General features: G+C 39.8%; 6 protein-coding genes across 32 annotated transcripts; 3 read left to right on the top strand and 3 right to left on the bottom strand.

The window, feature by feature from the left end:
- Positions 1–27,906: 27,906 nt before the first annotated feature.
- On the bottom strand, positions 27,907–41,504 carry ptger2a (prostaglandin E receptor 2a (subtype EP2)). Of its 4 annotated transcripts, none has more exons than XM_038717291.1 (4): positions 41,310–41,504; positions 40,058–40,917; positions 38,339–39,251; positions 27,907–31,118 (listed from the first exon to the last, which is right to left on the bottom strand). In XM_038717291.1, the coding sequence occupies exons 3-4, from the start codon at positions 39,164–39,166 to the stop codon at positions 30,816–30,818; spliced, it is 1,131 nt and encodes a 376-aa protein (XP_038573219.1). In that variant the 5' UTR covers positions 39,167–39,251; positions 40,058–40,917; positions 41,310–41,504; the 3' UTR covers positions 27,907–30,815. The 4 variants fall into 4 exon arrangements, with proteins under 4 accessions (XP_038573219.1, XP_038573228.1, XP_038573239.1 ...); XM_038717300.1 differs by having other exon boundaries at positions 40,394–40,917; positions 41,310–41,503; XM_038717311.1 differs by having other exon boundaries at positions 40,696–40,917; positions 41,310–41,498.
- Positions 41,505–47,630: 6,126 nt separating this feature from the next.
- On the top strand, positions 47,631–97,432 carry nid2a (nidogen 2a (osteonidogen)). Of its 22 annotated transcripts, XM_038717147.1 has the most exons (56): positions 47,633–47,913; positions 49,592–49,777; positions 50,027–50,143; positions 59,742–59,843; positions 59,974–60,113; positions 60,736–60,868; positions 60,968–61,312; positions 61,892–62,000; positions 64,412–64,451; positions 65,338–65,447; positions 65,595–65,728; positions 65,883–65,994; positions 67,521–67,721; positions 67,812–68,042; positions 74,261–74,407; positions 75,153–75,281; positions 76,433–76,558; positions 76,901–77,037; positions 77,134–77,239; positions 77,415–77,539; positions 77,658–77,763; positions 78,248–78,381; positions 78,496–78,601; positions 79,285–79,418; positions 79,533–79,638; positions 80,547–80,680; positions 80,772–80,877; positions 81,564–81,697; positions 81,774–81,879; positions 82,552–82,685; positions 82,795–82,900; positions 83,079–83,212; positions 83,337–83,442; positions 83,618–83,751; positions 83,860–83,965; positions 84,144–84,277; positions 84,400–84,505; positions 84,684–84,817; positions 84,925–85,030; positions 85,212–85,345; positions 85,450–85,555; positions 85,731–85,864; positions 85,974–86,079; positions 86,258–86,391; positions 86,501–86,606; positions 86,788–86,921; positions 87,031–87,136; positions 89,035–89,164; positions 89,249–89,349; positions 89,460–89,632; positions 89,837–89,966; positions 90,067–90,238; positions 92,039–92,196; positions 93,512–93,635; positions 93,793–93,905; positions 96,192–97,432. In XM_038717147.1, exons 1-56 carry the CDS (start codon positions 47,707–47,709, stop codon positions 96,200–96,202), a joined length of 7,275 nt encoding a protein of 2,424 aa, XP_038573075.1. In that variant the 5' UTR covers positions 47,633–47,706; the 3' UTR covers positions 96,203–97,432. The 22 variants fall into 22 exon arrangements, with proteins under 22 accessions (XP_038573154.1, XP_038573171.1, XP_038573148.1 ...); XM_038717150.1 differs by lacking the exon at positions 76,433–76,558; XM_038717187.1 differs by lacking the exons at positions 83,079–83,212; positions 83,337–83,442 and having other exon boundaries at positions 47,632–47,913.
- A 105-nt stretch (positions 97,433–97,537) lies between these two features.
- rtraf (RNA transcription, translation and transport factor) lies at positions 97,538–102,385 on the bottom strand. Its single transcript, XM_038717281.1, has 8 exons — positions 102,226–102,385; positions 101,281–101,405; positions 101,013–101,112; positions 99,755–99,835; positions 99,529–99,617; positions 99,283–99,351; positions 98,461–98,509; positions 97,538–98,198 (listed from the first exon to the last, which is right to left on the bottom strand). The coding sequence occupies exons 1-8, from the start codon at positions 102,284–102,286 to the stop codon at positions 98,044–98,046; spliced, it is 729 nt and encodes a 242-aa protein (XP_038573209.1). The 5' UTR covers positions 102,287–102,385; the 3' UTR covers positions 97,538–98,043.
- Positions 102,386–103,170: 785 nt separating this feature from the next.
- On the bottom strand, positions 103,171–106,043 carry sap18 (Sin3A-associated protein). Its single transcript, XM_038717137.1, has 4 exons — positions 105,866–106,043; positions 104,042–104,151; positions 103,608–103,730; positions 103,171–103,457 (listed from the first exon to the last, which is right to left on the bottom strand). The coding sequence occupies exons 1-4, from the start codon at positions 105,935–105,937 to the stop codon at positions 103,301–103,303; spliced, it is 462 nt and encodes a 153-aa protein (XP_038573065.1). The 5' UTR covers positions 105,938–106,043; the 3' UTR covers positions 103,171–103,300.
- A 143-nt stretch (positions 106,044–106,186) lies between these two features.
- LOC119901545 (gap junction beta-6 protein-like) lies at positions 106,187–114,981 on the top strand. Of its 3 annotated transcripts, XM_038717117.1 has the most exons (7): positions 106,187–110,570; positions 110,673–110,721; positions 111,345–111,516; positions 113,054–113,206; positions 113,587–113,735; positions 113,838–114,044; positions 114,256–114,981. In XM_038717117.1, exons 3-7 carry the CDS (start codon positions 111,346–111,348, stop codon positions 114,350–114,352), a joined length of 777 nt encoding a protein of 258 aa, XP_038573045.1. In that variant the 5' UTR covers positions 106,187–110,570; positions 110,673–110,721; position 111,345; the 3' UTR covers positions 114,353–114,981. The 3 variants fall into 3 exon arrangements, with proteins under 3 accessions (XP_038573045.1, XP_038573035.1, XP_038573056.1); XM_038717107.1 differs by having other exon boundaries at positions 106,187–110,721; XM_038717128.1 differs by having other exon boundaries at positions 106,187–110,721; positions 113,838–114,050.
- Positions 114,982–115,807: 826 nt separating this feature from the next.
- Positions 115,808–126,390, top strand: LOC119901532 (gap junction alpha-3 protein-like). The gene is made up of 6 exons (XM_038717102.1): positions 115,808–116,938; positions 117,312–118,394; positions 121,902–121,959; positions 122,438–122,526; positions 122,916–123,478; positions 124,412–126,390. The coding sequence occupies exons 4-6, from the start codon at positions 122,458–122,460 to the stop codon at positions 125,271–125,273; spliced, it is 1,494 nt and encodes a 497-aa protein (XP_038573030.1). The 5' UTR covers positions 115,808–116,938; positions 117,312–118,394; positions 121,902–121,959; positions 122,438–122,457; the 3' UTR covers positions 125,274–126,390.
- Positions 126,391–129,679: the final 3,289 nt, after the last annotated feature.

Here is a 129,679-nt window from a genome sequence, read left to right as displayed (position 1 = left end):
AATTGAAATAGCTAAAACCAGCCTAGAGTAACAAATCCACAACATGTAGAGTCATGTCAGATACCACAGAACTAATAGCAATCAAGAAAAGCACAGCAGCTCATTATGCCAACACAGTATGAATGAATGGATGACGGCATCTGGTCACAATCCATGTGGCAATTGTCACTGTCCTTCGTTGGCCCTTGTAATCAGCTGGGCCCCTGGTGCACCATCTGTACTTACCTCACTGGAGAGTGCCTTAAATTACAGCCTATGGGGGACGTTAAAAAGAAAATCTGTGTTTTTCCTTTCCTGACAATGGAGCTGACCTCGCTTCAGGCCCCACTCCCAGATGATGACTTTGTTCAAAAAAAAGTTGTGTCCATGCAAATGATGATGATAAACGTGAGGATACATTTTTGGGGTCAGAGCTTGACATCTGTTGACCCTCACAAGCTATCTTAAAAAGATTTTATCACTTACAAGTCTGCCAGTTGGAAGCTTTTTAAGCAGTGTGTTAATGCGTCCACTTGACCGACATCACAATCATGTTTGTTGTCAGAAGAGTCAGATGATGTGTGTGTTGTAACATTGCGTGTGTGTCATTTTCCAAAGAAGTGATGAATTTGATCACCAGATATGGTGTCACAAGGTGGCAGAGTAGTTTTACTAAAAACAAACGCTAAGCTGCTCTTTGTCATGCCTTTTACAGTACTTCCTTCAAAGGAAAGGAGGAAGATCTCAGGGGAAACAAGCGATGAATTTTCACATGAGAACATCAATTAAAACCCAGCGTTGGGGATTATAGAGAATAATGTTCAATAGAGTACTTACAAAGAGTACTGGAACTCCTGGAAGAAATATCACCTGCAATGAATATGAATACAGTGGGTGGTTTCAATTCAGTTTTATATAGTGCCAAATCACAACAACATTTATCTCATAGTGCTCATAAAAGAGCAGGTCTAGACCATACTCTGATATTATTTACAGAAACTCAACAATTCCCACCAAGAGCAGCACTAGGCGACAGAGGCAAGGAAAAACTTCCTTTTAAGAGGCAGAAACCTCGAGCAGAACCATGACTCAGGGTGGGCGGCCATCTGCCTCGATGTGGTATCAACATGTTCTGATAAATATTAATTCAGAATGAGTGAAGGTTACTTGTTGATTCTTCCTTTTTAGTTAGATTTATGTTTTATGATAATTTACTTGTATTTTGAGAAAGTGTAAATAAAATCATCGATGCTTCTTATGCAGTTGTTGGCCAAGTGCACAAATGTAAATAAAAGCTGAAGTAAAACAGCCACAATTTAAAGTAGCACAGTAGGTTTAAATTTTGTATAGTTTATTGAAGGATGTGAGATAGTTTGAGAAATGATTCTTTATACAGAACATAAAAATATGCAGTAAACACCAGAAAACCACCAACATCAACAGCATTTCTCTTACAGTGCCAAAATAAAAATTGGGCTTGGAACTTTGTTTTGAAGATGTAACACCAGCATACTTTCATGCTAGTGCCAAAGCCAACACACACACACAAACAAAAACAGACTGATCTCCATTCTGGATCTTGAAATTATGCTTTTAGCTATTAACTCTCCTCCCTTCACGTCATATCATCTGGAAGCTTCTGAGTATAATCATAACAATGCAGCATTACTGTAAGGTACCTAATGCACACACACACATACACACATACACTCACACACACTTCTGTAGTCAGCATTTGTCAGCATTTAATAACATCTGCTGCCATTAAGAGTTTTTTCCTGGATCAATATAGAGAAAAATTCAGCATATTCTGTCTAGCATTTTCATATTGTTATAATTATTTTAGCCACAATAAGGGTCAGTACGGTGTGCTCTGTGTGTGTGTGTGTGTGTGTGTGTGTGTGTCTAGGTGTGTTGAGGTCACACTCAGCTTTACCTTCCCTACAGCCTACAGCAGAGAAAACATCATCTTCTTTGACCTGGTAAACACCCTCCTCTGCCCCTGTTTCTCAGGAATGTAATGCAACATTACCGTTCTTGATGACATGCATCGCGTTTGTGCGTGTGCGTGTGTGCGTCCTCCACCCATGATAAGCCTGGACAGCTCTCTTGTTAAAACCGTATGTGTGTGTTGTAACTGATGACGTCAGACCTCTCATCTCTCTTTTGTGTCGACAGTCCTGTTCTACTTTTCTATCTCAGACACACACACACACACACACACACACACACACACACACTCAAATGGTACAGTGATACTGTTTTGGGTTACAGCATGTCGTGTGAGCAGCGGTGTAAACAAGTGGATATTATTTGTTCACCATCAGTGTATTAAATCAATATGACTCAGCTTACTATATTGAGTATGTTGTGCTCACTGGACTGGCAAATTAACTATTCTTCATCGCGTGTGTTGGGGGTGTTTTTATAATAAATGCATTATGAATTATTTTCATGATTAAACGTAAGCACATGTAAACCCTTCTGTGAACACATGTCATACTGTATTCCTTAAACATAAGTTTTCTCTTCTGTTAAATAGTTTTCAATTGAAACAATGGAGGCTGCAGCACATATACTGATGGACCAGCAATGCTTTTAAGTTAGTTTCAATCAATAGTCTTCTTCTTCCTTCAACTGCTTCCTTCAGGGGTCACCACAGCAGATCATCTTTTTCCATCTCACTGGCAAACCAGGCCTCGCCCAATCCGGTATGTCATGGTATCCATGTATTTGATTTGGCATTGCCATATTTGATTTGGCGTAGGCTTTTTAAGCATGGGACCGGCAATCAGGTATGCACTGGCTTGTGCATCCCCAGTGACTGAAGCCTAGGTTCAATGTCTTGCCAAAGGACACATTGACACGTGGACAGGAGGAACTGCCACTCAGTGGATGACCTGCTCTACCACCTGGGCCACAGCCTAGTTTCAGTCAATATCGTGTTCTCAAAATACAGTGATTAATGTAGATTAGAAAAAAAAGAAAGAATAGAAACAAATTACTGCTGCAAACACTCCAGTGGTTCAGTGACTTTTTAAAATCTGACAATGGTTTTAACTGTTAGATATCTGGACATCCAGAAATCTAATAAACTCTCTGCACAGGACTCAGTTGTTGACATTTTACTCGCGCTTTAAGCACGTAATTGTGACCCATACCTAGTCTATTTTCCTCTGCATTACATGCATAACTTGTGTGTTGGGCTCCAAGCTACCAAAACATGGGTGACCGACACTTGTCAGTGTTCCTGAACACATGCTGTGTGGACTTGGATGGATCACTGAAGCTGCTGCTCTGCTGACATGCTGTTTTCACTGGCAGCCTGTGAAGACACGGCCACACCTTTGCAGACTGTTCACTCTAAAGACTGGGGTATACTTGAAACCAAATAGTTTGTACGACGTGTCACATCTGAAGTGTTTATATTGATTGTACTATTCGATAACTCTTACTTCTTTCCCTAGGTATTTACCCTATTGATGCCATATGTGCTAAAAGCTCTTCTAGTATTTACTGCTGCTCTTATTGTATCTATTGTCACTTGTATGTTGTTCCATAAATGTAAGTTGCTTCTGCCTAACGTAATGTAAAGTTAGCTGTTCAAAACAGCAACACTTGAAGACATGGCGAAAAGCCAGCCATCTAAGAAAGAGGGGGGGTTTGATAATTGTACACATGGGAATTTTGGCGCACCCTTTTCAAACTCTCTCTGCTAAGGCATTCTTTGTGTTGCACTTGGTTATACACATGTGGAAATGTGATGACAGTAGTCATCGACGAGAGACTCTTATTCTTTTATCCCCTTTTATTTGTGCCCTTTTGTCAATTTTGAAGTTAAGTTTGTTTGTCAAGAAAGTTGTAGTTTGTCCTAAAGAAGTAAACTAACATTTAGTTTTGTGTTCAATGAACTACATCTTTTGTCTTGCACAATATATGTCACCAACATGGTAACGCTGTAATGCTAGCTAACATTCATTGCTACGTTGCTACTAGCTAGGTAACTTAGCTACGTTCCACGCAGAAATATATCTCATCTGATGAGTTTAATGCAACGACTCTTGGTCCTTTTATCACATCATCCTCTCATGTAAGTCATTGAGAGAAAAAGCCAAGAAGTGTCATATAGGCGACTTTTGGGTTTGTGGTCTTTGTAATTGTGGATTTTTCAGCAGTTTTACAACAAACTGTGATTTTCAAATGTATGTTTATCATTGAGGGCACAATTCAAACAGGAGCAAAATATTTGTTTGTCTCTTGCCATTAACTACCGTGCATGTTTTTTCCAAAATAAGGTCCTATGGATATTTTCTCCCCTCGGTTTTCTAATGACTCGCTGTGAGTTGGACTGAGTGCATCATTCGGCCACCTGTTATTACAGCTATTTGTTAAACATGTTCGAGGATTTCTTCTAATGGAAATCCTATAGAAGCGCTGTGTCCTTACAGCTTGTAGGGATTAACGACCCACCCTCTGGGAAGGCCATTGACATAAATGTGTCACCAGAATAAATCATTAGTTGGGGTGAGAGGTTACGCTGTGACCTGCACACAATAGTGTTTTCTGACAAGTATGAAACCCACTGGGACACAGACTGAGGGTGGTTGGGGCGGTAGATTGCTACAAAGTGTGTAATATCCCACAGAGACAAGTATATCATTGTCAGCTGGGTCTTATTAAAGCGTTGCATCGTCGTACTACGAGCAGTCTTCTTTACTTTTTTAAGTTATTATACCAATAAACAGGACCTTCTTTAGAGTCTGATTCATAAAACTCCCATTTCCCATATATGAATGGGAAAAGATGAGTGGAGGTGTGAGGAGAAAAGTGCAGAGATCAGGCGATTTCTCTGTTCCAGTCAGTGTGTGAATAAAGAATGAAGTGGGAATAAGGATCTGTCGGCTGGATAAATGGTGTGTGTGCGTTATTGATTGAGGAGCAGGGTGAAGGACTTCTATAAGCAGATGTGTCGCCCCCTTTGGGCTTTTGCTTCACTCTGTCCTTGAGAGACGCGCACACACGCACACACACAGCAGAGTTGATGAAGTGGTCAAAGTAAACTGGAGCAGATAAATCACTTGAATGTGGCAGTCGTGTGATGATCTCAAACACACTCACAGAGGGTGATTTTGATGCTTTATATGGTATATATGTGTAACATCTACAGCACGTGCGGTTGCATTGTGATAAGTGGGAATGACACTCTGTTATGAATGAGACCTTAACAGAAAGAACAAACGCATAAACAACATCCTTTGTATCGGACCGGACCATCAACTAAAAGTGGTGTTCATTTGTGAAGATTCTCTTGCTGAACAAAACGTATGTTTCATACACCTTTTTTTGCCACAGAGCTTATTTTCGTAAATAACCCAAAATCCAATGGGAAAATCCCATTGACTTTTTGTTTCTGGCATTTCTGCATTATGACTGTATTGGAACCTTCGAGCCCTGCGACGGATTGGCGACCTGTCCAGGGTGTACCCCGCCTTTCGCCCGATGTCAGCTGGGATTGGCATCTTAATTTGGAGTGCACGTGTATTCAAGCTTTTATGGTAAAAGAGACGGATCAGAGTGAGCTGACCAGAAGGGTTTGCAACTTTGTTCTCACATTACAAAGACAAGTGTTGCAGCATGAGAGTCTCACCTGAACAGAGACCATAAAGTCTTCATTGTACGCAATACGAGCACCACTTACATTATAATTTACATACTGTGTAGGACTCTGTGAATTTAAGATGAGGCTACAAATGTGACAACATCCGGTTTTCAAAATAAGGTGTTAACACAATGTATATGCAATAAAATGAACTGGATTATATTTACGGGAAGTTTAAAATGTGTTAAATGTGTCCATTAAAAGTTAAAAAAAACTAAATTATTAGAGAAATGACTTTATTCTTGGATTTAAGGGTTGCTGGAAAAACATTAAATAAATTAATTAACTTTTTTGCTGTGTCATCACGCAAGGTTATTCATGGATCTAGCCTCTTAATTTTGCTCTCACAGTGCACCAGATTAATGCATTTAATTTTAAAATGTAAATAATTTTCTTCCATCTCCATCCACCATAGTCTCACAAAATCCTGTGGGAAACACTCAGTTGTGATGGTTATGGTTAGAGTAAGTGGAATGCATTATGTCAATGAGGGTCCTCATGAGTACAGAAACTGTTGACAGCTTGTGGTTGTGATGAGAACCACATGATACGTCGACTACAAGGGACTTCACAACAGGAAATGAAAATGCTTTTTTATTTTTCACATGTGTGGCAGCCTCAGTGCTGGTGTAAACAGCCTTCAGCGTGGAGCTCTTGGTGAATCATATGTGTTACACTGAAGCATTGATGTTGTGACTCTTTAAGCGGCCCTCTCTCTCTTGCCGCTTGTGTATCACAACACATTCTTGAGCCACTCTGTTGGCTCACCTGAGACAGGGCTGCCCCCGATGCTTTGAGGTTGCTGCTTGGAAAATCATGGTTACAGTGGCCCAACCCGGGCCTGTGGAAACACCCTATTAGATGACACAACCTCAATTATTCTTCTACTGTAGGAGAGTAAACACTTCTATTTTCATTCCAGACATATGTAAGAATAATCACGTCATCTGCAGATGACAAATTCATGCATGAGTTATCACACCTACAAAAACCACAACTCTGCTTACATGTACACATTTGTTCGGTGGTTTTATAGATGTACAGTGGGGGTTTAGACCTGAAACCTCTTAGTTCAGCCAGCAGCTGAGTGCTGAAGCCAATATGTGAGCAGTGTTATATATGCTTCATTAATATTTCATGTAATGAATCTAGAATATATTAAAGGTTTTATTGACTTATTTTTAAAAAATGATCTTTTCCACAACACATGTTGTGATTAAGAGTGTGTGAAAGTAAGTCAGACGTATGACAAAAATGTTTGGCTCATCACTTCCTCATAGAGAATCAAGTCACAACTTCTCAAGAAAGCAGCTAGAGGCAGGTGATGCTGACATTTGTTTACTTAACACATTACAACTGTAGGAAGTTTCGGTTGTCTACAAGAATCCTGTTAGCATCGTAAGAGCACTTTTTCTTAGAATCATTTGCATGTCCTCAAACTTGATATTAGTCATACATTGAGTTTTCTAGCAATTCTGGAAGCACCTTCCTGTAAACATTTTCTTTTTCACACCTGTGGGTGCAGACGTTTTTTAAAAATCCTTTCTTAATTTAAAACAGTGCTGTGTGAGCCAGTGAGCTGTTTGGGGCTTCAGGCCATGTTTCCAAAAGCGCTGCTTTTTGACATAATTCACTAGGGAGCACAGACAGTAATGAGGGAGTGTAGACATGGCAGAGGGATAAGGAGAGTATTTATGGATGACGAGGGGTCAGAGGGAAAGGACGTTTTACATGGAAAGCAATCGGAGGATGGGAGAGGTCGATTATGTATGGGGGGAGAGCAGAGGAAAGGGAGCGGATAAACAGAGATAGATGGAGATATGTCAGTGTTTATGAGTTGTTGTTTTTTTTTTTAGCTCTTCCATTATTTTTGGAGCAGCAGTTTCATGGCACATAATAGAATGTAAGTCGGATAACAAACCCTTTTCGCTTACCAGGGAAAATGATCCCATCCAGCTGTTTTTTTTTAACATTTATTTATTCAGGGGAGCTTCACAGGATTGAACCGGCAACCTCCTGGTCATAAGCTTGCTTCTCTAACCCTTGGGCCATCTCTGCCCCAAATAATTTGCTTCTAAATAAAAAGCCTCAGCGATTTGTTGATATAGATCCAACTGATACCACACTTGAATCATTATTTGCTTGACAAATGTGTCTTCAATATAACCTGACATAATTATTCATTGATATTTAAACAAGTCTCATCTATCCACTTAAAGCAGCCTTAAAGTGGACCAGGCGTCCTCCAGCTCTTCGTGGGAGCTCCCCGAGGCATTCCCAGATCAGAGGAGATGTACTGTAGCATTTACTAAACTGAACAATGGAAGTGATCAGTTCCGTCTGACACATGACAAAACATGGAACTGAAACGTGTGCATGGCAGACAGACTGCTACGCCAGGGGAAAACAAGGTTACGTCATTAATACTGTTAAACGGCTTTTTTAGTTGTCAGGGTTGATTGAACACATAAACACAGAATTGAGCAATACAAAGAATGTGGAATATACACTGTGTAGACTTTTTTTCTTTAATATTGACTGGAGGAATGAAACCAAACTAAATCAGTAAATGCACTGCTCTCCATGGGGATAGTGCTCATTCGAAGTCTATGGTATTTCACAGGTTTTAGTTTCTAACTGTTTGGCACTTTCAGTTTCAACTTTTGTATTTTGGGTTTGATTTTCCTTATTGTCACACTGCTAAAATTTAGTCTGTTATATCTGCCACTGAGACACTTAAGTTCAGACAGACTCACAATGATGCATGAAAAACACTGCAAAATGTACCTTTTAGAATAATGCAAAACATACCACAGTAAAATATTAATAAAGGCCCTTAAAATAAGCCTAGATTAGGTTATGCACTAGCTTTGAAAGTCGATTTATTGTAGATGTTGGTTAAATTCATGAGCAGATTACAATGAATAAACTATCACTCTGCAGTGCTTATCATACTAAAATATGAACTACAGACATATACCTTTTCAAAAACATTAACTCCAACAAAGTCTGGACCATGGACTATTCTGAGGAGGGAAAAAGTAAATTCAAACCTATACTGCCTGATCAGAATAGAGGCTGCTGGATGTGACTTTTATAAAACAACGATGAAGCAATGAAGCAATGATGAAGTATACAGTACTGTAACATCAGGGATAATGAACCGCACATAATATGAATAAGACATATTTAAACATTAATAATTTATGAATTATTGTAATTTAACAAACATAATTGTTGTCATAATCAACATATTTATGATTGGCCACCCAATCACTCATTATTTTGTGTGATCTTTAATCAACTGCATTTATTTTGCTGACATTTTAATAGTTCTGGACTAGTGCCTTTGCCAACACGTATGGTCTCCTGACCTTTTGAGTCCAGCACAGCATTGTCTCTTAACAACATTATGACAAAGTGCACTTAAGTATATGACCGACAACAAGGTCAACCAAATTGCAGAATTAATGTAAATGCTCCCTATTTGTATAGCGCCATTCTAGTCTTTTCGACCACTCAAAGCGCTTTTACAATACATCTGCATTCACCATTCATACACTGAGCCTAAGTGCTCAAACAGAAACTAACATTCACACACATGCGGAACAGCCAGAGGCAACATGGGGTTCAGTATCTTGCCCAAGGAAACTTCGACATGCAGCCTGGAGGAGCCGGGGATTGAACCGCCAACCTTCCGATTAACGGGCAACCAAGCTCTACATCCTGAGCCGCAGCCACCCCTAGAATTAATGAAGATGTTCCGTCCAAATAAGATTCCTGCTTCAAAGTGCAGATTACTGTGGAATATATATTTTAAGTACAACCTTACCATTGATGGCTACAAGACAAAGACAAACACAGACACAAAAATAAAATATATCAGAATCAGAATCACCTTTAATTGCCAGGTATGCGTACACATACAAGGAATTTCACTCTGGTTTTACATTACTTAGATTACACAAAACAAGCAAAACAAGCAGGACAGTGTCAGCAGTGTGGTGAAATAGTGCAAAGGATGCTGTAATAAATATTTTTGTGCAGTCATTATGCAATATGATATGGACTTAATACAATTTTATTATAGCACATGAGGTACGCAGGATAAGCGGTTGACATTGGATAGTTGAGGTAGATGGATGTGCTATATACAGTATGTTCAATTTAAGACCTCATAGTTGTTTACAGACACGCAGAACTTCTTATTTAACGGGTAGGATGAAAACCATTCTAGGGCAGTACCAGAGATCCCCACCCAGTGCCTCAGTCTGTCTAACATGATGTTGTGATCAATGGTGTCAAAAGCAGCGCTAAGGTCCAGGAGTACCAGGACTGAGCACATGCCACCATCAGCAGATGGCGATAGAGCATTCGATCTGACGTCTAAATCTAGTGAGTCTAGAAAATTTTTTATGAATATTTGCGTTGAAACAAACAAAAATTCTTTATTAATACCAAATTATTTTGTTATCTTACTGCAAACTGATAAAAGGCGATTTGTACCACTCACCTTTTCATCATGTAAAACGCAAGGCCAGTAAACGTCATACATTTATTGTATTATTTATTGGCATTTATAAAAAGTTTGCATAAAAAGTATTTTGAAAATGTATCTAGTTCAGAATTTGCTTTAGAAAAATTTGGAAAAAAACTTCTGTCATCAGCACAAATGAGCAGAGATATAGATGATGCAGTGACCATGTCTCTAATGTAGAAAGTCCAACCATTTCCATCAGCATATCCTTTCTGATGAATAATATAATTTGAGAGCCATTTGTAAGTCAGTCCATATTGGCTGTAATGATGTAACAGCATTGTATTATACACCAACCTTCAAATTACATGGAAGGAGAGAGATATAAAAATTGCATCATATATAACATAAACATCCTGTATATGAGAGATAAACCCTATTTGTGACATCAGGCTCTTCACTTACGTTTTTGTGGTGGTTTTATTCGGAGGGGAGACATGACTTGCAATCAGTAACATCCATTCAGTCCCAGCATGACCACAAGAACATCAACAGGAAGACCACAGCAGCATCCGCCTGCCATCACTCACAGAAGAAGACGACAGAAGAAGAAGACAAAAAAAAAGAATTTATTTCTGAAAGGATACAGCTATGCTCCTAGCTCTGCCTGTTTGCCAGCATTATTCAGACATAAGTTTCTTATAGCAAGTCTTGACAAGGATCACTGTTGGCTCACATACAGAACACACTGCCACAAACACACACCCATGTACACAAGAAAGTGCACCCAGTGAGAAAGACACCGTGTAACAGTGCACTGTTTTGTTGATTTTGTTTTAGTTACCCCCTTGGCCAAGCAGAGAATCTCCCAGGAGTTGTTGGTTTATAGATAAGCGAAAGAGAAAAAGAAAGAAGAGGAAGACAGAGGGAGAGTTTCTTAGAGTTTGCTTCTTCGTGGGAAGAATGCTGATTATGCTCCAGGCATTAACTCATTACTATTCACAAAGAGCAGGCAGGGAAATAAAGTAAGTTAACTGGCCATTTAGCAACAAATTAATCATTTAGGATCACCAACAACAGATAATGTGATGCTGTAATAATTTGAGTTGTTGCATAACCTCAGGAAACGGGCTGTCATCACTTTTTAAACTGAACTTGCTGTAACAAGTAGTAAAAAGATATTCCACTTCTGTAGGCTCACATTAGCAAAAACGTTGTTGGAAATTCCCAAGGTAAAGGGAATATAAGAAATACAAGGATTTAGCAGGGATGTTAGGATGAAAATGCTAAATCAAGCCTCTGAAGTACAACAGGTGGGACACAAATCAATAAAATGACCGTGGAACAGGACAAAGGCAGATTTTATTTGAATTAGTGTATAGTGAAATATATGGAGCCCTGAACATGTAGTAAAAGGTGAATGAATGCTTATGCTTTTACATAGACAATTAAAAAGCAGTGTAAAAAAATATATATTTGCACTTGCAGCTTTATTGTCACATAAAGTTATACATGGTACAACACATGCAAAATTAGTCCTCTGTATTTAACCCATCCTAATTAGGAGCATTGCCATTGTGATGTGTCCTGGGGAGCAGTTAGGGGTTCAGGGCCTTGAGGGGCACCTTTGGTCTGTGCTGGACTTTATTTATTATTATTTACACTCTTCTATTGATCTTTCTCTAGCTCATTTTATATATACAAACAAACCAAGCTCCAAACTTGTAAGTAGCATTAGGTAGCTAACTTTGTAGCATTGCCTTAGCGACTAAAGCTACTGCATGCTACAAAGAGTTTAATGTGACAACAGTGCAGTGTTAAGATAATAACACATTATCTGCTCTGGCCGGTGTAGTTTAATGACAGAAGTTGGCTGCAACTTGATGGCTGAAAACGCTAGTGCTCAGAGTGCTCAGCCACATTTGTTTTCCGTTAAGCAGGTTAGCCACTCAGTCCTGGACCACTTGTTACCATGGACATACAACATACTGTATATTTGTTTAACCACTATAATAAATGTACTCCAGTGACGTCTAGACAGTGATCAATGTGAAACTGGACTCTTCAGACAGAGGCTGAGCTGGCTGTTTGTAAAAATAGTTTTGTCATTTTCTGTCAAACAGAACAGAAGTAAACCTTAAAAGTTGAAATGAAATCTGCCTCTTCTATGACGGTTATTCATTGTACAGCATTCAATGTTAAAAAAGAAGTACTGAATGCTATGATAAATAGAAGGTCAGCACGTTTTGCATGTCATTTAAGCGACCATTACATAAGCCATATGTGTGTAATAAACTGAAACAAAGGCATGTGAGTGTTTTGTACTTGTCCAAATGAGCTACAAAATAAAATAGAAAGCGGTATTTGACATTTTCATCTAGTTGGAATAAACTCTCTGACAAACTGTTGAGAGTCTAATAAGTTCAGCTCTCAGAGTCAGAGCAGGGGAGGAAGGGCAATTCCAACAATGTTAGAGTGAAACTGGATGTGTTCAGACATGAAACAGATAAGAGACAGAGGCGGAGCTTTTCACACAACTCTGACACACCGTGTCACGTAACTCTCGAAGATCTGACTTTCAGGAATTACTGTGGCAATAGTCAAGTTCTTCTGTCCCCCCCCATGTTTTCTGTACATTGCTGTGGGTTTGTGCTACACTTCCCATAAAATAGCTGTGAGTCACACAACTATAGTTGTACTTTAGTTTTAGTTTTTCTGTTTATAAAGTTTGCATTTATACAATAAAGGTGACATTACCTATGCCAGACTACTATTGTTTATTAGATAAAATTAAAGTTAAAATCTTTAAGATTTCAGTCGTGGTTGATTTGGCTACATCTGTGGTTACTGTTTTAACAGCAAGTGCAGTTTAAAACTACAGCAAACATTCGGTGAGCAGCTAATTTGTCAGGAATTTAACAGAAGAGCAGCTAGTGTATTTGTTTACCGTGCAACCAAACAAATTCACATTGTTTTAAGAGGTTAATAAAACTGGAAAGCTTTTTCACGATATCTCACAAACACCTTAAAGGAATTTCTTCAACTTTGGCACAAATGTACACTTGGACTCAAGGACAAATTGATTTGAATTTGGTAGTCAAAGGTCAAGGTCACTGTGACCTCACAAAACACCTTTTTGGTCTACCAGAACCAGATGGCCATGAACTTTCCCGCCCTTCCCTATTACCTGACTGCCACACCCAACTTCACACCTGTTGTCACTTCCCTCATCTGCTCTGCAGTTATTTGGTCCACTCCTCACCTGCAGCTCATTCCCTTATCAGCCATTCACCATATCGACCAGTTCACTTTCTGTTTTCATTGCCACTTCATTCTAGTTTCCTTGTTGTTTTTTTCTATTTGAGCTTTTTACCTGGGCTGAGTTCGAAAAGTCTTTTTTGCTTAGGAAGGTTCCTAACTGAGTGATGTGAACCGGAAGTATTTCAGTGGCAGCCATGATAAGAGCTGTTCGAATTCTCTAAAAGCTAAGGAAAGGTGCCTCAATGCTTCCTTTCATATCTCCTTTAGCATAGGGTACACCGGACCATCCTTTATTAAAGGAAAGGAGAGAATGCCGTCCCACAATTCCTTGCGGCAGCAACATTTACAGCACCACAGGTTCTCAAACTCAAATGATAAAATCCATCAACCACATTTAGCAAGATCCTTGCAATACAGACACACATTATGATACTTTAATAAGACTCACAATTACCTTCTTTCTTTTGGTTTGTTTTCTTTTGTTTTTTTGTAATCTAATACTGTTTCAACACCATTTTATCTTTCAGGTTGTTGTCAAGTGTTTTCTACAATAAAAAAATAAAAAAATCACCAACCATGACGGATAAAGGAGGTTGATCACCATGTAAGTTACCATTGGCTATTAAGCCTTTTCTCTCTTATGCCATAACTTGCTAATATGCATATATCCCCACACGAGCTGTCACTAGTCTTGTAACGTGATCAAAGTGAGGATAATGTTGCAGCTGCATGTTCTGTAGCCTTCAGCAAATTAATTTTACTTCAGTCACAGATGCTCCCTCGCCTTGATAAGACTCAAGCTGGATAACCTCTACAGTAGGCGTTTCCCACACACTGATTTATTTGTGCTGGCCTGCCACATTACCAACGCTGATTTTCTCTCAGCATCTCCTCTCGCCCCGTCGCTCCCTCACTCTCTTTCTTTCTCTCTCTCGGCACAGTTACGCTGTGGGAAACACTGTATTCACAAACAATTGGGATTCATGTTGATAAATAGCCTGTGGGTGGGCAGGAGGGTGAGTGTAAGCAAGCATTCTCAATGTGACAACCCATTATTATCCATTATTTAGTGACTGGTAGGCTACCTTATCTGCCTTTTTGCTATCTTGGTTATTAAGTAATATATTCCACCTTTAGATGGCCTGCATTACGACAACACGGGGCGCAGTGTCAAAGATGCGCTTTTTTTTAGTCCATCTTCAGAACATTGTAGTTTCACCAGGGCAGGTCACGTCAGTAAAATCCGCCGTGGCATAATTACGTTGCTTAGAAAAGAGCAGTCGGATTCTCTTAGACCCACTGTCCGCTTTTCCTAGGTCCTTACGGATTGAGCTCATGACGTTTTCCATCGAGGTCAAGGAAAGGTTAGGAAAGGAGATATTTTTGACCTGTATCTCCCTGCACGTTCCCTGTTTGTTGCCTGCCTTCCTACCGGCCTGCCTGTTGGCCTACCTTGTACCTGCCTGTAAACTCTTAACAATAAATCATTTAACTGTACCAGTTGGGTCCAATCCCCATTGCCCTGCATAACCCACAGTGACCAAAGCACCACATTTTGTGTGGCTATAAGAATTCATCTTTACATAGCAATCAAGTACATGTGTTCCCATTTAGTCAATACATATATGATAATCCTTTAATAATCTTTTCAATGTATATTCAATGGAATCATGCATCAATAATGTGATAACTTCCATTCAGCCAAAAAGTATTCACTACACTTTCTGGATAGACATGGATGTAAGCTGCAACTACGGGGCGGTAAGTCTAGCTTAAGACTGATCACACATGAGCACTTATCTCACTGACAAATACATTGTGTTCTTGTGGCTGCTTTGCAATAAAGCCTCCCAGTGTTTCACCAGTTGAATGATGATAATGTGAAGCTGTGAAAATGTTGGGTTAGCATTAGCAGTTATGTAACACAGCTCTGATACGGCTGTAGGAGAGTGAACAGTAGCAAACGGTGAGATAAAAACAGCAGCCCTGGACTACACTGATTTATTTCATGGAAATCTATTGGATTGTAACTTTAAACCAAATGTGCTGTGCATAGCTTGAGTCACATGGTGTCTGATGATGATTTCATTTTATTCTAAAATGCGGTGGGAGCTCACATTATCTTATATCAACTTCTCTGTCCCTATATGCAAAACCGCAAATGTTATTGCAGTTTCCAAGTATTCAGGTAGGAGCTGCAGAAAAATGCTTCTTGATTCTTTTATGTCTCTGCACACTTGTGCTCTAAACGTCTTTCAGTACTAACTGTGGCAGTCTAAAAAATTCGAAATAGTGGGACACACACACACACACTTAACTTCTTCCCTAGACAAGACATGTCTAGACCACTAACTTCTCACCCCATCAACTCTCACACACAAACACACACACCTTTTACCTAGTCAACTTTGTACACTTGCTATTGTCTTTGCATGTTTCTCTGGACTGGTGGACATCACATGTCTGCATTGCTTGTTCTGTTTTGGACTTTCCTCTCTGAGCAGATGTATCCTGCAGACCCTTCTCTGTGCATCCTCAAAGGACTGATAGAAACTACAGCTGCAAACCTCACTGCTGTCACTCAAGCTCTTATTATGAACTGTTAGGCAATGATTAGTCATTTTGGTTACAGTTGTATACAAATGGTAACAGTTTTTTTCTCTATACTGAGTTCAGTTTTTCAAAACAGTTCAGACAGTTGTCTGCAGCTTTGCACAACAGTTGCATTAATGTAATCAAAACACTCGGTACACATCTAGGGATCAACTTGTACCAGACCAATGACAACATTTGTCTCCCAACAGTTACACTGTCTTATCAAAACCATCATCCTCAACAACACCAACATGACAAAAAACACAGCTCTTCAGGGATACCTTTATATCTGCCTGCCTCTGTTGCCTTTTAACACACTGGGACCCTGCCCTCTGTAAATTAAGTTAGATTTATGGTTCTGTGTTGTAACTGAATTTCTGCGGTATGGCTTATTCCAAATCTCCTCCTTCCTTTGTTCCATATAGATCTTTCATCTGTGACAGCATCTTTCGACCAAGGATAATTGTGTTTCTCTTTGGCAAACTGGACAAGGTGGTTCCTCAGCATAATATGAGAGAAGCTTGCATTGATTGAGGGTGACCCTTAGCGTTGTCTGGTTTTGTCCTTCATCTCTAGAAGTCTGTTGAAATATTCCTGTTCCTGCCTTGGAACAGCCAAACAGAAAACATACAGTACGCTAACTAAGACTAGGCTGCTGTAGTGTCTGGTTTTAAGTGACGCTACCTTAGAAACAAGTGGAATTACCTCATGTGTGCCCACAATGAGTCATATAGTGCGCTGCTGTTCATCATGGTCCAACTTTGGGGAGGAAACTGTTTTCACACAGATGTTTGGAAGTTGTAATAGTGCTCTGGGCTGGGCAGCTGGGTAAGTTACCAAAAGTCTGTGTTGCTAAATTTAACTATACTAGGTGTGCAGTCTCACTGCAGTGTGTAATAGTGGACATTTAAGAGTTACGCATTCCTCCTTCTGTTTTCTCTGCACTGCATGACCAAAGGGGAAATCCCTCTCTAGTCCGACAATCGTTTCTCACTCCACCTCTGATTCATCTGATTCTTTCTGTTTTACTGTCAGCGTTAAATGAGGCCTATGGGTTTAATCGATGTTACAGTGAGAGTGGAGGACAGCGGTTGTGGTTTGCAGAGGAAGTGGTTTAATCAGTGAAGGGGAGAGGAGAAAAAAGGAGAAGAAGGACGTTGGCCTAAAGTTAGTCTTCCTCTCCGAGATCAACACACCTCTCGCGTCTGATTCGTGCATTTCTCAACCTTCAGTTGGGCAGAATTAAGCAAAATAGGCCTTCAGTGGGTGGATGTGGAAGATGTTATGAAACTTGATGATCTCATGAGTCCTTTTAAGTACTCCTCAAGATGGTTTTAATGTTTTTTCTACACTGGCATGTCACAATCTGCATCTGCTTGCTCCAACACTTTATGGTTCACATTACAAAGCAAACCGAGACTTTTGTTGTGAAGCAAATTCCGGGTAATGTATTTGTCTCCAAAGTCAGGGCTGTTTCCCCCCCCCCCAGTGGATCGCTTTAAAATATTGCAGGGAAGTATTGTAAAAGGAGAAGCAGAGATGATGCGCTGGTTAGATAAGCTGCAGATGACAAGCTGAGACCCAACAAAACAGCAGCACCTGCAATCTTGTTTCATGGAAGGCAGTCATGCTGTCCGTGCAACAAAAAATCTGATTGTGGTTTCTCATGGCATAGCATGGCCTGTGATCGACCTGAAATCTGCTGCATTTTCCACACTTGAGGATCTCTTAGAGGCTTGTTTTGGGAGGAGGTGAGGGTGTTTACGTTCATGCTCTGCCTTCATCTCTGCATGACAAAAATGTGGCAGTAGACTTAAAAGTAATGTGTGTGGTCAAATGTTGCCTACTACACAAAAGGGAGGTGCGTAAATGTAGGGCTACAACAAACTATTATTTTCATTATCGATTAATCAGCACACTAGTTTCCTGAAACCTGTTTGCCTTGTCTGATAATAATTTAATCCCAAAGGCTTTCTCAGCCTCCTGTACAGCATTATATAATACAGTAAAATCTCCATCCTAAAACAAACCATGAACTTGTTTGTAAAGTGAAAAAGTCCAGCCCAAAGGGAGTTCCCATCTCCCACAGAAAGCTCTTCACTTCCTTTACTTGTGACGTCACAATGAAAACGCGTCATAAAGCTTGCCAAGCAGCCAGCGGGGTCAGGCACGCCCTCAAACCAAGCTAGTCTGAGCGGAGGCCCTTTGGTGTGACTCACCTTTGTTTGGTTTTCCATTGTAGAAATGTTGTACCTGTACCTGCTTCCAGGTACTTTGTTTTGTATCACCTCACCTCAGTCGAGGTTCCAAGCGAGCAGAGGGAAACTAAAATGTAATGTGAAAACACGACAGACTGCTGATTGATCAGAGAGAATATTCACTATTCACTGCATCATCACTGCTGCACCAGACAGAGGCCAGCAACAGAAAGTTTTATATTTCACAGTTTTCGTATGGAATTTCATCACTAAATCCACTTCTTAGAAGTTTTGAGGTGAGAAATCAGCTGTGTAGATTTCGAATATGCTTGAATATTTTCGGAGCTGAGGAGCTCCGAAAACATCCAAAAATATCCTTGTGCCCCTTTTAGCACAAGTGGCTGCGGGGGAAGCCTGTGCCAACCCGCGGGAGGAGCGTGTGAGGCCGGCCAGCTGCCCGCTCACAGAGCCCTCTGCTCCTGCCGTCACACAGACCGCTGCAGCAACAACAGCAGAGTGATATCTCTGGGTACTTTCTGCAATGGAAAACGGAGCAGGGCCGAGCAGAGTCGAGTCTATCGATTTGCGCTATGGTAGCATTTTTCGGCAAGGCAGCATAGATCGTCAGAACACCGGCAACAGTTCAACGTTTAGTCCTAAAAGACGATGCAACTCCGACTCTGTTTGGGCCTGGAAATTCACAATCACAACCTGTAAGTATGCTTTATTGGTTGTGAATTATATTTAAAATAAACACGGCAATGTAACTTCACAGACTGTTCAAGTGCAGAGTTGTTGTAAACACTGGCTAACACAGCTAAAGTTATAGCTATAATGCTAATGTTACAACTGATGTAAAAGCTACTGAACAAACGTTCAAATTGTTTGGCCGATTTTTATGTAAAATTGAGTTGAAATATGGTGATTATTGTAATGGTTTATGGTAAGATGTGGAACAATGATGTTGTGTGGTTGTGGACTTGAGAGTAACTTATACCATCTGCTAGGTTACGGTTGCAGTCTGAAGTGGCTTTGATTTGGATCACACTACCTTGTTTCTTGGTAGCTCAAGAGCGGAGCGTACAACACAAAGTGGAGCTGCAGCAACGTGGTGTTCTTTGAAAATTAAACCATGTAAACCTGTTCTGGTACAAACCCTAAATAAGATTTTGAACCTGAAAATGAGCATAATACCACCTGTTCTAGGTGGGCTGTTCTCAACATATCGATACAGAAATACATTGTTTTGTATTCCTTACTGATATGCGTATACTGATACTTCTGTATCGATACATCTGCAAATGCTGTGACACAGTTTTGAAAAAGTAAAAGTGAATACCCAGGTCTAGCTTTAAGAGTGAGACAAATCTATAGACAAGTGTGTGTGTGTGTGTGTGTGTGTGTGTGTGTGTGTAGGCAATATTTAGATGACGATTTTATATATTGCATTGTGAATCTGAGATATATTTGGATTTTGATTTACTATATGTCTAATCATAAATCTAAATAAATAAACTAATATGTGTGTATTCATTCTGTCGGCCCATAATAACCATGACAGAGCAGCATTTACCTTTCACATTAACAGTTCATACCTTTTTCTGAAATCTATATAGGGCCATTTCTTCTTCACTCTTTACTTTGACTTCAGGAATATTCTTTATTTTGCATTGACGCTGGCATTATTACATGCATTTCCAGTTATTTAGTTTATAGTTTTATAGTTTAGTTTAGTTTGTTTGTAAGCTAAATCTATTCCAATACTGTTATGAATTAAATGATCATTTTAAAAAGGGCTGATAAGTAGACTCAGAGGAATAAGTATCAGTATCAACCGGTTTTACCAATGTTGTTATAATTATTTTAAGGCACACTACGTTTTTTTATTAAGCTACTGTAATAATCCTAGTTCAAGTAAAAGGTTTCTAGTCAAATTACATAAAAATACCAGACTTCGCAACACCTGTGAAATGTTTTTCTCTCAAACAGCAAGAACTAGTGTTGTGTCGTTCAAAGAACGTTTCGTTCATAAGACCTAATCGTGCGTATGACTCGGGAGTCAGGTTGTCTCAGTGAGTGATTCGTTCATTTTCACGCATGTGTGAAGGATCTCGGACTCTTACGTTCACTCGTCACACGGGAGCTGCATGGGCTCCATCAGCACAGGAAATAGAACTGATTAGTTCACGACTCTCAACTGTGGGTCTGTTTGAGTTGTTCATTTGTCACGTGACAGCTCCTACTGTGGAGCAGGAATGAACGACTCATTCGCATGGGTCCTCCTCAGTCTTTCGTTCACTCGGCAGGCTGAGTTACTGCCAGCGCCAGAGAATGAGAGGCAGGTCAGTAGTCAGTTATTATATATATTATATATTGACAACAGATTTCTGTGGTTTTTACATGGTTTGAATTTTGTTGTGTGGACTTTATATAATGATGATATACAGTACTCAATTTACGTCAATTGCGAGGTCTGAATTTGTTCATTATGCTTTGTCAAATAAAGCAAGCCAGGCAGCCTTCCGTGTTTGAGAACGGCACTGTTTTTTAATAGCCCACTAGAGGGCTGGAGCGCCACAATAACCAGCCTAGTTCAAATGAACGAAATGAACGAAATGAATCAAAAAAGGATTAGTTCATTTTAATGAACGAGATTTGAATGAACGAGTCTGTCAAAAGACTCAAACTTGCCATCACTAGCAAGAACGAAGTGAACAGAGCACCTTTGTTTATTTGTGTGTAGTAAGTAAGCTAACGTTACTTCTACAGGCGACACACAGTAAGGTACACAACAACCATGCATGCTCTCTTTGCGTCTTTCTTGTAAAATACATCCAATCCACAACAAGCACATTGTGGCAAACCCCTCTTACCGGCGGAATCGAAGGTGTCCTATAGTCAGAGCTGCTGAATCACTAAGGGTGTCTGAAAGGGAGGGCTCACGGATGAGGTCATCAGGTGAAAAGTCATCATGTGGGTCATTTTATTTTCTGCAAAATTATTATTAATTCACTTTACTAATAGTTTGATTGGGCAGGCCTTCACTAAAGGGCCTTTACAGATTTAAAAATAAATAAACTAAATTTTTCATTGACAAAAGGGCACTTTGGGCATCAAAGGCAGGTGCTCTAGCACCCATTGCACCCCCTCTGCACGTGTATGCTCTTGAAGTCAAACTATGCAGTTTTTCAAAACATCCTCTCTTCTCCCACCACCGCCCCGCATTCTCCTCCCAAGTCATGCTGCTGCAATCTCCAGGGTTTCACTTCTGTTACTCAGTGAAACTCTTTACTAAATAAGTGAGGACACAAATGGATTAGTTTGAGCTTTATGGCTTTTTTAAATCCTTCCTAAAGACATCATTGTGAAGCCATTTAGAAGCTCAGACACTGGGATACGCAGTACAGATGTTGAACATCCTCGCCTCAAAACTCTTACGCTTGGGTAAAAACTTTCACTCAGGCGTGTTATCTCCACAGCGGGAGGGACGGCTGTCAGGCTTTCCTGTCTAACATGACACATGCAGTATATAATGATAACGGTGGCAGATCTACAACGCAGAATTCTTAAGAATATTTGAAACAGCAGGGCTTTAATGTCACACAGAGGCAGACAAAAGCTGGCCCCTCAAGACAAAACCTCAGCATCTTCAGCAGTTGATAATCCATGAGATGATCCTAGACGTGGAGTGTGAAATAAGAAACATCGTTGTTCTTGTATTGTGGGGTAGAGCTAGATAGCCCTAGTATTATAGTACAGTGTTATACGGAAAAATGTGCTTTGGTAAGCAGGAGATCAGATGTGTTTGTACTTCCCAACAGTGTGTTTTAGTTGTACAAAAACAGTCTCAGAGTTTCTTGGGTAAGGTTGGCTGGGATTACTGGAGTGTAAACTTCTCCAAACCAAAGAGCCGGACAGAGCTATTAATGTATCCTGAACTCTGAAATAGTAGCAGCTAATGTTGGAATAGATAAACGTACTGTTAATTGCCTGCAGTTATGCTTTTTGGAAAGTTCAATACATGTGTTAGGCTACAAAAAAAGTATCCATTAGTGTTAAATTAACATGAAATATGTGTATAAATAATACATAAAGTTCTCAGTTTATGTAAAACAAATGTCAAAGAGGAATATTGCCCATTTATGTTAGCAAATGTTTTTGTAAAGCTGCTAAATTACTTTTACCAGATCAGATGACGTATTGTGGCAAAACTTTTCTATAGCAATATGATACTATGAGCGCCTGTTGAGCTGGCATGTATATATAAAACCCACTCTTATTAACAAGCTTTTTTTTTAATGTCTTTTACTTGAACAAGCCATTTACAGTATTTGTCTGCTATCTAGGGACACTCAACTAGAAAGCCCACTACTTGGATTCTGACTTTGAATGAGGCACAGCTGTATTTAGCTTTCAAGTACGTGGTTTCAAGTATCGCTGCAATGTGACTGGGATTTCTGTGAGAAAAAGCCTTGGGGAAAAACGAAGCAGTTAAACACTATTACCAGAAGAATGTTCCTTCATTATAGTCAGGGCGAAGAAGATGAGTGTTAATTTTCAAATGGAAATCTAACAGAGTGCTGGAAAAACACAGCAACAAAGCACTTTAATCCCTTTTTGGTACAGACCTGACTTTCTCATCGGCCTGACAAAACTGCAGTTGAGAGAGCATCAGCTTATTGTTAAAAATGTGTTTTGGAAACTATAAAAATTTAAAATGCATTTCCCGCTCCTGTCTCAAGCAAAAACAAAGCAAACACAAGACATCAACTCCGGTCTTGCATCAGCTCTCTTGCATTAATATAAAATATGAAATGTCATATGTCAAAATGTCAAACCTTGTATCACTCCACTAAAAAGCATTAAATTGTTTTTTTTTTAAATAGAATATTCTTACTTAACCTTAACCTAATTGACAAAGAGCACATTGACAGATCTTATCCACATCTACAGTAGTACCTTACAGTATCAAAGATCACAAGTCATACATTTGAGACTCTCAGGAAAGTCAGTTAACCACTGTGCTGATCTGCATCTTCTTTTTTAAGCTATACCTTCGTGAGTGCACGATGACTTGGTGTTTCCTTGCTCATAAGTTGCTTTTCCAACCGTTGACCCTCTGTTAACCTACAGATCTTCCGTTGATGGCTGCAGAGAAGAAGATAAGGAAACCTCTCTTGATTTTGAATATAAATTGTTAAGATAACATGTTAAGATTTGTTTTCATTGAAGCTCGGTCAGACTTAAAGTTACAAGCTCTTACAGGAAACTATTTGGTTTTTTTTTTAAACACCTAGCAGATTATCTTCCTCAGAACAGAATGTGCATATGAAAGTGGAAAGTATTATTCATCAACAACTTGTGTGTGGATCTGAGTCATTTCAGTTTGACTAATCAAGAAACAGCATCGCATTATAGTGTTATCTGGAAATCAGTCGGGCTTGTATCGTAACAGTTCAGCTCAGTAACCTGAACCACAACGTTTCCCTTTGCCTTTCTGGCAGATCAGAAGTCAATGGTTGATTTAAATTTTAGTCCTTACACTTAAATAGAAATTTTATTATTATTGTTTCAACTTCTTTTGGTATTCGTTCTTCAGTGACCAGCTGCTTCGACTCTAAGGTAATCGTTGTAAACATCCACTTGAATCTTTTGTAAATCCCTACAGTTATCTCGGTCAACCTCCAATATCATGTTTCCACTGTCTGGAATCAGCAAAGTAATCAGCTCTCTTTCAACTACAAACTCAACACACACGTCAGCTCCTTCCTTCCTCTGACCTAATCAAAATGCAAGGATACATGATATTATACAATTAAACAGACAGGGTTAATTAATCAACTAATCAATTATGTGGATAAACTCAGTTAGGGCTAATGTGTTCCTGATGTCTGGGAACAGACATGTCGCGATGCCTGATTGGTGGGACATTAATTGACAGAAAGCATGCAGGATATATAGTGAATTGTGGGTAATTATTGGGGGAAATGACATTTTTATCAAAATGTAAACAAATGACGTGTGCAGTTGAGGCTGACTCAACACTGTGGTGCTGGTGTCCCATAATGACTACAGTTAGATTGTAGGTGGTGGGAGCTTAGTATGGAGGTGTCATTGATGGAGGACATTATCATACAGACTCTGGCCAACCAGTACTCCTGTTTAGTTTGAGCCTGGCAGTCAAATCATGTCTGTAAAGTCATAACTCGTGTCATTGTATATTGTTGTGTAAATTCATACCTTTTAGAGGATAATTTATGTTGAATTGCAGAATCTTTTAAGTCATATTGTGCTCATTTTCTGGTTCATAATTTTATTTAGAGGTTGCACCAGGATGGGTTTACATGGTTTAATTTTTTGTGTGTTGAACGCTCAGTTTTAGCTACCGAGTGATGCATCTCACTTCTATAATATCTTTGTTGGGAGTTGCACATGCGTAGTACCTAGGTAAGGACTACTAGCCAATCAGAAGCAGAGTAGGGCGGGTCCTGACAAGCAAAGTAGTGTGATCCAAAAGCTGTTGGCTTCAGTGCAGCCGTACATGTTCCCGAACTAGCTTTGCAACCTAGACTGGAGCAAGACGTTTCATACGAAACATTTTAATAGTGCAAGATGATACAGAGGAAATTTCCTGACGAATACAGCGTCTCCCAGACATGCCGATACCACCAACTGAACTCTTTAGGTCTCCACTCACACACTAGCTTGGATTGAGGGAGTGCCACACTAGCCGCAAAGCAAGTATTACGACGCGTGCTACACACTTTTTTAATACACTTTAACACAGTCTACACTGTTACAAAGTGACGCAGATTGGTCAGGGAAGTAAAGGCTGGACTACGGAAGAGCTGTTTTCAGGCATTTCAGGAGCAGTGTTTCCTGTGGGAGATGGGAACTCTCTTTGGGCTGGCCTTTATGCTTTTTCACTTTGCAAACCTATTACATGCACAAATTAGATATATAACACAATAAGGGAAAAAGCCAAAAACTCTAATATGACCTCTTTAACTTAAATATTTCCCAACTTTCCCAGTGATTTGCTGCTCTTTAGCTTATAGAAAACATTACTTTTTAATGTTAATTGGAACAATTTACCTCCAGTGTTTATCAGTGTTGGATAAAATACTCAGATCCTGTATATAAGTTAATGTATGTGTTGAAAGTAGTCCTGTGACAGTCATGCGTTCTTTTTTTTTTTTTCTTTGGCCACATGGGCGCAGCGGAACAAGCTTTATAAAGTTGTTGATTTAAACATGAAGCAGACATATAGTAACACTAGCATTCATTTGGAGGCTGGTTTGTGTTCACCCGGTGAATTCAAGTCCAACAACAACCTTTTTCCATCTCCTGAGTGAAATATCCGGCTGCTCCACGATGTTCATCAGCTAGTCGCTTGTCTGTCTGCTGCTTGGCACTGGGCAGGCTGTGTACAGTGGGTTTGTCAGAGCTGCCAGCTGCATCTGAAAATGACACTGATGAGGGTGATGAGTACCAAGTGTACAGTCAGTTGAGCCGTACATTTTTCACTGCAGCTATTTTGGCATGTTGTAGCAGAAGAAACACATAAACAACTGTTTTCCATTTAGGTAAAATTTTCCAGTATTCTGCATATTGTCTCAGTGGCATGAGATACTTACTGGGAAAAATATTCTTTGTTAATATAAAAATATTGTTTATTGCAGCTTTAAAGCAAAATTCAGTTTTTCTGGTCTTATTCTCATAATTCCATCCTAATGTGTGTCATAATAATTTTGCACTCACCACCTCCGTCATAGAGATTCAGGAAACTCTAGCAAAACAAGCATAAATCCTAAATGTCCTGCAACCCACAGCCCCACACTTAAAACAACCGGTGTGCGGCTATTTTGCTTAGCCAGCATCAGTTAACTACAACATCTGCTGTAATCTAGGCTGCTACTTAGTGTTTAATTTCGGTCAAGTGTTTAAGAGAAACAGCCACAGTTGCATTTCCCAAATCTCTACAGTGGAAGTGGTGAGTGCATGAGTGCAAAGTTAGCATGACTCATAGTCAGAATGAACTCCACTGTGAACATCCAGAGAGAGATCCAGGTGGAAAATACTGGAATTTCGCAAGTGGTGAAAAAGTCGTGCATTTAAAAAATGTCCTTAACTGCAGAAAAAATGCACGAAAGTATCAAAGTTAAAAGTGCTCATTGCGAAGAACAGCCTCTCTCAGAGTATTGTAGCATTTTTTTGCATAAGAAATCGCAATGCAGCCTCTGTTAGCAGCAGCTCTTACAGCCTGCCCCCATCAATCAGCAGGATGAAAGCCACGATGACTTTTAGAAGAAAACAGTGTGTGGGCAGAATTAAATACTTATCTTATTGTGGTTGTCATAATTTATGTTTTGATCAAAAGAAGAGACCTATGACTCATCTAATAAGCATACGAAGGGACAGGAAGTCTCCAGTACATAACATCAGATGCTTTTCTAGAGAGTTGAATCCCAGAAACAAGCTAATAACAATTTTAATACACGTGGTAGTTCATGTTCCAGTTCAGTGATCAGGCACCTGGAGCTAGCAATCAAATTCTGATAAATATTTACATGTAGCCATTTACACTGACACACACACACTGATAGACTATTTGGGCCTTAGTTCACTGCTGGAGATAAATGAATTTCCAAACTTGATTGGAATAGAGGGAAAGGAGAGATGGGCATATAAATGGGTTGCAGCATTTAATGTCTTCAGTCCTGAATCATAACTCCCGATAAATTAGATCATCTCACGTTCACTGACTAATGGTGGGAGGAAAGGAGAGAGAGGAGGAAGAAATAGAGAGAAAACCCTTTCCTGAACTTAGAACATTTGACGGTTAAATCTGCCAAAGGCAAAACAACGTTGTAAAGTGTGGCTGCAACATTTGAGTGACAGATCACTGCTGAGTGATGTAAAGCAAAACAACAGTAGTGATTACCCAATCTCCACAAAGCTTGACTCATTTGGGGGTATCCATTAATATACTAAAAATAGATTATTTGGGTTGATACCAGAAGTGGTCAGGGATTTCACAAGAAGTAGAACAAAATATACGTGCCTAAAAGTATGATTTCTATTTGAATCTTATTTTCAATAACAAAATAAAAAGTCTAACTGTGTATGGTCCAGTTGGAAATGAATAGTGGAAATACATTGTTTTAACAATAGGGAAAATACAAGTCAGAGTTGCATTGGGCCATACTGTATTATTTTTCTCTATGACACTGTACAGACAACAATCACCTGGAATACTGTTGATACTGAAGCGGAAGTTGTAGGTTTTAGCATTGTCAGTGTGTTTGTGGCAAATTGTGTCGTGTTGTGGGGAAAAAACAAATGTTGCTGCAACAATTCAGATGCAGTTGTGTCTGTTAAGAGTGCATAATCTGTTCATATTTGCATATAAAAGCCTACTCTGATGGTAAAAGTAAGAGTGCTGTTTGCGTCACTAATGGCAACTAGGTAGTGAAGTCCATTATATCAATCTTTTACCTTTGAAATGAGTCGAGCGCAGATTTTGTTTTTGGTTTGTGAGTGGGACATGCTCAATGCAATACGTTGGCCTACTTAGGTTAAAGCCACCTGTCTTTCCTGGAAAGTAAAGAAAACAATAATAGATATAAAGAAAGTGAAACACACGAGTCTAACTGAAGGTTGCGTTCTCCATATCTGTAACCCCTCCCCTGTGTGTGTGTGTGGAGGAACAGTGTTACAAAGCTGGTCAGACAGAATACGTGGTGGATGAGATGTTTATTAACACAAGCCGTCAAACCTACACATACTCACGAGTTCAGTGCAATCAGTTTCATCTACAGTACTTTATAATTAGTACAAGACATCCGGGTAGGTAGCATTCTGGTTTATCATTTCAGTGCTGTCTATCACACACACACACACACACACACACACACACACACACTAGCTCGATAGCTTGCACTTATTGTAGGCACATAGACACACAAGCATGTATATGGGAACCACATAAACACACACAACAGAAAAAAGGCACACCCGCAGATGTGAAATTCACACAAAACATCCACAGGAAGCAGTAAGTCGTAAACACTGAACATTTTGATGCTTAGCTCAGAACCAACATGAGGCAATAAACTGCTTTTCTCACAACACAATAGCCAAACACACACACACACACACACACACACACACACTTCACACTTGCAGCTTACAGCCCCAAAGTTTACCTGATGCTCACACATTTTTCTGGCATCCTCTAAAATGACAGCTAGTTGAGAACGTTTTTTTCTTTTCACATTTTACACACCAACAAAACTCTTTCAATTTAAACTGGACACTCTTTGCTGTTGCATAACCAGAGTCACTCCAGCTATTTTGAGAGATTTATGACCAGGGATCCTGCAGAAATTTGTAGTTGCTTATTTTCTTGCCACGAACTTAAGCCCGTGTTGAAACTGGATTCATGTTAAAGGAGGAGATACTGTAATAGTTACAAATCCTTGTGGTGATGGACATTTAAAGCATGCAAACAGATAAATTTAAGTGGAGAATACTACCTGCTTTTTCAATGAAATCCAGTGGTCATCTGATATCAGCAGGCTAGTTAGAACTGACATCAGTGTAATGTAATGATGTGTTACGTTAACAGGCGGCAGACTAACTAAACTGACTGAAGTCTATGGCAAGGGAGATATTTAGACTTGAACCTGAAAGCAAACCTGCTTTTTCTGTGTTTGCTTTAGTTGGCAGTTGAACTTGTTTGAACAGTGTGATGATATAATAAAGACTGCAATCAGAACGTTTCCCATCTGGGCTACGAGCGGCAATTTCAGTGGATGTCCTTTGACCCATATGAATGGTGGGCCTCTGGAAAGACACACATTGATTTCAAGATGTTCCCTAGTAAAACTAAAGGAAATTGGGACTTTGGTCATAAAGTTGAGGGATAAAAATAAAGGGCTTTCTTTTCATAGTTTCCAAATAACTATCAGGCACTGTGACCGGGCAAGAGAAAATAAAGCAAGATACAGAACAAAAAGTAGAGTTCTGTGCCAACATGACATGTTGTGTGCTAACATGCTAACATGTGTGCACTAAGTCAGAACTGATTTATGGCACAAATTGGAAGCAAAATATGGTACTTGTTAAATGATAACATTCAATTTATGTTAACTTACAGGCTCAATACTTATTTTAAACAGCATTTTCCAGAAGCTGGTGTTGATTATTCCAATACAACCAAACAGTTTTGTACGTATATATTTTTATGTGTGGATCGCCATTTTTGTTGCTCACGAGGAGGCACATGCAGGAGCACAAGCGACACGATACACATTTGCTGCATTTGGATTAATTAAAAATAAAATAAAACTATTCAAGTGATTAACAGTGCATGTAAACGTAAAACTACAGGGCACCTTTTAATTTCAGCTCCAACATATAGGAAAGAAAGAGTAGTCTTGAGTTTATCCTTTAATATTAATTAACATGATCTGTAAAAGCGCATTTAAAAAAATAATAGTGTTATTTTACCATTAAAGGAGGTAGACTGCTCTTTAAAAAGTACCATAATTTGCTACAATTATGTGCAATCCTCTATTCAGTATTTCATGAAGCAGACAATGAGAGAATAATGACTCTGCTGTTACTTAATTAGATAAGAAGCAGAAGTTTTCAAGTCAAAAGGTAACTGCAGTTTCATATAATGAACCTTTTACAAAATGTCTTTATTATATAATATTATATGCTACATACTGTACATGTGTAAAATCAAATAATTAAGGTCTCATTTACACTAAGTTTATGTCTTTAATATCTAGCTGTGGTCCATTGGTTCATGCCTGTATTGTTGCCACACTGGAGGATAATTAGGCAGCTTTTGGGTCTGACTCCCAATCTCTGGGGCGGTCCCAATTCGACGATCCTGATCCCGAAGGGTTTATAAACATAATCTTAATGTGACAGACTGGAACTGAGTCTCCCAGTTTTTTTCTGAAGTCACATTTTATCACGCAAGTTTCTTGCGTGACATCCCAAGTCCCTGGAACTGCCAGCAACAAGTGTTTGGAAAAGCAGCATGAATCAGCGAAGGCATGTACAGCAGGGAGTAATTTAGTTACCTCTACCTTCACTGGTTGTCCTGAATCAAAGGCTAATCACATTTCTGTACACAGCGATAGATGAATGTCTTTAGTATGTTGCATTCTGTCACATCTTCATCTTAACACAATGTAGACAAAAGTACTTGCAGTTTGTCTATTCCAGATCATCAAGTGTCTTTCTTCTTCTAGCTCCTGTCAGCAGCCCTTTTACTGTAATTGATTTGCAATAAAATACAAGCAGCAAAGGAGTCGAGCTTCTACACTTAAAATATAAAGCTCTAGAGAAGTCAGTATGCATTCAGCATGCATAGCTCAAATGCTAGACATGGATGGAAACACAGGCAGCCACCAGCTGTTAGGACTGGTTGGTGGTGTTTGTCAGTTAGACACGAAGGCCCATAATCTAATGGAAACACTCATAAAATAGATAAAGAAGCTCCACCCACATGGGAGAGATACTGAGGCCCACAGAACCTCTCCGCTTCATGTGATCCTTAAGGAGAACACACTATCCAGTCATGTGCCGTACGATATAAATATCAAATAATAAAGTACTGTTACGGTCATAGAGTTTCCACGGTATGAAAATGTTCGTTGTACTCCGTCGTTGGGCGAGACAGTTCCAGCCTAGCCGGAGAATTATCTTTTGCCAGTGAGGATTTAAAGATAGATCCCCTGGGGGCTCCCAGGTGAGCCCGGCAAACCGCGGCCCAGCAAAAGTGCAGCACACTGGGCGAGAGGAGGATAAAGACCCAGGGGTCGATGATGGAGTTAACCGAGATGAAGCGCAGGGCGATCAGGTCCAGATGGTGAGACTCGAGGCTCTCGCCCTTGTCATCCCCTTTGGAGTTGATGTACACCCGGATCTGAGAGATGGACAGAGAGAAGAACGAAAGGCGGGGAGACGGAAAAGAGAGATTGTCTGTTAAAGTAGCTGCCAAGGCATAATCCCTCTGCTAACATCATTTATTACAGGCACACTCAGACGGCCACATCCCAGCTAACATCCTGGTTTGAATCCCACACTAAGCCTTCCATAGCAGTGGTTCTTGGTTTGCGACATGATGGGAGGGCCTGATACAAGAGATGAACAACAGAAACTGAAACCACTTATCTGTTTAAATGTCAAGCTGATACTCATCGTGCATGTTTAGATTCTTCAACTAAAAGTACCTGTTGTTAATGCCAGGGTGGCAGACTGATGTTTTGTTATGACAAGATGCAGTGATACCATTGTCGAGCCCACGCTGCCGTTCAATTATTTGAAAGATAAAGTGGGACATCTCGGAAACCAATGACCTTTTCTCTGATTCTACCACAAGATAGCAGTCCATTTTAAGTATGCACATTAAAGCACAATAAAGAAAGACACTGGGTTTACCATTTGACAGTTCTTGAGTTCACATGCCATGTTCACACTTTATGTATGCTTTAGTTCAGCCATGATCTCTTCTCTATCTTCCAAACATACCAACACGTTCTCATCTCAGGGCTTAAAAAAATACCGACTGTACCAAATGTCAACCTGCTTTGTATGCTGTTTTTGTCGTGCATCTGTACCCGTCAGGTAAATATTGGAGTGGTTCTAAGGGGTGCTAGACAGGGCTGGGCAATAAAACAATAGTGATAATGATCGCAATATAATATTCCTCAATAACAATACAACAAATGTTCAATATATCGTCAATAAATGTTTGATCCACTGTGATCCACTGTTTGGTGTCGAGTGTCACATTCTGACCATCAAGAAAAGTTTAACCACGCAATTAACCATCTGATTTCTTCAAATTTACACTCAGAAATAAAAATCTGCCTTTAAACTGGAAAGAAATAATGATTTGACATTTATGTGATATTCATCGATATCAAATAATATAAATGTTTTTATCGTGATAACATCTTTGGCCATATCGCCCAGCCCTAGTGCTAGATGAGAACTCAGGGGAGCAACAACGTCAGCAGTATTCAATGTCTGTCCCACATTTCATGGCAATTGATTCAATAGTTGTAGAGACATTTACAGTCTAGCTGACATTGACATTGCCATCCATATTATTCATCTTTTTTTGTCAAATCACAATGTCGCCTCGCGGCAACGTAGATTGTGTTCAATGTGCTGGACGACTGGGTGGTGTGGCGAAAAATGCAGACATGTTTTTTAGGAGCTTGTTACCAGCATCGCCAAACCAGAAAGGCTACATGGATCACATGAGTGTGTGTGTTTTCTTAGGGTTTAAATGTGTTTGCGCAAACTAACTGTAGCATAATAATGTTGTAGTAAAAAGTCAATTATGCATGGTTACTAATTTTGTCCTCTTGCATGCAGAAAGCACTCACTCGTCTCAGCACACAGGATGTTTGCAGAGAATGGAGTGATGTTCTAATTCAAAGAGGACATTTCAATTACTCTCAGCATCATGTTGTTTGCTTTTCAGTCCGACTGCCGAGACAAACACAGGCAGCCTATTAATCATTGAGAGCATGAACATGTGTGTACTCTGTGGTTTTAGGAGAGGCCGGAAGGCAGATGTTGCCGAGATCGAACCAAACTGAGATTCCCATGCTGATGTCCAGCAGAGGTCATTTACATACAAAGATACACAGATAATGAAAGAATCTTTCATAAAAAGGATTATATTCTTAAAAATAAAATATTTTTTTTCTAGCAAGAGCAAAGTGCTTTAAGTCATTTATTACCATCGTATGTTGTGCACTTATTTGACATTTAAAACAAAGCTTTTTCTTCTCTTAACATGAAATTGAGAGGAGCTTCTAGGTTTGGATGATAATAATTTACAGTGAAAAATACAAGTTTTACCCTCTGGGAACAGGCCAGTATTATAAAAAACATACTAGTTTAACCATAATTCATACTTAATAAATTGGAATGATTTGGTTTGCAACACACGGTCACTTAATTTTATATTAATAGAACCAAAGTCCTTATATTGGCAAGTCCTGCCACTTAGCAGCCATCTTGTAACGCCTCCAGGCAGTTATTTCGGACTAACAAGATCAGGCCCCTATCTAAATGAATGGGAAGAGCCATAACTGCACTGCACCCAATGGTCACAACTGCATGTATAGACTAAAAATCTGATAAAAACTGCTGAAAATTTTTGATTACTTGTCCTACAATAAGGTTTAGTTTTTAACTACTGCACTTGAAAATATCCATTTCTAGGGCATATTATTATTTTATATGGTATAACAGATTCAAATTCAAATTTGGTTACTGGGTTTTGCCTTCATAGGGCATAATAGAATTTACAACAATATGTTTCTCTTGGTAATGAATTTGTCTTATGAATATGTTCAATCTTTAGCTTTCTTCCAATCAGATAGGGGAAGAAAAGCATTCCATCACATTACACACACACAAATTGTTGTGACGTGTGTTCTCAGATCAATTACTGCTGTATTCATTTTTTTATTAGTTTAGTTTTTATTAGCACCATTGAGGCCATCAATGAGCAGCTGATTTAACTTTATTATTTCCTCATCTGTGGTTCAAATATGTCAGTGAAATGAAAAGCATTAAACTCCCAGGGCTGAGCGCCTCAAGGCCGTGACAGCACATTAATACAATCCATGGAAGCTATGACTGGTTCACAGGTTTGGAAATGGTTGCAGATGGTCTCTCTGGGGGTCAGAGAAGCACAATATCCAGTTAAATGTGAATGGAAAAGTGACCTTGGAGGTTATAAAGTCAAACTATTCTTTAATTCCTGTCTGTGAAAGGAATCTCCATCTCACTCCTCACCCTCTTTCCTCTCTCTTCTATTGTAAAGTTTCTCTTCTAATTTGACTCAGGTTTCGGCTCCCGTAAAAAGTACCCAATTTCCTGAAATAGCAATGGCTCCGCCAACATCGTCACGCCAGTCTCATTAAGCCAATTTCCTGTTGCTCAGTTACACAACCCAGTGGCTGAATTGTTGCCATGACTAATTGTTGTTTTCTTTGAGCAACTGCCTTCCAAACAAACTACACAGCTGCTAAAGGCAGAGTCGTGCTTAAGTTCAGCAGCTGTAAGTTTGATGAGAGAGAAATTCTTAATTCTCCAGATTTTCTCAACCACTGCAGGGAAGTGGTAATAGTTGCATAACAAGAACAAAGTCTGAATACACTTTAAAAGTACAAATGATGGAAAAGCTATTACAATTGGTGTGGTGGGTGTAGAACAGCTTCATGCATATTCCCAGTGACGTTTTAAACAAAACCACACGAGATCATTACCGTGATTAGTGACAGGCCTGCCATGTGTGCGAGACAAAAACAGAGCTGGTGAAGGATTGTGTGTGCATGTGGAGACAGATTTTTTTTGGTTTAGCCAGGTTCAGCCATGAAATCCAACTCACACTGTGAGCCAGTTTTCTTCTCTTCTCTCAGCGCCAACAGGAAGTGTAATAAGTGTTTATGTGAAATGTCTGACGCTCAGAGAACAAAACACGGAGAGAACAAAATTTTAAATTGGTGGTTTAAATCTGTGTGCTGAGAGAATACTTGAGTCAGAGGTGGTAGTATGTTCACTTCTGCTTCTGATTTTTCAGTTTTTTTCTTTATTTTGTCCTCAATGTGAGAAACAATTCAAAAAACACCTTGTTGTAGCGTCCAGCCTAGGACCTTACTTCCAAGTCATATAAGGGCAAAAATGCCTCCAAAATAAATGTATTTGGAACTAAGAACTGCCCCTTCTAAATCCATTATTGTATTTTAAGTAGAGTTTCCAGTCCCATGACTGTTTATATACAGGCTCTTAATAAATTGTCGCCATGGGACTACAAAGCAAACACAAACCTTTCAAATCTAAATGAAGAGTAATATAGTAGATACTGTTGCTTTGTCTGTCAATTCTTCCTCTGCATGTGTGAAGTGACAATATTAACCACAGCTAATTTTACAACTCTAACTAAATTAATGTCAAACAGAAGTATGCAGCAGTTGACCACACTTTCTGCATTTTACACTGCAGCAAGTTGTAAGAACACTTTTCATAAGTGTTTAGACACTTTTCTCCAACAGCTCTTAAGTTTGTTCCTACCAACACAACTTACAGACTCTTCTGTAGAAGTATCTTTGACTGAAGTCCTACTGCATATAATGCCAGGCTCAGGCAGTAGAACTCATTAGGGTTCAGATGAACACTGAAAATGTAAAATGGTATCAGTAAAGAAGACATTTTGTCTTCATCTGGATCATAAAGAAAGGACTGGGAAAGGAAATACTTGAGGCTGGATGTTCCTTTAGAGAGCCCAAATCCCCCTCAGCCTAATCACGTAGTACGTGCTTTGAATGAAATATGGTAAAAGGTTTTCTACATCTTCCTGCAGGGCAACACATGGAAATGAGGAGAGAAGACTGACAGCCACAAGTGATTCAGCAGCATGTATGGCTGACATTAATGTTACGATTACTATTGCCTGCAGTAGTGAAAGATCTGGATGCTTTCAAAGTTAAAAAAGGAAAATAGCTGGACAGAACAGACATGAAGATGCACAGCTTAATGAATAAAATGGCCGATGCACTGACTGACTAATGTACGAGGCCCCTAAGGGGACATGCTCACAGATAGTGATTATCTGGTGTGCACGAGAATCTTTTTTTGCACATGTGCCCTCAATGCCTCCGTAGTAATCAGTGGGTAGAAACACAAAGACCTTTTCAATGCTGCCAAAGAAGAAAAATAAAGAATCAAGAACTTGAAAAACCTAAATCATTTTCTACTCAACGATGTAGAAACGATGTTATAAAGTTATACTGATCAATTTGCAATTTTAACTCTTGACAAGACATCACCTAGAATTTCTGCTTCATCAATATTAGACAATAATCCTGACATTCATCCATGTTAAAGTCAAACTAAAGAGTTTTTAAGTAAATAAATACACACTATAATAATATTGCAGTTGTTGTGCATTTTTCTGTCATTTTTCTAAGAGGATAAAAACATTTTTTGGACATATTTGTGCAAACGGCATGTCAGCTTCAACACCCTCTCAGTTGTTGTGTTTCTAATGGTGGTGTTTGACATTTGAGAGTCGGTTTTGCTGGGAGACAGGCTGTATGATAAAGTGCTTTTTTCACGAAGTCTTAGTGTCGGCTGTCACCACTGGAGAGGAGAGAGGATCTGCCGAGCATTACTGCTGTCTGCAATAAAGTGCACCTCATGTGCTGCTGGGAAAGTTATTGATTTTCCATTTGAAATCCAAAATGACACTTGACAAAATGACGATGATGAGGTGGTTGCACACAGATTGCCCAGGAGACTTTCTGAGTCAGCATAATGGCTTATCGCTAATGACGAGTCATTTGTGAGTTCAGTTTGTACTTCCATCCATCAATACTCTTTCGGGACTCCAAAATCAATTTGCTGGCTCATCTTTCAAAATGGGTGCTCACCGGCCAAATTAAATTTGAAATATGTCAAAGGTCACCGAAATTACAACACCAAAGCTTTGTGCCAACACTGGCATCAGTTAATCTGGATCCTGTTTTGATATTTAACATTTATCCTCACAGTCAGTGGTAACCAACAGCATGTCTGATGACAAGCAGAAGCTACAGGCCATTTGCAAAAAAGACATCAAGTCAAGTACAATTCTCTGTCCAAATTGCTTCCTGATGACAGAACTAATCAAATCCTTGATTCTTGAAGGAAATTTAAAGTGAAACAGCTAACTGTATATAAAGTCTGCTGTTTTTATGGTGGATGTTCCCTTTAAATATCAGGTCTGTTTGATGGTGTGAGAAACGTATAATGAAGTATAAAAGTCACAAAAGTATAAATAAGTATCTATAATAAAAAAATTTTAAGCTATGAGTAGAGGAAAAGTCAGCTAGGCTAATTCATGCATGTAGATTTAAGTTAATAATGGTGACTAGCAAGTTATAACCCCCGGTCATCTTGATCACCGCCTGGCTGAGAGGGAGTTTGTGCTTAGAGGCTGTAAAGGAAAGGGGTGCGCTGGATTTGTAACTCAAGACAAAATGAGAGCGTCATTGTGAAACGTAATACGGAACTGTACTCGTCTTATCTCGATTTATCTTGTTTTCATAATCTCTGGAAGCCCAAATCGTACTTGAAAACAACATTTGATTAATGGCACAACCCTATGTCATTATCACACAATTTAGATCATTTACAGGAAATACAGGATTTATTCTAAAAAGAAGTGTTCCCATCGATATTGTCCACAGTTCCACACAAAAACAAGTATATTCTTTATCTTTATCATTGTTCATTATTCATTTGCTCTTAATGTTGATTTTGCTTTAATCCCTCTCCAAGAACAACTTAGTGGGTGCAATGCAAGCACAAACTATTTGCTGTGCAAGAGTTTCAATTTAAAGCAAGATGAACCCTATTCAACTTGTAAAGCCGAGCAGTATATTAATGTAATATCAATATTTTGCTGTGATGAAATACTGTTTAAACACAGTAAAGTTCAGAATGAAAGGATCGGATTTTGAGTTGGTTTATTTTAGCTGATACCAATCCATTAAAATATGCCTGGATCCGCCAGGGACATCTCTTGTTTTTACTGATTTTCACTATAGAAAAAAAGCTGATGCTTGTTTTATGTTGAGTCCCTCAGCGTGAAATAACAAAAAGAACAAAGTAGAGGTTTAACTACAAGAAGCTTGCATAGCAAAGTCTATTTTTAATGTATTTTCACAGAGATTTTTGTATTATTTACTTTTAAATAACTAATTCTAATAACATTCTTTTATGCTGTAAATGAACACAGATTTTTCAGGTGGTTCGCTTGGCGTCTTGGGGGGCAAACAGCAGATGAAGAAATGTGATCATCCCTGTTCATCAATGTAAGGTGATGTCATGGGAAGTGCTCGCTCACAGTATCATGGAACCTAATAATCAATTTTTGACCCACTGAGCAAGTTAACCCCAACAAAGACAGTTCACTTAGTCCTTGCAGAGTGAATTTGCCCCAACACAACTGATGCAACAGGCACTGCAGTCATTGTCAACTGGTTGTCATATTTACCGGCCTCAAAACTCTACATGTATATTTTTAAATAAAAAATAAAGTAAAGCATGCATGTGAGTTATCTGCTGTCATCTTACCACCAGGGGAAGTGTGCACACGATGAAGATGATGGTCATGAAGACCAGCAGGATGAGATGCTCCACCTCCTCCGCCATGGACATCACCCTGCGTTCGCTGTTGGATCTCGTGTTTGCCATCACCGAGCCGCAGTTCCTCTTCCGACGTTGGTACATCCTGAACAGCTGGTACACCACAAAACCGTTGCAAGCCACGATAGCCAGAACCAGCACCAGCATAATAGTGGCATACAGGGTGGCGTACACCTTTTGCTTACTTTCCGCCGGGTTCATGTCAATGAAGCACCATGTGCCGGGGCAGTATTGTACAATCTTCCCAAATCCCGCAAAAGGGAGGAGACAGAATAACATGCACAAAAAAAACACCAAGGTGATTGTGATATAGGCACATTTCTTGGTGACGTGCCGGCTGTACAGGTACGGGTACCCAATGGCAACGGATCTCTCTAGTGCCATAGTGAAGAGAAGCAACATGGTGGCCAGGCTGAAGAAGGTCATGGTGACACCAAAGTACCAACACACACTTCTAGTGTCAGGCGAGATCCCCACCAAGGTAGTGTTATGTGAATACGACCACTGCACCAGCGGACTGACCAGGCAGGTCCCTGCCAGGTCCGTGACCACCAGCGATGTGATGAGGACGTGAAACAATGAATGCCGCCGCGTTTCCCCTGCCCTCGTGTTTCTACGCCGCCGGATTTCTATGATCACCAGGGCAGCCACGTTGCCAAAGATGCCTGCACCGAACATGAAGGCGCTGATCAGCGGGCTCGTGGTGGAGTCAATGTCGTGCTTATTGTGGCACAGTTCAACATCTGCGTTGGTCATGGCTGAAAACTGGGTGAATTAACTCGAAACTCTGCTTCCAAAAATGTGTCAAAAGTGTGTTCTTAAAACGGTTTCTGCAGCCATCCTGGTTGAACAGAAAGGAAGACAAAATGTAAATGTAAATGTAAATGCTCCGTACTTGTATAGCGCCTTTCTAGTCTTTTCGACCACTCAAAGCGCTTTTACACTACATCTGTCACCAGTCACACACATTCATACACTGAGCCTAAGTGCTCAAACGGAAACTAACATTCACACTCATTCATACACTGGCGGAATAGCCGCCAGGGGCAATTCGGGGTTCAGTATCTTGCCCAAGGACACTTCGACACGCAACCAGGGGGAGCCAGGGATTGAACCGCCGACCTTCCGATTAACGGCCAACCCGCTCTACCTCCTGAGCCACAGCCCCAAAAAATATCGGAGATTTATCGGAGCTGCAATCATTAGTCAGATTAATTTATTAGGTGATCAACAGTAAATGAATGAACTATTATGATAAATATTAATTGTACATATAGTTGACAAGTATAAAATGCCAAACATCTGCTGGTTCAAGCTCCTCAAATGTGACAATTCTTTATCATATACAGTATGATACTACAATGAACATCAAATAAAACAAGCACTTTGAAAACATCACCTTAAGCTGTTGGAAATTAAAACAGCTATTTTTAAAAATTTATTTTGATTAAACTTGATTGGGAAAACAACCTGCATATTAATTAATTGATAATGAAAATACTATTTAGTTGCAGCGCTAGTGAGATTAACAGTAGAAAATAAATGTAACTTTTCTGTGCTGAGTAAAAACTGAACATATATCACTGGTGACTCAAGACATGTAATAATAATTTGTTTAGACATTTACTATGCTTACTAGAACCGCACTTTAGAAACTGAAGTAAACCAAAAGTCTGTCAGTCACAGCCTGCAGCCCCTCTGTCTGCTCATCAAACACAAGATGCACATGAGTGCTACGTTCCAGCATTTTCAAAACTGTCAACATTTGTTTATTTGCCTCTCATTGGTCCGCGGAGATCCTGCACCATTTGGGAACCAGTCATCTTACTCCCAGACTCTGTTTTGACTCAATGTCAACAATGCTGACTATACAGGCCACCCTAATTTCATGTTTGCAAGTCTTTGTCTAACTTTACTGATACCATGCGTACACAGAAAAAGGAAGAGCATCTCCCTCTCATAAAAGGGAACATTTGCACGTACTGAAAAATCCCAGGGCTTGAACTCTGCTCCAGTGTTAGTTTTGGAGTTGTGAAACCCAAAGTTGTTCCTCCTCTTTCTCAGTTGACAGATGTCAGCTGACAGGCGGAAGGTTCAGAAGCTGCAGTCCAAGTTTTCCCACGGAATTTCCCGATCGATCTATCTATCTATCTATCTATCTATCTATCTATCTGGCAGCTGCCTTAGATCCACAAGATACTCTTAGATCTGTTCTGCTTGACTTTGTGAGTATGTGTGTTCGCTCCTTCACTTTCACTGTTGGATGTGTAACGCAGATAACTTACTCGCCTACTTGCTCTGTCCAACGCACGACGCCTCCACTCAGATGATGTTTGGGGGCTTCAAAAGTCACTGAATCGGTCGAAAAAGACGCTAACGCGTGTGGAAATGTCCGTTTTCTGCTCCAAAACACACAGCAGCGCTCTGCCAGATGTGTCCAGGTGTTGGGTCTGAGGGCGGCTGGTTGTGTTTCGTGGACGTTCAGTTCTGATATTAGCTGGACAATACTGTAAAATCAGACAATAAAGGAAATTAGATGTGTTGACACACCGTTGTTTCGTTTGCCAGTTTGCTAATTGAGTGTGAAAAAGTCCGATACAGGCGAAGTAACTAGTTGTCAAAGTTGGAAATTATTTGGAAAAATAAATTTAAATAATGCTGCTGGGGGTATGAAATATGTGCCGAACAGAAGATCGATTACATACTTAATTACTAAAATATAAAATATATTTATAAAATAAAATTACTAAAGTAAAAGCTCTGACAGAATGACCGTTTTTCAGTCAACAAGGAAATTTTACAATGACAAAGTTTCTACGTGGAGTGTTGTTATAAGAGAAAACAGCGCGAGGCAACTGTTAACATCCGCGTGGACGCATCCAAATCATTAAGTTCTCACCTATTTTATAACTTGCTCCCCGTAGTATCGACGTCTTTACAGTCCAGGTTGAGAAGTAGAGAAAAGTATCCGACTTTAACGTTTGTTTCACTTATAAAGCTGCTCCGGCTTAAAGGTGAGGCGGTGTGGAGAGGGAGTAGCGCGCGGTACTGGGATGAGGCAGACAATGCTTGAATGGACCCGGGGTACGGGCAATGATGTGGTGACGTCACACGTGATGGGTACACCCTCCCCTTGCGTACAAGCCTCAAATGCAGAAGCAGCTAGAAAATGACATTCAGCTCAGTGTAAATACTCCTTCCAGTAAGACCAGAGCATGTAGTCAAATATCTGGAATTATTTATTAATAATTTATACTATGTAAAAGATGTTTCATTTAGTTTCCAATTTGAAATAGTATGTTAGATCTTTGGCTTGAAAGAGCAAAAGTAGTGGTCACATTACAACATTTTGTTTTTCATCATTTAGCCTAGTGTATAGAACACGAGAAATTTGTGAAAAAGTGCCATTAAAAGTTCCCAGAGCCGAGGATGGTGTTTTGTGTCCAAACAACAATCCAGTTATACATTTTAAATGATATAAAACAGCACAAAAACAGTATATCCTACCACTCTAGAGCTAGAACAAGACAGTTTTTTTTTGTTTTTACAATTCATCACAGCAGAGACAAAAGTTCTGTTGAAATTCTCACATACAACAGACATTTGCATAACTTCAGATTGTACCCGTCACTTCATTATTCGTGCTTTCGGGACAATGACGAATTGTAGATTCTTGGCTTTAATGATGCAGCATACAGGAAGTGCATTGCATGTTGTTCTCCTGGGTTTCCCCCCACAACCACATGGATTTAAGGCTCTACTTTCCCCGCGGGATAAATGTGGGTGTTTATCTTTCTATCTGTACCTCATGAACCAGCAGGCATGACTCAATCTCTTCTAACCTTCTAATCTCCATTCCCATATGACCCTAAGAACGTAGAGGAGAAATCATTGAATGTTTGATAAATTATAGCATTTTCACATTTTTTGCCTTTCAGGGTTGTGCCATATTTTCGTTCTGAAGTGGATTTGGATGATTTACGATTAAAGGCATAATGCAATATCTGCCCATTATCAGGAAAATAGCTTTCAAAAATTCCATAATGCATTAAAATGTCATTCTAATTACACCTTTTCACCCATGTTAAGAGTAGAATAAATGCCTAACAGGATCCTGAAATGGGTCCTGATGTGTGCTAAAAGCCCTGAAATGACAGCACTTGAGTGCTTTTATCCAGGCCCATTAACGAATTCCTAATTGTGACATATGGCCGTCATGCGGTCGCTGCTTCCTCCCTCACTCTGTCTCTGGCTCTGCACCAGTCTCTCTTTCCACACACTTTTGCCCCACTCCAAAATGACCTCAGATATTTTAATATTGATAAACCCTGAAGTGCTTTGGCTGGCGAAGTGTTGATGTTATGGCATAAACAAGCCATGCAAGCACACAGTAATTCATCTTGAGTGCTGGGTTACATTTTTGAAGGTTATTTTTTGTTTTGACAGCACTTATCAGACACTGGAATTCTGTGCGCTTCCTGTTCTTCTGTTGCGTCTCTTTAGCTCCCTTTGTTTTTAAAGCTCAATCTCTACATCTCTCTGCTTCTTTCACACTTGCTCTATATTTGTTTCTTCACGCAGCAGAGGCTTCTTTTACCTTGCACCTATGCCATACCTTTCTGTACCCTTGTCTGCCTCTCTTTTCCTTTTTCTTTCCCATTATTTCATTTGTGTTCAAACCAATGCTAGATTGCAGGTGTTTAGAGGAGCAATTGTTTCCTTGATTTTCATTCAGTGACTATTACGTGTTTTATCCACTTATGATAAAGAGATGCAGTTTTGACCTTTATTCATAAGTGTCCCAGATAATACACAACTCAAGACACTTAAAGGGACAGATATACTTCAAATAATATTTCTTATTACCAAAATGCTATGGCCAAAAAAACTTGGCGCATGGTTGTATTTGATCAGTTTGAGATGGTATCAGAAACAATGAAACATTAATACAATGTGACCCTCAAGGAACACCGTTACAAAAACATAAAAAACATGTACTTAGCAACATGTAATGTGAAAATAAAATGCCATTTAGTCAACAAACATGTTGTATAGCTGTGGCATATTGCTGATGGTCTATACAATGTCATTTTGGGAAATTTCCTGCCATTCTTCAAGTAGGACACTGATAAAGCTCTGAACAATTTCTGGAGGATGGTTTTCTGTCTACAGCACATCCAAGACATGCTTGATCAGGTGTCAATCAGAAGACCTGGCCGGCCAGTCCATCACAGAGATACCTTCATGGAGACGGACATTATCTTAATTAAGATAAAGTCATCACCAGCAGCTCCTGCAGACACACTGACAGTAGGCTCCAGGACTGTTATACCACCTCTGCCGAACACATCTGTACGACCACCCAAACACACTGTGGCCCAAACCATGAAGGAACTTCCACCCTACCCATCAACAATGTTACAGTCAGCATATACCGCTCTCCCCAGCGTCTCCAAACTCTAACACGCCCCTATCATTAGTTGAAACAGTAACCTGATCTCATCTGAGAAAAGTACCAGCCTTCAGTGATTAAGCTGCCAGTTCTGGTGTTTACGTGAAAAGTGAAAAGAATCGGGGCCTGTGACTGGTGGTCCGGCTCTCATACCATCATCATGGAGTTGATTCATAACAAGTCTGGTTGGATAAGTAAACTCCGGTGGGACGGTGGAAGTCAATTTCCAAGGATCTACCTGTACTCCTGCGATTTTGACTGTTTTTTGATGTTCAACTGTTTTGTCTAGGTGTTGTCATACGCAGACAACCTTGACCTTGTCTCCTGCTGTACGGCCCAGTTTTCACCACCAACGGCCATCAGGAGACATCCAGCATCCATACAGAAAACATCACCCTGCCCATAAACTGGAAATTTGCCAATGAAAGAAACACAAATTCCATACCATATCTACTGGTGCATTCACACAGCCACACCTGTAGGCATTGTCTTCACGCTTCACGCCATTCAAACACAAACTCTTCTGTAGCTAAACCTATCCCTTACTAAAATAACTTTTATGGTAGACAGGGTATGCCATATGCCATGTTCCTTTAATTTCTTTTCACAGTGTGGTTTGAAACAAAATCAGACAAGTCAATGTATACAATACAAAATCCACAAGCTAAAGTCTCCACTAAGAATCCAGAGTTTTGAAGCTTCGTCGGCATCCTAGTGGTGATCATCACTGTCTGTGCTCTTTAATTAGAATAAATTCAATTATTGATCAAGGTGTTTGTTAATCCACAATTTCTATGCCCTGCTCTGCTGCTAAACAGGCTTTGTTGAGGGTGTGGCATCAGTTGAAGTGCTGACAGGTGCTGAATGTATTGTTAGTCTCTCACTCTCACCCCCCCAATGCACACACACATACAGAGTGTGTGACTGCGAGGCTTTCATTTCTCACAAAACTTTTTTTATGTCACCTAATTCACTGGTGTGTGTGATGTAATGATCCCTGTCTGAATCATTGATGAGTTCACTGATTTTAGTGAATAGCCGATGTCAGTCAGGAGCCTGTAATTACACACTGGAACACTACCAGAGAGGAAAATATGATCAGATTATATTGTAATGATTAAATGTTTTAAATTACTGTGAGTGAAATGTGATCCAGTGTGTATTATATGCCATGGTTTGTCCAGAACACTGCAATCTGCATGCAAACCTGATCAAATTACATGAGGGCGTTTGGGTATTCTGGCTAAATGTAATACTGATTTGATCATTTAATACATGCTAGACTGCAGACTATAATATCTTTTCACATGATGTACAAAGTAAAACAATAGGTTATAGTTTTCACACACTAAATAAATGAAGTGAAATGTATTTAGCTGTCATGCTCGGTGTGGTTTACTATCTAAGCTTTGCTTTTGACTCCACCTATAGGTTCCTCTGGGTAAGTACAAGCATCATCCCCTTTGTGTGGCAGCGTCATGCTGTGAAGGTGTCATTTATTGGTGAGGCTGGGGACAAGTCCCCACCCCTTTCCTTTTTGAAAGCATTTGTTAAAAAAATGCTTGCTATGACAACTTTAATAACAAATAAAAATGCTTTGAGAAAGGTTTATTTGCACAATAGGAAAACATGCAATGCAATGTAAATGTAGAAGAATCAAATGTGCATTGTCCAAAAAAACAAGCTACATATTATGGTATTATATTCCATTATATTTTTAAATCTTGAATTGTCACCTGCCACCTGAATTTTGTGTTTCCCTTCACAAAAAGACATTTGCACCATAAACTGATGCAGAAACTTTCTCCAGAATGAATGCTCAAAATTTTCTGGGAGACCCCCAAATCATTTGTTTCAGCATTGAACAATTCTTCAAAATAGGGTTAAAATATCTTCTCGTCTTGTGCTCATGAACCCAGTGTTGTGTATCGTCACACGCCTAATGTGCCCTTATGTCCCCAACACTTTACAACACAAAGCAACTTGATTGCAGGGACAAAGAGACTGGCCAGAACTGAGGGAAGGATGAAGCTGAAAACAGAGAAGGCCTTCAAGAAAACCTGCTCCAGGGTGTCAAGAGCTCGAGAGAATCTGCCAGAAAGAATGAAGGAAACACAAACTAACCCACGGAGAGTCTGATTACCTTTTATAAATGAGCATTTAATTTTTTTTTTATATAAATGTGCACACAAACAACCTAAAATGTGTTTTTGCTTTGTCATCAGGGCTGATTTTGTGTTGAACCAATTGCTCAAAATGTAATCAATTTTAAATTGTATATTTCCTTGTGGAGAGTTTGTCCTTGTGAGATTGATTAAAGTAAGAAAAAACAGTACTCAAACAGTTCAGCTGGGTCAGATCGCTCAGACACCCAAGGGTGATTTAGAGCATCTAACCCAGATGGATGGATAGCGAAGGTTAGTGCATGAGGTAACTGTGGGGTCTACAAGAAAGCCATTCTCAGCCTTGATACTCAGGTTCTCACAGAAATGACAAAACTATTTCACAGATGTTCTTTGTAGCTAAAACACTGGTCAGCATAGTGGACAGTATGTAAATTATATGTATGATTATCAGAAAGCATAGAGGTAAAATCAACTTTCTGCTACCACACTGTACTATAGTAATTTGGGCTTTTTGCCCTCAGTCAGTTCTTCAGCAGAGGAAACACATGCTCAGCTGGACTGATGGCATTTGTCTGACTGATGTGGCCATTGTGTTTGGGATAATTTATCTTTCTCCATCTTAAAATTGTCTCTAAACACTCTAAAAGAAGCTTAAAGGAGAGACTGTATTCTTTAAACTCATAGTCACTGTCTCATTTCAAACACAACTAACAACTTTGGGATATATAAATAAACCTAACTTGACTTGACTTTATTCTATAAAAGGTTCTCGTTTTGTCTGACCAACGCCAAAAGATCATGCAAAACAGAGAAAATCTCTCAAAGTCCTCACATTTAAGAAGCTGGAAGCAGAGAATGATCTGTATTTTGCTTAAAAAATATTATTTAGTAAATGATTCTTTGTTATTTTTATTTAATTGCTCAACCTTTTGTTTAAACTCCAGTTTCAGATTTATGGAGTAGGCCTACACTGTTCATCGTATACTCGGCAATATGCTGTTGCAGACACTAGGTGGCACACAGGTGAAGTATTTTAAAGTTGCTTCCATGGCCTTTAATGAGTGAATGAACTATTTAACTAAAATATATTCAAATTCAGTAGATTAAATAAAACTTGTAAGTTTAGTTAGAAATGCACAAGCTAATAGGCGCTAATTATTAAGTAGCTTTAATGTAAACATTTTACTTCAGATATTAATGTTTAGATTTACAAAAGGACACCTTTAGTAATTTTAAGGGATTATGATATAGTCTGTTTGTATTTTAAGAATATAAGTAACCCTATGGCGTTTTTATTCATACTTCTATCTTGATAAATGTCTTCAAATGAATGAAATTCCAACGATTTAAGCAATTCAGCCGGTTTTCTTGTGTGTGTGTGTGTGTGTAAGATAAAAATGTGCACAATGTCTTTTTTTCATTGTTGTGAAATAGATAGAGTTACATCCGGATTAAAAACGATCTATTTGTCTTGTCTCTAATACAAGCCAGATGTGTTACCTCCAGCGCCCGTCCTGCTGTCACTCAACCCGCCTCTGTCCAATCAGGACGGAGCCTAAGGTCCTCCCTCCCTCCCTCCCTCCCTACAGAGTATCCGAGGCTCGGTGGAGAGGAGGAGAGTTCTCCTTCTTTCTGCTGCTCTCTCTGAGCCCATCTGTACCTCTCTCCTGCTGCTCCCTCTCATAGTGCAGAGCTGCCCAATCACCCCCAGCTCTACAATGAAGAGAGGGGAAGTCCTGGCTGTGTGTCTGCTCTGCTGGAGCTGCAGTGTGCGTGTGGTTGCAGCCATCCAGAGGCTTGATATGTTTCCTTATGGCACATTGAGTGGAGATCACATATTGGCAGAGGGCGACGATGAAACTTCCAGAGTGCTGTCCCTGCCCAAACCCTTATACTTCTACGGCTCCCACTTCTCGCAGCTATATGTGAGTAACGTTACAACTTCACTAACACTCATTTGCATGCTTCTGATTGATGTAAAATCAGAATCTCAGTTGTGGTACTTTATAATATTTATTATAAGATTAGCATTTCCTGACTGTGAAAGCCTGTATTGATTCTCTAAAGTGAACATTTTTGCAGGTGGCGTTTGAATAAGCTCCGCAGTAGAGCGGTGGCTTTTTTATGGTGTGTTTGAATGGGAAAACTCAAACAATAATCCGATTTAAACATATTCTCCCCTGTGCAGAATTCACGAATATAAACATTTCGAGAATGTTTATTTTGAAAGGAAATATTTATTAACATGTTCTGATGTCTAAATCATTATAAAAAGATCCTCACCAGAGGCTGGTGCTTGGAATAACTTTAAGTATGATTACTGTAAACCCAGTGGTGGAAGAAGTATCAAGAAGTGAAACGGTCTGCAGCATTTAAACCTTAGCATTAATTTACATTTAGTTAAATGATGAAAGTATTGAAGACAGTGAAGTGCATGTACTCATGATGCAGAATGGCTTTACTTGAGTAATGTTAGGCTTCTTTATACTTTTACTCCACTTCATTTACCTGAGAGCTTTACTTAGTTACTTTGCAGAATCAAATTATTAATAGAAATTATTTTTAAAATGAAGAATTTCTGATGCATTATTGTAGATTAAGCTACCCAGGAGTAATTCAAAGTAGCTCCACCTTTACCGGCTGCAACATTAAAGTGATGCTTACACATGAATGCATGAATGAAGTTAGAATCCAATAATACACATAATGTCCTGTATATCAATTGGAAATGGGTCAATCTTTGGTCAAAGTTTTTGATACTTTAAAGATATTTTAATGCTAATACTTTTGTATTTTTACTTATGTGTAATTTTGAATTCTGGACTTATACTTGTAAGAGTGTTTCTACACTGTAGTATTGCTACTTTTACTTAAAAAATGTGGGTACTGCTCCTGCCATTGTGATTGGATCATTATTATTATTGATTGATCATTGATCATTAGGCAATACTTAATGTTTAAATCCCATGTAACAATACTCCATTACATGTGAATGTCCTGCATTCAAAAGTATTGTAAGCAAAATTTACTTTAAGTATTGAAAGTAACTTGATCAGTGTTGTATTGTTATATATTACATTATGAGATTATTAAAACCTTTGCATTAACATGTAAGCTGCATTTCAATATTGCGGCTGGTTTAAGGTGGAGCTACTTTTAAATAGTTTATAGAGGGTGTAACCTGTAGCAATGCATCATGTTTTATAAACGGATCATTTGTTATTCGTCTGGAAATACTCAAGTAAAGTACAGGTACCACCATATTTTACAAAGCACGTCACTTTGCAGTGACAGTAATTATACACATCATCGACGCCATCAGAATGTGTCATGCTCTGCAGTCCTGAGGAGGTTCCAGTGGTTTAAGAGGGGAATCATTGCGTTCATTATTTGGCTCCTGGGGTGCATGAGGGGGTTCTTACAGTGCCCAAGGAGGTTCCAGTGGTTTATGAGGGGATACAGGTTTATTAGGAGGTCCCATGGGTTCATGATGGTGTTCCATGAAGGTTTCCTAGGTGGTCTACAGGAACACCATTGGTAGCTATCATTCAACTGCTGGTGCCATCAAGGCTAATTATTAATCAGTGACTCTCCCTGTTTTAGGTGGCTACCAATGGTATCATATCAGCCCAGGACCTGCCGATGGAAAAGCAATACGTTGACGACGGCTTCCCCACAGATTTCCCTGTGGTGGCGCCATTTCTGGCTGACATTGACACCAGCGGAGGGCGAGGACAGATTTACTACCGGGTGACCGAAACGCCCAGTGTACTCAACAGAGTGGCCCAGGTCTGTTTATCAAGAGAAAGTAATTCCAATTATATGATTGTAAATTGACTACAGACTTTTGAAGCAAGGTAGTAAAAGCTTGAAGTCACATGTTGAGATGAATACTTTTTTGCACTGTACTTAACTACAGATGTGGATTCTTCCTTTTTCCAGTTCTTCATCCATTAGTTCAATCCATTGCACACTCCATTTTTTCCTTCATTCTTTTCTCCTTCTTTTTCTTCATCATTGACTCATCTGCTCACTCAGGAAGTAAATCGAGGGTTCCCAGATGCAAAGTTCACTCCCACACACGCTGTGGTTGCAACGTGGGAGAACGTCGCCGCATATGAAGAGCAAACTCGAACCAATGGACCTTCAAACAAGGTAAGATGGATGGAGGGACTGGGAGTGCTATCTCTAGGCCTTCTTGTCTGTTTGTCTGTGTATTGATTTATGAATGAATTAGTTCATTTTATCATCACGTAAACAACTCACATATGCCTCTCTAGTTTGTTTTGGACCCCAAATTCCTGAATATGTGCATCACCTGTAATCAGCCTGGGGTGGGGAGTCTATTTATAATTCCCCTTCCCATCCTAATTTGCTTGTTAACCTTTTCAAGGGGTCAGAGGTCATCTTTAAGGGTCACTGAAGTGCAGACTCGTTATCCCCTCCTCCAATTCGCACACAGGTAGACACAGACATGTCTTGGCTATTCATGCTCGGTTGGGCATTACTTCCCTCCTTGTTTGTCTGCCAGTTACCAATTAATATCTTGGTTTTCCATTAAAATGCTGCTCTTCAGCAAGCCCCATTTCACCTCAGTGATTATTCAAAGTTTCTTAAATTCAAACTTTTGGTGCAAAATTTTTAGAATATTCTTTTTTTCCACCTCCATACCAGTTAGACAAATACCAAAATACCGCTGGGTATCTGTGTCTCAGCTCAGTGTGAATGTAGTAGAAAAGTCTGACACACCCATGGTATCAGACTCTGACACCCAATAACTTGTAACTCCTTTTATTATCCGTCGTCTCACTTCAATTTGGGGGATATTCATGCTCATATCTGGAGCCACAGTTGGCATAATTTGGGGGATTTGGTGGATGTGAATAGGAAATATAATGTTTCCTTAGAATCAGTTAGTTAGCTGTCGGCTATAACACGAGCCCTTTTTTCTTACATTTTTGGCAAATTGGCACAATTAAAGTATGCTGAATTAGCTATTAGAAGTTCCTGTTTGTAGTGTATCCATGGATTTACAGACAACTGTGATTAGATCACTTTGAAACTGAAAAAAAGCGTCTTTTTATGTGATTTCACAGCAAATTTATTGATGTTTCTTTGCGATGGACTACCAAGACAAACTGTGGCAGTTGGGATGTAAGGGTTTTTAAAGTACCTTAAGTGCCTCTTTGAGCTGTGTGTCACATCCACTGCCATCATTGGCCCAAGTTATAATAACCTGCTTCCAGCTGTTTTTACACCACTGGCATACACCGATCATCTCCTCCGCAATGTTCCTTCAACTCTCCCACGCCTCTTGGTGAGGCACACCTCACAGTTTGACAACCTCTGGAGGAGGGTAACACTTTACACATCCGTAATTTTCTAGGAATTTCTTAGGAATTGTCCTGGAAAGAGGCATGTAATTTGATACTAATTATAGGGAAACTAGGACTTCTCTTATAGGAAAAGCTCCATTTACATGCAAGTAAATATCCAAACATTATTCACTCATTATTAGAAACTTTACTTTCCATATTTGTTGAGTAGTATGCTTGCCTGTAGACAAATTACACATTTTGCAATGATTTAGTCTGTTACTTCCAATAAATTGGGGGATTCGCAAGAGACAGATTAAGTCTCTTGAATGGGTCCAGAAATGCTGGATCCTACATTTCCCATTGTACAATTCAGTAGCATCTTGCAGTAGACCCTAAATTTCTGGATCTTTGTTTGGAATGAAGCCTTTTCCATGTAGACAAAGACATAATACAACTGTCTTCACAGGGCGAGTAGTGCTCGACGGGTAAACTGAACTAAAATTGATGGGATGCCTCATTAATAGGAAGTGTACCAATAATACACATTTTCTATTTTCTTTATAAGTGACGCCAAACGTAATGGTTCTTTCTTGAAAACCTTCCTAAAAAGTGATTAAGAGATTATGGACATTTAAAATCAAATGTCTCCTAGAGGAGCACTAGAGGCTTTTGAGTAAGTTCATCTCCGGGAAAGACTCCAAGTAAAGCCAGGCCTACTGAACTTATCGATCAAACAAACAGTGCTTTGTTGTTCCTGGTTTGTAGCATGTGGGATGGAGGGATGAAGGGAGTGGCAGATTTAAGTAAAACCCCCCAGGAGATCTCTCTCTCTCTCCCTCTCTCTCTCATCTGTTCTTATTCTTTACTCCTTTGGTCTGGTTTCTTTTATGCCTCCTTCTTTCTTCCTGATTGATCAAAAGCTAAACATTCAAATAGTCTATTGGGGATACATAGAAGTAAGCGTCTTAAGACATTTCCCAGTACCTGGGGCTCATTTTGATTGCATTACTGCCAAATGGACAAATCGAGCGATTGCATCTCAAATATTGGAAATTAGTCTCCAAGTCTCTATCCACTGTCGAGCAAACTTTTAAATAGCAAAATGTGTTTTTAACATGTGCTAAGTGGGGGTTTGTTTTGTTATTTAAAAGCTCTGTCTGGCTTGTCAGATTGGAGCAGTTGGGGTCCCTCCTGGGATATGCTTCAGTGGGTCTGTCCTCGGACTGATAGCATCTTCCTTTGAAGTGATTAGCCGGAGGTGCCGGGTGGGGTGGGTGTGTGTTGGGGGTGGAGTGGTATGTGTGTGTGAACTGATTAACCTGAGGTGTGTGTTTGTTGGGTTGTGTATTAGGGGCGACGGGGTGGGCTAGTGTTTTGGGGGAGGGGGCAGACAGTGTGGTGTTTGAGGGTCGATTTTGGAGATGAGAAGTTCAGCAAGGGCCGAAAAAACAGGAAAGTAGAGGAGAGAAAATGAGAGCACACGCAAGAAAGTTCACAGCGATGAAAAGTGGGCTTGTGTTTTCTATGAAATTAGTCTTAAAGAGGTTATTATCATAATTGGAAAATAACTGATTCACTTGAGACCTAAAACACACACTCTGTTGTATCTACTACCATGTAGCCCAGTTTGCTAATGACCAGAGCCATTGACACAGAGAATCTGGCCTTTTGAACGTTGATTTTTCAGGAAGTGTTCAGCAGGCTTAACTTTGAGCGGCATTTTGCTAATCCTTCTTCACATGAGGACCCCTATCATATTGGTGGGTTGGTCTTCCACTCCTATGAGTTATCAGAAATCAAAGTTAGCTCAATGTGAATAACATAATATAATACATATATTGTCATTGTTAACAGTACAACAAAATTAAGTGCAGTACTTATTCATTGCAAGACAAGGTAATAAAACATAAAACACATAAAAGAAACAACAGACCCACTCAGACGTTTCCCTTGTAACTCGTAAAAGTAAAGTGACTTTTCGTGAATTTGATGTTACATAGTAATTGTGACAAAGGAGTGATGTCTTAGTTTATGGTTGCTGACAGGAAGTTGATCATGTTCACAAACTTATGGTACTTTGAATTGACCAAAGGAGTGGCATATTCATCATTCTACTACAGGAATACGCTCATTACTTGCTCTCTTGGTAAGACTTAGATGAGAAGATTGACCCCACTGTCACGTCTGGTCTGTATGTAAATATGAAGCTGGAGCCAGCAGAGAGGGGCTTAGCTTAAATAGTAGGAAAAGCTAATGCTGATTAGCAAATGTTTGCATGCTAACACTCTAAACTAAGATGGTGGACATGATAGCTGCTAAACAATGGCATGTCAGTATCATTCTGAGCACGCTAGCATGCTGACGTTGACTTTAGGATTTAGCTTAAAGTACAACCGCACAGAGCTGCTAGCATGTCTGGAGACTCTGAGTGTTGTAATATCTCACAGTGCTTGCTAATATTTGACAGTGGGTTACTTGGAAAATGCAGAATAGTTTAATGTACGCATCATATAATTCACCAAATGTCTCAGTTAGAAAATATACTAGGATCTCATACAGATCGCTAAATCTTATTGAATGGACTGTGGTGTGATGCGTGCCAAAATGTGGGTCCATAATCCAAAGATATTTCAAAGGAAATGGTACAGAGTGAAAATATAAGGTATGCCTTACAATATACACAATATTGCACATCCTGAGAAAACATGAGCAGCAATTTGAAGAGGAATGTGATTTTATGTTTGACCACAACTGACCTTTTGTTCCCCCCTCGAGCTCTCTTCAAAGCTAAATGTGCAAAAAAGGAGTGTTGAAGGTTGAACACCATTTTACATGTCTGCTGTGTGAAGGTCAGATGAGGCTGAATGAATGAATAAATGGACTCCCCTGTTGGATTTGGCCCTCGCCTTTCATTTTGCTCTCTTTGCCTCTCTTCCTCTAGCCTCGTCCCTTCATCTTTTCTGTATCACAATAGGAACTATTGTTTCTATTAGTGTTATTTGTTGTTTCTGGGGGCCCCTTGCAGTGACACAAGGGGCATCCCTTTAAATATGTTCATCCTGGTTCAAAGCGGACGGTTACTGAACTTCGGCCTTCATAATATGTTATTCTGTCTTTATACCATGGGACGGATTTGTTCATCAGAGACCATTGAGCCTGTCTGTATTAACCAGAAACTAAAGGCTTTACCTAACCTTGTGGCTATACAGCTCAATAATAGCCACCAGAACTGAGACTTGGGATCTTGGCGGTCATTACAAATTACTAGTAGAGTCATAGTGCTCTGGTTTGTAGTTGTGGGAACTGGGAAAGATGTTCATGTTCACAAGAAAAGCAGCTATGGTTTTACCCACCATGTGCTCATGAGTACCTTGAAAAGATTTCATAAACCCTGAAGTTGTACAATTTCCTCAATCTTTGGAAAAGCAGCTGCAGTTATAACAGGAAAGTCACCCAAATAAACTGGAGAAGGGATTTTCATATGACAACAGCAAAATACTGACTGTACTGTTCCTGGCAACAAGCCTGCACTGTGTGCGTGAGTTTGTTAGTGTGTGTTTGTGAGTGTGTGCCAGTTCCCACGCTGTAGGCAGTTCCGTTTGTAGCACTCTGGTGATGCTGGCAACTGGACTGCAGCTGCTCTCCGTCTCTCTGTGCCTGTTTGCAGCTGTGCTGCGGCCGACGAGCTGAAAAACTAGCAACCAACAAACCTGACCTCCCTCGATCTCTGTCTCTCTCTTCCTCGGGATGTTCCAGGCTAAGGAAAGTATGGCGTCACTTATTCAAAACCCAAATAAGATGGAAAGTCATCTTACCTAAACTATCTTCATCTTTAGCTATGGATGGCATGGTAGACTAAACTGGATTATGATAGATTAAACCAGACTTATAGATAAACTAACTCTAAACAAGACAAAACTAAGGTAAAATACGGTGAGGCTGAATTGAATGACAAACAAAATGAACAAACAACACCTGATACAAGGTTGCAGCTGCAGTAGAGTATGCAAAGGTACTATACAATAAAGACATATTATATTGCAAGTGACATGCTTGCTAACTTAGTGTCAACTAAGAAGGTCTGCCTGGTTTCCTGCTGAAGTCTGAACGCAAAGACTGGGCAACATGCTGATAAAAGACACATACATAGATACATATTTCATGGGATAATAATAATTCAATGGGATAGTTTGAAACTTAGGGAAATATTAAATTTTTTGCTTTCTTGCTGAGACTAGCTTAGCTTTACATAAAGCTGGAAGCAGGAGGAAACAGCTAGCCTGGGTCTGTCCACAGGTAACAAAATCTACCTACCAGCACCTCTTGAAGCTTACTAATTAAAACATTTTATCTAGTTTGTTTAATCCAAACTAAAAGATTAAAAATAATGTTGAAGTTGGGGGTTTACAGGAGTTTAACTTTCTTTACTGAGTGCAGGGACTTCCTGAAGTTCTTTGAGGTTGACAGGCAACAAGTGGAGGCCCCAGGAAAATAGTCCAGCTCGTAAACTCTCGTAAAACCACAACTTGTCGTTTTTACTTCCTGCTTTTTGTATGGATTAGGCAAATCACATGTAACGTGTTAATTAGTAAGCTTTAGAGTTGCCTTCTGTCTTTATGCCAAGCTAAGCTAATCGTCTGATGGCTGAAGCTTTATATTTAGCTTACAGACATCTTGTATTGATCTTCTTATCCAATTCTTGGCGAGAAACACAATAACAACAAAGAACTTGCTTGGATGATTCATTTAGGCTGTTGGGTATTTCCAGACTGTCAAACCCCCACCGTGCGTCAGACAAACGTAGCAGACTGGTGATGTTACCACCTAAACCTCGAACAACCAGGATGATCATGACATCAAACATTTGTTGGTCCCCTCAACGATTAACATTGTGTGTCTGGTCAGTGTGAGGACACTCTTTAAAAAAGGTGTGACAAAATGCCTGTAGGGACGTCGAGGGGTTGTGTGTGTGTGTGGAGGGACTGTCAGAGCCCACACTCACAAACATACTGAGCTACAGTGCCTGAAAGTCTTTGATGTGTGTCAGCTGCAATTTGTTGTCTTCCAGCTGTGAGTCTGTGAAGCACACCAGGACTACTTTACACAGACAGACAGACTCAAACACAGTAAATGACCACACAGATGGAGGAGGGGTAGAGAGGAGAGCACAAATTAAAGGCATTGTTTGACATTTTTACACTTATTTTCTTTTATTTTTATATGAGTTATATGAGGAGCTCTATACCACTCTCATGTCTGTACGCTAAATATTAAGCTAGAGCCAGGAGGCTGTTAGCTTAACATAAATACTGGAAGCAGGGTAACACAATGACAATTTGTTATTTCTTCATTTTAGGTTTTGTATGTATTAAAAACAGGATATACATAACAGGATATGACATGTTAATTAGTAATATAATTTGCTTATTAATTCATAAATATGAAGCTAGAGCCAGCAATACTGGAAGCAGCGAGGAAACCGCTAGGATGGCACTGCGATAATTAATATGTTATATTTTGTAACTGTTGTAGTTATAGAGGTGCTGGTAGGCTCTGTCCAAAGGTTGCCTTTATTACCTGTTGTTAAAAATGGTTATTATGATGTGATTAGGGTGTTTTACCTATTCAATATGTCTTTGTCTAATGTGTAATCTGAGCATTTCAGTCCTAGGTGCAGCTAGTTTCTTGCTGGCCCAGCTGCTCAGAGGATAAACTCTTGCCACAACCCAGTGCCTTGCAGCAAGCTGTTCTCCCGTTTTCAGTCTTATGCTAAGCTAAGTTAAGCTAACGGCTACTGTCTCTAGCTTAATGATTACTATACAACCATGAGAGTGGTATCTATCATCTCATCTAACTCTCATGACTATATTACTGCGCTGATGTTTAGCAATTTTTTATATTTACCATGTTCACCCTCTTAGTTTAGTGTGTCAGCAGGCTAACATTTGCTACAGCTGAGGCTTATGGGAATGTCATCAGTTTTGCAGGTACTTGGTCATAAACCAAAGGATTCAACAAATTTGACCTGATGATGGTGCTAGATGAAAAGTTAAGGGGATCAAAGTTATTACAATTCATCCTGAGGGGAAAATAAACGTCTGCACTAAATGTATTTGTTGACTTTAACTGTACTGGAGACATGTCCTCTTTTCTGTCTCCCCATATTTCTCCCATTGTAAACCAGACCTATGGCCTCTCTTCCAACTCTGCCTACAGCCTCCCCCCCCTTGTATTCTTTCATCTCTCTATCTGTCCATACCTCTATTCCTCTACCCCCTCCTCCTTTTGCTTCTCATCTTCTCTCTCCCCTCTTCTCCTCCTCCCAGGAAGGAGGAGGGGTAGCAGGAGAGAAAAGTACAGACATTTAGAAGGGATATTAAGGACAAAGGAAAAGCAGATCCCCTCTTGTAACTCCAGCTTCTTCTCTTCCTTCCCCGAAGACAGAAAAAAAAGAAAAAAAGAAAGACCCCCTCTTTACTAATTACATAGCCTGGAGGATACAAAGTCCTACCCGCCCACAAACAACAAGATAGTTTAAAGATGTTGATGTAAACAATTAGGAACACACACATATATTCACATGAGGCGAATATAGGTGGAGAGACATCTGTGGTTGTATATAAATGTGTGTGCACCCCATGTTTCACATTGTAACAATGTCTGGTTTGCATGCTGTAACATCATCATGAAAGATGTCCAGACACACAGGAAGACAGCTGTGGAGATCAACATCTGGGCTGGGGGTTGAGAGACCAAAGTGTGTGTGTACATTTCTTGGTTTGTGTGTGTGTGTGTGTGTGTGTGTATGCACTTAAAGATAATCAGATTCTGTCCCAAAGGAAAACAACATGGGATCACTCACAGTCTTCTCCTCATTCACCAAATTTGTGTTTTTTTAACAGTGGTTTTGGGAGGCAGAGTGGGCTGGACGCCCCCACATACATGTAGGACACAAGTTCCTCAAGTCACCACTGTTTAGCAAAGAAGTTCCCTGACGCATCAGTTCATACTGACTCAATTTATCCTAATTTGTGCAAAATAGATGTTTAGAAACTCTGTGTTCAGGTCAGTATGTCAGTAATTGGTGGTGGTCGGTGGAGGGGGGGTGTGAAGGGTGAGAAGTCTAAACACGAATCCCAGCGGAGCGAGAGATGAGAGAGGAAGAGGAGGAGATAGGGAGGAGGTGCAAGGAGAGGTGTGAAGTTTAAATATGAGGAGTGAATGTTGGAATAATTGGCGGGTGGTTGAGCCCACTCTGTACACACAGTAGGTGACCTCATCCCTCTGACACTTGCAAAGCTGAAAATTATTATTAGACACAAGCTGCTAAACTTTCTAACATTAGGGGCAGAAAATAAAAACAAAATGCTGAAATTCTACCAGAGAAAATTTAACTTTTTAGACCGTGTGTATGAAGAAAATAATTCAGAACCTCAGCTTTCTTGAAAGAACTACAATGAATCAGATATTAAATCAAGACATTGTAACATTTGCTGAACAGCGGCCAGTGTGGCCTCAAGTGATACAGGATGGTTGGGGAAATTGAAACACAAGCAGGAAACAACATGCTAAGGTGTTACTTTTTACTTTTAAAAAAACTTTTTAGAACTTTATTTTAGTTACTTTTTTTCAGGGGGTTGTCCATTGATAACAGGATTGGAAGTTTGTTCACAGCTCCTACTTGTCATTGACTTAATAATTGCTGTGTGTGAGTGTGTGTACGTGTGAATGGGTGAATAAGAGGCAAATTGTATAAACGCTCTCATGTTGTGAATATTTGCACATTCCATGTTAATTATCCTGTATATATTTTGCATTTCTTATATTAGTATTATAGTATTATTGCATTTTTTTGTATATTTGTACATTTTTGTTTCTATATTTATGTTTATGTGTACTGTTAAGCACAAATAAACCTGTGACAAAATTCTATTAAATGTTGACCAAGTCAAGGCTGTAGCACCAAAAACCCTGAGTGTATGGAACTAAGCAACTGTGCGTTTTATTGCTTATGAATTCAGCTTATCATTTGTAACAGGAATATTTTGTTATTTTTTCTTTCAAAAGTTACATTGTCCCAGCTAAAACTAAGATAAGAATTAAGCTATAAAAATAAAATTGTAATGAAAAAATTTAGGGAAACGTAATGAACACATTTTGTCTTATTCAGTTTTGACAAAACATACGTACAACCTTGTAAATCTGAACAGGTGAAGGGATTTTATGTTCTACAAACTAAATAGAATAACAATAACAGACTTACCTTTCTTCCATTTCTGTCTTTTCTCTCCTTATGCTTTGATTATTTAACTGAGTGGAAGTTGACCAGAAAAATGGCCAATGCAGAGAACTGCACTTAGATCACCGTTGCAAGAGTTTTTGTCCCTGTTTTTATTTTGGTTCAGACTGAGGCTGTTTCTCTTTTCTCTCTTTAGGTCAATACCTTCCAGGCAGTAATTGGTTATGATGAAACCGACTCATACGTTCTCTTCCTTTACCCTGAAGGTGGCCTGAACTTCTATGGGACACGACCCAAAGTAAATATACATGGCCTTAGTTCACAGCTTGATTAGCTTCAAAATTTTACCACTGCAGCACTAGTAGATATGCACTAATTAAGTTCATGTAATGGTTAAAGCTAATTATTGGAGAATCTTTTTCTTTTAGGAGTCTTACAATGTTGAGATAGAGCTTCCTGCAAGAGTTGGCTTCAGCAGAGGAGAAGTCACATATCTGATCTTCTCTCGAACTGAGGGACCTCACTACAGCGTCACCAGTGATGAGCAGAGTGTTAAAAACCTGTACCAGTAAGTAAAAAACATTAAGGTTGTGTCACAAATCTGGTTCATCTTCCCCTCAGGAGGAATCGTAATCGTGATCCCTTAACTTTTCACCTAACTCCATCATCAGATCAAATTTGTCCAATTCTTTGGTTTATGACCAAATACCTGCAAAACTAATAACATTCCCATCAGCCTCAGCTGTAGCAAGCTAACAGCTAACAGCTAATTACTAGCTACCTGGAGAATTGAGCAAAGCAGCTGTAGTTCATTAGCTGTTAGCTGTGGTTGCTGGCAAGCAACACACCTGCAATGCTAGTTTAAAGTAAGTATAGTACTTTGATAAAGAAATGTGTTCATGGTGGGGTTAGGAGGGTTTGCTAGCTGACAAACTGGCACTATGTAAACTCAAAAAAGCTGTTCACATTCACTTTTACCTTTGTTAGAGCTGATTGTCTCAAGTATGGCTTACAGGGTGTGCTTTGTACCTGAAAATAATGTACCTTTTTTCCAGGTAGACATTCTAACATGTCATTACAGGAAAAGCACGGGTATAATTAAAAATGCTGATAACATTATAAACCTGTGAGGTTGCAAATGCACACAGACTGGACCCTGCGCTCACACTGACTGATGTCTTTCTCTTCAGGGTTGGCAATACAGGAATTCCAGGTGTTTGGCTTTTCCACACTGGGAATCGTTATTCTTTTGACAACATTGTTCCTGCGTCCATTGGTGGCCTGCTTTCTACTCTACCATCTCAAGGACATGGCTTCTCCCTGGTATTTTTGTTTTATGGTGTTTTATTTACAGTCAACACTTAGTTTTGTCAAACAACATGCAGAAAAATAAGCTGACTCCTCCATGGTTTCTGCTTCTAGGACACCACCACTCCTGAGTACTCTGAGTTTGATGACTACCCAGACAACACTTTTGGAACTGATAACCAGGACGAAGAAGATGATTACCCTCTGACAGGTGGGGACCCTGAATTCCAGCCAGCCCCTGGTGACCACTCAGTGTCCCTTCAACCAGCAATTCCTGCTGCTCCCTCCTCCCCTGCAGAGGATTCTGGCCGTCAGGTGTCCCACAGCAGCGAAGATGTACCCTTGATTTCTGAACCCAGGTACAGTTCAGAACCAGCACAGAGGCAGTATGCTCCCCCTAATCCTCCCAAAGGAGTACCAGAGGGAGGTGCTCCGCAGACTCAGGAACAGCAACCACAGGTAACACTAAAATATCCCTGCAAATGAAATGAATTTATGATAATGTTGGGCAAAAAATCCTAATGGCCAAAGACAGCTGTAAAGTAACGTTTAACTTGGGCCAGAATAAATTTTTTTTAAATAAAAAGCACCTAAACTACAAACATCACAAAGCTACTAGAACATATTTGTGCATTATGTGACAAGAGTTCTTGTCTCTGCAGCTCTGCAGACAGCAGCACTGTTCAAATTCCCTGAAAACATCACTTATTCCAGAGAATATGAAAGAAGGAATTTAAATTGGCAGTGCTGCCAGAGTTTTGTAATAACGATTTGAAATTGTAGTTGCTTTTTGTAAATTCTGTGGTTATAATGGAACGCTGTTTCAGAGACCGTATGGAGTTGCCAACAAACTGCTGGCAAAGCTGCAATCGTGATACTCTACATGCAGCATTGCAATATGTAAAATATGCAGAGATCATAGCTCTCTGGTTTATAGCATCTGGAGAGATTTAAAAAGTATTGGCGTGGCTTTCACTGACAACAGGAAAAACATATTTGAAGTTAAACATAGGCTATTCTATGTATCTGTCTCTGAAGGGTCCTCTGGAGGTGGTGGATGTTTACCCCCCTCACAGAAATGAACCACCTCTTTCCCGTGGAGGTCACGTCGTCAGCGTGGAAGAAGAAGAGAATTTTGACACGGGAGGTAAGAGACAAGCCATGTGGGTCTATATATGCATATATATATATATGTATAAAGTTGTCTTAACTTATGAAAGGAAGTTCACTTTGAGAAACAGGAGGGTAACATTACCTTGCCCTCTGCTGCAGAGCTGCTTAGCAGCTGGCAGTACAATACTACCGTTGTGCTGGGCAGCTCCCAGGTGTGTGTGTGTGTGTGTGTGTGTGTGTGTGTGTGTCCAGCACTCCCTCCCCTGCAACTACTCCCACAGGCTTTTGCTGTAAATAAGAATGTGCTCTCAGTCAACTTGCCTGGTTACATAAGGGTCAAAAAGTATTTACATTTAGCTCAGTGTGGATGATGAAATACTATTTTCCTTAGAAGATGCAAAGAAGTATTTGTTAACAGACTGAGCATTTTGCAGAAATTAATTACAATATTATTGGAATAATCCCAGCCCCTCACGTTTGAAAGAAGAAATAACACAATCGGTCTGGTATGACCAGTGGCTTATGTTGGTTAATGTTGACTAATGTTAGCTGACTTGGGATAGCTGTTGCTGTGACAAATTACTGAGTCGTATGCTGGCTGTATGCATTTCTGTACTCGCACTACTGCACTCTATGTTTTAGCTTGTCACAGATAAACATTAAAATAGTTTTATCACAAAATGGACTCCACTTACATAGCTCTTTTCTTCCAAAGCTGATAACGTGCTTTTACAATTTGCTTCTTATACACCATTCAAACACACGGCAGTTGTTAAATCAGTGACAAGTAGGAGCCCGGGAACAAACCACCAACCCTGCGATTAATGGACAACCTCCTAAAATTACATGTAGCTAAATAGTGGTTAAAAAAACCTGAGCAAAGTAACACTTCAGCAGGTCGTTTTGCTTTCCATCATTGCTTTTAGGGAAACTAGATAGATAGATAGATAGATAGATAGATAGAACTTTATTGATCCCCGAGGGGAAATTGCGGTGTTGCAGCAGCAAAATTGACACAGATTGCAAAAATTTACAGACCAGACATATTCTATATTTTTAGGACTTAACATTATAGGCCAATGACTATTTTTGAAGGAAGTGTGTCTATAATATGAAGTGCGTGTGCATATACAGTCATGTGGGTGTGTTTGCATTTTGTGAAAATATCATTCAATGCTGCCAAGGGTTTAATATTCATGAAACTTAGACAGAACATAAAAACAGTGTGATATTGGAATGTGGGTTTCCCTCCACAGCATTGGCACGTGCGCATGTGTGTGTGTTTATTTGTGTAAAAGCACAGTGATTTATGTGTGTGTGCTTCCAGAGAAAATATCCTGACATCCTGTGTTGATCTGAATGTTTGTGTCTGTGAGTGAGTAAGTGTGTGATGCCCCTGTAGGATGATAAAATGCTGCATTTTGATCCCAAATCAGCCATTTACCAAAAAGACAAACAGAGAGAAGTACGAGGAGAGAAACTGGAGAGAGTGAATCACGCTCGCTACATAGTTACGCAAGTTCCATGTGGTGTTTTGAATCCAGGGAAAAGAACTTACTAAAATCCCTTTGAGACTACGTGGTTTCAGCGGTCTGAGAAATGCTAGCGAAAATGTCAGTGTCATTCTTACTATTTGTCTGTACAGCAATGGTGACTAGCACTTTTCATGCTGCTGACTATCCAGTTCTATTTCTGTTTATTCCACATAAATCAAGAACAGAGCACGCTTCACTTCCTATGTGTCAGAGGATTTATTTTAAGGAAGGAGCAATCATCCCTAAGTGTTCAGGCCAGCACATGTAAAAGCTTCTATGAACTATATCTAATGTAGAGTACAGCACTTTATTTTATAATAAATTTTATAATATTATTATATTATTTTCACTTTATATTTTATATTATTACTTTATCAATTAATTGGGATTTTTTCTGTCAGAGTTTAGACTTATGAAATATGTGTTTAAGGATTTCAGATGCATTTGGGAGCTTGTGAAGCAGCTGTGTGTGTGTGTGTGTGTCAGTGGGTGTGGGAGGCAGGACTGCAACAGCTGGTTTCTCTCCAAGGAGTGCCTTGACGTGTGTGTGTGTGTGTGTGTGTGTGTGTGTGTGTGTGTGTGTGTGTGTGAGTACCTCTCTCTGTATCTTGTCCACCTTCTTATCCTTTCTTTCCATCTATACTTATATGGAGACAACCTTTAATGTTCCGTCTCCATTGAAACTTGCATGTTTGTGTGATGTAAATACTGGGAATATATATATAGATATAGATAAATCTAACCAGCTTAAACCTTTTGTAAATGACAGCAGTGATCTGCATCTACATCTCTCTCTGTTTTGTCTTATTGCCATTTTGCTAAGAACTTAGGAGACATTAGCATATTAATTATGTATTTATTGTATTGTAAATGAAATACATAATACTAATGATGATTTTCTCTCCCTCAGTGATTCAGTACACTACAGAAAATAAGGAAACATGTGCCAGGTAAGTCTATATAGCATGATATGTAAGTTTTGTTGCTGGTATAACAAATGTACATCCTATTTACTTGTAGTGGTTGTTGACCACTGTATGGGACTGTATGGAAATGTTTGGGATGGCGATGGAGAACCTTGTTTTTCACTTCCTAAAATATTATCAGTATTTTGAGCCCTCCTCTTAACTTGAAAAACTACAACACCTCTCCCCAACATGTCAAAATAATGAGGCATAGCAAATTTAAGAGTGTGTACCTCCAAGTTAAACTTTCAATGTTGTGAGAGCACCTTAATTTTGAAAGGGAACTTCACCAACTTTACACATCAAAATCTGTTTGGGGGAGTACTGCTGCATATGGGAAAAAGGTTTTGTGTCTCCAAGGGAGCTGAACAAAATCTGATAAGATGCCTTGAGTTATGTCACTTGCATCAGTGTCGGTTGGGGCTGAAAACTAGCTTGGAAATTAATAAAATCTCGGTCGTGGAGTCAGAAGTGAGCTTATCAGACTTCTGTAGCCCTCTCCTCATCTCTGCTTGAGGCTACATTAGCGGCTATAAGCACAACACAGCTGAAGCTCCAACTGAGCTGCTGACGGTTGTGTTGCATTGTGGTTAATGTAGGTGTGATGATATCTCTGGATCTGCTGCATTTATTTAAAAACAACATTGTGAGTCTGACACTGTTATAGGAGTGCATCGCTGAATCAGTGGTGTAGTTTTATAACAATGTTATAAACCACCTAGACACCCAAATAATTTTCACACAGTCTCTTACCACTCTCAATCTGACAGCGATAGTAATGGAAATAATCAAACAAAACCTCATAGTTAAAAAAATGTACAGTCAAAGTTAAACGTGTATTGTTTTTCTTTGTTGTCTCTTGTCTTTCTAGATTCCAACAGCAGTGTTCCCAGAATGCATTTTGCTCTGACTACGCCACAGGCTTCTGCTGTCACTGCCGGCCTGGCTTCTATGGAAATGGACGCCAGTGTTTACCAGACGGTTAGAGCGCTAACGTTAATCCACAGCGATACATTCATCATATTTCTATTTTTAAGTCTAGTAGTGAACATTTATATGAAATTAGTGATCATGTTTTTAAAGTCTTTTGTTGTTTGTTTTTGGGTAACACCTGTGCTGCTCCTCCAGGTGCTCCACAGCGTGTTAGTGGTAAGATGAGCGGAACAGTGACCGTGGGTTCGACTCCAGTGAAGCTGAACAACATTGATCTTCACGCCTACATCGTGGTGGGAGATGGGAGAGCGTACACTGCCATCAGCGAGGTAAGAATCTAAGAAAAAATAAATATTTCGGTATGTTATTGTACAATTTATTTAAATGTAGTTTTGATAAAAACCTGTTATGAATTATCTTCTTCTCATGCACATTTTTTCTCCTTCTGATTTCTTCTATGTAAACTTTTTGTTAATTGGTCAGGTTCCTGAGCCATTAGGCTGGGCTTTGATGCCACTGGCACCAATAGGAGAGCTGTTTGGATGGCTATTTGCTCTGGAGCTTCCCAATAGCCAAGCAGGATTCAAAAACACAGGTAAACTGTGTGTGTGTGTGTGTGTGTGTGTGTGTGTGTGTGTGTGTGTTGGTTAAGTATATTGCCTTGTACATCTTGACTGTTGAGCACGTCTGTAGAGAGATGAGGGAACTCCTTTACTGTGTGCATGTGCATGTGCATGTGCGTGTTTTCGGTTTCCCAGCCAGCTGTATTGTCTCCAGGGATGTGATGTGATATCAGGCTTCCACCTCCCCTCTCTAATAGGAAGCAGCTGTGTGTGTGTGTGTGTGTGTGTGTGTGTGTGGGTGTGAATGTGCATGCCTGTGTGTTGTATACAGATGTAACCATTGCAGACATTTCACTTTTTATGATTTTTTTTATTTTTATTTTTTTTATTAATTTATTTAAACAGGAAAAGATTAAGAGCAATCGGGCCTGACTCAGTATAGAACTGATTTTCAGCAGTTTCCTGTTCTGCAGAACATGAATACCTCAAACACAACAAAACTCCAAGACCATACAATAACAAACACACAGCAACAAGCACACAAACTACGATAGTAAAACAATCTTCAGCAGGAGGCCATAAAGCTATCTCAGTGTTCACAGATATACCTGTCCATCAGATGGCGAGCAAAAGTTTGTTTAAATAGTCTTATTGATGTTATAGATCTGATGTGCTGTGGAGTCTCATTCCAGGCTCTAGTGAGCAAATTAAAGAAAGATTTCTGTCCATAGCAGTTTCTAAAAGCTGGTATAGGGAGAAGTCCATTTGCAACAGATCTCGTTGTGCGTTCGGGCCTTGAGCTGAGTTTTGGAGTCAGCGCAGTCAATCCTGCAGTAGTGTGTCCATTTAAGATCTGATAAAAAAGGTTCAAACCATGGCTTATTCTATAGTTCTGAAATGTCAAGGCATTACTCAAAGATAGTGCAACACAGTGGTGAGTCCAGCCTGGAAGCCTGTTGTGAATCTTATAGGCTCTATTGTAGAGTCTCGCTACAGGTTCAAGGATCTCATTTGTTGTGAGTGACCAAACAGGTAAACAATATGACAGAGTGGACAATATAATGGCATGAAGATATGTTTTAGAAACAGAATGCAGTAAATATGGTCTAATTTTACTATAAACAAATAACTTTTGGTTTAACTTTCTGGTTAAAATTTGGACATGGTCACGATAAGTAAGATGTGAGTCAAGAGAGACTCCCAGATACTTATACGTGGATACAATTGAAAGTTTTTGATTAGAAAAGGTGATGAAATTTGATATAGACAGTTGTTTCCTAGATTCTTAGTATTAAGTGTTAAATGGTTATCCTGGAGCCAATCATGTAAATGCTGTAGGTCTGAGTTAAGTTTGTAATTAATTGTATCAATATCTGAGCCAGACAAAAAAATGACAGTGTCATCAGCATATAACAACAGTACTAGAAACATCAAACACATGATATGCAACCGCTGCACTGTTGGTTGTGTCTGCAGTAATGTGCAATGAAAACAATCCATAAATAGAAAAACAAAAGTCAAACTGATTGATTGATCGATAGAGTTATTGTATTCCCAGGTGCCGAGTTCACTCGTCATGCAGAAGTGATCTTCTACCCTGGCAACCAGCGCCTGTCAATCATCCAGACGGGCCGGGGCCTCGATGACCACAACCACCTCACTGTTGATACTGTAGTCAACGGCAATGTGCCCTTCATGCCCCCCGGTGCTGAAGTAACCATTGATCCCTTCAAGGAGATCTACCAGTACTACCCATCTGGTAACCGTAACAGACAGAAAAGAAGAAGACAGATTGTGTGTAACATTTCATGCCTCCATTTTAAAACCTAAAACCTTTCTCTGTCTCCAGTTGCCACCTCCACCTCTGTGAGGGAGTTTTCAGTTGTTTCGGCAGAGCGAGGCTCCGAGTCCTTCTCCTTCCAGTTGAAGCAGAACATCACTTACCGCAACTGTCGACATGATAACCGTGCCGCTGCCCCGGAGACGTTGCAGATCACAATGGAGAGGGTGTTTGTGATGTACGTCAAGGAGGAGCGGATCCTGAGATACGCCATCACCAACAAGATCAGCCCAGCCGGAGGTGAGTCTAACGGTTTCCAGTATTTAGATTCATTATCAATCATCCTTCTCTTTCTCGTCTTCTTGATATTAACGCTTTGCATAAATAACAATGACATTAATTTAAGCAGTGGTGGAATGTAACTAAGCACATTTACTCAAATGCTGTACTTAAGTAATAAGGCCAGCTAAAAGGAAGTCATTCCTCTTAACCTCCCTCATGCTCGTTTGCTAATCAATCTAATTAATCTAAGAACAGGGAACATTTATTGCACTATGGGTACTTTCACTTTTGGTAGCTTTACGTACATTTTGCTGATAATACCTATATACTTTTACTTAAGTAATTTAAATTTAAGCACTTTTACTTGTAGTTGAGTCTCACTGTGATATTACTACTTTTACTTAATTAAAGGACCTGAATACGTCTTCCACCACTGAATATAAGTAGGTTTAATTGTAAGGTTTAGTCATCTGAAATTATCTAAATGTTGTTTCAGCAGCTTTCCTCCCTCAGGAGAGCACGACTGTGATGAAAGAAAACAGAGTAGACCTTAATTAGTTCCTGAATGGCATCATTAGAAACATGCACAAGACTCAGGAACTGTTGTAATACATCAAACCTAAAAACAACAACATAAAGAGTCATCATAAACAGTCTAGGACACAAACCTGTCTTTCAAAAGAACAGTTTATCCCAGATTACAGAACTAATTTGAGACATGCTGAAGTAGTGTGTAACCAAGATGATTTCTCTAGGCATCAATTTGAAACAAATATACAATTATCAGTAAACTAAACTAAAATATGAATCTGATCAAAATGTCTTCAAAATGGAATCAGGTTTAGAAAACATACATTACATTACAGAGTAGCTGGGGTCAGGGAGGAATATCCATCATGTGGACGACACCGGCCGGCTGACTGTCTGCCTGCCTGAGTGACTGCCTAAATCTGTTCCAGATCATCACTGTCAGTCTTTGAGTGGGCAAACAAACTGGAGGCGTTGAAAACGTGAGGTTTTCTGTTCCAGAGCCACAACTAGCGACCAGACCACCTTGTAATTGTTCCACCGCTGCCACAGAAACCTCAGCCAAACCACGGTGCGGAGTTGGACAGAGCTCAGCTGTAAACACACATGCAGCAAGCTGAGGGATAATTATACGTCGAAAACATATCACAAAACATCTGTATTACCTCTGCCGTTTCTGGGTTCATCGTCTAACAAAGGCTGCAGACTACACTGCACTACTTAAAGGATCTTTGGAACCGCGATTTGCGTCACAGCTGACTTTAGATATTTGACTAGTTAGGTTCAAGTTGTCCTGTAGAGTGAGTTGCTCAAGCAGTTAAAGCTGAATGCAGGCCAGCAGCATCCAGTGAAATTCTAGCATGAAGAAAAATAAATACATGGATGGAAGAATGTCGACCTCATTGGGTTTGGTATCCGAAAGTACTTTGTGGTACCACAACACAAAACCAAAACCACAAAACTTGATGGCCGTAATGATTTTAATCTAGTGTACTGATCCAATTGAAGCTGATCTCTTTTTTTCTTGTTTTTTATTTTTTTTTTATCTGATTGGATAGATTATTGAATTTTAGCAATTCGAATGGAATTTTTGAATATTGGGTACTTAAATTCCACAATGCATCACATGCTGTATCACTACTTGTGTGTGTGACTTTTCTTGTTTATGTTTTCATGGTTGTTCAGTCTTTATCGTGTGTGAATGGGAAATCCAGCACGTCCACTACCAATATCAGCCAGAGAAACAGAGGTTTCTTTTGGACCCCAGTCAATTGGATGTTGAGCGCAGAAGGAAGCACACTGCTTTTTAATTTGTTATTTTTCTTTTTAATTGTTTTATTAGATGCAAGGTTTCTCACACCTTTTGCGTCCCCTCTCCTTCTTTTGCTTCCCTTGCCACGTCCGCTCTCAATCTTTTCTCCAGATACCAGCAGAAAAACAGAAAGACTTTGCAAATATGGATAGAAATGTATAGAAAATACATGCTCTTTTTCTGTCAACGCACAGCAGTCATGCTTTCTTTGCCCACGCTTTCTGATGGAAACCAGAGAGCGACTGAGAGAGACACAAGACCTGAAATTGGGAAAAGAAAGAGACATCATTTGCCCCCCCCCAGTTTTTGAATCCAGACCAAGTTTCTGTCATTTAAACGTCAACACATTGATTAAAAAGGTTATGATGACACATGTCACACGTGCACATGCAAACGAACTGATAGACCCAGAGCACAGCTGGAAGAGCTTTCAGGGATCAGGGGTTTTGTAAACATGGGTTAAGTGGTGTGTGTGTGTGTGTGTGTGTGTGTGCGTGTGTGTGTGTGTGTGTGTTCAAGGGTCTTACACTTTCTGGGAAATAATATCCCAGCCAATGACAGATTTTCTAGCAGGGGGGAGGGTTGCCGGGCAGAATAGCTGCCCACTGATGTCATGAGAATCAGAGATTTCAGATAGAAAGACAGATTGGGTGAGAAAGAGAGAAAAACACCAACAAAGAGAGAGAGGACACAATTATCTGACTTGAGTATGTGTTGTTTGCTATATCTTATCACCTCATTTCCACATGGGGTTGACATGTCAATCCAGTCGTATTGTTTCTTACAGTGCACTTAGCCTGCCCTTTTTTGGTTTCAGTCTCTTGCAGTGCATAGATAGGGCAATAACCTGTGTATTATTGTAACACCTAGTTAAGATGATGGAGGCAGCAACACATATGTGCAGTATTATGTGTAGACAACACACAGAAACACTTGTGTGGGTCTTTTAAAATGTGTTTTAGTCAGTAGATTGATTTAATAGAAATAGAAAGTAATTATATAAAATGGAAAGAAATGACTGCTGCAGACACTCAGGTGGTCCAGTGACTTGCTGAAATCAGACAGAGGTTTGTTAAATATCTTAATAACCTGAACCTTGAAATATCTACCATTCCCTGTCACACTGTTCACCATTTTCTCTGTAAAAATTAGATGTTTAGATCAACAATGACTGACAGCATGCAAATACAGTGCCTGAAAGGGGGGTTCAAGCTAAAATGTCAGAGCTGCCTCAGCCAGATGATTCTGCACGGTGTCAATCAACAAATTGTTTAATCGTTTCAGCACTTCTTGCTGCAGAGAATAAAATAATTGTCACTATGATAACTTTCCAAAGTTGTAAAATCCTGTCTCATAGGATTATTACAGGTATTAAGTATTACATTTCTGTACAGTTAGGGGACTTGTGAGAGACAGATGTTCAATGAAAGAATGAAGCAGCAGAGGCCGTTAAGTTCTTAGTAGAAAGCCTCAACAGTGTTGGTTCCTACATTTCCTATAATGCAAGTCATCTTTCATCACACCTAATTGCCTTTATCTTTTAGACTCCGTGCCCTCATTTTATAAGTAAGGGTTTCTGTCAAATATTAATAATAATAATAAAAATAGCATTATTTATATAGCACTTTTCTGTACAGGTAACAAAGTGCTTTACAACAATCGATGTGAAACAGGTCGAATAAAAAATTGTAAGAATATATGAAACATAGAACACGTCAATGTAAAATTAAAGGGAAATTAAATTAAGCATCACACAGAGATTTATAATCAATAAATAAAACATAAACAAGTCTATATACAAATAATGTAAAAATAAAGTAAGCATCTCACATTGAATTTAGGGCTATTTTCTCAGATTTAAGAAAAAATCCTCCACAAAAGACATTTTGAAACTGCTTTCACAGGCTGATTCTCTCCATGATGAGTAAACTGATCTTTTATGTGTACAATTGGTGGAGTGCCCCTTTTAAGCCTGTGGATCTATTAGTCCAAATGGACATTTAGGATTGAATGTTATCTGCTCTCCTGGACCAGTAGCGACACGGCCACTGGCTGCCTCTTTAACAAAGGGCTACTACGTCCTGCATGGGCCCGCTAAGACGTGCTTTCAACACTTTAAACACAACGCTCTGTTAAATTTCAGTAAAAGTCTGTGATGGATGGATAGATAGATAATATTATGTTGCAGTGAAGGTGGTTCATTGGATTTCAAGAATAGCCAGTGAACCTTGGCCATGTTGATATGGTTAAAGCTACGCCCCTGTAAAACGTGTGTGTGTGTGTGTGTGTGTGTGTGTGGAGGAGTTTTGTAAAAAGCAACAGGTGGGAAACTGCTGTCCTTGCTTTGATGGTGTGTAGTGCGTGTGTTTGTGTGTCCTCCACCCCTCTCTCCCACTTGCCTCATCTCTCTTGCTGTCTTTCTCTCTCTAATTATCCCTCAGTCTTTTCTCCCATCTACATGTATCTCGCCCTCTCATCTCCCCTTCTTCCCAGCCACATTCACAGACTTTGAAGAGTCTCTCTCTCTCTCTCTCTCTCTCTTTGATAATGAGCCAGACTTGGCCTCTGGCGGTAGAAGATGGAAGCAAGCTGTGCATAATGTCTGTGTCTGTGTGTTGGTTAATTTTGTTTAGGTGTAAGTGTGTGTATTTTTGTTTATAGTTTATAAGAAAAAGTCTATCCTAATACACTTAAACATCATTAAAAACAGATATAAGAGATGTGGCTTTTTTTCCTTGTGGAACTGCCCATATTTAGACATTATAACCAACTGATCTCCAAACCTCTAATGGCAATGGCATTTTCCTTAAATAGAAGTTTACCCATGCAGACACTGGAACCCTCTATTTAAACTTAACACAAATGCCATATTTGGAATAATATTTATGTGTTGTAGCGAAACGTATCTCCAGTGAAAACCACACAAATGCAAGGTATTTTGGAGAGAAATTTAAACTATTACTACAACGAAGTCATCCATCAAAAGTGCTGTATTTTTCTTATCCAACAACAAATGTGACACAAGAATATTCCTTGATATTCAAGGCAAAAACTAAATTTTTAGAGCATTATTCAAACCAGGAGACACCAATGCAATACTAATTAAAAGCATTTCAGTGGTGCAGGGGATCAGATTCAGCTGGTATTTGGTGCTGGATTCCCACTGTGCTGCCTTTCCTGATGTGTGCAGTCAGGAACATTTTGATGTGGATTAGCACTAAATCCTAAGCATATTTATACGTCTTTCACATTCATTTCCAATGAATTCCCATGGTTTTATTCGTTTTTTTGTCCTGATTCTCCAGAAATAAGCCTGACGGTTGTTGTTCCAACTGTCTTGTGTGTCTGAGCGTTGGTATGAGGAAAACCCTGAACACACATCCGTTCACTCATCCCGCTGTCTGTGTGTCTCTCTCAAGTGTGTCTAACCGTATCCATATGTTGAATATTGAAAACATGAAGGGAACAAACTTCCTAAGAGGAAACCGTCCTATGGGAATTTGTCTGGAGTGATTTTACACGTGTGTTTGGTTAGGCTGTCATGTAATCACGGCCATAATCATCGGCCTGTTGAAAAATCCAGATCTCAGTTAATCTCAATTCAGGACGTTTGGAGTGTTGCAGAGTTTGTGCAGATTTTTCTTGTCATATGTCTCTGGATTCAGAGGAAATACTTTAATTATATTACCGTTTTTCTGTCTCTATAGGTATATTTGAAACCTCATTTCTCTCTGCCCTAAATCCTGGCAGTTTATAAGATGCCAGTGGTGGAATGTACCTAAGTACATTTACTTTTACAATTTTTCACTTGAGTATAAATATTTTTCTGCTACTCAATACTTCCCCTCTGGCTACATTTATTTGGTAAATGGACTTAATTTATGTAGGATGTGCTTTACAATTTGCCTCTCATTCACTCACACTCACACACAGATGGCAGCGAGCTACCTTACAAGGCATTGGTCTGACCATCGGGAGCAGTTTGGGCTTCAGACACTACAGCATGTGGATTTATCTTGTTTATATATCATGCTGGCAATTTTAGTACTTAATCTGTTAACGTGAGGAATATGGCTCTGCTTTAATCAGTTTCTGTGATTGCTGTCCAGTCTATAAGTAGAGCCGTTATTTGGCATGTAAACACCATAAATGTACCATAACCAGCGCACAAGCAAAGATAAATAAAGAATAAATGTGTCATATCTAGCAACAAGGTCAACCCCCTCTTAAAAGGTAAAAGTTTCTTTCCCTTCCTTGCTCAGAGCTGTAAATGTTTAAGCTAAGGTAGGAGCACCCCAGCTGTTATGCTGTATCAAACAATGATGAGCTGAAATGAAATTATTGTTTATATTTTTATTCATCATGTCATTTAATCTGTCTCTCCTCTTCTCTGTAGTTGAGCCAACAGAGCAGGAGCTGGTCAACCCCTGCTATGCTGGGAACCACGACTGTGACACCACGGCCCAGTGCATCCCGCTGGAGGGCCAGGCCTTCCAGTGCCAGTGTGCTACTGGTTACAGAGGGGATGGACGCAACTGTTACGGTATTTGTCTGTCAGCGCTTTATATGGGCATGCATGTACACATATAGCGTGCTGTTAAAGTCTGGATATACTGTCCAGCCCTGTGACAGTGTATATACATCAATGCCTCCTTTCATTTTGCTTAGTCTATTCGTGTGTCTCTCCCTCACACACTTACACACACAAACACATGCAGACAAAGTTAAAGACAGTTCAAGGCAGTGAGTCTGCGTTTCATCAACATCTGTCCATCCAGCGTGGAGGGTCAACTACAGGCTGGATGTGTACTCTCATCTTTCCCTTTTCACTCTTCTCTTCATCCAATCCTGCCTCTCCCTCCTCCTTCTGCAGTTAACAGGGACTTTCAGGGCTTTAAGCTGGTGTGTGGCCTGTCATTAGCCCAGCAGCAGGTCTTTCTCTCCTGCTGACAGCCCTAGGAAAGCTCCAGGCTCTGCCTCAGTTCCCATGACTGGGCCTCAGTGTCTTATCTGGTCACATAATCTGTCTTTGGTTTTGTCCTGTGTATTGCACTAGACATGTAAGAATGCAGTCGAGAATCCAGGTGTGGGTGTACATGTTATAGTCACACAAACAAGGAAGCACACAATACTTTACACTGAAAGCACCAGTAATGATGCCTAATTACAGCTTTTAGACTAAAATACACATGCAGCATACTACATATTGTTAGATAGGGGATTCCTGGTTTACAGGCATATGAGTCATAGAAAATGGTCTCACTTTCTTTCCTTTTCTCTCACTGCAGACGTAGATGAGTGTGCTGAGGGCTTGAGTTCATGTGGTGCTCATGCTTATTGCATTAACCTGCCTGGAAGCCATCGCTGCCAATGTCAGAGTGGCTTTGAGTTTGGCTACGACGGGCGTACCTGTGTTGGTGAGTTGCAATCATAATTAGGGAAATGTAGTAAAAACAAGGCCACAGTGTACAGTATGTACTCATGATGTGGGTTTGAGTTTTGAGCTCTTTCTCTTTCTCAAATTTCATGGCAATCAAGACATTTCACTCAAAACCAAAAATGTCAACATCGTGGTGGCGCCAAAGATGTATGACTCTCTGTACAGATATAAGATTGGACATCATGTTGAACATCAACGCTTGTATTAACTTTCATGGCAGTTAATCTAATCACTGTTGAGACACTTCACTAAAAAGCTACTATGTAAGGCTAGAGGAAAACTCAGGGGATCACCAAAGCAAGTAGGATTCATTCTCTGTCCAGTAATTGTTGAGATCTTTCAGTCTGGAACAAGGTGTTGGACCGTCCAGCTAACAGACGGACATTTATGTCCATAGAGCCCTGTGGAAAATGTATCAAAATATCTATAATGGCCTGATATTTTCCATTTTCATCATGGTCTCATCATGTCCTTTCCATGAGTTGGTTGTCAGTTACATCTCACATAAGAGATGTTTTTTATTATGTAGTGCTGAAAGTTCCAAAATGAGCAGAATATTTGGAAGAGACTCACATATTTGTCGGAGCACAGGCATGACATTTCTTCCACAACAGGATCGCACAGCTGCAACAGCTAGGCAACACAGTGAGAGGGGAGTATGGGTGACAAATGTGAGAGCAAGAGTGGAAATGAGAGGACTAATGTGAGAACGAGGGGGTGAGATTAGACAGAGGAAGGGGTGAAAGTGAAAGACAAATGGACAAATGACACAATGTGTGTTTTGCTTTGGAATGTTTGGAGGAGAGAGGTCCTACCGGTGTGCGTGTGTGTGTTTGTGTTTGTGTGTGTTCGCCTTTCACCCATCAGAATGAACTTTTGATGAACTTCCTTTAAACCCTCCCTACAGATAATGTAATACTTTACATAAGGCTTTGAAATCATCCAAAAACCAAAAACCAGTACTACTGAATGTAATTATTTCTAGCCAGCAGCCAGGCATCATTTATAGATCAGTATACGTTTGTGGAGTTAGTAGAATTTATTGTTATTTCGAAATTCCAATTTCAGTTTCTACATGTGTGGTTGCTAATTTTTTTATTTATTGTTCTGCTCCCTCTGTTTTCTCAGATATAGATGAATGTAGCTCCTCTCCATGCCACATCCATGGCAGATGTATCAATGCACTGGGTTCCTTCCAGTGTCAGTGCCAGTCAGGGTTTTATGGGGATGGTTTCTACTGTTCCCAGCAGGAAGGTCAGAAACATTGCCGCTCTAGTGATGCATGCCATTGACAGTTGCAGTAGGTGACTCTAATATAATTTTCAATAACTCGGAAAGATCTGTTTTGAAGTTGTCACTATAATAATCTGATTTGTACAGTTAGGAAACATTATTGTCTCCAATTCCAGCGTCAGTTTTCGCAATAAAACACTGTAGACATATTATAGGGACATATCAGAAAGTACACTTTGTTTGATAGAAACATAAACAAATATATGAATACGAATGCTATCTAGAAAGAACTGATAGATATGCTAATTGTAACAATACATATTATTCTGTCTTCTTCTTCTTCTTTTATGTATTTGTCTACAGGACAGACAGATCGCCCAAAAAGCCAGTGTGAGCAGCACAGAGACAGCCTGCAGAGTGGAGTGGAAAATGGCGGTCGCCTGAGTCCCGGAGCCTTTATCCCTCAGTGTGACTCTGACGGACGGTACCGACCACTGCAGGTGGGCACTGACTGACACACGGGTAAAATGCATGGCTGACTGATGACTTTGGTTAAGTGACTTACTGATTTGGAAACGCTTCTTAATTCATTACAGTGTCACGGCTCCACTGGACATTGTTGGTGTGTGGACAGTAGGGGACAGGAGAGAGGAGGAACTAGGACACCACCTGGTACAGCACCCATAGACTGTGACAAACCAGGTGAGTTATACACACACTTACAGTCTGTTCTAAGTATCAATGAGTGATTTTTTGATGGCAGCATCTGTGTTTTCAAAGCTGTTAAGCTGCAAAGCTGTCTTTAAGAAAATTATTAGAATAGTGTATAGATTATTGTTTCATATTTTGTTCATCTTTATCTCCCCCAATGACCCAGAGCATCCTAAAACTCACTGTGAACACCACAGAGACAGTGTTCAGACTACCAGTCCTGAGGGATATCCTATTGTCGGAACTTATGTACCCCAATGTGATGCTAATGGACAGTACATACCTTTGCAGGTTCGTCACAAATTAAGACTTTGAAAGGATGTTTTATCACCTCAAACTGAAAGAAGGGGACTAATTTCATACTAATAAAATATATTGTTGCTGTTATTGCTGATATTATTAACGGCAGTGTCATGGCTCCACTGGATATTGCTGGTGTGTGGAAAATAACGGACAGGAGAGAGCCGGAACAAGAACACCACCTGGTACAACACCCACAGACTGTGACAGACCAGGTGAGGAAAATGCATTCTTCCATCCCAAAATGTAGATTTTCTCTTAGCGTATACTTTGCCTACCAATTTGGTCAGATTGTTCCACACAGAGATACAAATATTATCTTAGCATATTAGGCAAAAAGGGTACTTGAGTCATTTGGTGGTTCACTTCCATAAAGTTAGGGAACTTGTGAGCAACAGAAAAAAAGGTTTGTTTGATCTAGCTTGGCACTTCTGGCCATTATGCCACATAATACTCCTATATGCAGATGACACCATCCTGGTGTGCCTCATCACCACTGAGGAGGAAGACTTGATGAACTTCAAAAGGGACCTGCCTTTGCGTTAACCTAGCTAAGCCTGAGAAAGTGAAAGGGACACACTGTCCAGTTTTTGAATGCTAAATATTTAACAAATAGTTTTGAAGCTTATTATTTGAAGAGAATAGCACATTCATTTATCATTGTGATTATTATTTCATTTCCTTTTACTTGCTTTACAGATGAACCAGAGCGTCCTAAAACTCACTGTGAGCGCCACAGAGACAGTGTTCAGACTACCAGTCCAGAGGGATATCCTATTGTTGGAGCCTATGTACCCCAATGTGATGCTAATGGCCAGTACAGACCATTACAAGTCAGTGTTTGTAATTTGTTTAATCCATGAAACATTTTCATATCAGTAATTTAACTGTAGTTTTGAAACTTATAATACATTAATTTATTATGGTTACTGATATTGTTATTTTAGTGTCATGGTTCCACCGGACATTGTTGGTGTGTGGACATTAGGGGTCAAGAGAGGGCAGGAACCAGGACACTACCTGGTACACAACCCAAAGACTGTGACAGACCAGGTGAGATTTTGGCCGGCAGCCTGTGCACACTGCATTTAGGCTGTTTGTAGGACACTCCCAGCTCTAGAATGAGTGACCTTCAAGCATTATAGGAATAGTTCTACAATTTGGGAAATCAGCCTATTTGCTTTCTTCCTGAGAGTTAGATGAGAAGATAGAAGTACACTCTAATGCCTGTATACACAAAATATTATGCTAGAGCCAGGAGGCTGTTAGCTTAGCATAAATACTGGAAGCAGGGGACCACAACAACAAGTTATTTCTACATTTTGTGTTTTGTATGTATTAAAAAAATAGGATATGGCATGTAAATTAGCAATCTTCAGAGGTGCTGGTAGGCAATGTTTGACCTTACCAAGAGCCTGTTTTCCCTGCTACCAGTCTTGTGCTATGCTAAGAATCGCCTGCTGGCTTTAGTTTAATATTTAATGTACAGACATGAGATTGGTATAAATGTTCTCATCTAACTCTCGACTGTGAATTTTCCAGAATGTCTAACTATTAAATAATTAGAAGCAAGTGGGAAATGGATTAAAAAGTTCTAAAGGGATTGTATAGTCAATTCTTCAATGTCCGTATCTTATAGGGCTTTTTCCAGATTTCCCTACTCTTACCAGTACTGTTTTGTAGTTGTGGTCTGTTAAATATTTCTAGTTCAGATACATTTTATGCTCCCCCCACAGATGAGCCAGAGCATCCTAAAACTCACTGTGAACACCACAGAGACAGTGTTCAGACTACCAGTCCAGAGGGATATCCTATTATTGGAGTCTATGTACCCCAATGTGATGCTAGTGGACAATACTCACCACTGCAGGTCAGCGTCTAATGATTGATTGTCTAATTGACAGACAGATGAACTGATATTGTTTTTTATTTCATTAAATATAACACAAGACTGCATGAAATAAAGAAAATGTATATTTTTCAGTGCCATGGCTCAACTGGACATTGCTGGTGTGTAGACGGTCAGGGACAGGAAAGAGCGGGAACCAGGACATCACCTGGGGCACCACCTACAGACTGTGACAAACCAGGTGAGAAAGAAACATCTCTTCTTCTATTCATGTTCCCATGAGTGCTTAAAACTGATGTTGTTATCTGTGGTAACAGTACTATTGTCAGCAGGTGTATTATGTCATGGCTCTCCAAGGCTTTCTTGCAAAACATTGACCTGTGAACCCCATAATTCCTCAAGTCATTGACAAGTCAAACAGACTGCACGTTTTTGTGAGTGTGTGTCTAACCTTGTAAGTGGTGCACTATTGAGGTCATTAGGTCATAGCCTTGGTATGCCAGGAAAAACAGCTCGTTGTGTGTGGTGGGAAGTTGAAAGAAAAGGATGGCAGAGTAAAACAGTGAGATGAAGCAAAAAAAAATATGAGAGAAAAGAAAATAAGTCGATTTGACTTATCTATATGTACTGCTGGTAAAAGTAACTGCAACATTGTTATTTAAGGTTGACACATCCATTTAAAATGTGCCTTTTTAAATGACATCTGTAGGTCTTTACCCAGCACCGCCCCGCCCACACATCCAGCATGAACCTGAAGTTGTAACCTATGCAATTGGATAATGTAATTATAATACAAAATGAGTATTTGCAAATGGATAGTGAGGAAATGTGTTAAAATATGCACATTTGTAACAATGTATAGTCTTAATTGACATGTATGTTTCATGATAGACTACATTTGTTGTTCATAATCAATATTAAAATGAAGGACTGATGATGAACTCCATATCTTAATCAGTAATAATCAGTAAAGATTATGTACATTTATATAATTTTTTATTCTTGTTGCTTCAACTATTACACATTACAAAAACAGTAATAACTTAGATCTAACTGTTCTCTGTGGTTACTCCACTAGCCTATCCACTGGTATACGTGCTCCGAAAAAATAAGTGTATTATTCTGTTATCGTCCATCTTTCTCATCTAGATGAACCAGAGCGTCCTAAAACTCACTGTGAGCACCACAGAGACAGGGTACAGACTATCAGTCCAGAGGGATATCCTATTCTTGGAGCCTATGTACCCCAGTGCGATGCAAATGGACAATACAAAGCTCAACAGGTATCATTCTGATTGTTTTGTAAATGAGATATACTGTGCACTTGTTCTATATTTTTATGGCTATTAACAATTATCCTTTTGTCTATATCAGTGCCACAGTTCCACTGGACATTGTTGGTGTGTGGACAGTAGGGGGCAGGAGAGAGCAGGAACCAGGACTCCACCTGGAACACCACATGTAGACTGTGACAGACCAGGTGAGACTGCTGTCCAAACTTGTCCCGACATATATAGACACATTCAAGTATTTGGTCTCTCAGTTAAATGGGAAGCAGGGATGAAGCAAATGGATGATAATAGATCCTCTAGGGGCAGTACGATCACTTTAGATCCCAATATATTCTTAAGAGGATCTTTTGGGAGCTTAGCCAGAAGGGGTTTATAGCAGGTCAGGTAGGATGTGAGTAGATCTTGAACAAGCTTGTAGCAGCAGTTGCAGGAAGGTTTTGGGTTGGCCCTTTAGAGGTGAGGGATCTAGTGTGTGGAAGAATCGTAGTGGGCTCAGAACTAAACCATGTGGTACCTCAGTGCAGAAAATGTGTGTTAAAAACAGACACCTCGTGCACAGTCAGGGAGGAGACTGTGTGTCTTAAACTTCTTAAAAGCCTTCTAAAAGTGGACAGCATGTAAAAGGCACAACGGGATAAGGGCTGAGGAAGGAGACAGTCCATTAAATATTAGATCATATAACCTTAAAAATAGTTATTTGGACTTTGAAGATATTTCTTTGTGAAAGACATCAATGTGTTGAATTGGTATTTCCTAAATATTTTAGTCTAGGAGCAGCGGAAAGTCTGTAAGAAAGCATAATGACTCGTTTTGCTAATAACACCTACGTTTCATAATGACTCTTGAAAATGTGAAAAAAATCTTTCTTATCCAGATGAACCAGAGCGTCCTAAAACCTACTGTGAGCACCACAGAGATAGCGTACAGACTACCAGTCCAGAGGGACATCCTATTAGAGGAGTGTTTGTACCCCAGTGTGACGTAAATGGACAATACAAAGCTCAACAGGTGAGATAGATGAGATATACTGTTCAGTTGTTCTATATTGTTATGGCTATTCTAATTATCCTTTTGTGTATATCAGTGTCACAGTTCCACTGGACATTGTTGGTGTGTGGACAGCAGGGGGCAGGAGAGAGCAGGAACCAGGACTCCTCCTGGAACACCACGTGTAGACTGTGACAGACCAGGTGAGACTGTTTATTCTGGCTGCCCAAGACACATTGGGCTGAGTTTCCAGTGGATCCAAACTCTCGGGGTGGATTTGTGCATCAGGTTATAACATCTCAACTAAGAACTGGGGTGGTGATGGCGCATAGATAAGATGCTTGCCTTTGGTGTTCGATTCCCACTGTGAGACATCCACCATTGTGTCCCTGAGCAAGACACTTAACCCACTTAACACGTTGCACGTTGCAGAGGCGTGCGACCTCTGACATGTATAGCAATTGTAAGTCACTTTGGATAAAAGCTTCAGCTAAATGAATAAATGTAAATGTAAAAAGCAGGAGGATTATACAGGAAATGAGGAGAGCTTGAACAAGCTGCTGAGATATTCAGAGTACGTCAGGGATCATACGAAGAATGAGGTCTTTCAGAACTCAGCTTGCCTAGATAGTTGATTGTCGTCAGCATAGTGGGGCAGGAGAAGCACATCAAAGAGTGCAGTCTTGCTAGTCGTCCTCTTTGATGAGGCACGTTGAGGTCCAACATGCCAGTATGTGAAGCATAATAACTCACCCGGGCTTATTTGGATTTTAGGCGATATTGCCCAGACCTGCAACTTGAGATTAGCTCGAAACAATTTCTTTTTATAGCATATGTAAACTTGTAAATGTTGTAAACTTGTAAATGTTTTCCAGATGAACCAGAGCGTCCTAAAACTCACTGTGAGCACCACAGAGACAGAGCACAGACTACAAGTTCAGAAGGACATCCTATAGCTGGAGCCTATGTACCCCAATGTGATGCTAATGGGCAGTACACACCTCAACAGGTAAAACTGATTTCTCTGCAAACAGAGTTGTTTTTTGTGTTTTCCTCGTTTTTGTGGTTAATTGTCTTATTGTTGATAACATTGTTTTTAATTGTTATATATATTACAGTGCCACGGTTCCACTGGACATTGTTGGTGTGTGGACGGTAGGGGAGAGGAGAGAAGAGGAACCAGGACTCCACCTGGAACACCACGTGTAGACTGTGACAGACCAGGTGAGGCTGCATAAATATTTATGGTATATTTTATGAAGCACGTTGAGGTCCAACAGGCCAGACTGTGAAGCATAAAAACTCACCAGGGCTGATTTTAGGCAAAATTGCGACTTGAGATTAGCTACAACCAATATGTGTGTTTCTTCATAACTCGTGTAAACTTGTAAATGTTTTCCAGATGAACCAGAGCGTCCTAAAACTCACTGTGAGCACCAAAGAGACAGAGCACAGACTACAAGTTCAGAAGGACATCCTATAGCTGGAGCCTATGTACCCCAATGTGATGCTAATGGACAGTACACACCTAGACAGGTAAAACTGTGATCTGCAACAGAGACGGATTCTTCTGCTTGTTTGTTTTTTGTGTTTTCCTCGTTTTTGTGGTTAATTGTCTTATTATTGATAATATTGTTTTTAATTGTTATATATATTTCAGTGCCACGGTTCCACTGGACATTGTTGGTGTGTGGACGGTAGGGGACAGGAGAGAAGAGGAACCAGGACTCCACCTGGGACACCACGTGTAGACTGTGACAGACCAGGTGAGGCTGCATAAATATTTATGGTATATTTAATGAAGCACGTTGAGGTCCAACAGGCCAGACTGTGAAGCATAAAAACTCACCAGGGCTGAAATGGATTTTAGGCAAGATTGCCTTGTACTTGAGATTTGCTATAATAATTTTTGTGTTATGTAAATTTGTTCATTTTCTCTAGATGAACCAGAGCGTCCTAAAACTCACTGTGAGCACAACAGAGACAGTGTTCAGACTACAAGTTCAGAAGGACGTCCTATAGCTGGAGCCTATGTACCCCAATGTGATGCTAATGGGCAGTACACACCTAGACAGGTAAAACTGATTTCTCTGCAAACAGAGTTGTTTTTTGTGTTTTCCTCGTTTTTGTGGTTAATTGTCTTATTATTGATAATATTGTTTTTAATTGTTATATATATACAGTGCCACGGTTCCACTGGACATTGTTGGTGTGTGGACGGTACGGGACAGGAGAGAAGAGGAACCAGGACTCCACCTGGAACACCACGTGTAGACTGTGACAGACCAGGTGAGGCTGCATAAATATTTATGGTATATTTTATGAAGCACGTTGAGGTCCAACAGGCCAGACTGTGAAGCATAAAAACTCACCAGGGCTGATTTTAGGCAAAATTGCGACTTGAGATTAGCTACAACCAATATGTGTGTTTCTTCATAACTCGTGTAAACTTGTAAATGTTTTCCAGATGAACCAGAGCGTCCTAAAACTCACTGTGAGCACCACAGAGACAGAGCACAGACTACAAGTTCAGAAGGACATCCTATAGTTGGAGCCTATGTACCCCAATGTGATGCTAATGGACAGTACACACCTAGACAGGTAAAACTGTGATCTGCAACAGAGACGGATTCTTCTGCTTGTTTGTTTTTTGTGTTTTCCTCGTTTTTGTGGTTAATTGTCTTATTATTGATAATATTGTTTTTAATTGTTATATATTTCAGTGCCACGGTTCCACTGGACATTGTTGGTGTGTGGACGGTAGGGGACAGGAGAGAAGAGGAACCAGGACTCCACCTGGGACACCACGTGTAGACTGTGACAGACCAGGTGAGGCTGCATAAATATTTATGGTATATTTAATGAAGCACGTTGAGGTCCAACAGGCCAGACTGTGAAGCATAAAAACTCACCAGGGCTGATTTTAGGCAAAATTGCGACTTGAGATTAGCTACAACCAATATGTGTGTTTCTTCATAACTCGTGTAAACTTGTAAATGTTTTCCAGATGAACCAGAGCGTCCTAAAACTCACTGTGAGCACCACAGAGACAGAGCACAGACTACAAGTTCAGAAGGACATCCTATAGTTGGAGCCTATGTACCCCAATGTGATGCTAATGGACAGTACACACCTAGACAGGTAAAACTGATTTCTCTGCAAACAGAGTTGTTTTTTGTGTTTCCCTCATATTTGTTCTTATTCTTCTAATTATTGATAACATTGTTTTTAATTGTTATATATTACAGTGCCATGGTTCCACTGGACATTGTTGGTGTGTGGACGGTAGGGGACAGGAGAGAAGAGGAACCAGGACTCCACCTGGGACACCACGTGTAGACTGTGACAGACCAGGTGAGGCTGCATAAATATTTATGGTATATTTAATGAAGCACGTTGAGGTCCAACAGGCCAGACTGTGAAACATAAAAACTCACCAGGGCTGAAATGGATTTTAGGCAAGATTGCCCAGACCTGCGACTTGAGATTTGCTATAATAATTTTTGTGTTATGTAAAATTGTTCATTTTCTCTAGATGAACCAGAGCGTCCTAAAACTCACTGTGAGCACCAAAGAGACAGTGTTCAGACTACAAGTTCAGAAGGACGTCCTATAGCTGGAGCCTATGTACCCCAATGTGATGCTAATGGACAGTACACACCTAGACAGGTAAAACTGTGATCTGCAACAGAGACGGATTCTTCTGCTTGTTTGTTTTTTGTGTTTTCCTCGTTTTTGTGGTTTTGTGTTTTTAATTGTTATATATATTTCAGTGCCACGGTTCCACTGGACATTGTTGGTGTGTGGACGGTAGGGGACAGGTGAGAAGAGGAACCAGGACTCCACCTGGGACACCACGTGTAGACTGTGACAGACCAGGTGAGGCTGCATCAATATTTATGGTATATTTAATGAAGCACGTTGAGGTCCAACAGGCCAGACTGTGAAGCATAAAAACTCACCAGGGCTGAAATGGATTTTAGGCAAGATTGCCTTGTACTTGAGATTTGCTATAATAATTTTTGTGTTATGTAAATTTGTTCATTTTCTCTAGATGAACCAGAGCGTCCTAAAACTCACTGTGAGCACAACAGAGACAGTGTTCAGACTACAAGTTCAGAAGGACGTCCTATAGCTGGAGCCTATGTACCCCAATGTGATGCTAATGGGCAGTACACACCTAGACAGGTAAAACTGATTTCTCTGCAAACAGAGTTGTTTTTTGTGTTTTCCTCGTTTTTGTGGTTAATTGTCTTATTATTGATAATATTGTTTTTAATTGTTATATATATTTCAGTGCCACGGTTCCACTGGACATTGTTGGTGTGTGGACGGTACGGGACAGGAGAGAAGAGGAACCAGGACTCCACCTGGAACACCACGTGTAGACTGTGACAGACCAGGTGAGGCTGCATAAATATTTATGGTATATTTTATGAAGCACGTTGAGGTCCAACAGGCCAGACTGTGAAGCATAAAAACTCACCAGGGCTGATTTTAGGCAACATTGCGACTTGAGATTAGCTACAACCAATATGTGTGTTTCTTCATAACTCGTGTAAACTTGTAAATGTTTTCCAGATGAACCAGAGCGTCCTAAAACTCACTGTGAGCACCACAGAGACAGAGCACAGACTACAAGTTCAGAAGGACATCCTATAGCTGGAGCCTATGTACCCCAATGTGATGCTAATGGACAGTACACACCTCAACAGGTAAAACTGATTTCTCTGCAAACAGAGTTGTTTTTTGTGTTTCCCTCATATTTGTTCTTATTCTTCTAATTATTGATAACATTGTTTTTAATTGTTATATATATTACAGTGCCATGGTTCCACTGGACATTGTTGGTGTGTGGACGGTAGGGGACAGGAGAGAAGAGGAACCAGGACTCCACCTGGGACACCACGTGTAGACTGTGACAGACCAGGTGAGGCTGCATAAATATTTATGGTATATTTAATGAAGCACGTTGAGGTCCAACAGGCCAGACTGTGAAGCATAAAAACTCACCAGGGCTGAAATGGATTTTAGGCAAGATTGCCCAGACCTGCGACTTGAGATTTGCTATAATAATTTTTGTGTTATGTAAAATTGTTCATTTTCTCTAGATGAACCAGAGCGTCCTAAAACTCACTGTGAGCACCAAAGAGACAGTGTTCAGACTACAAGTTCAGAAGGACGTCCTATAGCTGGAGCCTATGTACCCCAATGTGATGCTAATGGGCAGTACACACCTAGACAGGTAAAACTGATTTCTCTGCAAACAGAGTTGTTTTTTGTGTTTTCCTCGTTTTTGTGGTTAATTGTCTTATTATTGATAATATTGTTTTTAATTGTTATATATATTACAGTGTCACGGTTCCACTGGACATTGTTGGTGTGTGGACGGTACGGGACAGGAGAGAAGAGGAACCAGGACTCCACCTGGAACACCACGTGTAGACTGTGACAGATCAGGTGAGACTATTATAACTGCTTAAGACACTTTCACAGATTTTGATTTAGCCAAAGATGTGTGCATCCATGAGAAATACAATTCAGGTTAAAATAATAGTTTTTAATTTTTACGCAGGATAAGCGGTTGACGATGGATACACATTAGCTTTTTATGGCAAGGTTTAGATGAGATGATTAATACCACCCTCATGTCTGTAAGCTCAATATTAGGGCACGGCCAGCAGCAGATTAGCGTAGCATAAAGACTGGAAACTGGGGGGAAGCAGCTAAACTGGCTCCATCCATAGGTAACAAAATCTACCTACCAGCACCTGTAAAGCTCACTAGAGTCTTAGCCGGTTGCCTGTGACAGCCAGACTCTGGGAAGTCACTGTGCCCCGGCCAAGCAATAGTATGGCACACAATTCCTTGTTAAACCACAAATTACACTTTAGTTTTTGTACGGTTTTAAAAAAAAAATAAATATAGAGTGTTAATTAGTGAGCTTTAGAGGCTGATAGCTATAAACCTCTATAGCAAACAGATATGAGAGTGGTACTGATCTTCTCATCTATCATCTTTTGGCAAGAATTATTCCTTAAGACAGTCTAGAATAGACACAGTGATTACACTTGAGTAAGAGCTTCTTTCAAATTCATCTGAAAGGAAATCTTGATTCTCTGCCTCTCTGTGACGCTCCCTCACTTACACTCAGACGTACACACAGAGGCCGTTCTATAAATTCACCTCTTGCTATGAATTCCATGTTTGCCCATCCAAACGTCTGAAGTGGTCATTTCATGGTCAGATGAGCTGCCAGCTGTTAACTGTAAGCTAAACAAGACGGGCTGCCTGAGTGACAAAACAGTGTTACACCTTCCGTGCAGATGCACAGACAGACAGAAACACATGGTTGTACATATGAACCCAACTTCGTTTATTACTACTTTACCTCATATTCAGCTGCGTTCAGTCACACCTGGAAGCTGTACAGTACATCCACAGTCTTTTTATTTATTTACTTTTTGGTGAGTTCTGCACTGGAGCCGTATTCAGGGAAATGTCTGTAATAGTTCACGATGAGGGAAGAAAGGACATTTCCTGCTCATTTTTGGTTTGTGATTCACATCCTCTGGTCCAAATCAAGAGTTGAGACAAGAAACATTATTTGCGTGGATGTAACCCCATAATTAGACAATTTTAGCAGTTTACATGATGTAAACACCCACAATAAACTCTCAAATATGTGTGCTGGTTGAAGTTGGTCTGTATTTATGTGTACCCACATAAGTAATATAACTCATTGCCAACACAGTAAGTCAGTATAAATATAATATCATTGGTCATGTGGTTAAACAGCAGTAAATAGAAGTAAAACCAAATGATTCACAAGACTGGATTGCAGCATGCTGATCTCCACTACAATAAATCCTGCTGGAAAGTTATTACAAGACATCAGTCTAATTGTTTAGTTAGCCTTTGTTTCTCTTTACCTCTCTGATTTCTCAACATAGAGCTGTTATCTTCTCGCCCTCCTTTCAGAGATTATCCTAATCTCCTTTTTAGTCTAGAGGCTGTGCTGTCTCACATTAGAAAGAGGGAGAGAGGCCAGTGTAAACATTAGTGGAAGCCTAAAGTGGTTTCGGGTTTAGTTTTAAAGCTCTCCTATAAAGCGAGTTATTAAAGGGAACAGTACAAAAGCAAGATGTGTGTATGTGTGCCTCCCCACACCATTAATCAAGCACTCCACCTATCACTGTGATATAAACTCTAGCTAGAAAACACCCTGAGAATATAATTAAACAATGATTAACTACAACAGAATAGGATCTGAATAGTAATTTTACAACCATGTAGCATTATAATTCACTTAAAAAATGGTAACATCTTTGGGTTTGTTTGATTCGTGTGCCCCTCAGTCCCTGTGCCTCCGACCCAACGCCCTGAGAGTGTTTGTGAGCGCTGGAGGGCCAGTTTGATTGAGCACTATGGTGGAAAACCAGAGGCGCAACAATATGTACCTCAGTGCGAGCCAGATGGACAATTCAGGTACACACACACACACACACACACAACAGTAGTTGAAATTGTCTTTTAAAGACAAATTACTTGAAAAAGTGAGTTGTCTCTCAGTCCAGTCCAGTGCTACGGAGAGACCACTTACTGCTGGTGTGTGGACCAGGACGGGCGGGAAGTTCCTGGTACCCGATCACACGATGTTGTCAAGCCTGCGTGTAAGTATCTTTTCACCTGTACTGCACGTCTGTTTAAGTAGTCAAAATGACACAAGACAGTACTGCTTCACGCCACCTGTTTTTAATAAATCTATCCAATTTTGTCCCAGGCCTTCCTTCAGTGGCCCCACCCACTGTGCGCCCATTGCCCCGCCCAGACGTGACCCCTCTGACAAACACTGACGTCACACTGCTGTACGCACAGGGACAGAAAATAGGAGCGCTGCCTCTCAACGGGACCAGACTAGACGCAGCCCGGTCCAAAACACTACTGACTCTGCATGTAAGAGATGAATGGCTCTGCGATTATTTAGAAAGATGTTTAAATAAATAAAAAAATTTAATTAGCATTAGCATCAGCAACCGAAGGTTAAGAGGCAAAACCGGAAATGGAACAAATAATAAAAGGGATGAGCCACGTAAAGTCAGCACTGATCAGATAACTCATGATGTGTATGCTGATGTTCATGTGTGTGTGTGTGTCCAGGGTTCCATAGTTGTTGGTATAGCCCATGACTGCAAGGAGAACCGAGTCTATTGGACAGATTTGTCTGCAAGAACAATCAACAGAGCGTCGATGGCACCTGGAGCCGAGCCTGAGATACTCGTTAACACAAGTAAGAGGACACACTCACACTCCTTCATTTCTATAATACATTTTATATGATGTTTTGAACCATCTCAATACTGCTTATATTGTCTCCCTGCTTCGTGTAGATCTGGTCAGTCCGGAGGGTTTGGCGGTGGACGTCAAACGTAGGTTGATGTTCTGGGTGGACTCCAACCCTGACATGATAGAAAGCGCCAACCTGGACGGCAGCGGGAGGCGGACGCTGTTTAACACAGACTTGGTCAACCCCCGGGCCATCATAGTGGACTCTTACACCGGGTAAAGACTTTTTTACATCCACCAGCTTCTGTTTTTGTCTTTCTGCCTTCTGGCTTTTTTGTTTTGTCTTGCTAACTCAAGCCATTCAGCTTACAAAACCTGCCACTTCTGAATCCTTGCAACAGTTTAGTCTGGATTTGCAAACATGTACAAATCTGTGCCCTGAGCAAGAAACAAACAAGCGCCCACATACTCTCTTCACAATCAAGTGTAACATCCCAGAGGTGCTCACTGTATCCAGAGTGAATTTATACCAGAAAAGGGCACAGATGGTTTTCAGCCTATGAGCACAACCAAGAAATCAAACCAAGTAGGTCCTCAGACAGGCTATGAGTCAACAAGGCCTGTGTCTAATTCATTAGTACAGTGCAGATTATATTTAAAGCCCTTTCCAGAAAGGGTTCTTGTTGAGTCTGGTTTCTAGACTTGAGAGACTGTGACCTGAACATGACTTCATCAGTATGAGGCTGGCGATCGCAGAAAAATAGAAAAATGGGATTTGGATTTTAGGGTGGAGTGTCCCTGTAGCAACGCTTGTTTTGATCATTCTGTCATACAAGTGACTTTTAGTGCTTTCTCTGACGGTGTTGCACCCAGCTGGCCAAGAAAACTGTACTGGATTTACTGATGCTATTAATCCTGGACAGTCTCACACACAATGAAAGCATGAGGCCGTCATCTGTCAGCTTTCCAAGAATAACATCTGCTTTTTATCATTGCAACTAATCATATAATCAACAGGTATGTGTGTGTGTGTGTGTGTGCGTGTGTGTGTGTTAATGTGGTTGATACAAATGATTAAACATAGCAGCAACAACCCAAATCATAAAACCTTAAATTTGTTTTTCACATTAATGATTTACACAGTTTAAAGTTTATTTTCTGACTGAAGGCCAAGTGTGTGTGTTTTGACAAAAAGCCAAGTCCTAAAGGTAATTACTGCTTCAAACGGGTACGCTTATTTATGATGTAGCGTGTGCTCTGTGATTTCTGAGCCTGCACATGTTGCCCTTACACACACTCACACACAGAAATGTAGCCACACACAGTGAAGCAGACACACCGAGCTACACAAGTTACGCGCACATACATTGTAAAAGCATGTACACGTGTGTGAATGTGTCATACGCCAACATCTGCTCATCCATAGGTTCATCAACTTGGTTAACACACACACACTCATAAATGGCGTGTGTGTGTGTGTGTGTGTGTAAATATAAGTTGATTGCTCATGTGGAGTGCATTACCTGTAGTTCCCAGTGGACTGCCCACATGTAGGCTATCATCTACAGATGAAAAACAATGCGGTGTCATAAGCAGCCCACACACACACACACACACATTTAGCTTTAGGCAAACAATAAAATATGATTTGATTCATTAAAAAAAAAAACATTTTCTGACAAATATGGCACTCGTTTATTCAAAACTGAAAAATGTGTTTTTCTGTTAGCCAGTGTGGTCCATATTTTCTCATGTATACAGATGAAATGCTCGCACTGGGTGAGCTGGGGTCAAAGGTCGCACATTGCTCAGAGTAACCTGACCATGACCTCATCAGCATGAGACAGCTGTTCCCTCGAGCCCTGCGCTCTTGTACCTTTATGTACCCGCTGTTATGTGTATGTGGTTTTCCTCTTGTCTCATTGTATTAGCCAGATCTGTGCGCTCAGTACCAAAACAAGTCCATATAAAAAAAATAAACAGTAGGTATGCTTATCCACTTTGAAATGGTCAACATAATCAATACAGTTAAATAATTTACAGTTTAATCCCTCACACGTATTTTTCTCTCTGCAGAACCCTCTTTTGGACAGATTGGAACCGAGAGGCTCCTAAGATCGAGAGTTCGTCAGTGGACGGTCACAACCGCAGGGTGGTGGTATCTGACGGGATTGGTTTGCCAAACGCGCTCACGTATGACTCTTCTTCAGGGCAAGTGTGCTGGGCCGACGCAGGTAAACACTGCTTCTGCTACTGCTACTCTGTCAATGTGACCGCCAACTGCTTCTGCCACTATTACTACTACTACCACTTCTATTACTAGTAGAGCTCACTTTTTAAAATCCTAGATTTGGAAGATCTGCAGACAAGACACAGGGCTGAAAAAAAGTACTGTCACCTCCTATACATGTTTTTAAAAATCATCTATGTTTCTGTGTAGTTAGTTTTCTCCCAAAAAGGATCGAACATTGAAGATCAGTCATCGATAAAGGACAGTGATCTTTGTTGTAAGTGCAATACAACATGCCCTGTTATAAAGTATCAGGTCTCTATCGAGAAATCTAAATTAATGATTAAAAGCAGTTTTAGTGTATAGACAGTGCAGCAATCTACACAGCATTGAGGTGCAGTGGTACAATTGTGGAAAAGACAAAAAACAATTTTGTAGTAATATCATTTGCTAGATTGCTCTAAATGTACAGGATATAGCATTCCCATTTTAGTACATTTACTTAAACACTGTACATAAGTACAGTTTCTAGGTACTTGTAGTTTATTTGAATACCTCTATTTAGTATTACTCCCGCTCCACGACAATTGCAGAGGGAAATATTGTAAGTTTTACTACATTGAATGCATCAGTAATAATTAATGCAATAATATGTATTTGTTGCTATTTTAATTTCTTTTATCCCATGAAGTTAGGCTCAGTATCAACATTACTCTGGTTCTTGATTAGAGGATCGTTCAGAGCACCTGTTGCACAGGGTGTGGGGACCGACTCCTCAGCAGTGATTGAGAACAGCTGGGTGATTCCCTCTGGGCCAATCGGGGCGTGACCAAAGGCATAAGAAGACGAGCATACCTGCACACCTGGGGCACACGTGTGCAGAACTCCCGGACAAAGTCCACCTGAAGCGCTGTCCTCTAGGTCCTCCTGATACCTCTCTGCTGTATTCTGGATCTTAGCTCAGAATGAATATAGAGCCTTTGATGTAACTTGCCCAAATGTTTCCTTGCCCACCATTACCCGCTGCCTGCAGGCTCCCAGATTTATTTATTGGTTTGTTTTCATTTAAAACCCCTTAATCAATTCCTGTTTTACTTTACTGAAGAGGCATTTCTTCACTGAAATACTGAGATTTATTCTCCAATGGGATATTTTATTTATTTATTATGTGCTCAGGAACTGGGCCTCGGGCACCTTTCCCCCTGACGTCTGTAGAATCTGTACCGCCACAATATATAAAAATAAACAGACGGAGGCCATTCTGCTGCGTGTGCTTAAGATAATAATGATCCCCCTTTCTGGTTTGCCCTGTTTGTCAGGTACAAAACGTTTAGAGTGTGTATCCCCGGATGGTTCAGGTCGACGAGTGATCCACTCCAGCCTCAACTACCCTTTCAGCATGGTCTACTACAGGAACCACTTCTATTACACTGACTGGAGGAGGTAGCCATCTTCATTAATCTTCCTGTCTGTTTTAACAGTATGACGTTTTACGGCACCGTCTGCTTTATTCTTTACTGATCGCTGATCAGTATGAAGCCCTGCTGCCTTCCCCATCCTCAGTGCCCCCCTCTCTGTCTCTTTGTCTGCTGCCTCGTAGGGATGGCGTGATCGCAGTGAGTAAAGTAAGCAGTCAGTTCACTGATGAATACCTGCCTGACCAACGCTCTCACTTGTACGGCATCGCCATAGCAACCAGCCACTGTCTATCAGGTGAGATATGTGTAGTACTTTATAAAATTTTAATGAATGCTAAACATGATTTTATGTATTAGTGATTTCATGTGGTTGCCTTAGTAATTCTTACACACGCGCGCATTATGACTCTCTTTCACATACACACGCGCACACACACACACACAAACATGCGCACACAGGCACAAAGTCAACTCCCACCAGATTTCACCTTAAAGGGTAACTTCTGCATTTCTGGAGATAGACCTTTGTTTGTTTTTTTACTCAAGAGTAAGATCCTTTTTGTTGACACAAACAGACACTATATTGCTCTCGTCAAAGCCACCATACTCCCTTAACAAAAATAGTAATTTAACATCTCTTGTCTACCGCTGTCTCAATCGGTTAGTTTGTGTTATTGTGTGACTGTGATGATTTTAACCCTTTTAAATCACCAAAGTCACACAATAAAACAAACCAAAAAAACCCCATCAAAGTCCCATAATAATACAAACAAACTAAATGACAGTGGTAGACCAGAAACTCCTGTGTTCTGCAATGTAAAATTACTGTTTTTATTAACGAAGTCTGGTGGCTTTGATGAGAGCGATATAGCGTCTGTTTCTGTTTAAACAAAAAGGATCTCTCTCTTTAATAAAAGTCTGTCTCTGTAGGGATCCTTCCACAATGTTGTCAGACAATATACTAACAATCTGAATCTGTCAGTGGCAAAAAAAAGTACTTCATTAAGGGTACAATTGCCAGCAAGGAATACGCTGCAGGCCTGTTTCGCTCAATATTGGACCAATTTCAATTTCTTTGACCCAGTTAGTCACACAGCCACAAAAATATAACAAGGTCCAGGCTGAAAAATATCTAAGTTACCCTTTAACCCTGAAGGCTACATTTACACGAGACGGAAAACACAGTTTACGCTACACAGGAATGTAGCGGAGAAAATGCTGCATTCAAGTCTAATGGAAACACAGGATCTATGAACTTCTTACAGGCTGCCTAGCAAAAGCAGCACATTAGCATAGCAGCAACTTCAGTTCGCAGTCTCTGCCTACGTGTTCAGGCCACAGTATTGAGTGTAGGTCACCTGTGTTTTCACAGCGCCTGTAGTCACTGTAGTTATGTTGAAAACCAAAAGAAGGAAATAGACTTGAAGTGTGTGATGTCATAACACATGTCCCATCTAGATCTTCTGAAATAAGTGACAAATTGCATATTGGCAACAGCCACTTAACCATTAAAATGCTAAATATACATCTGTAAAAACTGCATGCATTTATCAAACATGAATCTTTTGCATGGAAAATAATTAGCAGAATATTGGATGTATAATGGACCTGGTTGGGAGGGGAAGTTCTGTTCTGCCGGTTTCAATAAAAAGCTGAACTCTGAAGGTTAAAACAGATTTTATTTTGGGCCGAAGAAACACAAGTTAGCGTTTCATCACCCTGCACCCAGAAAACAGTCATCACACACCTGGCTTACACCGTCTACTCCACACCTATCTATATATGTGTGTGTGTGTGACGACTCCACACACATATCTGTGAAATAGACACAAGAACAATGATTACACAGCTGGCTGCGACCCTCGACCTGTATTTTGTGCTTGTGTGTCATGTCCAATGTGTTGACGTCTACAGATGGCTTCAAGTCTTTTGAAAGCCTTGTATTAAACACCTTTTAAAGTACAAAGTAGCCCTTTAAACACAGGATAATCCTTAAAGTAGCACCTTGGCAGATGTTGTTATCAAAGCTACACACATCTGCAGCGTAAAATCTGCTCACGATAGAAAAGTTTGGGCACACAATTCAGTTTGTGCGTCTGACTCTCAAAATTGGCCTGAACGACGGCTGTCACTAGTGTGTGTTGCTGTAAAAGTCGAGCCTGCACCTCCTCTCACACTCTAAAGCCTCAGACTAAATAACAGCCACTTGCTTCAAAGATGTTGCTGTGTGGTGTAATTCTGACCATGATGACAGCTCTAAAACACACGTTAAGGGTTTGGGAGCTGATTGTAAGAGGCTTAAACGCTGCTTTTGTTGAATTTATGAACACACACACACACACACACATACTCTTTACAGAGATAATTCTTAGCCGCCACAAGTTGTTAAGTGCAGGGCTTTGTTCATGATGGAGGGTCTATTTGTTCTGTCGTTAGGCCACTTCAGCGCTTGAGCTTTCATCCTGTCACACAGGAAGAGAAAATCAGACCTGTAACGCTTCATTTGCACCTGTAGCTATAAACTATTTCCCCTAGAAATGTGTTAAAGTGATAAAAATTGTGTCTGATTTCTGTGTCTCAGGGAGCCACTAACAACGGACAGGCAGCCGCATGGTTCTTTTGGTGCTAAAGTTCTGGGGTGATTACTGATCAGAGGGCAGGGCCACCCTGAAGTGCGAGCAAGATGGCTTCCTGTTGCCAGATCGACCATCAGAACAAATTACAACCCCTCCACTCACCCTGACCCCAACACCCTTATCTCACCTAAAGATGTAACCCCCACAATAAATGTTTTGTAAATTTGTTTTATACCTCATTTTTGGTTGTTTTTTTATTCTACTGTATTTTTGTACGCGAGTTGTTTTTCTATCAATTTAAAAGTTACAGAACAATGAAATCAGATTTTAAAATGTATTTGAGTGTAGGTTTTCTGTTCTTTAAAGCCAAAGAAGAATATGAAGAGCTTTAAAACAGGTTGAGCCAAAATTCAGCAGAGCAGCAGATTTATTTTTGGTCAGCAGGCCAGGGTGGCTTTTGAATTCAGTGTAATTATTCTTCATTCATTAAAACACTTCAAAGGACTAGTTAAATGTTTTGGGAAATGTGTTAATTGCTTTCTTGCCAAGAGTTAGACGAGAAGATTGGTACCACACGTCTGTACAATATGAAGCTACAACAAAGAGACGGTTAGCTTTGACATGGGTATAAACAGCTAGCTAGCTCTGTCAAAAGCATGAATGTCTAATGAATCTATAATCCCAAAGGTACAAGCACATCTAAAAGCTCACTAATTAACATTTTATCTTGTTTAATCTACAAAAACTGTCATTTTAAGGGGAGTTATCAGCTGTTTGTTGGCAGTTAGCCAGGCTAACGGTTTCCTCTTGTTTTCAGTCTTTATGCTAGGCTAAACTAAGCTGATCATTTCCCGGGCATAGCTTAATATTTAGCGTAAAGATACGAGATCAGTCTTCTCATTTAACTTTACATGAAGTGTATTTCCCAAAATGTCGAACTATGACGACAAATAAAGACAAACGGATGTATTTTTTATTTTTCTAATTCCATAAAATCATAGCCATTGCTAAGTGATACAAATAATTTTTGTTATTAGATTACTGTAATCTATGTCCCTCTGCCCTATGCCACGCTCGGATCACAGTGACTACAGTCCTGCCATATTTCTCTGCACTACTAATCTGTATTTCACACATGATGAAATGTTACCTTCTTTTTTTGCCAATTTTTTTACTACTACTACTTTTTAAATCTTTATCTTTTTATAAGATGTGATATTTATAACAATAAAATGTGATTTGGTAATTTGAGTTCTTTTGTGTTTATGTCCAAACTCTGATGCTCCTTCATGCTCAACAGAGGAAAATTACCATGTGAACATCCACCACACAAGAAGCACAGGAGCCAAACTCCATTCAGCTGTATTTATATATTTTCCCACACAGCGTCAATGTAAACGGTTTCAAAATAGCCGATTCTTCAATCTACAAAAAAGTTCTCTCTGCAACAAATATCTGTCAGTTTGAACATTTCATAAGCTTCACTGGTTTCTATTGAGGGAGAGACGATCACAAGGTTCAACCTTGGTCTCTGAAGAGGTGAACGACTTAACATTAAAGCGAAAATGAATCCTTAAATACTAACTATTGAGCAATCACTACAACGTGTTTTGGCATCAACTTAACCATGCTGCTGTACAAAAATTAATAACAGCATCTAAAAAAACAAGCCATTTGCTCAACTTCGCGCCAAATTCCCATTCCCAACAATTTTAACAGTCCGATATCACTCAATAACGGCAAAAATGCAAACTCATCCAACTCAAACGAAGACAGGCCTTTTCTCTCAAAATCAAATTAAAACTCCCATGATTCAGTCCTTCCCTTCCTGCTTCCAGCGTCCCTCTTCATCCTCACTCATCTGCCGACCTTGCCCAGCCTGTGGTCTGTCTTGGGGTCGGCTATGATGGCCTGAACGGCTACGATGGCCTCGTTGATCTTGGTCTGGAGCTCCCTCAGCTCCTCGATGTGCAGCAGGCGCAAGATCTGGGCCGCTTCGTTCAGAGTCGCATCTGAGAAGAAATTACTTTCCTTTAAAGTTTTGTTGGATACACGTGTGTTCACACCAATATTATATTTTACAGGAAATGTTAGATTTTCTTCTAGTTTTTGTTTTAATAATAAATAATAGGAAAAACCGCTGCTCACATAACCACACAAGTAGATGTTGCTTCATTTTAAGGGGGTCACAATCCAAAAAGGTTAGGGACCATCTTTTGTAAAACATTCTAAACAAACTCTTCAACATCAATTGGCCAATCCTGCAGCACTCACCTCCAGTGTCGAAACCCAAGACGTGCTTGTCTAAAGCTACTGGAACACCCTGGGAAGCAAAGGCACATACGGATTTTACAAATACACACGACTGGGACTGCAGACATTATCATCCTGGCCGACGAGAAAATTAAGACTGAAAATCCAAGGATCCAAGATGTTTCCTTATTTAAACCACTTGAGTAAAGTGATTCAACACACAAAGTTCACTGACTAGGAGAGTAGAGGTAACGCAGCCTGTGAAAACAGTTGTATAATGGAGCTCTATTCTGTTTTAATCTGTCTCTCACATGCGCCCTAACTTAGTGGAAGAATGTGAGATGTAAATAGAAGAACCTCTAGATATAATTCTTGAGTAAAAAAAAAGAAACGCTGATATTTAGACAGCAGGGCGGCCGATGGCTGATCTATAATGCAGATATCAAAACAAAGAAAAGTCATGTATAATTCCATTATTCCATGCAAAGTACAATCTAATATACATGATTAACTTAGCACTTAATTACGTGCTGTTTTAGAGGGAATCTTTTCTAATTAATAAAATAGAAAAATACTTTGGGTTCTGCTGTAGGTTTCAGAACATGACTGATGTTTAAGGGAGAGCGGGTTACAGTTTGTCAGAAGTGACAAAATTCAGCTTCATTTTCCATCTCTTATTCTCTACAGTATTATAATATATATTTAACGGTAGCCAGTAATGGTTTTAGATTAGATTTGCCGTCATTTAGGATGATATATCAGCCTCTTGAGTGCAGGTATCTGCCAATCTCGATTATCTCGAAAATGCTAGATATCGGCCCATCTATCACAAGTTTTCAATACCTCTCTATTCTGGCTGGCTTTAGTGATGGCTTCTGGAGAAAGCCTCTCCTGGATCAGAATACGGATGGCCTGGCAGGAGTACATGAAAACAGAAACTGATTAATTTGACAATTTTCTATTAAACAAGTATATAGTGATAATAAAAACAAGTCTTAAGAGAAGCTGAGACACAAAACCTGAATTCATCAGGGAATGCATTTAATAAAATATCTTCATACACAAATCGGCGCATGAGCACTCTCCCACCTTGAGCATAACCAGGTAGTCATCATGTCGTTGTATCTTGAGGATGTTGGCCAGGGCGGTCACTCCTGCCTTGAAATGTGGACAATCACCTGCAAACACACAAACAATGGATGACTTCGTCTTTCACCCGGGAACGAGATGAAGGAAATCACAAAGAAAAAAGGACAGAACGGGAGAAATCAAAGTGTAAGGACAGGCGGAGGAGCAGAGAAGCGTTTCAACTTACTGTCAAGGTTGACGAGAGGGTCCACCGACTTGTCACTGTTGCTGGAAGACGCCAGCGGCTCACATTTCTTGTACTTGTCCACTGAGGAGAGACACAGCCGAGACAAACACGTACACACATTTAGCTCGCAGCAGCAGAGTGAATAAGTGACACTGAAGATGGCGTAACATTAACTTGAAGGGATTATAGCAACGGCTTGACAACGTTTTTAAAAAGCCAGTTTGTGACATTGTACAGAGAATATATAGCGTGTCACGTGAGGATCCAAACAGGAATATAAAGACTATAATTTTTTTCATTTGTTCACAGATTTCCTACCTTACTTTCTGTAAAAGAATAACTTGACTGTGTAGCAAAAGTAAGCTGGTGAGCTGGGATCTTTAGAAAACATTATTCGTTTTATAACGTCTCCATCTACTGGTCACCATCAGTATTACAGCACAGCAGTACTGAGTTATGTATAACATAACATTACATAATACAATAAGTGTTATTTCCTAACAGCTGTACCTATTTCCAATGAGAAAACAGGCAAATTTGTGTCTTTTCGTTCACATAAAGTCAGATAAAATCTATTTATACTAAAGTAATACAAAAATTACTACAAAGATTTAGATGTGAGTAGTTTTTCAAAGATTTACGATTAAACTGTTAATAAGGGATCAGCCCCCAAAAATGTCTCCCATCATGGTCTCGTTCTACCGTCTTTGGTAGCGGTGTTAAAAGTCCAGAGTATCCTGGTGGAAGTGATTGCCTTGCTCCTCCAAGTACGCTCCCATGTTCTCCCTGAACTTATCAAGATGAGCATCAAGGACATGGACTTTGAGGGACATGCTCAGCCCACTGTGCCTTTAGTTCTTCACCAGGGTCTCATCTAGACTAAATTAAAAACCATGTTAATTTGGATTCATATGTAATTTTCTTCTGACTTTATGTGAAAAGACACAAATTCACCCGTTTTCTCATTGGAAATAGGTACATTTATAAAAAGATCACTATCCTGGTCACAAAAGCAAAGTTTGTGGGGAATAATAAACCATTTCTATACAGCAATTAGGAAATAACACTCACTACCCAGGAACAAAAATGTGTTTGACAAAAGCTCAACCAAAAGTCACATGATAACTTTTAAAGAGGGGAGAGAGGCCACACTGGAAATATGCTTAACAGTTACTGTAGTCATCCTTTAAAATTATGATTGACATCTCAAACAACGCTGCAATGATCCCCCGCAGTCAAACACGTGCTGCCATCTTACCATTGTCTCCATATTCATATCGCACAGCCAGGCCCAGTAACCAGTCTAGAGCCTCCTGCCTCTCCTGAACTCCAAATGGACAGTTCACATCCTGCAGGTACTGCACATAGGAAAAAGAAATTCAAGCACATATCATGCATGTACCCAAGATTCATAAATACCATCCACCTCTGCTCTAAGGTGGTATTTTCTAGAAAGCAGAGTCCGGAAATCTGAATGATGTTGTCATTAACACGTTCAAAACTGGCAGTACGCTGGTGGGGCTCACCTTCTGGTAGGCTTGGGGCCAGTCTGAGCTGGGGATGTTCCTCAGGTTTCCTCGGTCCTCGATTTTATAATGGCGAATCTTCTGGTCCTCCAGCCACACGATGCAGTTCCTAAACTGGGTCTCATCTGAGCAGAGAAGAAGCGGGGGCACAATTGTGTCAATCAATGGACAAATGTCAACATCTCACACTATACTTTAGCGTCATAAAACAGACAAGTGAATACATAAATAACTGAAGTGTCAGCCTTCTTTGTAAGAAGCAGAGTAACGTGTTCGCTTTATGTCTGCTAATGGCTACAACTGCCGATTAATCGATTAGTTGTTTGGTCTATAAAATGTCAATCAGTGTTTCCCAAAGGCCAAGATGACGTCGTCAAATTTCTTGTTTTATCCACAATCCAAAGATATTCAGTTTACTGTCATAGAGGCGTAAAGAAACCAAAAAATATTTACATTTAAGAAGCTGGAATCAAATAACTTTTCTTAAAAACCGATTATCCAAATAGTTAGCGATTCATTTAATAGTGGTAACCGATTAATTGTTGCAGCTGCTAACTCTCACATTTGAGTCGGAGGTAAGTTGGCTAACGTTTTGCACTGCTTTGACAGTAGTAAGTTGAAATTTACAGCCCAGCAATGATCCTTCTTTCATATTGTTTATAACTTAACGTTATATATCGATTGCTATATCGCTAATTTTCCACTAGTTACAGAGCAGAACAATGACATTTTGTCATTAGAAAAAACTGTGGACACAATTAACGTTAGCTAACATGTCGAATATTAAAAGGTTTAATCTCGTTTTCTAACGTACATATAATATGTTTGTCAGTCAAACATATTATTACGTTGTCATTTACGTTGTCTCCAGTGACACAGGACCTGCGTACACGTTTCCACTCACCAAACCTAATTCAAAAGCTCTTTTGGCGACTTTTTTCTTACCTGTGCAGTCAAATCCGTTTGGATTGTGATAGTCTATCGCTGTCAGTTTTCTCCGAAACATTTCAGCGTATGTTTTCTGTATGAATAACTGCTTTCTGTAGCTGCCAGTTTACTAACTTGGCTGTTTTTTCTGCAAGCTGTTCCTTAGTCGTATCCCGCATGCGCAACCGGAAAAACCTACGACTTCCTGTAAGAACTATCAAAATAAACTTCTCCTTACTGACCATCTGCGCACCACACCTATTTCTTTTTTTGGCTTCAAGTACACAAAAACGCACATTTAATGTTGTACCATTTCGAAGACTGACATCCCTGCAGCTTAGAGTGACATTTAACTCATTCCAGTATTGGAAATCAACCACTTAAGGTACTGATGATACTCTGAATTTAATTTGATATTTATGATTTTGTTTTTCTGGATTAGACTGGTGTGTATACTGTGCGTGCTGCTATGTCCATATTGTTTCAGTTATTGTCTATATACTCTCATAATGAGCTTTGGGTTGCATGTTGCCTATTTTTTAATAGTACTTGAAAAGTACATTTTCTTGTATCTCACTTTGTTGTATGCTCATAATGTATGACTTAATTTTAAATGACTGTGAAACAGCTGTCCAAGGGTTAACTCTGGCACATTTACATCAACGTTTTTTTATGTGCACTGTCCTGCTAAATTTCATTGAATAAATAAATAAATTGAGATTTCACTACCTCCCAACTTACACGATTCCCAGAGTATTTACAATTTACTGTATTAGAAGTTTCCACACTTCAAAATCTGAAACAGGACTGTGGTGCCACCAGGATTTGTGACTCCAAATGTTACAGTATTCAAAAAACTTCAATATGATAAAATGGTTTTATTTCCGCAATACAAATGCGGTTTAATGCACTAAAAATAATTTAATAATTTTATATTAATATACACCATTACAGAGACAGAAAGTGTTGGAAAAAACTTTATTACACTTCAATTTTTATAAAATGAGGCAAAAAAAACATCCAAGATGATGCAAAAGAAAAAACTTAAAAAACAAACATGTTGGTTAGAGTATGCATGTTGGCGTGTGTATGTTCAGAAGGGCCTCATGCGTGTGCTAAGGGGCGGGGCTCTGTTAGGTGGCGTGATAGCGATGTCCAGGTAGTCTCCAATCTGGAAGCGCTGAGACTGCAACGTCATGGAGTCATCTGTGCCCTTCCTGCCAGATATAGTGTTGCCGATATCTTTCAACCTTAGAGGGGGACAGAGCACATTGGTCAACATACAGTGCACACAAGTTCACCACAGCCGTTAGTTAGTGGCCTGCTCCATGAATCAAACAAGTGCTGTGGTAATGCAGCACTTGGTATTATAATTATTATTATTATAATGCGATACCAACCTGTACACTTTCCCTCTAGGGTCGGGGTAGACGATGGAAAAGCTGAAGTGGGTCCCCTTTTTCCTGGCCTCTGGATACACTTCCTTCACCAGGCTGGTAAGCTCCTTCAGAGTAGCATCCATCCTGAAACACACACAGAAGTCCTACATTCACATCGGAAAGAACCTCAACAAGGTGCTTTATTTATTTTTATTGCTCATAATAAATAAACTCATTTTAAAACTTCGGCAAATGCTCAACTGCCACATCCAACGACATCCAATTTCATTCCATATTTATATATATCTACATTTATTTATGTTGACTGTATGTTTGTCTACATGTAGCACCTTATCACCACAGCAAATTCCTCGTATGTGTAAAACACTATTTGGCAATAAAGCTCCTTAAGATTCTGATTCTGAAAGAAACCGGGTGAAATGTTTGAGTCTCACCATGTGTAGATCTGCAGTTCACTGGAGGGAACATTGCCACGGGCAAATTCATCTACTCTGTGGTGTCGGCCGCTGTTGGTGGTGAATACTCTCAACAGAAGGGGACAGGTCTGCAACAAAAATAAGAACCAAACAAAAGGGTATAAAGAAAAGGTTGAGTGTGCAGAAAGGGCCCGCTGAGAAAGACAATATAGAAGCGTAATCTAATGAATCCGAATACAGAAAATATTTTTTTATATCGTAATATACTGGTTCCTTACCATCACATAAATGTGATATTAAAATGATCAGCATGAACCACATGGATATGAGCCAGTAAAACATTCATGGAAACTGCTACAACATGGGGATCACACCTGTGTATTTTAGACATTTCATTTTGAAAGTCTGCTCTGGAAGCGTACATCGTGTCAGTGGTGGAGTTCAGAAAGTTCACTGCTCTTCGGCGGTCACATTGTCCAACTACAACTCCACAATTTTACTGTCAATATGCCGCAGATACTACGACTACTGTTATTAACCTTAGGTGTTGAAATGATTAATATTCATGATAGTACTAATGTTTAACGAATTTACCAATCACTCATAATGGTACACATTTAAAAAAATATATTTTGTCTATGTTCTATTTATGTATTATATACTTATTCTTATTATCTACTTATCCTTAATATTTATTATAATGCACCAATATACCGAAGCAAACCCTTGTATGCATAAACTTACCATTCTGATGTAAAAAGTATCTGCATGCAATACTTTGTCTACCCCAAATGAATTGAGGTGGAAAGAATATTATTAACACCTGTGAAAACTGGCCCGAGTCATCTCAAATCCCACCAAAGTACTACTGTAATTTACTGTATTTTGAATGCAGAATACGAACTCCAAGAGTTTGATTGAGCCGTTTTGCAAAAGACCTGAAAGTTACATTTTGCTATGTTAACTTTGTGGGTCTCTACCACACACTAGGGCTGCAAATAACGATTGTTTTCATTAGTGGTAAATCTGTCGATTATTTTCTTGATTAATCTATTAGTAGTTTGGTCTATAAAATGTCAGTGTTTCCCAAAGGCCAAATTGACTTTTTCTCAAATATCCCCCACAGTAATTGTGTGTGGAATCGGATCAAAATGTGGTACAATCAGTTCACAGTGGTAAAACAAAGCAGTCAAATCTGAACCAGGTAACTCTAATATAGGTGGAAAAGGGCAAAGACAGGAGACAATAGTCGTCCTCGTAAAGCTAAATGACTTAACATTAACCAATTATCAAAATAGTTGCCGATTAACTTAATACTAGTTGACAATTAATCGATTAATCGTTGCAGCTCTACCATAAAGTAAAGTTGTGATTCTGGCTAATTATTTAAATATCTTTACATACAGTAACATATGTTATCTACTCAAAAGCATGAACACATAACGTTTCATTGAAATATTTCCAATCCCCGTAGGAAATGTTAAGCAAGTCCTCCTGATCAAAGTCTCAAGCAGTGTGTAAACTACAAAACTTCTGCATCCGCTGGCTGATGAGGAATCGATAATGTTATTTATGATTAAGCTAGTTAGCACGCTAGCACTAGCACGCTGCAGAGGCTACTATTCAACATCTGTGTTTTTGACTCTTTCGTGCTAATGCAGAGCACCACGTAGCTTGAAATGACTTACTTGTATTATAACGTTATTTGTATGTAAACGTAAGGTCATGTTAGGATGTTTTGGAGTTTGTCCTGAACATAAATCAACCAGCCTCCGGACTGAATTGTTCGGCTAGCACTAGCAGAGGAAACGAGCAAAACAGGCTCTGAAGTAGAAACTCTACCTTTTCTCGGTCAATAGGCTTCTCTGGTTCCTTCTTAATTTCTTCCTGTGTGATCCGCGATTCAAGAGCCATAGTTATGTTTCACCCGATATATTATTGCAGTATTCTAGAGACTTCGACCACCTTGCTTGAATATTTTATCGTAGCTGCAGCAACGAAATGCAAACGCGCCGTTTCCGTTTCCGGTGTCTTTGTGGCAACAACTCTATCCCTCCCTACTGTTTCGGGGTGAGAAGGCAGTCTACGCATCTTTTCTTCTTCTTTATCAATAAAATAAAATTAAACCTCACATCCTATTTCCTAACCCTCATCTGTTTTATTGTCTCTGCACGTTGTAACATGGTTTTGAAAAGTGCTCTATAATTAAGGATCATTATTATATAATCAATTTTATATTATCAATTAACACCCTTCTTACTTCCCGAAGTCCTGTCCTGAGCTCAGTATTTATTTTAAACCCCATTCCTGTCCTGTCTCATGCATTACATTCTTTAATGTCCCTCTTTCTGAATTATTACACTGCATGATAATGTGCTTTACATCTCCTGGTGTTACACCACTGACACTGATCTGTTTGACATTTCCCCATTAAATATAACGTGTAGTGTACCCCTGCGTGCTCAAACCTTAATCTTGTTATGATGAGCTTCTCTCTCCCGTTAAGATATCCTCCACTAACCTGTTTAATATGATTTCTGTATTTATAAAAATGTCTCCCTTTTATGTCTGTATCCCATTCTTTCTGCCAAACGTTAATTAGACCTATAGCTCCGGGACTTCACTATACAAGGGCATAAACTCATGTCAAGTTTATACATGGTGCAGTTTTTGCTTTATGTAATGTGTATGAGATTTATTTTTGTTTGCCTAAAAAGCTACTGAAGATTAACATATTTTAAAGTCTTGTTTTATTGCGTCCTGAGTAAACCCCACCCTCCAGATGATGTCATCTGGGTTATTTTGTCTTGAGACTATGAGTACTAAATCCTAATTCATGTTTGCCGCACCCGCATGGCCTCAAGTGTCTATGTGGATCTGCATAATGTACATTCCAAAGTACAGCTAATGCTGATGGGAATGCCATCAGTTTTGCATGTATTTGGTCATGAGCCAAAGTAATGGGAAAATTGTTATAATTTTTTGACCTGATGATGGCGCTAGATGAAAAGTCAAGGGATTGGGAGGGGGGCCTAAATGCCTGTACCAAATTTCAGGTCAATCCAGCAGTTTCACTTAATATGTCACAAATGTGAACGTCATGGTGGTGCTAGAGGGAAAGTCAGAGGATCACCAAAGTCATTAGGACACCTCCTCTTGGGAACATGACTGTTTGTGTCTATAGCAATCCACCTGATGGTTGTTGAGATGTTTCAGTATGGACTGGATCCACTACTACTTCAGTGTGACTGAAATCTGGAGGCATTTTGGAGGCAGGGATGGTTTAATAAAACACACGCAGTATGGAAATTGTGTTTAGAGCAAGACTTGACGCAGGGAGTCTTGTTTTTATAATTTTCCACAGTTCCACAAACGGTTCTCACCATTCACTGAAACTCTAAAAAAGAATTGGGACAAACAATATGTAGTAATAGTGGTTTATTATCTGTGACTGTGCACGTATTGTTTGATGTTCTGACGGACTGGACTTTACTGGGAATGTTCTGGTGCATTTCAGTGTATTCATTTTCAGTATACCGTATCTTTTCAAAATGCTCTGCCTTGTTAATGCGATGTAGTTTCATCAAGTCTGCAAAGCACCAAAAGAAATCTGACTGTTGCAGAGAACCTGCTCAATGTTATTGAAGGGGAAACTAAAATCTGCAAGTTCAGGATGTGTCGCAGGGCTTTTACAGACTTTCATACAGTGGAGAGTGGCTGATCGAGGACCAGTCAGCCAAGTCCACCTACAGAACTGAGACCTGCTATTCAGTCACATGCTGCTCTCCCCCTCACTCATTACAGTGTGTGTGTCTGTGTGTGTGTAGTTTTCTGGGTAACATATATGTGAGCGTTGTACAGTGTGTGTGTGTGCTTGTACAGTGTGTGGTTGTGCATGCATCCTGACACTGGCCCGCTCTGTTCTCCTGCTGGCTGGCTGATCAGGAGCTACTCTAACAATCAGCTCTATTTTACCCCTCTCTCTCTCTTTCTCCCTACTCATTCACTTTGTGTGACCCCGCCACCACCAGCAGCACCACCACCACCTCTCATCAGAATTGATGGCACGAACCTGCTTGAAACAATCGGCCAGCGTTTCTCCCTCTGTATTCTTTTAAAGCCCTGTCCTGACTGAAAGATCAAACAGTGGGTCTTTGAGTCTGGTCCTGACACTGACATCCATTCAGTGATATAGATCAGGAATAAGTGTCATTGTTATTCCCCTAATGACTCCATTAGAATCACTGACGCCTTCTTTGTTTCAACCCATGTTTTCCTTGGTTCGAGATCACTGCTGATCATTTTGCAGGGTTATACATTTACCCCAAAGTGACTTACATATCAGGAACAACATACAAGCATCAGTAAAGTAAGACATCCATAAGCAACCATAAATACTATGTTATGTTATGTGCTGTTATGTGATGCAGAGGGAACTCTAAACTAAATAAATAAAGCGTCTGTAATACACCACCACCAACTCTTTATTACGCTTCATTATCTTTATATCTATATTATCTTTCACCAAAATACAAATATGTTAGGATACCTATCCTAACATAGTTCAAGCAGAAAATGCAGAATGTAGTTGTTCTTGAAAAGTTTTCATTCCAGTTTTGTGAGCGTCCACAGTGTAAACTGAGGAAGTTGCCTTTGCTCCCACACTTCAACAAACAGTGGGAAAATCCGTCCCAGTCATTAGCAGCACACAGAGCTGCACTGTCCTACAGGCTGCCTGCTGCCAAGTGATGGTTTGGCTCTGAAAAGTCACGTTGACTCTCTACCTGTGTCCTGTTACAGTTCCAGCGGGGTAACACACACACACACACACACACACACACACACACACACACACACACACACAAACGCACGCACACACACACACACACAAACGCACGCACACACCTTTGAACTACAATGCAACTTTGTCCTTTCAACCCTCTGACTTCCACACTGAATGGGCACCCTGTAAGAACAATATATATATAGTAAACATTTTATATTCACCTATAAAAGTTGAGCTGCGTAACATTTAATATTCTAACTGTCAAATTAATAGTGGTACCATGGCTGCAAAATCAGTTGCATAACGTCCCCTGTGGCTCCGTAGGAGCTTTCAAAAGTTAAAAAAAGATATCATGTTATCATGGCTTTAGGCTTGAGGCTATGAAAACTGAATCCTAATTCATGCAGCGCCCACTTGGCTGCGAGATTCTACGTGGATCTACATAATTAAAAAATTCATCATCTTCCCATGCTGATGAACATCCATGCTGCCAGCGCCTAAAATTTGCGACCACGTGGACTAGGCATGTGCTAGAAAAGCAAAATGGTTGCAAGAAGATCCGTCACTATCTAATCTTGGACTTGTTGCTTTGATAATGAGACGGCCACATCCTGGGTTAGTATTTCTTTACATTTGGTTACATTTGGTTGACACCCACAACACCACACATAGTCCTTTGTGTTCATATACACACTTAATTCAATTTATGACCATTTAGTTGCACACAAATTAGTTAACATTCTCCTGTATGGTCCTTTAAATTGAAAGGAACGCCTTTTTTTTTTTATCTTACTAAGCTCCTCTGGCAAAGGGCCTGAAGCCTGGGAAAGATGGCCTTTGATGTGGAAGATGGAGGAAGGAAATTTGAATCCAGAATACTTTAAAATCTTTTTTTGTTTGGAAGTGAAAAAAGATTTCGCATTAATTATTACATCTGTTAATAAAGAGAGGAGAGTCAAAGAGAGGAGATCTGATTTGGTTAAAGAAAGTTCGGACAGAACTTTTGTATGCATTTGGTTGCATCTGAAGTTATGTCAAACAGCAATTTTAGACTATCTGGGCTCAAATGTTGAGAGTTTATGGGATCAAATGACATAATGGTGATCACACAGGCATCCAGGAATTGAGCGACACTAAGCAAGTAAACTAAGGGAGGGTGAGGGGCGCCTTTTCGGAACCGGAGTCTCGCATTCAATCAATGGGCGGCACACCAAGCTTTGTCTGAGTGGAAGCCACAGTCTCAGACTTTGAAAACCCCTGGGTTAGATGTTTATTATTATTGTGTGATCAAGCTTCACCCCTGTGTCTGTCTAGGACTAGTGCCTCTGTTGTGTTATCTGGAGGGAAGTATGTTTAATTATGTTGTGTTCTGTTTAATTGAGTTTCTTTATTGCTTAGTTTACCTCTTTTAGTTTGGGCCCTATATTAGGATTTATTAACTTCTGTTTTCAACTTTTTGTAAGTTCATTAACCTTGTGTGACACCTTTGTCCATTTGCCTTTTTCCCTTGGTCCCTGACAGTGACCATTATTTTTTGTCAAGATTTTCCACAGACCTTTCACTGTTTTCACTGTTTTCACTACTCCCCGAAACTTTCAAAAACAACATCATCAGTATACTTTACATACACAAAGAGCGACAGCTTTGCCACTGTGAGGTTTTATTTTGAAAGTCCTCACAGGAAGTCATCTCATATTGTTCTGGCTGATTTGACACTGGAGGCGCATCTTTTGCTTCATGCAAAGAAAGCAGGAGCTGCAGGTTTGTGATTTATTCAGTATTTTAGATCCAGATTTGATTAGATTTTTATTATGGCAGTACTTGTGTAACAGTAAGCTGATGGTTTCTTTTTGTGCTTGAAAGGACCATGTGGAATATTTTCCCACAAACAACCTGACTCTCCAGACACAAGGTGAGAAAAGTGTTTTATCTTTTTGATTTGAAGAGATGGCATTGTCTAAAGGCAGAATCAGTTTTGGGAAATGGATTTTAGAAAATAAAACATTTCATTATCTTTAAAAAAGAAAAAAAGCATTTTACAACTGGAAACAACTGTTCTTAAGGAATATGTCATGCATATCACATATCAGTCCAATCCACATCATTCAAATAATCAGTGAATCGTTAACTATGAATGGTGAGGCTCAGTGAAGACTGTAGTCGTGTGGGTCTGTACAGTGTGTTCAGTGTGTTTTAAGTAGAGTGGGCTCACTTCAGTAGTCCACAGTGGGCAGAGAGGTTCATCAGTTCACATGAATGTTGGCGCTTGGCCTTCTCTCCTCCTCCTCCTCTCACTTTCATTCCTTTTCATTCTCTTCTTCTTTCAAACTACTCCTTTGTTTTATTGCCTCTCTCTGCTTTCATCTGTTGCCACTGCCTTCTTCTGATTTTCCATCTGTGTTGCTGCCAGATGTGTTGTTCAAAGGTACCAGGAGACAAACCTGGTACACAAAATCCAAAATAAAGAAACAAACTTTTATACTGGTAACTAGTATCATAGTATTGTAGTCTTATTCTCATATTTCTTTTTCCCAGGATGTCCTGGCCTCTTCTTTACGCTCAGTTAGTGGGGGCAAACCGTCACTCCACCAGCCTGGGTAAAGTCTGGCTCTCCGTGCTTTTTATTTTCCGGGTCATGGTGTTGGTTGTTGCTGCTGAGAGCGTCTGGGGGGACGAGCAGTCTGACTTCACCTGTAATACACTACAGGTAGGGCACCCAGTCAGTAATATGATTATGTAGATATGATGTATCCATTTTTTTTTTTTATTGTCACCTTGTGTGTGGAATGGTATTTCATCAAGACCGATGTGTGAATGCAACATCTCAAAAGCATTATAGTAACTTCAGACTCTGTCTCAATACAATTTTATCAATTAAATGCATATAATTAATTAATAAAATACATTAAACCGCTGTCACTCTATGGACTCTATGGCCAATACTTTTTAACACAAAGGTCTTACAGAAATTGATTTCTAACAAAAAGCTGAATTCATAAGCAATAAAACTCAGAATGACAGAGTTCAATAGAATCAGGGGTTTTGCTGGGGCGGCTGTGGCTCAGGAGGTAGAGCGGGTTGGCCGTTAATTGGAAGGTCGGCGGTTCAATCCCTGGCTCCCCCTGGTTGCGTGTCGAAGTGTCCTTGGGCTCAACCCCAATTGTGATTGATGAATGTGTGTAAATGTTAGTTTCCGTTTGAGCACTTAGGCTCAGTGTATGAATGTGTGTGACTGGTGAATGCAGATGTAGTGTAAAAGCACTTTGAGTGGTCGAAAAGACTAGAAAGGTGCTATACAAGTACGGAGCATTTACATTTACTGTCTAACTTGGTCTGGTATGACCAGTAGCTAATGTTAGCAAACTTTAGATGTAGCTGTGTAACTGTCATTACTGAGTCAGTTCACTGACTTTATGACTCTTCACTACCTGTTTTAGTGGTACACCACGTTTAAGCTCATTCAGATCACCCATTGAGGACATAATTCAAGCAACTCACTCAAGAGAATCTCAGGAAATGGAAATAAATTCTTTATATTGTTGGCCTGTGATTACCAATGGTGGCATTGCATATTGTGCACTTGTATTATGTATTATATATTATTTGCATTGTGCACTTTACACTTTTGTAAATATTTATTGTTATTGTGCATGTATATGGTGTATAATTAAGGCAGGGAAAGCCAGAGCTCAACGGTTTCACTATATTCTTATAAACATGATAATAAAGTTTGACCTTGAACCAGTTGTGTCTACAGTGGCCGCTGTTCAACAAAAGATTCTTTAAGTAATCTACAATTTTAGTGTCTGTTATGTTAAAGTAATCTTTAATATAATGGATACTTTTGTGTATTTAACATTCTGATCCCTACCTCTTAACGCACCTACTAGATGTATTTACTGTAGCTAGCTACATGTTGTAGCACAAAACTGGGGAAGTGCTAAAGAAAACATTAATTTATGTTTTAATAGCAATGAGATAGATCAAGTTTGAACATTTTACTGTTCTTGACCTGCATACAGGCTTGAATCCTGCAAAAACTACAGGAATGACAGAGATTGAAAAGATGTCATTCGTGTAGGGAGGTCTGACCATTAACAGAGAGACATCCTGAAGAAACAGAGTGTCCCTAATGGCTTCAGAGGCACTGCTCTGTAGCTTACCTTGACCTCTGACCCCACCGGGCAAAATCCAGTGGTGTGTAAAGCAGCTAAATGATCCGTGTGTCTGCCTGTGTTTTTCAGCCTGGCTGTGAAAATGTCTGCTACGATCAGTTCTTCCCCGTCTCCCACATCCGTCTCTGGTGCCTTCAGCTTCTCTTCGTCTCCACACCGTCGCTCCTGGTTGCATTGTACATAGCATATCGAAACCAGAGCGATAAGAAGAAGCTGCTACAGGTGTGTGTGCTGTTTAATTTGTCTGCCATCCAGGTGGGACAGAAACCTACTGTTTCACACAATGTTATGTGATGTGATGCAATGCCGTCTTGTCTTTGCTCTCTTTTGCTTCATGTCTTTTCTGGTCATATTTTGTCTTACCTTTTCATGTCTGGTCTTATGTGACAGGTGGACTTTTTTATGAGTTATCTTGTCATGTTTTGTTTTGTTTTATCTGGTCGTGTCATCTCTTGTCTTGTCTTACCACGTCATCTGATCGATGCCTTGTCATGTCATGTCATCTCTTCTCTTGCATTCCCAAGCCATGTCATAGCATTGTTAACATTGTTTCACCTCTTGTCTTGTTTTATCATGGTATGTTATGTTATCCTGTGAGACAGGGTTCTGGTAGAGGTGGTCTCCTCAGCCAAAAAGGCCAGGAGGAAGAGTTGGAGACTCTGAAGAGACGGAGACTCCCAATAGCTGGTGCCCTCTGGTGGACGTACGCCTGCAGCCTGGTGTTCAGGCTGCTGTTTGAAGGAGGCTTCATGTGAGATCTGTGATTCACATTTTGTCTGTGTATACCATATTGCTGGATTAGTTTTACCCTACAATGTGGCCCATCTCCATACAGTATGTGTCTTCTCTCCAGGTATGCCCTGTATGTGGTATACGATGGTTTCCAGATGCCACGGCTGGTGCAGTGTGACCAGTGGCCATGTCCTAACCTGGTGGACTGTTTCATCTCACGCCCCACCGAGAAAACAATCTTCACTGTTTTCATGGCCACGGCCTCTTCTATCTGCATGGTCCTCAACATGGCTGAACTTGCGTATCTTGTCGCCAAGGCTGTCACTAGGTAGAGGTATTAATCAGTCAGACAGTTTGTTCATTATTCCATCAATTATCATTTTTAGCAATGTTAAAATGACTCGTTGCACATGTGTTTGAGTCTCTGATCAGCTCATACAACAAAAATACGTTAGGGTTTGTCAAATATTGAAGTCCTTCATCGTTCATCTGGGTTATCAAAATGCACAAAGTCCAAGCATACCATCTTCTTTTTTCAGGAATCTCTGTGGACAAAAGGAGAAGAAAACGTTCAGGAAGTCCAGCAGAGAGAGGACACAGAATAAGACAAACCAGAAGTTACTTGTCTCAAACTGACAAAGTGACAAAGCAGCAACAAGGTGGATGACGCATGCAGAGGAAATATTTTCACAAAGACTTGAAACCCTTTAGAGCTGCATAATTACAAGTGATACACATGTGAATGACCCAAAGCAAAAAGTGAAAATTTTCTATGATACCTGAGGTTCTCAAATGTAGCCTTCAAGAGGTAGAGAAGATGGAATCAGTGTGAACAACTTAAAACTGTATTTTTATATTGTTTGATATTGTATGTTAGTTTTTGATTCATAACTTTTGTATGTTCTAATATAACAGTAGAAAAATAGGCCAGGACAGATAGTGTATAACAATGCTGAGTAGGATCTCGAGCCATCGTGCCATCTATTGAGCAACAAGAAAACAACATGAGCAAAGAAATGTGAGGGCTCACCAGCAGCTTCACACATACAGTACCTTATGGATTTCGTGAATATAAATGCACTCACAATTTTCTTACTTTATCTCCACAAATAAAGTTTCATCATATCTTAATTTTGTTTTTAGTCTGATTGTTTCAGTTACTGTAAAACTCCAATTAAAAGCCTAGTCCCAGTTTGGCGCCTGTCCCTTTCACTGGCCTGGTGTGGCCACACAATTTGACAAATAAACGCACGTCTCAATTAGAAGCCTGGTCTTTTTTTTATATAAGTCCTCTGGATGTATAAAACCTCTTGAAGCTTATAGGGTCACCTGCTTGAGCTAGTTCTAAGCTGCTTAGAGATGTCAATATAGACATGCTACACATCACTAGATCAGTTAGATTCTTAGTTAGATTAGTCAATTATTATTTTATAGAAATAATGCTGTTAACTCGTAAAATGATACTGACTAACTCGGATTAATTTGATGCATTTATCTTGGTGGTAAAATCTCAACAAACAAACACTTGCATCACACAGAAAATCATGCAATCGGAGCCATACAATAGATTAAACAATGTGATTTTTATTCACATCTTATATTTATATTATTTAAAATATTTTCAAAGTATTATTCTGACAGACTGCACATGACTGAAATCTACAGATAGTAAAACATGGATTAAACAATAAGTTCCTGTATGTAGAACATCTGCCTCAACAGAATATTTACCTAAATGATTAAGTCTATGTATCATCCTCAGATTAATTTTGATTTTGATTAAAACTACATTAGAAGAGTTACACTATGCTGACTCTGATTGCTTAAGGTACAAGGTAGATTTATTTATCATTTTAACTACACAGGGTTTTATAACAAGATTAAGTTTTTGTTATCTTTATGCTGCTCACAAAAACAAATGTTATAGAAATTATGTACACTACATGGCGAAATAATAAGTCATAGAAATAAAAGTATTTTACATAATGGAGTGCTGAGGATGAATTAAGTATTCTCAATGTCTTTAGAGGGAAGAAACTTCTCTGAAGTCTGGCGGATTCTTCTGTATCTCTTACCAGACAGCAGCAGGGCAACAACCATATTGTAAAACAACTTATTGTTAATCTACGCTTCAGTTCTGGGGATATCTAAAACTAAATCATACATTACACTGGGTCGTGTCTGCAAGCGCCACGGTCAGCGGATGAGTTAACTGTGTTGCAGAGAGTTTGTTTGTTCTCTCTCTTTTCTCTGAAAGATTTACAGAATAACCGTGCAGATATGATCTTTTAAAATGTTTAAATTGCAAGTCATCACAAACTGGAGTAAGCAGGACAAGAAATGCATTTTAATTTACAGATGTATTAAGTGATCTACTGTATTAACCTCTGTTGGCCTCTGCTGGTGAGATGTGATTGCAACAACTTTGACAGTTGCTGACATAAAACACTTACAACAGAAAAGTTTGGTGAAGAGGTGATGTCATCCTATAACACGCAACCAGGTGAAATAGTTGTTCAGTCACTGGTACTACTAGCTTCCATCTTTTATAGCCTAAAAACAGAACAAAAAAAACCTCTTTAAAAGTTCCTTTATGTAGTTTGGAGGCTATTAATTCAGAAATTAAAGGTATAAGACATGCTTACTCTAATTGATATGGAAATTTTATGCCACTTGTATTGTTAATGCCATGTTTTTTCTGAAATTTTCCTCAATTAGAGATATTACCAGGACAACTCTATATTAGATGCTAAGCTGATGCTAAATGTGAGCTAATTATAATACCAATACTACAATAATAACTACATAGAACAGCAACTACTAATGTTATTTTCACTACTACCCTAAAACTACAACAGTAGCCTAATAATAAACATAATAATGCACACTAAAAACTCCTGGGTTATATCGTCAACGCATTTTCTGGGTTAGTTGTGTTGGGTTAAAATCACTGGGGGGTTTTTCCAGAGAGTAACCATTTCCTGCATTATATGGATAATATTTTGACCCAATTTCCTGGGTTGTTTGGGTTTCTGGGTTGTTTTTCCTCAAAGAGTAACCAAATGTTCTGGGTTATAGGGTTGGCTTTCTCTCTCAAATTCAAATTAGCTTTATTGCTATGAATGTATAGCAACCACCCCTAACCCTGGAACAGTCGTTTGTAATAACCGTCGCTCTGCGCTCGATCCGTTTTGGCCCGTGCAACTTCGTTGTGTATTCAAGGTAAACGATTATTTTATGTAATTTGTGTCCATGTCCCCGTTGCTAGTTTAGCACCATTTGCTGAAAACATTACCATGGCTTAGTTGCTACGTTGAGACGAGCGTTAGCCTTGGTAATTCTGTGGTTGCCATGTACATCTAACTAGTGTAAAGTCACACATGACATGACACAACCAATGTTTGAAGACTTTAAGCCTTAAATTCAATTCAGTTATTGAATATTGTCGAATGTTTGAGAGTTGTTAATTTCTTTCACATATTTTTTATATAGAGTTTAATTTAATTTAATGCAATAAAAATGTAAAAGTGCTTGAAGTGTGTAATATTGTCACAGTCACCCCTTGTCACATGTCTTCCTTTGTTCTGTTTTCCAGCCACTCATCTGTTTCCATGGTTTCTGTCATTTAGTTCATCAGCATCACCTGTGTTTAGTTAATTACCATCATCATCTGTTCCACCTGTGTTCTGTTCATCTTTGTTAGTATTTAGTTCCTTCAGTTCAGTCAGTCTTGTTTAGTGTGTGTACATCGTGCCTGTCTGTACCTTTTGGAGTTACTTTATTAGTAAAATGTTTGAATTAGAACTTTGGACTCCTCTTTTTCTTCTTCTTCTTCTGACTGCATCATACCGTGACAGATATAATGTAAAGCAAAAATAATAATAATAAAAATAATAGTTATTTTTGACCCAACTCCTGGGTTAAAAATTAATTTCTGGGTTATTTCAACACAGATATTGAGGTTGTTCTTTTGACCCAGAAGTTGGGTTATATTAACTACAATGTCGGGTTTTTTTAACCCAACATTTGTATTTAACCCAGAAGTTGGGTCAAAAAGTATAACCCAATTTTCTGGGTTGAAATAACCCAGAAATTAGTTGGTCCCTTTTTAACCCAGGAGTTTTTAGTGTGTGGTTAAAATAATTTGGCTGCTTTTCTCTGCAAAAATTTGCTTTTCTTTCTTGCTTTAAATAGTTTTCAGCTGTCTAAAAGTTGGCTTGTCAGTAGTGTGATGGAGTCGCCCCTGCCCCTACCCACACATTCACACACACACACACACGCACGCGCGCGCGCATACAAGCACGTACTTTCCCCCCCTTCCGACCCCCCTCGTGCGTCCCATGCACGGGGACACCAATGTGTGACAGTGGCGGATGGCCTTGGCCACGCGGGACGCAGCCACTGCGCTTCGCCTTCGCGGGACAGGTTCCACACGCGCCCCTTTTTTTAGACTAGACTAGCCTCTCGTCTTTTTTTACTCTCTCTCTCTCTCTCTCTCTCTCTGTAATTCTCTCTCTGTGTCTCTCTCTCCCTCCCCCCTCCTCTCCCACTAATCTCACCTACTCCTCGTTTGGTCGCCTCGAGCCCACCCGTGGGAGTAAAAGAAAGAAGAAGAAGGAAAGCAGTGAGAGAAGAAGAAGCGCGCTGCCGGGAGGGAGACGTGTTTCAGAGGAGAGCGGTAAGCAGGTGGATGCTGGAGTGATGGTGTTGGCTGAAGTGGGAGGGAAGAGGAGGGATTATCATCCTTCCACCTGCTGGATTATCAGCACCTCTCATGCTGCGTTCACTTCCCTGTGGGAAAGACGGCAGCGAGGAAGTCACTAATATTTCATGAGTTGAAAGTAGGATATCTTTATGGTTAAAGCAGAACATAGACTCTTTCAAATAATGCAGTGTTGACATTTTAGACTTTTTTGATATCACAATTACTATTATAATTAAAAACACATTCAACTGAGTCCTGGGCGTAAATTAGGACGTGTTAGTAGCCTATATAATGTGAGTAGGCCTTAATAGTTTGTCTCCCCATCGCCAGCCACCATATTTTCTTAAAATGGTGGCTCATGAAGTGTGCAAGAGCAACTTCTGCTTTTCTTTGTATTCAAACAAGCTAAACGAGCAAAATTAGTAAAGTATCAAAAATCACAATTCCACGTTCATCACAGAAGTCTTACTATTTTTATTAAATTCTTTATATTTGAATTTGTACCCAACCTACATCAAACCAGGTTTCCTAGGGGTAACTTGTGTTTTAATTTCAATCGTACTATTATTATTATTATTATGGTTTTTTTTATGTGAAAATGTCCTCATTTATGTAGGTGCTACATATAGCTTTGAAAAGAAGAAGCAGGTGACAGAAAACCTGCAATTTCTGGTTCTGGACCTCAGAGTTTGGAGATGGGCCACATTTTTCCCATCATTTTGAGGCCTCTCGTCACCAGTTATTAAATTCCGACAGTCGGTGCATGAGATACTGCAGACCTATTATACTAACTTGGCAAGATACAACTTCCTACATGTTTACTGTAGAGAATGTAATAAGTAAGGTATCAATGTTACCGAGCTGACAGGGGTAACCAAATTCAACATCATAATAACGCATTGAAGATGCTGCTTTCAACCATCCTGTTGTTAAAATGACCATTTCCATATTCCCAGTTTATTGCGGGGTGTTTCATCAATGAATGTTGCTTTCTTGGGGCCAAAAACTTGGACACTTGGACTATTTCCATCAAGGTTTGCTTTGTACATCCTTTTCTACATTTATAGAACTCTAAATGTCACACTGTTATGTACTTTTACACACATTTGGCACCTTTATTTACATTTGTGGTATCGCACACTTTAATCCACATTTATACACTTTTATGCACCTTTTTCTGAAACATTTATTCCCTTTAAGTATTGCGAACCTTTGTGCATTTTAGGCACCAGTACAGACCCTTTTTGTACCTTTGTGCCACATTATTCCCCCCTATACATTGTTACCAAAATGTACCTTAGCACACTTTGTGCACTTTCTGTTTGTCCTTGTGCACTTCATGACCCTGATGTGTTATCAGTCTGTGGCATTTTCAACAATCAACACTGGTCATGTGTACATGCTTGGAGTAACCCAGCTACTGACCATATGTAAGCCTACTTAGGTTAATCTAAATTATTTATACTGTCTATGATTGTGCTTTTAACCATAATTAGGCTACTTGATTAACTGGATAACAAACAGAATTGTACTTCATGTGAACATTGTCTGCATATCTTGAAAAGGATTGTAGGGCACAAACGGCAGGCCAAGAGTTAACTGTTTGAGCTGTTTTAGCACAAAGACCTCTGATCCATCAAAAGCACACGCCAGCCCAGACAATGTCTATCTGGCAGCTTCTCTATTGTCTGTCGTGACAGTTGGTATTTCATCACGTCAACACATCATGTACATGTACACATGCCATTGTTAGACAGGCATGTCAGTTGACAGTTACAGTACTTCTGAAAATGTCATCTGTAGGGTTTGCAGAAGTCACTGAATGTGTATGGACTTCCAATTAGTAGATGTATGATTTCATTTATGAAGGTGAATTTTGAAGCTTTTGTTGTATTAAGGGGGCAGTGCAACAGCTTCATTGTAACTAGGGTATTTCATGTATGGACTTAGAGTGCTTTTTTTAGACTGCTGATTTACTTCTTGTGATGGTAAATCAGATAGAAGTCTTCAGTTTACCTTAATATTAGCAGTAAAATGACTTGTCAGTGGCTTCACATTGGTGGGTCAGATCCACAGGAGTATTGTATGCTACTGTAACTTTCAGTGTGTGTATGTGGTTGTGTGTGTGTGTACATATCAGTCAATCCCAGTCAAACATTTGCCCCCCTCAGCATTCCTGGGATGTGATGAGTCCTGCATTCAACTGGGATACCCTGTTATCCACTCATTCACTTCCCACAGATGGCCAGCCATTGTCCACTACTCAGCCAGCTCTGCGGTGCACACACACACACACACACACACACACACAAGTATGCACAAACACGTGCACGTCTGCAAGCAAATGTGCATGTGGATAAAGTAAGAAACAGGCATCCTCATTTTTCCATACATGCATAAACACATACACAGTTCTCAGTTCTTAAAAAAACAACCCACAAGGCATCAATTTTAGGAATTGTTCTCAAAAACACTTTTTCAATTTACGACAAAAAACTGCATCAGCCAATATATCATCTGCTATAATCAATATTTTTTATATTTTTGTATGTGAAAAGTGTCCCACAGAAAATTAACGCCCAACTTTGCAGCTCTCCTAAGCTCCACAGAGCTTTTTTTAAGCATCTTTCAACTAATTGTTTCGGTTTTACACCCCACAACTCCAGCGGCAGGCAGCTGTAAACAACCTGTTAGCAGATAGATACAGTTAGAGACTAGCTGGTGAACATAGTGGAGGATTTAGCTGCTAAAGAGCTAGATATTTTCCCTCAGGAGAGTGAATATTGGATTTACCGTTCATCCATTCATCAGGTGGCCAGTGCAGAGTCTTCATTTTAGCAGGCTTAAGATTCACTAAACATGAATCTGGTTTAATTTTGATGTGTTGTACGATAAATTTCCAAGGAAGGTTAAAATCAAGGGCAACTAACGTCTTAGTTGAAGATACTTCAACTAAGACGTTTCGCCTCTCATCGACTGTCAGGGAATACCAGCTATTAATCCTCTGTGGAGTCGTTATCAAGGTGATGTATACCCCTTGGTTCGTTTGTGCTCCTGGCTGTCGTTGAAGTCACGTGAGGCCAAGTCTGATCAACCGTTGTTGTGTCACGAGGCCATATGTAAGCGTTTGTTCACTCTCCTGGGAAGAGAAGAAAGGACGCTATTGTAAGGGGATAAGTTGTGTCTCAGCCCTCCTGCCCTGTTGAGAGATGGTCCCTCTAGTCTGGTGTAAATGTAATGTAATTAACTTTAAACCATCTGTCCTCCCTGTCCAAAATGTGGACTAATTTATGTATGATAAATTTACTCCATGTAGTTCTCAAACTTGTTCTATATTATTTGATTATTTTAGTGGCTGAAAAAGTGGTGAGATTTAATCCATGTATGTGAAATTTGACTGTAAATGAGAATTTTGTGTGATGTCTGTTTGACAGTGACCTATAAAGTTGACAAGAGCTTTTTGCCTCTCTTCCTCTACAGATATTTTCTTCGGATCTTTGGTCGATGGATTTATCACTGACAATACAGCAATATTTTAGTAAGTCTGCTTTCCCTTTTCATTATTATGAAACATTTTTTATGTTTGTTCCTCTGATCTCAACATCTGGAAGATACATTTGATTCAGACTCTGGTCTGTTCTATTACTGAAAGGGTTTTCAGTGCGGAGTAATATTGAAGCTGTTAAATAAATAGGGAACTATCATCAATCCCTGAGCTACAGTGTTGCACTGGGTGATTATTTATTGCAATTAACAACTTTCTAATACTACAGAGATGAAATGTTGAAAAATCCTGTTTTGTTTTTTTCACAAGAGAAATATTGAATAACAACAGCCGAATCCTCTACCCATAAGTCTTAATTCCATATACTTCACAATCTGTTCTTCTGTGGTGTCTGTTTCTTTCTCCAGACAGTACCTTTGCTCTTGTCTTTGTCGCCTGCTTCTTCTCTCATTTTGCAACTCCTCACTGGGGCTTCCTGTGTTGTTCACTGGACTCTTGTTTCTCTCTTCAGGCTAGAAAATCAAGTGAAGCATGGGTGACTGGAGCTTTCTGGGGCGGCTGCTGGAGAATGCTCAAGAACACTCCACTGTGATTGGAAAGGTGACTGATTGACTATTGATTAACTTGATGAATATGAAATTATATCACATTAAATCCACAATTTCTTGGTAATCTTCAGACAAGTAGTGCATTTGAAACAGCAAGCTGATTCAGACTGACCATACAGCTTGGTTTGTCTTAAAGATCTCATTGTAACAAGGATACCAGTTACACTGTTAAGACGGAAGAAGTTTATTCTGGTGTTCCTGTGCTCAAAACAAAGACCAACTTGAGAGCTTCACTTTATTGCTTCAGCTCAGTATCCTAGGAAATATGTCCATGGTGGACGTTTACGTCCAGGGGCAACAAAAAACAGAGTGGCTTCATTAAGTCCAGTTGAAGTGCTTAAGATATGTGAACCAACTTTCTAATCACTCAATCCTCCCCAGGTTTGGCTGACCGTCCTGTTCATCTTCCGCATCTTGGTGCTGGGCGCAGCAGCTGAAGAGGTTTGGGGTGATGAGCAGTCGGACTTTACTTGTAACACGCAGCAGCCCGGTTGCGAGAACGTCTGCTATGATGAGGCCTTCCCCATCTCCCACATCCGCTTCTGGGTGCTGCAGATCATCTTTGTCTCCACACCCACCCTCATCTACCTGGGCCATGTGCTGCACATTGTTCGCATGGAGGAGAAGAGGAGGGAGAGGGAGGAGGAGCTCAGAAAGGCCGGACGGCACCAGGAGGACCATGACCCTCTCTATCACAACGGAGTTGGCGATGGAGGAGGAGGAGGTGGTGGGAAGAAGACAAAGCCCCCAATTCGGGATGAGCACGGGAAGATCCGGATCCGAGGAGCGTTACTGAGGACCTACATCTTCAACATCATCTTTAAGACTCTGTTTGAGGTGGGCTTCATCCTGGGACAGTACTTCCTGTATGGCTTCCACCTGAGGCCGCTCTATAAATGTGGCCGCTGGCCCTGCCCCAATACTGTGGACTGCTTCATCTCCAGGTTAGAGAGTGGAATTCAATGAGACGATTTTATTTCTATGTGTTTTCATTTTTCTCTCACTTGTTTGTGTGTTTGTTCATTTTCTATGTAAAACCACTCTGCTGGAAACCTTTCATATTACATATTCACTTAGTCCTGTCCCCCATTAGTTAATGTTGCTTTCGGTTCTCGAGTAACACATTGACAATGGTGATAACGGTGGCATTCTTTACCATTAAAAATACTTTTGAAACAATGGCTTCTTGACTTTACCCAAGCAGACAAAAGCAGAATTCTTCTTTCTAACCTTATTTCCATTCTTGTTTCTAAATTTTGTCAAAATGGCAACTGTCACAATTAGATTTTATTAGCTGTAGCTATTTAGCTAATTAGGTTAACATTAGCTCTATGAGCTAATGAGAACTTTATAAAAAGGATATTAAATATGCACTCAATAGCTCCATACATTATATTGTGCTAAAAGTCTGAGGCTGTTGGTGAATGGCCCAGGTAAGTCCTCACCAGTTTATGTGCTAGGTGACATAGAAATAAAGACACAGCATTGTTCCTTTATTGCAGTGCAGAGCTAGTTAGGCAGTCAGATGTTTAGCTAGTATGTTTAGCTTGTTAACATGATGCTATTTCAGGTAACGTTTGCTGGACAGCAGGACCGAGCTTCTCTTAACCTAAACTGTGATATAGCCTATTAGCATCCAGAACAAGTTTTCACAAAGTGTATGTGTTAGTTGTAAAAGATGCTCTGTTAATGTAACCTGTAAACCCACAATCTAAAGTAGTTAATTAATGACGTGGTCCCTGCACTTGGAAGTAAGCAAATTAGCTATCCAAACATGCTAACTTGTTATACAGTTTTTTCATGCTTTTTCTATGATTACATTTACATTACATTTTAATTTGTGAATTAAAAACATTTTTGTTCGTCTGTTGTCACAGGCCCACTGAAAAGACAATCTTCATCATCTTCATGCTGGTGGTTGCCTGTGTCTCTCTGGTCCTCAACCTGCTAGAGATCTACCACCTGGGTTGGAAGAAAGTCAAGCAGGGGGTCACCAATGAGTTTGCACCCGACAGTGAGTCGCTGCAGCTGGGTGCTGATGAGCCTGGAGATGCAGAGACGATTCCTGAGCAGACCTCTCCGTCAGTGCTCGAGTGTTTGCCAGTGTATGCCAGCGTGAACGTGGTGGGGGTTGGGGCAGGAGTAGGAGGATCCTACAGTCCAAGTGAGGCCTCCCCTGCAGTAATCTCCTTAAGCCCCGACACCGCCTCTGTGCCCGCCAGACTCAAGATGGATGGCACAGCGTTTCACCCAGATGACTTCCTGTTGGAGGCCCTGCCCGCTTCTTTATATGACAGCAGTGAGAAAGGGAGTGTCGAGAGCCACGGGCAGCTGACGGCAATGGAGCAGAACTGGAGCAACATGGCACTGGAGCTCAACAATCTGGATAGGAGAAACTCCTCTTCCTCCTACCCTCCTCCTCTTCCCTCTCCTCCCACATCCGCCTCCTCCTCTCCTCAGGAGGAGAAAACCCCACCACTTCCAGAAGGGGAGCAACACTCCATGTTTCCCACACTTCCTCGTCATACCCCTCTTTACCCCCTCGCACCAGAGGAGGCGCCTGTGGATGAGGAAAATACTGTCGCCACAGCACCTTGTGTGGTCCCACATGACGACTTCACTGTGGTTACCAGGGCAGAGATGCATCAGCCTCCTCCTGCTGTGACAGACATCCGGAAGCCAAGTCGGGCCAGCAAGAGCAGCTGCGTCCGGGCTCGCCCTGATGACCTGGCAGTGTAGCTAAAACACACACACTCACACATTCACACAACCATGCATACATGCTGTGTACACATAGAAAACCTACATAAGCAACTTTTTCACATATGCACAACTGCATAAAACCACACACAAGCATGCCCTCAAGCAAAAGACATGCCTGCAAGGAAGACGTGCAAAACACGTTACCGCATGCATTCAGCTGGAGGTGGCTGCTCAGATTACTCTCAGAATTATGAACCTTAAGTAGGGATAGAAAGAGTTTGGCCAGATTACACTGATAGCACCATGCTGATGCCTTACCGACATATTACTAACAATGTCTACATGAGCTTCTCAACTTCTAAGATATGAGTTCAGACATGCTTTGCAGAAATCTCCTGGCAACACATCTGGAGTCATTTTGGAGAACAGTGGAGAGATGGCTGTGCACACTGTGAATCCATCTCTGACAATGTTCTATCATTTACCAAGCTAAGCTAATCAACTAGTGGCTCTAGCTCCATGTTTGGCTAACATGGCTACCACTTACTCTTCTGGCCATACTCTAACTTTTCTTTGGCGAGGTTGGACAGGGGAGGTATATAGGCCCATGAAATGGGATTACAAACATACATACTTGCATACTTACACACACACCTACGGTTATATATATATAACCAGCACAGACACAAATAAGGAAAGGTTATAGTGATGATGATGATGGTGATGATTGGACTAACTAATACGTTTGGGAGCGTAGAGGCAGCAGTACTATATTCTTTTATTTTCATCTTACATTAATTTCTTTGCTGGGAGACATCAGAGGAGAGGTTTGCACTTTTGTTTCTTTATTTTTATTTTTCTTGTGACGTGATGGTGGAGCTGTGTGTCGTGTTGAATCTGTCTGTCTGCGTGTGCTGCTCTCAGCCAGCCTGTAGTTTCAATGAAGAGAGGGATGCACTGACGTTAGGATAGAGCAGATGAGGAGAGCAACAAAGCAGTCCCACCCTGAGACGTAGTCCTTATAGGCTTCACAGGCTGTGTGTGTGTGTGTGTGTGTGTGTGTGTGTGTGTGTGTTTAGGTACCCTAATTTGTTTCAGTGTTTACAAAATGAAATCTCTGCAGTTAAATCAGGGTAAACTATATAAAGTATATAAATATGTAAATATATAATGATTAATAGTATTGATATGCACCACAGGATGTTACAGAACTACCTACATTTAAAAAAAAAAAAAGGTTTCTGGTTAAGCTGCAATTCACAGCAATTTTTAACCTAGACAATCAAAAGTGCTTTTCTGACATTGGCCCCACAAGTCACTTTATGAAAAGATCAAATGTCAGAAGAGTTGAGGTAACTAAAGAAAACAGTACACAATCAAGGGCAAAAACCTTATTTTAACAAGTTCTATATTGAGCATTTTTAAGCTTTGCAGCTTGAACAGAGCATAAAAATCAGTACAGCTTCTTTCTGATGCTTGTGTTTGCAGTGTGTTACAAAACTGTCGAGTTCCCCCTAGCTCTTCTGTATAGGAGGACTCTAAGTTAATTTTCTAGACTAGCTGTAGATGATACAGTAGCTTTTAGATTTTTTGAAAAAAAGAAAGCTATATGATCTAAAAAAGTGATCACTTTTATTTCTCTGTCAGTTCTTAACAGGCATCCCATATAGGATTGTTCATTTTTCCTGTTCTTCTCATTAATTCCTGCCAACCCCACCCCCCCTTAAACAAAACAAAACATACAGCTCATACAAGTCCATTTAACTACCCAACAGCTTTAATTTATTAAATCATATTATTCATGTGCCAACAATCAGGGGAAAAAATGTACCCTAGTAGCAAGTCAGCAAAGGAGAGTAGTTGCCCTGTTAGTGCTTATATGACATGTCCCTGAATTAGCATTTAAACACCATAACTAAAATAAGCAAATGAAAGTAAATGAAAGTCTGATTCAATATGTTTACTTTTCGCTATAAACAAAATGTTGTTTTTGTAGTTTGATAAAATAATCTTAGCTCAAGGTCTTCTTATTCGGTTTTTCAGGAACCTTCCACCACATCTCATGGTCTTCATTGTTGTTGCAGTAGCTCTGTCTAGGTTGTCTGCTAAATGTTTTCCCATCAGGTAAATAACCCATGATATTGTCCTGGGTTCATTCTCCTAAAATCAAGACTGTCGTGCTGCACAAATCTTAGAGAATTTAACTGTGAAATGGTCACATACCAAATTCATATACAGGGAATGCTGCTCATCTACATTCATGGCAACTTGGAAATTGTTTATGAGCTCAATGATCTATTAACACATTTGGGTATAACAGAAATGGCATAAGTAAATTAAGGTAGCTCAGAATTAGCACAGAGGCTAACTTCTAAATTGCTAATGTTAATTGTGTGTTGTGTTAAAGGTTATTAAAGGTCCAGTGTATAAGTTTCAGTGGCATCAAGCGATGAGGGTTGTGAATTGCAACGGTTCAGTCATCACTCCCCCCTCCCTTTGCACGCGTGCTAAGCTACAACACGGTCTGTCGGCTCTTGTGCTAGATAATACATGTGGGTCTCCATTTGTCCAAATTTCACGTCTCTTCTTACTATAAAAAACACAACTACTTTTTCTTCTTCTTCTTCTTCCTTCTTTTTTGTCCATATTCAATGTAACAAAGCAGTTAGTCCGTTTGGGCTGCTGTAGAAACATGGTGATGTCCATGTAACTGGACCTGCGATGTATGTAGATAGAAATGGCTCACTGAGGTAAACAAAATATAATGGTTCATTATGTAAGGTCTTTATACACCACTTAAAACATAGTTATCTATATTATATTGCATTTCTGTCAATAGATCATCCTAAATATTACACACTGGACCTTTAATGTAGTTAATTGCTGTCAATTATCAAAACTGGTATCCTCAATGTTTTGAATTATTAATTTGTTAAAGCTAATTAGATTTGGGTAGATTTTCCTTAAAATTTGAACAGAGCCAGGCCAGCTGGTTCCCCCTGCTTTCAGTCTTTATGCTTAGCAAAGATAACTGTCTTCATATTTAATGGACAGACATGAGAGTGTCCCTCTCCGGGAATTTTTGAAAGGTCATGGCTTGTCAACGAAGTACATTCAAAACGGCTGCAATTCAAATGTTGCAGTGGCTAATTATTAAAAAAAAGCAGGAGCAGACTTCATACAACCTGTGCAAAGTTACATATGTCAGCTTTTGGCATTAAGTAAGCAATTAACCGGTCCAGGCTACGAAAAAGTTATTAATCGTGCATTCGAATCAGGTGTTCCTGTTCCAGCCACATGCACTGTGCAGTTTGGCTCACTGTCATTGCTTTGTCAGGCCCATCGTTAACGGGATTTGTTCCACCTGTGCTTTCAAACAAAATGGCTGCTGTGGAAAACATTTGTACATTTGATCACTGTGTGCTCTTCCCTCCAACTGTGCCATGATGCTACATTATAATTTGAATATGATCATAAGGTTTGCAATTAAGGCCTTACTTACAGTATATTTAACTGTAGCTTGACTTGGGAACTGAGCTAGCGTTGTGCAGGGCCTTTGGCACAGAAATCAGTGGCATATCAAGGTGCATTTTTAGCGACTGAGAGTGTATTACTTCCAACTTGTCATGAATGCAATCATTTAATTTCTATGAACCAAATGAAATATGAGGTGACAAATGAGAAGCAAGTATTGTTCAATGATGCAGTAAAAGGTACACAATTTCTAAAGATAGGATGATCCATAGACTGAATCTATGCTGTTTGCTGGCTATGTCAAATGTTTACATGTCTCTGATCAAACTTAGGTGCCAATAAACAACTTCAGCAAATTTTGGCAACTGAAGCACTTGATGTACTTTTAGAAAAATAAGTGATGTGTAAGATTTAACCAATGATATTTAACAAATATATTTGTGCCAAATATATCCTAATACATGATGGATTTTAAAGAGCTTAGCTTGGGAACCTCACCCCTGACCTTAACAATCGTGGAGATCAGTTTTACAACTCTTTCATAACTCTGGGAAAGGAGACTTCCACCAAAGAAACTTGAACTTTGTCTCTAAAAGATTGTTGAAACAAGGTTCATTTTACTTATTTCTATAGCTGAAATGTTTTTCATAACCTTGTTGTTCCAAGCTGTTCTTAGTACCTTTTGATATGTAGATAAAGATTTGCACAGTTAGATAGTTATAGACCACTGTTATGAGGATATGAAGATATTATAAATAGAAAAGAAAAAAGGTGTCCTTGGATGAGGGGAAATTAACATATTTTTGTTTATTTATGGAAATAACACTATCAAATTAGACTTGGAATGGACAAGATTTGAATCTAATGTGATTGTTCTTCTTCTGTCCTGAATATGAATTTAGAGACTTTTGGCTACTTTAACTTTTACACCATGGATGTGCCTTGAATCAAAAATCCCAAGAGGAAAA

This window comes from Micropterus salmoides, unplaced genomic scaffold, assembly GCF_014851395.1.
Source record: "Micropterus salmoides isolate LMB-PRFRI ecotype aquatic unplaced genomic scaffold, ASM1485139v1 Ms_hic_scaffold_1, whole genome shotgun sequence".
In the NCBI taxonomy this organism is placed as follows: Eukaryota; Metazoa; Chordata; class Actinopteri; order Centrarchiformes; family Centrarchidae; genus Micropterus; species Micropterus salmoides.
This window is presented reverse-complemented; position numbering and strand designations above follow the sequence as displayed.

What these genes read in the sequence shown, in the direction of transcription:
- ptger2a (XM_038717291.1), bottom strand. Translation starts at nt 39,166, where the DNA reads ATGACCAACGCAGATGTTGAACTGTGCCACAATAAGCACGACATTGAC. An exon ending in TGTGCACACTTCCCCTGGTG is followed by an intron (nt 31,119 to 38,338) that starts GTAAGATGACAG and finishes TCCATCTCTCAG; the next exon opens with ATCCGGGTGTACATCAACTC.
- nid2a (XM_038717147.1), top strand. Translation starts at nt 47,707, where the DNA reads ATGAAGAGAGGGGAAGTCCTGGCTGTGTGTCTGCTCTGCTGGAGCTGC. An exon ending in GACAATACTCACCACTGCAG is followed by an intron (nt 79,419 to 79,532) that starts GTCAGCGTCTAA and finishes TATATTTTTCAG; the next exon opens with TGCCATGGCTCAACTGGACA. An exon ending in GGCAGTACACACCTAGACAG is followed by an intron (nt 83,752 to 83,859) that starts GTAAAACTGATT and finishes ATATATATACAG; the next exon opens with TGCCACGGTTCCACTGGACA.
- rtraf (XM_038717281.1), bottom strand. Translation starts at nt 102,286, where the DNA reads ATGTTTCGGAGAAAACTGACAGCGATAGACTATCACAATCCAAACGGA. An exon ending in CCCTCTCGTCAACCTTGACA is followed by an intron (nt 99,618 to 99,754) that starts GTAAGTTGAAAC and finishes GTGTGTTTGCAG; the next exon opens with GTGATTGTCCACATTTCAAG. An exon ending in CTTGGGTTTCGACACTGGAG is followed by an intron (nt 98,199 to 98,460) that starts GTGAGTGCTGCA and finishes ATTTCTTCTCAG; the next exon opens with ATGCGACTCTGAACGAAGCG.
- sap18 (XM_038717137.1), bottom strand. Translation starts at nt 105,937, where the DNA reads ATGGCTCTTGAATCGCGGATCACACAGGAAGAAATTAAGAAGGAACCA. An exon ending in GAACTGCAGATCTACACATG is followed by an intron (nt 103,731 to 104,041) that starts GTGAGACTCAAA and finishes TGTGTGTTTCAG; the next exon opens with GATGGATGCTACTCTGAAGG. An exon ending in CCTAGAGGGAAAGTGTACAG is followed by an intron (nt 103,458 to 103,607) that starts GTTGGTATCGCA and finishes TCCCCCTCTAAG; the next exon opens with GTTGAAAGATATCGGCAACA.
- LOC119901545 (XM_038717117.1), top strand. Translation starts at nt 111,346, where the DNA reads ATGTCCTGGCCTCTTCTTTACGCTCAGTTAGTGGGGGCAAACCGTCAC. An exon ending in ATAAGAAGAAGCTGCTACAG is followed by an intron (nt 113,207 to 113,586) that starts GTGTGTGTGCTG and finishes CCTGTGAGACAG; the next exon opens with GGTTCTGGTAGAGGTGGTCT. An exon ending in CTGTTTGAAGGAGGCTTCAT is followed by an intron (nt 113,736 to 113,837) that starts GTGAGATCTGTG and finishes TCTTCTCTCCAG; the next exon opens with GTATGCCCTGTATGTGGTAT.
- LOC119901532 (XM_038717102.1), top strand. Translation starts at nt 122,458, where the DNA reads ATGGGTGACTGGAGCTTTCTGGGGCGGCTGCTGGAGAATGCTCAAGAA. An exon ending in ACTCCACTGTGATTGGAAAG is followed by an intron (nt 122,527 to 122,915) that starts GTGACTGATTGA and finishes AATCCTCCCCAG; the next exon opens with GTTTGGCTGACCGTCCTGTT. An exon ending in GTGGACTGCTTCATCTCCAG is followed by an intron (nt 123,479 to 124,411) that starts GTTAGAGAGTGG and finishes CTGTTGTCACAG; the next exon opens with GCCCACTGAAAAGACAATCT.